This window comes from Lissotriton helveticus, chromosome 5_1 (genome assembly GCF_964261635.1).
Source record: "Lissotriton helveticus chromosome 5_1, aLisHel1.1, whole genome shotgun sequence".
Lineage (NCBI taxonomy): Eukaryota > Metazoa > Chordata > Amphibia > Caudata > Salamandridae > Lissotriton > Lissotriton helveticus.
This window is the reverse complement of record NC_136065.1, coordinates 582,600,351-582,744,529: the sequence shown is the minus strand read 5'-3', so window position 1 is coordinate 582,744,529 and position 144,179 is coordinate 582,600,351. Positions and strand designations below refer to the sequence as shown.

Here is a 144,179-nt window from a genome sequence, read left to right as displayed (position 1 = left end):
AAATTGACCTTTCGGGGGACCAGTAGGGATTTGCAGCGTCGGTCCGACAAGTGCTTTTACGTGGTCGTGACGCTTTTTGCGTGTTCGCGGAGAAAATATTGCATGAACTTACCCATGCGGTCGCAATGGCTGCGGCCATCTTATTTTTTACTCTATTGCATGGTTCTGGGGCCTGCTTTTGAATCCTCCCTCTATCTTTTCAATACTTTGTTTCTAGACACTTTTTTAAAATCTATTTTATTTATTACCTCTCTGACTATTTTCCTGCTGGTATATTTTTGATTTTTGTCTACTTTTTGTGTGTTTTTTAACTACTTTTTCACTCTTTTTCTAATATCTGCTTTTTCCATTTCTTTTACTTACTTTTACAATTTTCCCTTTTCTTCTCCGCCCCGCCTACCCCAGAACCATGGCAAAGGGCCACAGAGCTCATCGCAGCCAGAGCCGCGACCACCTTCCTTGCGGAAGGCGACGCCCACAAGGGGTGCAGGCACGGGCCTTATTTGGGGAGGTGGAGTTGGCTGCTCTCGTTTTCTTTGTGCAGCGCCACCTCCCCTTAACCCTGGCAGCAGGCGGCAGGCCTGGGTCCGGGTACAGGCTCCGGGAGCACCGGCAGCAGTGGGGGAAGGTGCGCCGGGCAGTGTTTCGCTGCTCTGAGGTCCGGCGCACTCAGAATCAGTTGACGCACCGGTGGTCCGATATCCTGGATACATATATATATACATGAACGTAATATTAATAAAAACTATACAATATTTTTACCGTAGAATAGCGGAAAGGGTAAAAATTACTATTCCCACTCCAGCGAGTGCAACAGTAGGGAAAGCATTGGATAGCGTAGGGGTAAAAATTACTATTCCCACTTCAGTGAGTGCAACAGTAGAGAAAGCGTTGGATAGCCTAGGGGTAAAAATTACTATTCCCACTCCAGTGAGTGCAACAGTAGGGAAAGCGTTGGATAGCGTAGGGGTAAAAATTACTATTCCCACTCAAAAGAGTGCAACAGTAGGGAAAGCGTTGGATAGCGTAGAGGTAAAAATTACTATTCCCACTCCAGAGAGTGCAACAGTAGGGAAAGCGTTGCATAGCGTAAGGGTAAAAATTACTATTCCCACTCCAGTGAGTGCAACAGTAGGGAAAGCGTTGGCTAGCGGGAGGGTAAAAATTACTATTCACACTCCAGAGAGTGCAACAGTAGGGAAAGCGTTGGATAGCGGGAGGGTAAAAATAACTATTCCGAGTCCAGAGAGTGCAACAGTAGGGAAAGCGTTGGATAGCGTAGGGATAAAAATGACTATTCCCACTCCAGAGAGTGCAACAGTAGGGAAAGCGTTGGATAGCGGGAGAGTAAAAATTACTATTCCCACTCGAGAGAGTGCAACAGTAGGGAAAGCGTTGGATAGCGTAGGGGTAAAAATTACTATTCCCACTCCAAAGAGTGCAACAGTAGGGAAAGCGTTGGATAGTGTAGGGGTAAAAATTACTACTCTCACTCCAGAGAGTGCAACAGTAGGGAAAGCGTTGCATAGCGTAAGGGTAAAAATTACTATTCCCACTCCAGTGAGTGCAACAGTAGGGAAAGCGTTGGCTAGCGGGAGGGTAAAAATTACTATTCACACTCCAGAGAGTGCAACAGTAGGGAAAGCGTTGGATAGCGGCAGGGTAAAAATAACTATTCCCAGTCCAGAGAGTGCAACAGTAGGGAAAGCGTTGGATAGCGTAGGGATAAAAATTACTATTCCCACTCCAGAGAGTGCAACAGTAGGGACAGCGTTGGATAGCGGGAGTGTAAAAATGACTATTCCCACTCCAGAGAGTACAACAGTAGGGAAAGCGTTGGATAGCGTAGGGGTGAAAATTACTATTCCCACTCCAGAGAGTGCAGCAGTAGGGAAAACGTTGGATAGCGGGAGGGTAAAAATTACTATTCCCACTCCAGAGAGTGCAACAGTAGGGAAAGCGTTGCATAGCATAAGGGTAAAAATTACTATTCCCACTCCAGTGAGGGAAAGCTTTGGCTAGCGGGAGGGTAAAAATTACTATTCACACTCCAGAGAGTGCAACAGTAGGGAAAGCGTTGGATAGCGGGAGGGTAAAAATAACTATTCCCAGTCCAGAGAGTGCAACAGTAGGGAAAGCGTTGGATAGCGTAGGGATAAAAATTACTATTCCCACTCCAGAGAGTGCAACAGTAGGGAAAGCGTTGGATAGCGGGAGGGTAAAAATGACTATTCCCACTCCAGAGAGTACAACAGTAGGGAAAGCGTTGGATAGCGTAGGGGTGAAAATTACTATTCCCACTCCAGAGAGTGCAGCAGTAGGGAAAACATTGGATAGCGGGAGGGTAAAAATTACTGGGGCATATTACCAACAACTAGGGATATTTATCGCTAAATGCGCTTAGCGACTTTTTTTTAATCGCTGCCTATCGCTGGATATTTTAGCGCATTAGCGACGAAATGCTCTTAGCCATGTTATCCACCTCCTATTGGATAACATGGCTAAGAACTGGTCAGAGCAGGCGTTAGTTTTTGGCGATAGCGGGAATATTTCCATCGCTACGCCAGCCTTGTGAATAGGCGATAGCGACGTTATCGACTGCTTTTAGTCGCTAACGGGATGGGTACGCCCACTTTGCATGTCATTACCGATAAATAGCGCTGACATGCAAAGCGGGCCCCAAACCGCTCGCTATCGCCTTCAAGCTGTCGCTAACTGCTGTTAGCGACAGCTTGATAATAGGGCGATAGAATTTTCGCCGCTTACCGGACGAAAACAGCCGCTAAACCGGCGAAAAGTGCCTATCGCCCCCCTTGATAATATGCCCCACTATTCCCACTCCAGAGAGTGCAACTGTAGGGAAAGCGTTGGATAGAGTAGGGGTAAAAATTACTATTCTCACTCCAGAGACTGCAACAGTAGGGAAAGCATTGGATAGCGTAGGGGTAAAAATTACTATTCCCACTCCAGGGAGTGCAACAGTAGGGAAGATGTTGGATAGTGGGAGAGTAAAAATTACTATTCCCACTCCAGTGAGTGCAACAGTAGGGAAATCGTTGGATAGCATAGGGATAAAAATTACTATTCCAACTCCAGAGAGCGCAACAGTAGGGAAAGCGTTGGATAGCATAGGGGTAAAAATTACTATTCCCACTCCGGAGAGTGCAACAGTAGAGAAAGCGTTGGATAGCGTAGTGGTAAAAATTACTATTCCCACTCCAGTGAGTGCAACAGTAGGGAAAGCGTTGGATAGCGTAGGGGTAAAAGTTACTATTCCCACTCCAGAGACTGCAACAGTAGGGAAAGCGTTGCATAGCGTAGGGGTAAAAATTACTATTCCCACTCCAGAGAGTGCAAAAGTAGGGAAAGCATTGGATAGCGTAGGGGTAAAAATTACTATTCCCACTCCAGTGAGTGCAACAGTAGGGAAAGCGTTGGATAGTGTAGGGGTAAAAATTACTATTCCCACTCCAGAGAGTGCAACAGTAAGGAAAACGTTGGATAGCGTAGGGGTAAAAATTACTATTCCCACTCCAGTGAGTGCAACAGTAGGAAAAGTAAATACTTCATACATTAATTAAAAAATATATATTAAAACCAATTACAAATGAATTAAAAATAATTACCAATTTAATATAATATAATAATTAATCAATTAAAAATACAAATACAAAATATTTATTAAAAATCATTACCTAATAATACAAATTAATTACTAATTTACAATTAATTAATTAGCAATTGAAAAATAATTAACAATTAATTAAAAATAAATACCAATAAATAAAATAATGTTTTTATTTAATTACAATTAAATTACTTCCCACCCTATTCCCCTATAAACCCGCAAACCGCTACAGTAAATAAATTAACAAAATTAACATAATTATCAGGTCACCGCTTCTCTGACCTCTTCTCAGGTAACTGCTTCTCTGACCTCTTCTCAGGTCACCTTTGCTGACCTCTTGCAGGTCATCTTCGCTGAACTCTTGCAAGTCATCCTCGCCAACCTCTTGCAGGTCATCTTCGCCGACTACTCGCAGGTCATCTTCGGTGACCTCTTGCAGGTCATCTTCACAGACCTCTTGCAGGCCATCTCTTCTCACTCTCAGGCTCCAGTCCGAACCGTCAGTGTCTAGGGTATGATCTTCAGCGCATTTTTCTTCTTGCTCTCTCTGTCCTTCATCTGGGGGTACTGCTGCTTCAGGCGGCTGCAGTGACCACCCATAGCCAGTAGGCGTCACTCCCACTCCCACTATCCCTGGCAGCCTGTCTTCTTGAGATATCTTTACGGGCCCTCTTGCAGATTACTGTTGTGATCCTTTCCTCACCCTAGCACAACTGAGACTTGGGAGGGTCTGCCACTCCAGTTGAGGCAATTGGGTTAATTGCCCACCTTCACCCATCAGCATTAAACCACAGCAGCTGCACCTGAGCTGCTGTGCATGCACCGTGCCCTGTCACTTAAACAAGTGTATATTTAAGTTTTTTTCCTGTCAGGCACGGTGCCTCCAGCGACTTGTAGGTGGTGCTGCTAGCGTTTCTGATCTCTCGGCCTCAAGGGGCCACAGCCTCCACCCGGCTGGGCTGCCACAGGTGCACCTTCAGCCCCTCACAGCGCTCTCCACACTTTCACGGTCACGCGGGGGCCTCGCCCTATGCATGCACAGCAGGAAGTGTTCAACTCCACAGCAGCATCTCCTCAGTACTCTTCCAGCTGCCAGTAGCACTCCCGCTGTCCTGGTCACTGCCTACTTTTATTGTTTTTTCAATTGTGAGCTGAGCCCTCACTGCATTGTTCTCTACAGCGGCCCTCCCGCTTACTTCAGATTCACCGTCCTCTAGGTACATCCACACATGCGGCACTTAAGCTGTTGTCTGTTCACTCTGCTGAGGGCTCACCTCATGCTGGCACCTGACCAGCCATGCCCTTACATTGCCGGCTTCCTCATGAGCACAGGACGAGCGCTGGGTACATCCACCTCTGCCAGCTACATGCTCTCTTCGTGTACAGGCGGAGCATCATCTTCATCAGCCACCTGTTAGACCTGGCACTCAGTCTTCGGTGCGATAGGGGCCGATGATCGCCTGGCACCCTGGCTACCATCTCCCTGTAGGCAAACTCTCACCGACACCAGCCCCCTAACCCTCCGGTGAGTCAATGTGGGTCTTGCAGGTGCGGGGGGAAGGGGGCATGCAATGCTCTTGCGGCAGGGAAAGTCGTTGCTTGCCCCTTATAACTTTCGTTGGAGTGGGACACCGCATGCTGATGGCTCCACTCTGCATGCCTCATGAAGGAGGTGGCCACAACATACGGCTATGCGCTACGGGCTGTTCTCTTGCTAGCTTCATCTCCCATATCTTGGGCTCACCATGTGCCCTACGACTGGGCAGTCACCTTCGATGCAGGATGGGTTCCCGCTCAGCTCCTTCACCCCAGGGGCTCCTCACACGTCCCTTGGGTACTCAGGCGCTACCTGACCCACTGACAGGGGGTTCCCTCGACATGGGCTGCTCTCTCTCCCTCAACACCAACAACAAGGTTGCTGTACACTCAGGTCCAACCCGTTCATCGCCATTGTAATAGCGGTATGAAGACACCCATGTTTCCAAGGTACTGTGCTCCATTCCAGATGTTCTTGCACTCAGTCATCTTCTTTGTCTTCTGGTATGCGAGTTGGCCGATTACACACTCCCTCTCTTCTTTTCTCTCCTTCTTGAAATTTCTTCTGCATGCCTCGCATTCATGGGGGAACAACCATTGGAGGAGTAGCACCCCCTCTGATTGGGCGTATGTGCAGCAAGGTGAATAAAGCCTGCGGGGACCTGAGGATCACAGTGAGGTGGTGGAGGAAAAGGAGTTGTCTTGAAGGGAAGAAGTTGTTTGGGGCTTGCCGTTTTTATCGTTGTGGCCACTCTTCTTAAATACTTGTTGACTCCTGACCAAGGGAGGTGCTCCATTTGTGTTTTCCTTGTGCCCTGGGCAAAACACTGTCATCTACTACACAGGAGGATTGGGCCGTCGCAGGAACGTGACCGATGTGGACTATGAGTGACCCCCGGCCGAAGAAGGTAAGAGAGGGAGATACCCGCGAGGCCGGCACACTACGCCACCCCTTCCTCCGTCAGCAGCAAAGAACTGCTTCAGCCGGTATTCCTATTAGGGAAGGGGGGACCCCCGCGGGGCCGGCGTACTGCCCCACCCCTTCTTCTGCTAGCGCAGTGGAGATCCGTGCCTGTGGAGGTGATTCAGCTACTATCAGAAGCCCAAAAGGGGGGACCCAGCCCACACACACCACAGCTACCGGGAAAGGCGCCGGCCCCCAAACCAAGAGTCCACAAGAGGGCTATGTAGAGAACACAACAGGTAGCCCATGACTCGCGGTCCATCGCTAATTCATGCCTCAGGGATAGGGCTGCACGGTGACCCCCTCACAGGGGGTGTTCTACATCGGAGAAAGAATTAGGGGAAACAGTCCATGGGGCCGACGTGGTGAGCTGCTCTTCTTTCTGCCAACAGTCAGGATCCGCTTCAGCCGGGGTTTTCGCTTGAGGAGAGGGGACCCCTGTGGGGCCGGCGTACAGCACCAACCCCTCTTCCACAGAAATGGCGAGGATCAATAGCAGAGTTAGGAAGGTCCTGCTTTCACCCCAGGTTAACACCAGACCTAATATTGTGGCTACTGAGCAACACCTATTGGTTTTTTTGCCACTAGTCATGGATAAGCACATTAGTGTGAGATCCTGTTGAAAACACTTTTTGGCAAATTGAAGAGCCACCAGTATGGGCTAAACACCTGGGGCCTCATTTATGAAAGCCTTGCGCCACCGGTGCGTCACTTTTTCCCATGTTAAAAGTGACGCACCGGCGGCGCAAGGCCTTCATAAATAAGGCCCCTGGGTCTAAGGAATGGTGGCTGGTGAAGGAAACTCTGAACTTCAGTGTAGATAAAAATCTTTGGAAAAGGAGAAATTCCTAGTTTCACGAGCAGTGTTTTAAATCTACTCACTCCTATCCAGGGCAAAAAAATGCCACGGCAGGAAGTACAGAGGCATTTTAATCAGACTGCGGCAGGGACTCAAAGTCTGTGTTCAGCCCACTAGCTCTCAGTCATGGTCCAAAATATACAGAGTAGCATGCTGCCTGTTCGACCTGGCATCCTTGGTGTGATTTTCTCCCTAACTACAAGACTCGGCAGAATTTATAAAGGCAAACCAGTGTGAAAGTGCTTGTGCTCTCTCCTTAAAACATTGTACGGTTTGCTTATATGCAATTGTCATATTTAATTTATTTGTAAGTCCATAGTAAGTTGGCAATACCTGTGCCCAGGGCCTGTAAATTAAATGCTACTAGAGGGCCTGCAGCCCGGATTGTGCCACCCAAATGTCTCAGGCCTGCCATCACAGCCTGAGCATGCAGTTTTAAATTGTCATGTCAACCTGGCAAAATCAAACTTTTGCTAGCTCTAAACCTTCCCTTTCAATACATACATGTCACTCTCTAGGGTAGGCCCTTACAGCCCAGAGAGCAGGATGCAGTGTACTTGAAAAGTTGGCCATGCACTTTTAAGCTTTATATGTCCTTGTAGTGAAAAACTCTTAAATTTGCTTTTCACTACTGCAAGGCCTACCTTTCCCATAGGATTTTAAATGTAATTTCCAAATGGGAAAAAGTAACCAGTTCATGTTTGATGTCTCTGAAATTGTAATGAAAATCCAAACTGATGGTGATGTCGGATTTTAAATAAAAAATTTGAAAATGCCACTTTTATGAAGTGGTACAAAAGGGGGTGGTGGTGATGAACGGAGCATCTGAACCAATCAAACACTCACACCCAGTTAACAGATCTGGGTTTAATCCATCACTGTTCTTTAGCCCACTCTGCCACCCCAGTTCAGACATGGCCATATGCAAATCAGTCTGACCCTGTGCCTCATGGGAACAATCCAGCCCGAACTGCCAAGCCAAGCCTTCCCTGGACCGGTAACAAGCTTCCGAGGACCGGTTTCTGGAATTTCAGCTGTCTTCAGCCCGGCTTGCTTGAATCCTGTTGCAAAGTGAGCAAGGGACTCACGTCTGAGCATACCCTGCCAACTTATGGCGAACAAAGTGGTACAAAAGGGGGTGGTGATGGACGGAGCATCTGAACCAATCAAATTCTCACACCCAGTCAACAGATCTGGGTTTAATCCATCACCGTTATTTAGCCCACTCTGCCACCCCAGTTCAGACATGGCCATATGCAAATCAGTCTGACCCTGTGTCTCATGGGAACAGTCCAGCCCGAACTGCCAAGCCATGCCTTCCCTGGACCGGTAACAAGCTTCCGAGGACCGGTTTCTGGAATTTCAGCTGTCTTCAGCCCGGCTTGCTTGAATCCTGTTGCAAAGTGAGCAAGGGACTCACATCTGAGCATACCCTGCCAACTTATGGCGAACAAAGTGGTACAAAAGGGGGTGGTGATGGACGGAGCATCTGAACCAATCAAATTCTCACACCCAGTCAACAGATCTGGGTTTAATCCATCACCGTTCTTTAGCCCACTCTGCCACCCCAGTTCAGACATGGCCATATGCAAATCAGTCTGACCCTGTGTCTCATGGGAACAGTCCAGCCCGAACTGCCAAGCCATGCCTTCCCTGGACCGGAAACAAGCTTCCTAGGACCGGTTTATGGCATTTCAGGCGTCTTCAGCCAGGCTTGGTTGAATCCAGTGGCAAAGTGAGCAATGGACTCACGTCTGAGCATACCCTGCCACAAATATGGTGAACAAAGCGGTACAAAAGGGGGTGGTGATGGACGGAGCATCTGAACCAGTCCAGGGAAGACATGGCTTGGCAGTTCGGGCTCGACTGTTCCCATGAGGCACAGGGTCAGACTGATTTGCATTTGGCCATGTCTGAACTGGGGTGGCAGAGTGGGCTAAAGAACGGTGATGGAATAAACCCAGATCTGTTGACTGGGTGAGTGTTTGATTGGTTCAGATGCTCCGTCCATCACCACACCCTTTTGCACCACTTTTATGAAGTGGGCATTTTCCTACCTTAGCCATTTAGAGCCTACAGACTTTGTCTGGGTGACATGACTGGATGTAGTCACCAGTTGGGCTTTGTGCATTCCTCCTAGACAGCCACACATAATGAGGAGCTTAGATGTGCCTGGATGGGCAATAGTGTTGTAATATATATACAGTTAGTTCAGTCAGTTCATAACTTTATTCGGATAAACATTGTATCCATAAAAGTACAAAACAGTAAAAACAGTATAAATGACGAGAGAAGAGGGACGATACATATTAATAAGAACTTACGATTACAAAACACAATATTACAGACTCAGGATTGTAAGTAAGTGACAATTCTAGACTTAACCATTCATGTTTTAAAAACTCACGCATTGAGCATTGTCTTACGTGCCCTAATAGCAATTCTAAAAAATGAACTTAAACGAAAAACCAGCTCTTCATCAGTCAGGGCAAGCATATTTGAGTAGGCTGAATCCAATCTAATGGGCCTAATCATTTTCAAAAAAGGGTAAAGAAGCCCCTTACTGTATTTAATGTAATATTTACAAAAAAACAGGAAATAAAGAGTAGATTGGCCACTCACCCCGTCACATGGACAGGGTACTAGATCAAGTTTTGGATGGTAGGGAAGAGGAAAACACAATGCGAATTTAACTGTCCCTGCTCTCAAACAAAATAGGAGACTCCTTTCCCAGTGACTCATAGGCAAAACAAGATAGTTTGGAAGAGGGTGGTAGTGCCGCTCCAGTGACATATAACTAGAAAAAAAAGATTTCTTTGATTCCAGCGCAGTTCTTTCGGTGCTATACAAAAAGTAAAGAGCACTTCTGAGGTCTTTTTTGATCAAAGTTTCAGCTTTACCAGGATTTAAAAAGATACAGCCTTTATTAATGCTGCATAAACTCTGATATACCCCAGATAGCCAGGGGATATCCATCCTCTCATCACACTTCACACACTTAGTAATAATGTCTCTGGTGAGAACAGCTGCCTCATTCTTCCAGATCGATAGCCAGAAAAGGGCTGGTCGGGCACGTATAAAATCAGTTATATAATTTAAATGTAGTTCTTTTTGGCAAACATATTCTGGGGTAGAGATTGGGATGCCCAACAGCTTCCTACAGAATCTGTTTTCCTCCTGCTGGATGCAGGCACTGTTCGAAATGCCCCATAACTCAGCTCCGTAAGTGGCCACTGGAACACATTTATTTGATTTATTTTGAAGGTTTTATATAGCGCGAACAAGACTCTTGCAAGTATCAGAGTGCTTTACAAGTCATAAGTAGAAGGCAAGATATAGTATACAAAGATCAATGTGAGTAAGTTATACATAGTTCTTAATCGAAAGAAAATAGTTGTAAGCTAACAAAAGAAACAGAAGGACGAATAGGAGTGCAAGAACACAACAAATAATAAAAATACAGTGAATAGTTATAGAGTTCACGTGAATTTAGCCATGAGGATAGCTTTCACGTCTTTTTTGAAGGAAGCTGTGAAAGGGTTCATTCTTGTTTCACTGGGCAAATAGTTCCATATCTTTTCTGGTATTTCATACCAGAAAAGGACCAGTTATAAGTTTTTTTGGGGGCAAATCGTTGAGGTTGTAGGAGAAGAGTCTTGGCACTCCTGGAGGCTCTGCTTCCCGCAGAGAACACCAGTTTCTGAGCTAGGTATTGTGGGGCTTTGTGGTGGAGGGCCTTGTGCGTCATACATGCGATTTTTAGATGAATTCTGGGTTCAAACTGTAGCCAGTTGAGGGCTCTCAGGTCTGGGGAAATGTGAGCGTGTTTCGTAGAACCTGTGATGAGTCTCGCAGCTGAGTTGATCATGGCTCTTAGCGGGGCTGTTGATGACCATGGGAGGCTGTGTAAGGTTACTGCTCCATATTCCACGCGGGGGATTACTAGGGCTTGAACTGCTTGTTTGAAATCGTAGGCCGGCAGAAAGGGTTTCAGTTTTCGCAGGGTCTTAGGTGGAAGTTGGCTCCTTTTGTTGAGGCACTAATGTGTTTCTGCATCTTTAGGTTACTGTCCACCGTTACCTCTAGAGATTTCGCTGAGTCGACCATGAGCAGTTGTCCATTGAGAGCTGTTAGGTGCTTCATCCAATCCAGGAAAGTGTGAGTTTTGTTAGGGGGAGCGATTAAAAGAAATTCCATTTTGAAGGAGTTAAGTTTCAAATGGTTTTCGGCCAGTCAAGTTTGGGTTTTTTGTAGTGTGGTGTTGAGCGATTTGATGTCCTCAAGTGAGTGGATCTTGATATATATTTGGGTGACATCTGCATACATGTTGAATTGAATCTTGGTGAGGCTGAGAAGATCAGTAAGAGGTTCCATGAAAAGGTTGAACAAAGTGGGTGAGAGGGAGGAGCCTTGTGGAACTCCTAATGTGACTGGCATGGGGTTGGGCAGGGATTGGTTGACCTTGAATCTTTGGGATCTATTTTGGAGGAAAGAGGCGAACCAGTTAAATACATTTCCAGACATTCCCATTCTGTGTTTCAGGAGATCTATCAGGTTGTCATGTTTGACGGTGTCAAAAGCTGATGACTGGTCGAGTAGGATTAGTAGACAGGCTTAATTTTGGTCTAGGATTTTAGAACGTCGTCTAATACATGTGTCATGGCTGATTCGGTGCTGTGACCTGCTCTGAAGCCTGATTGAAATTGGTTCAGCAAGTTGAACCGATCAATGTGAATATTCAGCTGTATGTTAACGCATTTTTCCAGGAGTTTGGCTAACATAGGGATGTTAGAGATCAGACGATAGTTATTAGGGTCTGAGGGGTCTGCAGTAGTTTTCTTTAGGAGAGGCGAGACTTGCCCAGTTTTCAGGATGTCTGGAATGGATCTTTGAAGGAGGGATGTGTTAATGATCTTGGTCCAGAGGGGTAGTAAGAGAGGAATGACGTCTTTTAGGTAGGTTTCAGGGAGCGGGTGTGTGAAGTGATTGGAGGGTTTCATTGTAATTAAAAAAAAAAGTAAGATTACTAAAATAGCGCTTGTGTTCTTTGGACGGGGGAAACCTAAAATTGAATTGATGGTCTTTGAGAACTTGCTCCTGGAATGGGTAAAATGCTCAGTCCAGGAGCCGTTCGCAGCAAAGACCACCCCAAGGTAGGGGAATTTACAAGTGCTTATCAATTTCTGACTACCAACAACAGATAGCTAAGCTGGCGTCTCCGAGGGCCACAGGACATTAAAAATGATTTGCTAAAATTAACTCTTAGGTCCAGACTATCCATGTATTTAACAAAAGACTGTACTAAAGTGCGCAAAGAGTTAGGGGTGCGGCTTATGAGAACCGCATCGTCAGCGTATTATAACACAGGGAGAGGTTTCCCATAGGTACATCTTGGGACATGGACACTAATGATTTATTCAATCCATTGATATAAATAATAAAAAGAAGGGGGCCAAGACGCAACCCTGCCTGACCCCCCTTCTGACCTTGATTGGCACTGAGACCTCCCCACCTCTGCCAATCCTCACTTGAGACTGAAGATCTTTATGTAGGTATGCCAGGAAATGAACCAGAGGCTCATCCAGACCATAGGCCAACAGGATAGCACACAGCCATGACCTATTTACAAAGTCAAAGGCTGAGGACAGATCCATGAAGGCCAATTAGACTGGAGAGTACTGTGCAATGGTGTATTTCCCGACTACAAGGCTGAGGTTGAGGCATTGTTCATTTGTGCCGACCTTGCTGCGGAAGCCTAGCTGGCAGGGCTCTAGAATGCTACATTCCTCTGACCATTCCAGGATCGTAATATATAAAACTCTGCCCAATATTTTAAGGGTATTGTTGATCAGAGAAATAGGCCTATAATTGCTCGGCTGTGACCGATCCTCCTTTTTGAATATAGGGACGATAACACTCTTTGCCCAGGTATCAGGTAACGGGGCGTGCGTTAGGTTATTAAAAACATTCAGGAGAAGCGGTGCCCAAAAGTCCGAATTCCATTTAATAAAATCTATTGGTAGCCCATCAGGGCCAGGGGCCTTGTTCCCGATACTCTGTTGAATAGCTTCTCTTACTTCAGAGAGAGATATCTGAATGCTAGTAAATAAACCATATTCATACTGGTCGGTCGCTAAAGGGGAAATAGCATAGATTTTAGAAAAGTGGAATTCCCAGGATTGGCTAGAGATGGTGCAACTAAAGGGAGTTAATAACTGTCCCATGGATTGGAGATCCCTTACAGCAGACCAGAATAATTTTCCCCTTTTATCAGTAGCTGCCTGCGATAGGGTTTCCCAACGGTCCCTAAGAGATACTTCCGCCTGGCCAGTTTCACATCTGAGGCACACCTAGGTTCAGCTGACAACACCCTACGCAAGTTCCTATTTTTTTTTTTTCAAGTTCAAGCAGGTCAAGTAAAGCCCACGTCTCCTGAAACATATATAAATGTGTCAGGCCTTTACCTCGTGAGCTCATGATTTCGGTGCCGCGTGACACTCAAGGAGCGTGCATTCCATACTTTCCATGGAGCCAGACGAGGGTTGACTGTGGGAGCAGTTGGAATTGGAGCAGGCGTGGGAGCCTCGTGTCTGCGAAGAAAGAGTAATAAACCACTGATAAACACTATAGCTGTGTGTGCAGCCTTACTACAAATAGGCTTTGTCCTGCATCCACACAAATGGCCGCATACCCCTTGTAGTTAGTCTGAAGCCAGGGCAGGCAGGATAGGGCACCTGTGCACTGCAAAGGCATGCCTCTAGAAGCCTATCCCCACTTCAAAAGCAAAACTCTGTAAAAATACTGGACCTTATATAACCAACTCTTCAGTACACCTCTGAGCCTGTGAATTCTCTGTCAAGCAGAACTGCTGTGCTGCTGAAAGAACTGCCACTCTGTTAGAATGCTGCTTTGAGGGGGTGCAGCCCTGCCGTGCTCATCTCCCGCCTGCTGCACGCTTGTCTGGGTGAGAAGGACTGGACCTCCATCTCTTGAATCCAGAGCCCGATATGTGACTCTAAGGGCTAGTTGGCTGCCCTCCTGGTTTGAAGCCTCAGTGAAATTACACACTTCCAATAACCTTGCACCTGGACTCTGCTATCAGTGGGTCTCCCATGCCAAGTGGTGCCTCCCCAGTCCTTGGCCCTTGGAAGTGGGCCTATGATGCTCTGCCTGCCTCTATGGATCCAGTGGAATGGACAAATCTCCTCTGCTGCGCTGCACAAACCTGAGCAGAACCGAAGCATCGCTGCTGCTGTGTGTATTGGACCTGTCGCAAAGAACTGCATCGCCTCACATCCCATTAAACTGCCACTATGTGACGCATCCTCCGCACAGGTTCTCGTATCCCTTATAGATGGCAACCTCGACGATGATGACAGGCTGCGCTTCGCAGCCTCGCAGCTGCTCGGAACCGATGCATTGCCCTGACTGTGATACATACTCATCTCGCAATCCCTCATTGAAGAGATTCACAACTATGACACATGACCTCGCACCTTAACCTCATTCAGCATTGTGGAACCGATGCATTGCTTTAACTGCACAATGCATCTTTGATGTGGATCTTCGCAACACTCCGCAAACCAGGATTCAAGGTAGTTTGTTCAGAGGCTCTAACTGGGTCCCTGTAGCTGGCCCATGCTCCATCCCATTCAGCCTGAGCTTGCGACTTTGTCCCAGTCCAGTGCGACCAGATATCCACAGTTGGCATTTTGTTAAATTAGGTACTATTTTGACTAAATTCCCGAAAATTGCATAGCTCTGGTTCTACGAATTCGATGTTTGTCATCTTGGTCTTGCTTTATTTATTACAAATCATTCTATGTTTCTAACTTGGTGTGGGATGCTTTTTGTGTGGTGTTTTACACTTAATTCCTGTTTGAAGTGTTGTACAAATACTTTACATATTGCATCTACGGTAAGTCTGACTGCTCTGTGCCAAGCTACCAGAGGTTTGAGCACAGGATAATTTGGGGTTTGCTTGAGCTTTACCCTGACAAGGATTGCGGTTGCTGCTTGACTTGTGGTTACTGCTTGACCAGGTCTCACTCCCCAGCCAACAAACAACCCAATGTTTTACACTGCCCTTAAAATAAAATGCTTGGAGCCTTGTCAGAGTTCAAGACTGACAGGATGATGTGACCTGAGTAAAAGTAGCGGGCCAAGTAGACTTCCTCATAGTGAGATTGTGCTTCAGGCTGTGTGACTCCAGGGATGTGAGTTTGTCTGAGGGATGTTTGGTCAGCTGGGACTCATATCCAACAATAATGGTAGCTTAGTTGGTTTACAATTGGAAGTTGAAATTTCTTTACACAGCTTATACACTTGTTAAAATAATGGGCTTTGGAACCGATTCGCTAAAAGGCTTCAGGTTAGCTGGTGCCTGCATACAATGGCTCAAATATCCTGCCCATTCCATCGTGGAATGTATTTTTGAAGGGGTATGGCAGTGAGAAGTTGCGTAAGCCTACGGCCAGTTTATTAACTATTTCAAGCGGGGCATCATTAATTTGCCTCTTGCAGCCATTTGAGGCACTTTCTGTTGAACTTGAAAATATTAACTCCACTATCATTTTATTGATTCATTGCTTTTCATCAATAGTACTAATGATAGTGGTGGAATATGTTGTATTCATATTTATCTATCAATCAATCAATCATCATGCCATTTATAAAGCGCACTACATATCCGTGAGAGTCTCAAGGCGCTGGGGGGGAGGGTGCTGTTAGTGATCAAAGAGCCATGTCTTGAGGAGTCTTCTGAAGGCCGGCAGGTCATAGGTCTGCCGCAGGTTGGTGGGGAGGGTGTTCCAGGTCTTGGCGGCAAGGTGGGAGAAGGATCTGCCGCCGGCGGTAGTTTTTTGCATGCGGGGAAGAGTGGCAAGGGCAAGGCTGGCGTAGCGGAGCTGGCAGGTGGGGGAGTTGATGTTGAGTCATCGGTTCAGGTAAGCTGGACGGTCTTTTGGAGGGCTTTGTGTGCGTGGATGAGGCATTTGACGATTATCCTCTTGTTGATGGGGAGCCCAGGCAGGTCTCTCAGGTGGGGTGTGATGTGGCTTCGGAGGGGGATGTTGAGGATCAGAAGTGCAGATTCATTCTGGATGCGTTGCAATTGACTCAGGAGCTTGGCCGATGTTCCTGCATAGAGGGCGTTTCCGTAGTCCAGCCTACTGGTGATGAGGGCCTGGGTGTCTGTTCTTATCATCTCGGTGGGGATCCACTTGAAAATCCTGCGGAGCATTCGGAGGGTGTTGAAGCAGGATGAGGAGACGGCATTGACCTGTTTAGTCATGGAGAGGGTGGAGGCGAGGATTATCCCCAGGTTGCGTGCGTGGTCGGTGGGTGTTGGGGCTGTTCCTAGGGTTGATGGCCACCAGGAGTCGTCCCAGGCTGAGTGGGTGGAGTCGAGGATGAGGACCTCCGTTTTGTCCGAGTTCAGCTTCAGCTGGCTGTTCCTCATCCATTCGGCGACAGCCTTCATTCCTTCGTGGAGGTTGGTTTTGGTGGTGTGAGGGTCTTTAGTGAGTGAGATGATCAGCTGGGTGTCGTTGGCATAGGAGAGGATGTTAAGGTTGTGCTGTCGGGCGACGTGGGCGAGCGGTGCCATGTAGCTGTTGAACAGCGTCGGGCTGAGGGAGGAGCCCTGGGGTACGCCACAGATGATTTTGCTGGCAGTGGTGCGGAAGGGGGGAGGTGGACATTCTGGGTTCTGCCTGAGAGGAAGGATGTGGTCCAGTCCAGGGCCTTCTCGTGGATCCCGGCGTCGTATAGGCGTGTTCATAGTGTGTGGTGGCAGACTGTGTCGAAGGCGGCTGACAGGTCCAGGAGGATGAGGGCAGCTGTTTCTCTGTTGTCGAGCAGGGTCCTGATGTCATCGGAGGTGGCGAGGAGGGCGGTTTCGGTGCTGTGGTTGCTGCGGAACCCGGACTGGGACGGGTCCAGGATGCTGTTCTACTCGAGGAAATGGGTCAGCTGCTTGTTGACGATCTATCCTTGTTAGACCACATCACAAAGTCCCACAAGTGCAACTTATAAGGTGTTAAGCCATCAATGGTAACCCATTAACATTGTGTTGCTTACAAAACATATCATTACTTTTTAGGTTTGGCTAAGGACAGTGTATCCTGCTTCCAAGATGCCCGTCTCCTTAGCAATCGTAAATACAAGCATTGATCATTCTACAATGATCAATCACTGGTTGACCGTAACTGTCAATCATAAAGAAAACAATGTTTAGGAACTCCAGCAATGGCCATTTCATTGCTACAGTATGTATATATGTCCGCCTAGGGAGGTGTGCCTTTTGTATGTATGGGCAGGTGAGAGAGAATGGCTAGGACCAGGTCCGTATGACGTAAGTCCCACCCCTGTGAGGCTAGGCAACACTATTTATACTGTGCGAGTGAATGAATGCAGAGAGAGGGAGATATATTTAGAGATAGAGAAATAGAGAGCGAAAGAGATAGTGAGAGAGAGTGCAAAAATAATTTTGTAAACTCAGAAGAAATGGAGAAATGCATTGATTGCAGATGTGTTAGCTGTTTTCTTTTTGGTAGGTCCCCCTGAGCAAAAAGTATATAACCCTTCTTGTACAGTGCTTCAGGAATTAATCAGTTCAGCCAATAATAAATGTCCAGAATAGAATATCCGTGATTTTTTAATTCTTCTTCAGTTCTTTTCTTCATATGAACTCATGAGACAATATTCTTCACACAAATGGATCTTGTTTTTTAGATCTCAACACAACAGCCAACATGCATGTTTCGTCTTTGGCGCATCACCACCATAAAGACTTCCTCAGGGCTGTAAATACAAAATACAAACAAAACCAACATCAGATACCTCTCCACTCATGGTGGAAGCTAAGCCTAACCTCCACCAGGTGGAAAACCAGATATGAACCTTATATCCCTATAGGACCATTCTGCCGCACAGAGGTAGACCACAAAGAAGAACATAAGTAAAAGTGGAGTAACGAAAAAGGAGGTGTTAATAAAAGTGAAAAGTGAAATAATATAATTAGGATTAAAATCCTCTTATATAACAGCCACCAAGAGTGACCCAAAAATTCATCTGATAGGACATGCAATGCAGCGTGAATCCCAGCCAGTAAAGTAAAACTACTTATTTCGGAAACTCACCTAGAGCGACAATCTGTATATCAATAATTTCCTTTTAAATATTGAGGCGAGTAAGCACAACTATAAGTGAAAAACATAATAAATATTTGCAATACTTTAACCATATTTACAAGCAGATGACCAGCACTGAAAGGCCAAATAACATATCGATGACCCCTTACCTTAAACATAACTCAAAACGAAGCATATCATTAATTTCATCATCTGATTATCTTCACACGTAATAGTATTATTCTCCTGTGTGAGAAAAGTGACTTCTTAATATACAAACACAACTACCAAATATCATACTCAACACAATCAAAAACCTACGAATCCAGGTTACTACCATAAGAGGTAACAGTATCAATAGCTCCTATACAATATTAAAAACAAACTCGAACTCAGGTCTGTCGTAGCAGGCCAGTTAATGCCCTTTACATTTCAAGTTAGTAGCATACCATTTTAATTTACCGGATATGCACAGATTACGATGTCATGATATTATCCAAATTAAAATAATACCCTGCAAGAATCTCAACGTATGAAACCATAAGCTGAGGCCAGTACGATATTAATAGACGCTCTCCTCACCTTCAGTGTTCTACTGCCTCTCGCCCACGGAATCAGTAAATCATTCGGCGTGCAACCGTGCCGCCATGTTAAAAGCATAGGATTCGAAAACGGACTACTCCAATGCGGCGCTCCCGAATTTCACGGGCGCCATCTTGGAGTAGGTCCGTCATAATGTAAATAAGTGGAATAATATGTAAGCCAAATAACGTTATACTTAAAAACAATGGACTGTAACTAACCACAATAGCCAAATTATAGCATAGTGTGAGACTTAAGTGACATTTCACATTGCCCGCATGTCCCGCAGTGAATAAAAAATTAAAAAGTGAAAAACTATATATAAAAATGAAAGAAGAAAAAAGAAAAAAGAGAGAGAGAAGATCAGAAATTAGTTAATAATAAAACAAATATAGAGAATATACCGAAAATCCCAAAAACTACGTATAGAAAAAGGAAAATACTGTACATATTTACAATTTTAGTGTTGAAACCTTTAGACATGGGGACAGAGAAAGTTCAAAACCAGTTCGTTCATGCCCTCCAATATTACAAAATTTCAAAAAATCTCCAATAATGACCTTGACCCAAACAATGTATTGGGTAATTGCATGAGAATAATAATGCATACAAACAATCACTATTATTGTATCATGCAACCTAAATCATTCTAAAATTTACAGCATATAACAGCAGAGGCCAAATTAATGATGCTAAAAATTACAATTTAACATCCCAGAAATTATTGAAGTTCTGAATCAACATTTAACCCCAGCTCAAACAGTGTATTGGGGAACTGCATGAGAATAATAATACATTCAAACAATCACTATTGTTGTACCATGCAACCTGAATCATCTTAATATTTACAGCATATAACCGCAGAGGTCAAATCCATGATGCCAAAAAGTACAATTTAACATCCCAGAAAATATTGAAGTTCAGAATCAACATTTAACCCCAGCTCAACCGCACGTAATTTAAGGATCCATCTGGCCTCACATTGGCGTACCTTGAGTTCTCTATTACCACCTCGTTTGTCACCAAAGACATGTTCTATGCCATGAAAGGTAAACGATAAATGTCCCCTCTGACTTGGATAACTGTTAGCATGATTAGCCAATGGATATCTAAGATCTAATTTTTTCAGAGCCCTGAAATATTCTGCGATTCTGTCCTTAAGGCACCTGATTGTACTCCCTACATAGATCTTTTGGCACTTGCACCTGATAGCATACACAACATACTTAGTACTGCAATCAATATGTTGAAAGATCTTATATTTCGCAAGCCCATTATATTTGAATTCCTTGATACCATTTTCTGCAAATTTGCACACACTGCAGTGCCCACATTTAAATGAACCCATATTGTGAGCATGGAGCCATGAGGGTCCTTTGTTGACACTTTTGGGATAGCTGGGGCTAATCATGCTACGTATTGTTAAGCCCCTTCTATATGAGATACTTGGTTTGTTCTTCATATAGGTGTTTATGCTTGGGTCAGACTTCAACAAGTGCCAATGTTTATTTAGGATGTTATAGATTTTATGGGACCAGGGATAATAATTTGTTACCAATCTGATAATGTTAGTTTTTTTCTTCTCACCCTTTGGCCTCAATGTATCACCTCTTCTTAACTTCAACGATCTCTTCTTGGCTGCATAAATAGTATCTTTATGATAACCTCTCTCCTGGAAGCGTGCTTCCATATCCTCAATACAATTGTGGAAATCCTCGTCCCTACTGTTGTTTCTTCGAGCTCTAAACATTTCCCCATATGGGATGGCATCAATCTGTCCCTTGGGGTGAGCACTACTGCCATATAGTGTTGAGTTGCATGAGGTACTTTTTCTGTAAAGACGACTATTAATTGTACCATTGGCAATAAATAGCTCCGTGTCTAGAAAGACAACACTCTCCTTACTAGATGACATTGTGAATGACATGTTAAATTGATTGTTGTTCATATGGCCGACAAATTCATTAAGTTTCTCAGTATCACCTGTCCAAATAATTAAACAGTCATCAATGTATCTTCAGTAATATAGAATGTTCTCTTGCCATTTCGCACCCCCTGGGCCCCAGACATGCACCATCTCAAACCTCCCCATAAAGAGGCATGCCAGAGATGGCGCAAATCTGGAACCCATGGCTGTTTTGTTGACAAGCAGAAATCCTTAAAATATGAGCACATGCTATACAAATGCCTTCAGTGTTACTGCTAGAAAGAGGTTTGTTATGAATGGTTACTGTGAGCAGTTATATCATTGTGATTTAATGAGGAGCCCACATTAATTAAATGAGTTTTTGCACGAGAAAACTATCAGTATCATCTTCAATATAATGCCAACAGTTTATGAGTTTGAACAATGTTTCTTTTACTTAATGATTAACTTTGTTGTAATACAACAAATAGACGTTTCAGAAGCATGTTCAAGCTTTAGGCCTATCTTCAATGGGCAGTTTCTTTGCTGACTCATCAAAAGATCAGGCTTTTCCAGATCACTGCCATTCTCAAAGGCATTAGACCTCTCTCTGACCACCAAACTGGTTCTGGCCAGAGGATTAGAATCCTCGATCACAACCTGGGATTATCTCAAGACCACTGTTGAAAGTAACTTTGTTGCTGCTCCTCTGCTATATGAACTCTTTTTCCTTTGGTACATTACTTGAGAGATTGAGTAAAATCAGCAACCAGCATACCATCTAAGATAAGGTCTCTTCCTACCTCGATAAAAGCTCCTACGTTAACTCCTTACATCCTTTCACTTTGGTGCCTTTCATTTCTGTTGTTGATGTTTCACAGAATTTCATCATCACTGCTCACAACTCAGCTCTTTCCTGGCAATCATCAGATTGTTCATCGTTTCTTGCTATCACTCTGCTGACAACATATATATAATCTTGAAGCTAGTGAATTCCTAAGAGCTGGTCTCTTATATCGCCAAGCAGTGAACCATTGGATGCTAAGGAACGTTCTCAAGCTTAAATCATTCAAAACTGAGAATCTCACTTCTGTAGCATGAATCAAAGTGTCACCCACATTAATCTGTCTTCAAAAGCCAGGCCCTGACCTACCCCTCGAGATGAGGGAGGAACCTGGGAGGAATCGTATGTCCAGCCTCTCAAAAGAATCTCAGTTAAATCAAGTTATCGCGGGCACCATCTTCCCCATACAAACTCTATATTTCATTGAGAATTTACTTTATGGGTGCAGACACCCATAATGTCGGTTGTGTTATATAGAGATCATGTCACCGGACTGTGTGTGCCTTGACGCCCTTCTTTGTCTTCTCTGATTTACCAGTAAATCCAAAATATATCAACACTTATGCATGCACAACCATAACTCTGTTGCCATTCAAGCATTACACTGGCACTATGTGGCAAAAGGTTTGTCATTGAAGGCTCTCCTTATAACCCTTATCAACCAGGAGCTGGGAGTGTGGGAACCACCGGCCAGTCCTGAAGGGTGGAGCGCTTTTTTCACTTTCCGGGAAGGAGAGAGGGGATACGTCCTCCCAAACTAACTATACAATACTCACAGGTATCCGACCTAGTATCACAACATGTGATGTTATGTGAGAGTGGTCACCCTAACTAGACTCTGCATCAATGAATGTGGGAAAGGAAAAAAATAATTTTCTTTAAATAACCCTCACACACTCTAGTAGTGTTATGCTTCATCATCGGGTTCACCCTGCCTCCTAAAGGTCAGGGTGGGCTCAACTATCTTCCAAGGAGCTCTTAAAAAAAAGGAACTACGGGGCGTAACTATAGATTAAAAATCCTTCAAATGCTCAAAGGTATCCTTTTATTCATGGAGTGGTTTGGGGTCAATAAAACTAAAGAATATGGGGTATTTAGGTCGCATGACCCTTCAAGCCATCCAAGCCATCCTTCCAAGCCATCAATGGCACTAGGCCAATAATTCTTCAACTCAAACTTTACAACCACTGCCAAAGAGGAATAATAATAATAATAATAATAATCCTGAGCTTATAAAGCGCCTGGTTACACTTAGCCAGTGTGTCACCGCACTGTGCTGCTGAGGAACCCGTCCTGGCCTGTTCCTATGAGGTGCCCACTTCTGGGCACCCCAAGGTGAAGCCAGGCATCCTAGCGTTAGGGCTGGTGTGGAGATTAAGCAAGCTATTGCCCAGAGTTGCAGAGTGGGACCCCATAATTTAGAGTAGGCACCGAGGCAAGAGAATTATCGGGCCCGAGGACATTGAGCCCAAGACCCTGCCGCGATGGGAATTGAACCCTGGTCCCGGGCCAGACCTCTGCATCAGAGTCTGCCGCTCTAACCAGTGAGCCACACTTCTCCACAAGCACAAACACAGAGTTCACTCACGATTAGGTGTGACATTTTGAATATGGTACATATCTGCAAGCGTATCTCTGTTTGACTTGTCCCATTGTGAATCATTTAATGCTACTATACAGCTACAAATGTTCCAGTACCTCGTAACTGGAGTGGAGACTCTTCAAGGGGAGAGCCCTAACAGCGGATGTGCCACTCAGGATCCCAGCGCAAAGTGAGGCCCCCAATTATGTAGCAGCTAAAAACAAATGCAACCAACCAGTGCAGAAAATGTTTACCCGCTCCACTTTAGTCAATCCAAAAGGCTTCCTCTAACCTACAGCCCCTTTCGCAGCCCGATTCAGACCAGGCTCCGGTGACTCAAGCTTTTTTGGCCTCCATCTTTGACTCTCAAAAAAAAGATATCCAAGACTTCAAAAAGGGCTTCTCCCAGGGCATATGAGAACTACGACATGATCTGTCCTCATTGGAGAACGGGTTGCCACCCTTGAAGATTATGAAACCATGAGAGGCGATGAAGTGGAAATATTGCACTAAGAGAGCATCCACCTTAATGAATAACACGATGACCTCAAAGCCGATGTGGAGGATCTCGAAAGTGTTCCGGCCTCAAACAACATTCACCTCAGAGGGGTCCCCACTGGCGTGGAGGGCTCTGATGTCCGAGGAAATCCTTAGGCTCTATTTCACTCCATCCTGGACTGGGAAGACGATGCTGAATTATGGCTGGATAGAAGGCACAGGGCTGGTCAGCCTGGGGGACCTAATTCCAAACCTCCAGATATTCTAGCCTGTGTACATGACTTTCAAATCAAAGAGAACATCCTGCGGAAAGCAAGAGCCAAACACCCTATCCAGTTTTATGAATATACCATTGGACTTTTTCAAGATATCTCCCTTCTCACTCTCCACCGCCGCAGGAATTTTAAACCCATTACCGGCTATTTGCGCTCCAGGGAGGGGGCATCCTTTCAGACTGGACTTCTGATGGGAGGGTCAGCTTCCCCAACTCACATCACTCAAGGATACCTGGTGTGTTATCGACCTCTTGGAGGACCCCATCTCCACCCTACTTGTTGCTTTCCCCACAGTTCTCCACCCAGGTGCCAACATGGCAGAAGGCGGGCAAACGCAGGAAGCACCCGCATCCTAAGCTGGAGGAGAGGGCTCAGCAATGCCAAGCATTGCTGGCCAGTCTAGCCTTGGTTACCGGTGAGTCCACCTCACGAGACCTGCGGTCTCTATCTAGGCCACTCGCACCGGGCTGGGCCACCTTATATCTCTAAAGGTCTGCGGTGGCCAACGGCCAACTGTCAACATAAGATACTGAACAGATTCTTCAAGCCCCCCCCCCCCGGTCCAAGCCCAACATGCTAATTGCCATTGGCAATGGATGTTTCCAGTTCATAGTTTTGTTACTTCTGTTTCTAGGGGAGTTTCTTGTTTGTTTTCACTTCATCTCTCCACCTGGTCTGCTGTGGTGCCTCACTGCAAACTGCAGTGGAGGCCCTGCTTCATGCCTACTCATCCTGACTCGGATAGCCCACTATGCACCACCCCACCTTTCCTGGAACTTAAGGTGATGAGCCTCAATGTCAGAGGCCGCAACAATCCCATTAAACGAGTGGCTGTCCTTTCCCTTCTAAAGCAATCGGACAGTGACATATGCCTCTTACAAGAGTCCCATCTGCTCTCCAAAGATGTCCCTAGAATGCAATCTTGATGGTTCCCATGCCAGCTCTGGGCTACAGGCTCCATGAAATGGGGCAGGGTGGCAATTCTTTTATCAAGCACGTTTAAGGGTGAGATCTATCTAAGGTAGTCAACGTTAAAGGACGACTCATGGCCTACAGGTTTAGTGTAGGCCCTTTCCATTTTACGCTTGCCAACATTTATTTGGCCACCGAACACCAAGAGGCATTTCTAACTGACGTTCTTGCACCCGTACTCTGCTCCTCTGACGCTGCTCTTCTGGTTTCCTAACGACCGCATCCAAACAGGCCCCTGTATCCAACACATTCATTGCTCCCTGGTCCCTATCCAACTATGCTCCCCTGTCCCTAGTACTACACCACAAATCTAACTAGACCAGAACATCGTACTGGATTCTCAGGAACACCCTTCTCCAGTCTCAGTCCATCGTCGACTTGCTCCGTAAGGTTTGAGAGCTTTGAAGCTAGTAGTACGGGGGAACTCATAGCCATATCTACGGCAGACAATTGCATCCAGAAGGGGAAGTGGCAGAGCTTAGAACAGACAGTCTCAGAGCGTGAAGCTTTCCACAAGCGAACCAAGGTCCCATGGGTATGGAGAGAGTTGGAAATAGCATCTTTACTCCTCAAACGCTTAGACTTCGACAGAACAAAATATACAATGGTACGCTTGAAACTTAAGTTCTATCTAGGGAGCAATCGCTGTTTCTGAATGCTGGCACAGCACAAAAGGCCAACATCTATTCTGGATCAGTTCAGGTGATCCAACCGAGCACGATGACTGAAGCGTGTACTGATACACAAATAGCATCAGCGTTTCAAACTTTCTATGGCACTCTTTACGCAGCTATTGCGGGTTAGACTCCTTGAATTTCCTTGAAGCTGTCCCCCTAACATCCTTACCAACCGAGACTCTGAAGAACTGGAGAAACCCATTCGGATTGAGGAGGTGATCTCGGCCATAGCCCTCTTAAAATCTATGAAGTCCCCTGGGTCCGATTGCTTCTCACCAAAATTCTAAAAAATCATTTTTCCAGGAACTGGTGACATTGCTCACATGCCTTTACATCTCCTTTACCGACACTAGCTGCCCTACTGACTCTATGCTCAAAGCCGCAATTTCCATAATCTCTAAAAGTAGCCGGCTCTATGCAGGTCCTATAGACCCATCTCTCTACTGAATAGAGATGCAAAACTCTTCACTAGCATTCTGGCCCACCGCCTCAACACTCTAAGACCTGGCTGGATCAAACTGGACCAAGCAGGTTTCATTCCCACCCGCAAGTGCGGCGACAAAACCAAGCGCATCTTACGCTTAATGAATAAGACACTTAGGGGCAGATGTATCAAGATAGCTATTTGCGATTTCCAAATAGCGATTTTTAAGGAATCGCTATTTAGAAATCGCAAAATGGTATGTATGAAAAAAATCGCTATTTTTTAACAATTTCTTAATCTTCCTAATTTGCGAATTCGCAATTTGCGAATTCGCAATTAAGGATCCATTTCCTATTCATTCCTATGGGCCAGATGGCCCATAGGAATGATTGTGAAGTAATTCTCAAATTGCGAATTCGCAATATGCTAATCGCAATTTGAGAATTATTTCAAGGGTGCAGGGGTGTCTCAAAAACACCCTGTTGCACCCCTGAAATGTACATGTGTGTGCATATGGCGCACATACATGCCCTATGGGCATGTGTGTGCGTCACATGCCACCTTAAAAAATGACAAATTGTGCTTTTTTAAAAGAATTCACTAATTACCATCAACAACAAGTTGGTGGTAATTGGCGAATTCTTAACCAAAATTTGCATATTGAAATTGCTACATACATAGCATTTAAGGAATCGCAAAAATTGCGATTCCTTAAATGCTATGGCAAAATAAGGAATCGCAATTTATTGCGATTCCTTAAATTGCGATTTTTTGATACATTCAAAAACATGCAAAAAGGCCGTTTGCGATTCGAAAAGGCCGAAATTCGCTTTGCGAGTCGCAAAAGGCTTGATACATCTGCCCCTTAGTGCCAAATGTATCAAACAGTTTTGCCCATTTTGCATCTATTGGAAAACGCTTTAGAAAATATGGGACTTAGATCCCGGAGAGAGACTGTTCTTCTCGCCATCAAAACTGAAAAAGTGTTTGATAGAGTCTACTCAATTAATCAAATCAATCAGAACATTTGTAAAGTGCACTACTCACCCGTGGGAGTCTCAAGGCGCTGGGGGTGGGGCAGGCTGCTACTGCTCAAATAGGCAGGTCTTGAAGAGTCTTCGGAAGGTAAGCAGGTCCTGGGTCTGCCGTCGAAGGGTGGGGAGGGTGTTCCAGGTCTTGGCGGCGAGGTGGGAGAACGATCTGCCGGAGGTCGCTCTTCGGATGCGGGGGATGGTGGTGAGGGCGAGGTTGGTGAAGTGGAGCTGGCGGTTGGGGGTGTAGAAGCTGAGTCGTCTGTTAAGGTATGCTGGTCCTGTGTTGTGGAGTGCCCTGTGTGCGTGGTTGAGGAGCTTGAAGGTGATCCTCTTGTTGACGGGTGACGTAGAGGGCGTTTCTGTAGTCCAACCTGCTACTTACAAGACCGTTCTTCTTGTTTTGGTGGGGATCCACCTGTAGATCTTATGGAGTATGCGGAGGGTGTTGAAGCAGGAGGACGAGGCAGCGTTGACCTGCTTTGTCATAGAGAGGGTAGAGTCGAGGATGAACCCAGGTTGCGTGCGTGCTCGGTGGGTGTTGGAGCTGTTCCCATTGTGGCCTGCCACCAGGAGCCGTTCCAGGCCGAGGGGGTGGAGCCAAGGATGAGGACTTCTGTTTTGTCCGGGGTTAGTTGCAGTCGGTTGTTCTTTATCCACTCGGTGACGGCTTTCATTCCTTCGTGGAGGTCGATTTTGGTGGTGAGCGGGTCCTTGGTGAGGGAGAGGATCAGCTGGGTGTCGTCAGAGTAGGAGATGATGTTGAGGTTGTGCAGTTGGGCGACATGGGCGTGCGGTGCCATGGAGATGTTGAACAATGTCTTGCTGAGGGATGAGCCCTGGGGTACGCCGCAGATGATCTCGGTGGCTCAGGAGTGGAAAGGGGGGAGGCGGATGCTCTAGGTTCTGCCAGAGTGGAAGGAGGTGGTCCAGTCCAGAGTCTTGTCTCAGATCCCGGCGTCGTGGAAGCGTGTGTGTAGGGTGTGGTGGCAGACAGTGTTGAAGGCGGCTGACAGGTCCAGGAGGATGAGGGCTGCAGTTTCTCCACTGTCCAGCAGGGCCCTGATGTCATTGGTGGCAGCGATGAGGGCAGTTTCGGTGCTGTGGTTGCTGCGGAACCCGGACTGGAATGGGTCCAGGATGCTGTTCTCCTCGAGGTAGCGGGTCAGTTGTCTTTTGACGGTCTTCTCGATGACCTTCACTGGGAATGGGAGTAGGGAGATGGGCCGGAAGTTCTTGAGGTCCTTGGGGTCGGCCTTGGGTTTTTTGAGCAAGGTGTTGATCTATGGCATTATCTGTTTGAAAGCCTGGGGCGATTAAGCCGCCATACCCTACCTCGGTATTAAGCTGTCTCAATCTGTTCCTTAACCCATATCAATCAATCATGCAGCTCCTACCTCGCAATACACGTGGACCAAACCACCTGGAGCTGCCTCCTTCTATCATGACTGGGCAGACTATCAGCCATCAAAATGATAACGCTGCCATGCATTCTTTATCTCTTTCAGAACCTCTCATTGACCCCACCAAAGCACACCCTGAGTTCCCTATAACTAGAAATTGACAAATTTATTTGGGATGGGAAGCAATCCTCCCTCCACAAAAAAAACTACTATACCAACCTCCACAAGAAGGCAGAGTGGCAGTGCAATGGATAATGTGCTACTACCTGGCATCTCTGCTCTGCTTTCTAGTGGAATGGAGCCGAACGCATTCTGAAAAGCACTGGTACTTTATTGACCAAGATGTAGCGGGCTCCCACATATGCAAAGAATCTTGGCTTCCCCATAAGCACCTGGCATGGGGCCGCTGTTCCTCACTGGTGACTGAGGGGCATATTAGCAAGAACCTCCTTAAAATTATCGCTGTATTAGTGGCAGGAAACTGCCAATAAAACTGTGATAATTGTCTTGCTAATATACATTATAGAATTCCAATAGAAGCCAAGGTTAGATGTGCAGGACATCTAACCTGGACTTCTATTGGAATTCTATAATGCATATTAGCAAGTCCATTATCGCCATTTTAGCGGCAGTTTCCTGCCGCTAAAACGGCGATAATTTTAACGAGGTTCTTGCTAATATGCCCCAGAGTTTTTAGAGTATGAGATGCAGGAGCGATTAGGGCTGGCTTGACCACCTTCCCCTCCCCTCTAACCCCAATCCTTTCCAATCCGGATTTTACCCCAGGTATGCAACAGGATGGGCTCCGGCACTGGCAGGAGGGTGGTCGTAAATGCATAGGATGCCTGTTCAATACCCACGATATTATCCAATTTGAACAATTAAAATCTGGCTATGTGCTGGAAGAAGCAGACCGTAATTAATAATTCCTGGGGCAATACTGGGTGCAATACTGGGTGATGCAACCCAACATTAAAAGTGAAAAGTGGATACTCATTAAAAAAGACAACAAGCACCTCATTACAGAGCTCAATGCCCTACTGGATAAAGGGGTATCACCGACCAAATCCACAGGGCAGACTAGATGGGAGGCGGGACTTGTCAGAACTCCCTCTTCCAGGGAATGGGAAGACATCTACTATAGAGCCCAACATACAGCACACAACATGGCAAGCATCAAAACGTCATACAAGATAGCGTCATACTAGTACTTGACCCCAGTGATTCTTCAGGCATGGAATCCGGAACGCTCAGAGTGCTGGAGGAGGTGGGAGGGTACTGGCACTTTAATTCATCTTCTGTGGCATTGCTCGAAACTAACCACTTCTGGGATCACATACTAACTGGCATAGACCAAGCCTTTAACACCACAATCCTGAGGTTCCCGGACAACACCATACTGGGTTTCCTAATCCCTTGACTTTTGCTTCTTTCCATGAGAGGGAGGCAAATGGCCTTAGTTCTGGGACTAGCCCACCAGGTGATTCTCTCACTGTGGGGTAACAACAGGATCCCTGACTACATCACTTGGCTCCAGAAGTTGTGGCTTGTACTAGGAATGGAAAAACTGTCTCTAACTGTTGATCAGAAGCGCAACTCCTACCTCGAACTGCGGGCTTCATTTATTCACCTTCTTTCCTCCGAATTTCACAAACTGACATGCCCGACTTGCCTGAAGTTGGTTTGGCTGTCCCCTGAGGTCGTGCCCACAGATAGCTCGGCCCCAACCTGATGATGCTAACCACTATGCACACGAGTATATCCCTTGACAACATCGATATGCTACCACTATAGATCATTTAGCTACATCTTAGGAAGGAGCGTGAGGGGAGAGAGGTTGTTTGATTGAGGTGTTTCTGTTTTAATTCTAAAATGCCTAGCAACGCTGCTGGTCCCAGGTTTGGTGGAGAATAGCTCTGTTAACCAGGATATACCTCCCTCCTTTAACACTGCTTGCCCCCTGGGTTGTAGGTGACCAGATGTGTATGTTATGAATTGCTGTGGCCACAATGGACAGAATTGATCCATAAATTAAAATGTGCATTAATATTAGCAGTTCCGTTCTTCAGTTCACATGTGTATACTGAAATGGAGCTAATGCAATTGAACCAAAATCAGAAAATTTGTTCAAGTGTGACTTTCTGGCTTATGCTAATTAGGCCTCAGTTAGAAATTGATAGCATCTAGTGGATGTCATATCATGATATTAATTGTGTTTATATTCCTCGCTTGGCACTATGTGCAGCATGATGTTGATTGTTTATTTCTGAATGACACTGTTCTAGAAGAGCCTGCTAGACAAAACCCTTTTCCAGCGTCTTTCTCCCTGCACGCAGTATTGCATCCGTTCATTCTAGTTTACTGTTGTTTATGTAAGTAGGTTGTACTAACACCTACGGACAACATTAGGACAGAAGGGGCAAATCGATATTCATGTAGTGGGTTAGATCTAAGGTGATATGGTTATGTAACATTTTACAATTTGAAGCTGGGATTTGATGGAGCAACAATCATACCATGCTGACGTTACAGTTTCTAGTAATGTATATGCAAGAAAACTATATATATATATGAGCAAGGTGGTTGAATACCGCCGAAACACGGCTGGGCTGTAAAATGGAATAAAGCATCTTACTTTGGATTGATTCACGGCGTCAGCGCCTTCTTTGATACGAAGATTGGACTGGTACTTGATGTTTATATGTATATATGTACCTTTGAATTAGCAGGTGAGCCGGATCCTTTTCACCTCTAATGGTTGATTTCTTACTAATTTTGCTGCACATTTGAAACTTTGCAATTCTCCAATGTTTGCCTATTGTTAAATTATTCTGCATTTGATGGCCTAGATGGCAAATCTCATACTGTAATTTATTCAAATTATTACTGCATCTGAGTTTACGATTTTTTGTATTGTATTTTTTGTATTGTACTTTAACATTTTTGTAATAAACCATTCATGGTTTTCTAAATTCTAATCTCAATCTCCTTTTTGAGTCAGTTCTTTCTTATATACTGTTAGACCTGACACCTTTGGCGTGGTTTTTCCCCCCATCTTTTTGCCTCTGACTCATGTATTTTTGATGCTGTGCTGGATTTCGTTTTTGCTGGTTTAGATGTTTTGGACACTCTGCCACTGCTGATCAGTGCCAGAGTGTAAGTGCTCCCTCTGTAAAATTGTCATATTGATTGGGTATACCTGATTGGCATATTTGTATCACCATGAAGTCCCTAGTAAAGTGCACTGTGTGTGCCAGGGCTGGTGATGACAGATGCTACTACTGGGCCTGCAGCGCAGATTGCGCCACCCACATGAGTAGCCCTAAAATGGGGACTCAGGCCTGCCAGCGCAGGGCCTGTGTGCAGTCAGTGACTGCCATGTCCGCCTGGCCAGTGTCTCCACTGGCTGGGCCTAACCCTTCCCTGTCTGTGCACATCAGTCACCCGTATGGAAGGCTCAGGGCACCCCCCTGGGCAGGGTGCAGTGTAGGGGTCAGGTAGAGCATGTACTAGTGCAGGTCACATGCTCTGGTAGTGGGCAGCAGCCATTTTGTGCGCTCACTGCTGTAAGGCTATCTTGCTCCATAGAATAACATGGGGGAGGCTGGTCCCAATGGATACCAGCCTATCTTCTCATAGGAACAAGATGGGACATAAGTGAATGATATCCCTGAACTCATACTTTAATAACACATCTTTTAGTGAAGGTTGTTTTTAAATTCTGTGTTTGAGAATAGTACTTTTAGAAAGTGGCTGTTCTCTTGTCTAAACCTTTCTGTGTGCCTGGGCCTGTTTGTGGATTGCCTGTCTGGTCTGAGTGTGACAGGGGCTGCAGAGCCCCCGGAGGGAGGGGGTCGGAGTCAGCCCGTGGATGGAAGGCAGCATCTGCTGCCAGGGAAGCGGGAGGAGATAGCGCCTGATAGTGAAGGGCTGTGCCTGCCTGGCCACCATGCTGGCTCCCCCTCCTGCGGGCCAACTGTCACCTCTGACCCTGATGCTGACAGGAAGAAGGAAACCAGAAACACCCCAGCGCTCCAGCAACCCCCAGAACTGGTTTAGACCGGGCTCAGGGCCCCCTTGCACAAATGACTTCAAAAGACTTCAAAGGACTTCAAAGGACTTCAAAGACTTTTAGGGGTATAAGAGAAGGACCCCTGACTACAGAAGATTAGATTCTACAATCAAGAGGAACTTCTGCTGGAGGAAGGACTGCTGAAGGACTGAAGGAAGATTGCCTTGCTGTGTGCTCTAAGGGCTGACCTGTTCTGCTGTCTAACTGGAAGCTGAGGAGGAGAAAGGGACTTTGCTGTGTGCTGTGACCCTGCCTGCTTGAAACTGACAAGACTTTGCTGTGTGCTGTGTCTGCAACCTGAATCTCCAAGGGCCTGAGAAGAGCTGGCCTCCTGTTCCTGGAACCCAGGGTTAAAAGGTTCCTAAAGAGGCTCTTAGACGCTGGGAGATCGTCTTCATTGCCAGCCTGCCCTCTGCAAACCATCCGCCAGCCGTGGGAGAGGATCGGTGTGTTTATCGACACACAACCGACGCTGGCCATGGGACTGCTTTGCCACCCCCGTGAGCTGCTGGTGGCGTAGACTGAAAACATTGAGGGCGGCCTCTACTCATCGTGTGCCTGTGGTGAGGGCTGCTGTGCCCCGATTCGCCAGATCCGCGCATCACCGCCGCGACCCGGGACCCAGAACCGCTAAAGAAATACACCGCCAGCGGCCCGGGACCCGTGAGCAGCATCGGAGCGGGCGCATTGAGATTGGCTCGCTCAGGGAGGCTCGCCTGAGAAGGCCGCGCTGCCATTGGAGGACTGCCCGGGATTACACGAAGGAGCCGCGCTCCTATTGGCTGAGGACCGAGGAGGCGTGTGACGTCAAGGAGGGGTCGTCAGAAGAGCCGCGAGCGGATTGGTCCAAGCAAGGAGCCTTCGCCGGGAATTACCGGGAGCCTCGCCGGAGCCGAGAAAGCAACGAAGGAGCAGGGGAACGTTCCCCGACCGGCCGCCTTCTCCGCGACTCACCCAGGGAGCAGTGTGACTATCCCCGGCCTGCCGTCCCCACCGCCCGTTAGATTGTCGAGGGCAGGCGGAGATCTGACAGGACCGGCCGGGCCTAGAGGGTGTGTGCTCTGCTCAGCGCGGTGCGCTGAAATCATCAGGGGTGCGAGGACACGCCGAGCGGCACGAAGGAGTCCCCGGTGAATCTGGTGAGGCGCACTTGCAGCGCTTGGGGGCCGCTGGTTTTGTGGGCTGATTCGTTCGAGTAATTCACCTACAGGCATTGCTTAATTTTCTCGGTTGTAGAGCCAAGTGGAGAGGAATCACTAGTTTTATTTTTAATACCTTTTAAAGAGAGACTTGAGACTATTGTTGATTTTAATAAGAAATTCCTACCAAGGGCAACCTTAAAGATTAAGTGCAACCATTAAGAAGAAGTGTAACATTTTTCCTAAGAAAGTAATTATAACATATTGTCGATTTTTACTGCTGCAAGTAGATAAAGATATATTTTTGATATATACTTACCTGTGTGGTCTCAGTTTGTGGTGGATGGGGGGTTATTATTGTGTTAAGTGCAAATATTATACACATTGCCTTGGGGATAAGCCTGCCTGCTCGCGCCAAGCTACCTAGTGGGAGAGCGGAGGTTGTCTACTATGTGTATTCCTTCACCCTGACTAGAAGCAAGGGTCCCTACTTGGTCTAAGGTACTTACCTCTGCCAACTAGAGACCCCCAGATCTAACATATACTATTTTTAAATGCTGTTTTGAAATCAATTCCTAGGGACCCGTTATTTCATAGATTTTGAGGTTAACCGTGTCTCTAATCCACCCAATTTGTAGGCGCACCACTATAATGCGGATTTCCTATTGCTATGCTGGCCCACAATTTTTAGTCACTGATTGCTGTAGCACAATGTGTACAAGCAGTAACAGATTAAAAGTTTTCTAATTAACTTTATTGCTACTAGTTGAGGTAATGGGGAAGCACTTTGGTCTGCATCATAAAAACATTTCTTGCACATTTAAATGTAATGCAAAAACGGTGAAAATAATTAATTCTTTGCGAATTTTCTTTCATTATTTGTGCAATTTCTTGTTACAACACAGAGAGAGAGTTCTCAGAGCAGCGAGTATTTCAACAGGACGCTTAGAGTACAGAAAAGCCGGCAAAAAAAGTTACTCTTCTTTTTTAGGTCTCGTCTAGCATTGCAGCACATATGCGCTGTTCACTCTGCGAGATATGTTGGGGTACAAGAGCTTCTACAAAGAGACTTGAAGCCCGCCCCTCATTTTCATTGGGTCGCATAAGCTTTTTTTGGGTAAATGGTGGCTTCACATTGAAAAGGAGGCTACTTGTTACCGCCCTTTCTCCTTTTTGTCCGGCCCATCCGGACTGGATTGTCTGCTTCATGGCTGTCGTGAAGCACTTTCTTTTCTTTTGGAGGCGTCTACTGCCAGATCATGTTTCCTGTGAGCTGACTGTAGGCATGCACGGCTCCTCTGTTGTTCTCTGGTGAGTGTTCCAGCTGGCACCGTGAGAGGGGCAGCTCTTTCACAGCATGCGTGTAGTGACGGATCATGTTTCCTTTCCGCAATGACGAGTGCTTTTTTTTCCAAAATGGAACTCCGACTTTATGAGCTCCGTGAACTCCGGCTCCTCTGTTGTTCTCTGGTGAGTGTTCCAGCTGCCACCGCGGGAAGGCTAGCTCTTTCACTACATGTGTGGGTGGCCCGGGGGCTGACCCTATACACCACGCAGTGCTTCAGTCATCTTTGCAGGTGCCTGCACTGCTCGGTGGTTCACAGCTGTGGAAGGTGGAAGCAGGACACGAAAATGGTCAGCAGAAAAGTCTCACCCACAAGTTGGAACTCGTTCCTGTAGCAACGGAAATCGACATGGGAGTTTTAAAAAAACATTTTTTATTATAAATGTTTCAGAAACAGCTGTGCCAATCCTTTATGTCGCTTTTCTATGATGGGAACTGCAGATCACAACGGCTTGGTGGAAAAGTGAACCACCTCTCCTGTAATTATAACCGGTTCAAGGAGGTTTGCAGTCAGTGTCTGTGTAAACTGCGGGCAAAGAGAATGCATGAGTACGTATGTGTCTGTGTTGGTAAGTATACACTGCCCTCATAGACTGTGCCTTTAAGTTGTGTTCAAAATTCATCACCGTCTGTTTAACCACTGAGTGCAGTCTGGCCTCAATGGTGCACGTGAAAGATCACATCATATCACATGTATGTTGACACTGTAAATGTAAATGTATTGCGATTTATATAGCGCACGTATCACCCGAAGGCATCAAGGCGCTTGCTTTGGGAAACCGTCCTGGTTTTTCCCTGTGAGATAACCCCTGCTGGGTATCCCCAGGGTGAAAGCCAGGCATCCCGCCGCAGGTGGGCCGCCGTAGTGGAGATTAAGCAACTATTGCTCAGATTTGCAGCATAGGACCCCATGATTAGAATAGGCACCGAGGCGAGAATTATTGAGTCCGTGGACATTTTGGGCTCAGTACCCTGCCGTGTCGGGAATTGAACCCTGGTCCCGGGCCAGACCTCTGCATCAGGGTCTGCCGCTCTAATCAGTGAGCCACACTCCTCCACTTCATTCCGTTTGTGCAATCACCCCACAGATGCAGCTGCATGCTTAAGCAGGTGTGGCTATGAACGTATAGTTGTGGGGCTTGCATCTACTGTATTGCATCATTTATAAAGTGCCTACTCCCCGTATGTGAGGCACTGAGGCGGTTGTCTGCATGGGCAGGAAGCCCACTCCACGTAGAATGCAATTGTAAATTGTATTTATGTGGCGCTCACCACTCCTGATGAGGTGTTTTTAGAGTTTTGCGCCGAGTAGAACTCTAGTCTAGGACCCGACGTAAGTGAACAGCGGATTAGTAATATTTGCTTCCTTTTCTGTGTGGGATTAGTTTTGTTCAGGTGATCTCATGCATCAGCGCTAGTGTTTTGAATAGGCTAGATTAGTTGCAGTGGAAGTGTGAGATGTAAGTAGCAGGGGGCATGTGCACCTGTTGGCTGGATGAGTAGGTAGAAAGAGAGAAGAGTTGGGAAAAGCATGTTTGGGAGTCTACTGTAATATGTAAGATTCGAGATGAGTCAGGGATAACATTTATATGTCAGTTTGTGTTTATTACATGAATTGGGTGACAGGGTAGTGCCCAAGTTTTGCAGTGCTGTTGCTGACCCAACGTGATCAGTCACCAGATTATCGGTGAAATTATAGAATTGTTTTAAAATGTTTAAGATGCGATTGTCAGATATTCCTTTTTATGATGGGCACATGCTGATGAGCTTTGCGGGGGTCAACAGGGGGTAAAAGACATTGGGGCAGATGTATCAACATTCCATTTTGCGATTCCTAAATATCGATTTTTAAGTAATCGCTATTTAGAATTCGCAAAATGGAATGTATGTAAAAAATCGCACATTTTTTGCGATTCCTTAATCTTCCTTATTTGCGAATTCGCATTTTGCGAATTCGCAAATAAGGAATAATTTCCCATGCATTCCTATGGGCCAGGAGGCCCATAGGAATGATTGTGAAATAATTCTCAAATTGCGAATTCGAAATTTGCTAATCGCAAATTGAGAATTATTTCAAGGGTGCAGGGGTGTCTCAAAGACACCCTGCTGTACCCCTGAAATGTACATGTGTGTGCATATGGGGCACATACATGTCCTATGGTCTTGTGTGTGCGTCACATGCCACCTTCAAAAATGCCAAATTGTGCATTTTGAAAAGAATTCGCAAATTAACATCAACTACAAGTTGGTGTTAATTTGCGATTTCTTAACCAAAATTCGCAATTTAAAAATGCTACATACATAGCATTTAAGGAATCGCAAAATTTGCGATTCCTTAAATGCTATGGCAAAATAAGGAATCGCGAATTTTTGCGATTCCTTATTTTGCGAATTTTTGATGCATGCCAAAACATGCAAAAAGACTGTTTGCGACTCGTAAAGGCCGAAATTCTGAAAATTTCGGCCTTTGCGATTCCCAAAAGGCTTGATAGGTCTAGGCCATTGTCAATTACAACGCCATTACTTGATTAATGCTTCACGAAGGGGAAAAAAACAATAAAATTTTCAATGCCAATAGATCAAAACAATTGTCACTGCAAGGCCTATTGCCTTGTAAGTGCTTGTTTAAGATCTGGCGTCTGGAACCTCACATTGTCTCCTAGAGAGAAACGTACATCATATGTGAATATGTATGCAGTGTGCAATACAGCTGAGCAGGGATCTATTTTATTGGAATAATTTCTATGTTAGGCATAAAAGCAAACAATGACAACCTATTCTAAACATAAGTGGACTAAGTGGAATGAAAGGTACCCACATTTTAATTTAGGAGGTGCGCACATGTACACTTCTCTTTTGCTGAGTGTTGCAAAATGCAGTTCTGGGGAAGAATCTTACATATGTACATTTCTTGAAACACACGTTTCTCGCATGGGGATCGAAAGAAAGATGTCATTTAAACGAAGTTTCTTTGCTTTCATGTAGGACGAATTCATAATCCTTGGGGAATAACACTTTTATTAAGATAAGATGTAAGTGCATGCTTTTCTTTCTTCAGAAACCTTTGTATTCTCAATAGTATCAGAGGTCTTTTTACTATCAGTATGTGTCAAAAATGCAAAAGAGGAAGATAATATATCGATAAAATGTGTTTCAGACACCCCAAGCCTAGCCACTTCTTGCAGCATAATTTAGTCATCCCAGCAGTGCTTAATTTAAGCCGGTGGTTTCCAGTGCTCAGCACTGGCGCTTAATTGTCAACACCAGCACTTATCTTATGACAGTATGCCAAATGGTGGTGCTGTTTGTTGGTTTAGACATGAGTACAGCAACAGTTGTTTATTAATTTGAACGCACATTAAAAATTACTAATACCTGCAGCTCAGCCATTCTTATAGCTTTGGGGGCCTAAAATTGTCTGATTTGTCACACTTGTAGGAATGGATGGTTGGTAGTTGTGTAGGTACTGTCATTGGCACCACTAGCAGGGACAATGGGTGGTGAAAGCTGCAATTGCTTCCTGACAAGGCAGTGGAAATGGCATCATTGCTCAAGTTTCATATGCTAAAGGATTGTTTGCACCGAACATTGACACTTCTGATGCGCAGCACCTATCGCCCTATAATTCATTGAAAGTGGGCATAACTGGGAGAGTACTGTACATAAAGTCTTAGGATCACAAGCACAGTCAAATCAACTAAAGTAATGCAAAGTAGCATGAACTGGTTTGCATGGTGTATTAGCATCAAATGAAAACAGAGGCAAAACAATGTGTTTAAGAAAAATCATAATATTTTCCCATACGTAATACATATAATTTCCTTGAAATTACAAATGTTACACAATGGACATTTGGGTGATTTTTTGCTTGCACACATTTGTACTTGAGTGTATGCCTAGACTGCACGATAGCTCTTGCTTGCTTATGCACCAGAGCGCAATACAAAATATGTTCAGCATGGTGTAAACAGAGGACTTTTAACACGTGTTTCGACTCTTAATAAACATGATGTGTGTTGTTTAAAAGTTCACTGTGGGCAAAACACTGCAGGTTGTCGCAAAGTAATGCGTTGTGCAAATTTTGGTAAATCTTGGCCCCTTGTCTAACGACTAGCCGAATATTGCATAGGGTAAACCTCCATATGCCAGTTCCTAATTGTGCATAATGATATGTACAATTTCTCTCGGGAAGCTGACTTCGAATTCTCATAAGTGTCTCCAGATATCAAGGGGTATATTTATCAAAGGCTTGCGTCTCCCTTGCGCCATGTAATGTGGTACAAGAGTGACGCAACTCTTAAGTTCGATATATCAAGACATGCAAGTCCACCTTGTGTGGCTTGATAAGCCTAAAGAAACACAATGCAGCACAAATCGCTGTGTTGCATTACTCTGCCCTGGGAGGCGATCCATGGATGAAGCAATGGGTGTTCCCATGCATCCACCCATGGGTTTTGAAGAATTCCCAGATTTACCATTTCTAATAGACCTGGTAATGTGTCAAAATGCTATGCCTTCCCAGGTGAGGCGTAATGAGGAGAAATATCTTAATTTCTGCCACACACATAGAAAGGAAAATGCCTTTTAGGATTGCTTTTGTGCAGGAAGGTGTACCTTGCTGCACAAAAACAATCCTGCATACAACGCATGCTGCCTAGCGCCTGCATTGGCGCTAGCCAGCACATTATGCGCAAGAGCAGGGAAAAGACAGGAATGCATCATATAATGTTAGATATGGCGCATTCCCACTCTTTTCGTATTGTGTAGCGCAGCCAGATGACTTGCCGCGCTGCATGATTTTTTAAATAAATATGCCCCGACGTCTTACAAATCTGCTTACACTTATAGCATCCAACAACTACACAGAGACTTAAACTTCACCTTGCTGTGAGAAAGTGTTTGTGTTATCATCAATCATATAACCTTTTTGAGCTAGTCTGGTAAAATACTGAGCCTGCTGTTCAGAAGTCTGGAAAATTATTGGCCCCATGATGAGCGGCATTTCAAAATCATAAGCAGTTAACTGATTTGTTTAATTGACCCTAAAATACTCTGTACTGTTGGGTTAGGTAAGTTATTATTGCAAGTTATCCTTTAGGAGAGATCACCCTACCACTAAGGGAACCCTTGTACATTAGTTTGGTTCACATTGTACCCTGGGTCAAATAGATAATTGAAAACCTTTTTTGAAAAGGAGTATTACAGTGGTGTGTTTAATTGCCGATGTCAGCTTTTTGTATAATTACAGGCTTCATGTATGGGTCACACACTTCTTACAGCAGGCACGTTTTTGGTGTTCAATTTTATTGTTAGCCTTGCTTTGTGACCGGATCAGGCTGTTGATGGCATCATAAAATAACGCATTTGGATGATAACACTGAATAACCCAAATGCACTGAAGCCAGTAGAGGATGACTTAATTAGGCCTTTGTTTTCAATAGAATTTATGCTAGAAGACCGGCAGTTTTAGTGGAAATACTATTTTTGAATGAACATGTTGGTATTATGTGGTAAAACTGAATAATTGAATGGTCAGTGGTTTGAAAGGTGACATTCCTGAAGAAACTGTAAAATAGTTGTATCAATCTAGTGTGATGTTGGTTAACTGATGTTTTTGTGTTTAAGTATTGGTCTATCTAAATTATATTATACATTAATTTTCATTTTGAATCACTAGGTAAGAGTTGACACCCTAGCTGGCTCTATTCAGTACACTTCAGAATAAAATATTTATAGATAACGGGAAATGATTGAACTTAATTTCCTACAAACAGGGTGCCCTAAGGCACTCTCAAGAGAGTGCATCCCTTGCATAGGTGAGATTCTTGTGTGTACTGCACACACCTAATTTTGGATTCAGACATAAAATCTTGACCTCAGTTTAGACTAGTAGGAATCACCAGGTAGATTATTAAACTTTCCTATGCAACGTATATAATCATCCATACAGAGCTATCTTTGAAGGTTTCAGCCATGATGTTGCGGTGGTTTTCCCATGATTACATGGAGATCTAATTTACAGCTAAATCATTCTGGCATAGCGGCTGTAGAAAGTGTGTGAAAGTGAAAAAAAAGTGTGTAAAGGTTAAGGGTGTGTGTGCAAAATAGAGTATGCTAACTGTAAAAATATTATTGTGCAGGAAAAGTTGTATATTTTATTTTTCCTACTCTTAGCGAAATGTATGCAATACATCTATTGGAAAGTCACGGTACTGGAAAATAGGTATATGTCTGATTTGCTCAAAACTATTTGTCAAGGCGAGATTCAAACTTTGTGCATGTGTGGTAGAGATGTGTTTGTGAAAACCCAAACAAATCATTTACAAACATCCATAGATATAGGAGATTTGTTGTATTTGTATAGATTTGTTGTGTCTCAGTTCTGCATTGTTTGGCTCTAGTTTCACAACCTTGAATAATAAAATCAAAATAAAGTGTTCCAGAAATCCCACATTCTGTAGCGATCGTTTCTTCTTGAACAGACAAGTGTTTGCCTCCTTTCTTCATTTCCTTCCGGTATCCAGGGCTGTCTCTACAATTTTCCTTATACAAATTCTCATTAATGATCCCTGATGGTGAGTAATGAGTGACACATGAGAGTGGAATATCGCAGTTTACTTAAAATCACAAGCATTTTCTACATTGTCTTTACGTTCATATACAACTTATTGAATGAAATTGGTGTCATCTAAACATGGAGCTAACTAAGCCTTAATGGAATTCAAATAAGCAATGTGAATATTAGCCTGTCTACCCCATATAGAAATTTCGATGAGCCCAGAGACGATCAGCTGGAGAAGACAGTCGCTGTTTTGGAACCCCAGATATTATCCTGTTAGAAAATGAAAAGACATCCATTATTTATCTTTCAAATAAGTGCAAGTCTACAACATAAGGGTGCTAAGTAAAGGGTGTCAGTAAAAGGAGAAAGAATGGGAAAACGATATATACTTCATATAATTTTTGGATTGGCCAAATGAGCATTTTTCTTTTCAAAAAGATGAAAAAAGAATTTTATTGAAAAATTATTTTTGCTTATTAGCACTCATGTGAATCAATTCAAATTATTTTCTCCCACTTAGCGATAATTCGTATAATCCAATGTATACTTAAATGACAGTCTCCTGTTATTTCTTTTAGTTCCAACCAACTTCTTAAAAAAAAAAAAAAGTTTATCCAACAAGGTATGACTCAGTCGAATAAGGTAACCTTGAAAGGGAGTGGCAGGCAGCGCTGGGATACCCCAGGGTGACTACGCGCTCTATAAAAATTTTTTAATAATTAATAATAAGGTGATCCATAGAGGAAGACGTATTGATTGAGAGCTCCTCCACCACTTAACCAGATCACTTAATATGCATAATGCACTAGACAACCAAGATATGAACCAAACCTATCAAGGGACTCAGAGCAGTGCACCGGTGTATCTGAGCCCTGAAAAGAGATACAAGAGCAGGGAATCTGGTGTGGATGTTGGTTTCCTAAGTCTTGGAGCCCTTTGCGCTTTTTATCCAACCACACAGTGAATCATTCGTACCACTTTTGTGGCAGACAAAAAAAGGTTGGAGGAGCAGCAGACGATCAATGTTGGTGAGACTGGTCTAGAACATCACTGGCCAGTGAGCCTGGGCGTAAGCAACACCAGCAGTACATAGTGAAGTTCTTTGCACCAGGTGGGGCCAAAGACCTTGAAATTTGGGTTAAGATTACTGGACATTAAAGTGGAGCTATCACTCCATCCCTGGTTGTAAAGACAGTTAGTGACAAGCGAGACAAGGTGTCACAGACTTAAAACTGACTACTCGCTTTAGGTGAAATTGTATATCGTTTTAGGATCCTAGTGTAATTTTCCTAATTCATGCCCTTATAGAGGTATAAAATACCGCATCCTTATGTAGGCATAGAAATCATATCCATATTAAGACACAACTCAAGTAGTCCTAATACGGCTTGGCTACTTCCACTAGTTCTGAAAATCTACAACGATTTCTTGGAAAAACCCACCTTCAGCAATCAGGGACTTCCCCCTGCATGAATATTAGTTAATCCAAGAAATCATGTGGTTTTCAGAGAATTAAGTCTCTAATGACGTTATTATGTCCAATCTTACGTCAAACTCGGCACCTTCAAGGTATAAATATGCCCACACTTGTCCAAACAAACACACGGTGGTTTTTAGCAGTTCGACTATCTACTTGCCCAACGCGCCCTGCTGCAGCAAGTGCCGAAGGAAGCTGACCCTCCAGCTGACGCACTGAGAGACGCTGTACTTTCTCCTGCTGAGAAATCCAGCTCCAGTGTTTTCAGGCTACCCCTGCGGGTTACTGGGAAATCGAGTCCTGAGAGAGAGATACCAGACCTCCTACATTCTAAAACCAAGGTACGGAGCTGATTAGACCCTAAGAGAATTCTTGAATAGATTCTTGGCAAAAGAATACTGAAACTAAGCTACACCTCACTTATGTCTTCCCTTGTACTAGACCTAGGTTAGGTACACCGGAGTAGGTGTAGTTTAGAAGCACCAGTTGAGTACTTTTAGTCATTATTTATCACTGTATGTATTTTATGTATTTTAGGTATTTTATGGCTTAGAAACCATATCATGCTTTTACAATATTATTGTATAATACTCTTCGTACTGTACGCTTTGCACTTTACCACAAGTATTACGATTGCAGTTCATTTGTTATGCTTGAGAAAGAAGACTGTTCAATAAATATTTTATTGAAAACGCCCTTCTCTCTTTTTCTCTGCACCTCTGGTGAAACGAAGCATGCACGATTGACTGAGTGAAATAACTATCTATTGTTTCCGTGACTCTAGAGATATATTTCTTATTCTTGGGAAACAAAGTTGCCATGTTTTGAGCGGTTGTCAGAAAGTAATCCCTTCTTGTTCATTCAAGAAAGTTTCTAGTGACCTCTGAGCTAGCTCGCACGCATACAATTAAGTCTAGTAAATTCGGTAGAGACATAGTCGACTTCAGTCCTACGTCTAAACTACAGGATACACTATTCCAATGCGCAGAGCCTATTGGGAATATAGGAACTACACTACATTGCGCCCAACGTTTGGTAAGGCGATAATTTAACGCTAGATACTAGAGTAACTCAGTCGTGCTTTTCAAACAGACCCATTTTTCCCGTAAAATACTCCAACAGACGTCTGGAGTGGGTTAAAGGATAAAATATCCGCTTTAAACTGAGTAGGACCAAAAATCCTATGTATTAGTTTTTAGTTTGTTCAACGTTGAAGGATACAGTGTTCTGAAATATTGTGCACCTAGTCTTTTTTTCCTTGAAAACTTGCTCTGCAAACTTTCATTAAACAATGCCGGATATGGGCGACAATAACGCAACCGGTGGAGCTGCAGTAAATACAACCCAGACGGGTGTAGACGTTACAAGGTTTAACGAGGAAGACGATGATGCTATAATCATCCCGCAAAACTTAAGGACAACTATAGCTATACAACTTATAGAAAATGGTCTATCACCCAGAGGTGGTAGAGTTATATTTGTCATAGAGGCACATGAATATTGGCAGACAGAGGTATTCTATTTATGGATTATCTTTCCACAAGCAAATCCAACAACACATATGTTCCACTACTACAAAGAAAAGGAACCTCCAGCGGAATTCGCTCCTTTCGAGGACGTTGAAATTCCACTAACTTACCAAGAGCATCAGCTCTGGTTTAATGGCGCCCTACAACATCAAAATCACATTACCAGGCTCGGTCCACTAGGTAGACCAGGAGCAACATGGCCGGTACTAGCCAGCTACACACCACATCCTGACATTGAAACAATGACAGGTCCTGAACTGTTAGCTCAGCTAAAACAGCAGATTAAAATACACAGACAGTTGGTTCAATATGTCATGAGGACTTTAACAGTCCAACCAGCTGTAAGAATTCCACAGCACATCCCTCATCAAGGGAACACAAACAAAATTACACCACAGACTATACAGTCAGTCATTGGTAAATTTCCCGTAAAACGAGAACAAATTCCGTTCTCGTTAGCACAAAATATTACTCAAATAGAGGCAGTATTCCCTGATAGTACACCTCGTGAGAAACACAGGATTCTGACAAACAGTTTACCAATGGGGAATGCATCACACGTAGAGGACTGCGACACTTGGGGTGCAGTCTTTGCTTCAATCTACACTAAAACACATGGTGTCCCGTCCATGCCGGTAATACCAGACGTTCTGAGACAGATTCAAAATAAATACGGTCCAGAACCGGCCTTAAATCTGGGTATGAAATTACTGAAAGATTTCAAACCGGTCTCGGCTACACTATTAGCCAACATTAAAGATGAGGGAGTTAATAACGGGGTATACCCTAAAAACTCTCTGACCTGGGTCAATTATATAGGTACAAAAATATTGGTCAGGGTCTAATGATTATGACACAGATTATATCATAAAAATCTTTACATTAATTAATTATTTAAAGCTTCTTCTGTACAGTACAAAAGTATTTATTCACACATTTCGGTATTCAGTATAGTTGTTATCATAAGAAGTGTTAAAAGTAGAACGTTTGCGAAGACCAATTACTTCATTGGGTCATGCATATACTGAGGAGCATGAGTCTCAGTCAAATCAATAATAAACTTTCTAAAAGATTCACATGTATTATCTACACAGTCCGGATTGTACCCACCTTCTTAACATAGGAAGCAACCTATGGATTAATTAGGACCCTATGTTAAAGAATCTATTGGAACCAATGAACGAAATTAGTCTGTAAAGGCTGTACTGAATATCACTGAGATTGTAGTATGGTCACAGCATCCTTTACCCAGTCCTCACCTTTACCCAATCACACCTATCCCACTTAACTGTCTCCTTTCTTTGTCACTTTGAGCGCGTCGAAATGTCACTGTGTAGATAATACATGTGAATCTTTTAGAAAGTTTATTATTGATTTGACTGAGACTCATGCTCCTATAATTTGAGAAAACCTGACAGATATCAAGATAATGATGCACGTTCCTCTCGTACCTTTCAGACTTCCTCGCAGAAATCCGAAAGAAGAGGACGTTCAGAACAAAAAGAAGAACGAGTGAAGTCTAAAGACGAACAGTACGTTCCAAAAAATAAGAAAACCCAATTCACGAAAAGAAGGTAGCAAGTCTAAAGATCAGACATGCCGAGGATCTTGAGGACGCAACTCAAGAACGGGGAGTGGGCCCAAACAATGCTAGACAGTGCAGCAGAGGTAACCATAGCTCGCAAGATCCTGAAGGATCATCTGGAGACAGTGGACTTGAATGAAAGCATCCAAGTTGAAACTGCAGATACCAGGGTTAGTGTACCACATAAGTTATATGAAGTAACACTTTGGATGGAGGGGGACAAACCAAGAAAAATTAGAGCACTCTTTTGGGAGAAGCTTTCTAAGGGTTATAACATCCTACTAGCTGAACAAGACTGCTCACCTGAATTTGTCAGGGAGTGCCCACGTGGCAAAGATATAATTATGCCAGCCTTCTCAAATCACATTCCAATTCATAAATAATACACATATGCTAGGAAATGGGCTGTAGCCCAGGCCCCAGCAATATACAAAAATCATGTAGGATATGATGAGGATTCCCATTACCATAAAATCCAGTTGAAAACTCAACCAACAATGCAAAGGCAATATCCTGTAAAACAGGAAGCTAAAAAACAGGTCAGGGAGATTTTAAATCAACTTGAATACCAAGGGGTGATTGAAACATGCACCTCATCAATGAACAATCCTTTGTTTCCTGTCTCCAAACCAGACAATTCATATCATCTAGTTTTGGATTACAAACATCTAAACTCTTGTTGCAAAACTTTTGCAGTACAAAACGCACATAGTGCAACACTGATGAATAACATTGTGCGCAAAAAATATAAAACTACATTAGATATCTCAAATGGTTTCTTTTGTCAAAACATTGCACCTGAAAGAGGGTATTTGACCGCTTTCTCCATAATGGGGGCACAGGGACAATTTTGCCGTCTCCCCCAGGGATTCAAGAATAGTCCAGGGTTATTTTCAGCCAGAGTAACGGAGTTACTACAAATGTACGATGATGAAGCATTGTTCTATGTCGATGACATCTATCTTACAGATGATGATTTGGACATGCACTTGAAAAGAGTGAACACCATAATACTTGGGTTCGCCTCTGAAGGGTACAAATTCAATTTTAAGAAATCACGAATTGCCCACCTCAACGTCCTATTTTTGGGATATGAGTTATCAAGTGAAGGCAAAAACCTGGCAACAATTTTTCTAAATGTGCGCTGCTCTAACCTCCAAAAATGCTGAAAAACTTACAGTCAATTCTAGGTTTACTGAATTTTGGAAGAACTTATGTTCTAAACTACGCAGAAAGGGTTAAACCTCTCTACGAACTAATCAAACCTGATTTCAAACCTACTAATTGGACACAAAAACAGACATGTTAGCAAAAACACAGTTACAAACACGCGACAACGTGCGTAACCTAGTGATCCGAATCATCCCAGGGAGATGCGGATTCACAAATCTAACTTTTAAAGAAGGTGAGACGGCACCAATAGCATACAAGTCACACTTGTACACACAAGCTGAATTGAAATTCACTTCAACAGAAAAGATACTGACAGTGTTTCAGACTGCTGTAGCAAAAGAAAGAGCCCTTGCACAGGGTAAACGCATAAAATGTGTTGCACCTGTACCTGCCTTAGAGGCAGTGACATAAGCAAGCATTCCAAATGCAAAAGCTCTACATCCAAGATGGATAGAATGGGTTAACTCTCTTGGTGCAACAGACATCGAATACGTTTTTGACCGATATTTAAAAACACAAGAATTCCTACAATATGAATTAGAATGTCCTCTGCCGACTGAAATTCTGCCACTTGAACATTACGGCTGTATAATATATACAGAGGGATCAGCACAGCCCGCAATTGGGGGTAAACAAGCTTACAGTGCTGCCTGCGCGATTGTTAAAGGTCGCTGGCGCAAAGGTAAATTTAGGCCTATGGTCACAAAAACTCAATCTCTCGGAGACTGTACAGCTCAGCGAGCTGCACTACAGGCCTTTAAGATGGCGATTGAAAATACCGATCGCAAATTCCCAACACTCATAGTGTGCGATTCGTATTACTGCGTCCAGTCTTACAACGAATACTTGCAGAACTGGGTTCAGAACGGCTTCAAAGATGCTAAAGGTGGCACAATTAAGCATAAACTGCTATGGGAACAAGTAGTTCTCTTGCAAAAAGAACTACAAAAGACTCACATGATTCATTCACTGAGTCATCAGCGTGATGGCGTTCATGTTGCTATGAATTCATTGGCTGATGAGGCCGCAAAGGCAGCTGTGCAAACGGCTTCCGTAGCTGCAATCACTCGTTCAAAAACGAAAATAGACAGCGATATAATGCAAGCTGTCACCACTTCAGTAAAAGACAGCGGTAAGACACTCCCGAAAGGCTTTCCTGTAAAGGACTCATATATAACTGATGCAAACAATGTTCCTTTTGCTCGAATACCTGGAGTGGGGGACAGGGCAATCCCAAACATGGAACATAGGTTAGGACTAATAATAGTAGCACATGAAGGGCTCGCCTCTGCACACGCAGGAGTTTACGCAACAATATCATTATTAAAACAGAGATACCACGCATGAGGAAACAAACTAGAAACTATGTTCTAGAATGTGAAATCTGCCAAAGAATAAAAGTTTCTACAGTAAAACGACCTGCACAGACGCCCCTTCTGATTTCAGATAAACCATTAGCGTGTGTTTACCTGGACCACTGTGGTACCTTACAAAGAAACGGTAACTATAAATATATCATGGTCCCAGTGGATTCCTGCGCAAGATTCATTTGGATGTGGCCCCAGCACTCGGCTGACACCAGAACTGTTATAAAAGATTTGCGAGTCTTTATCAGCACATACGCAATCGGCACGCTACATTCTAACCAGGGTCCTGCGTTTAGCTCTCGAGCTTACAAGGAGGCCATAACCAGCTTGGGTGTTGCATTGCGAGTCCCTTCCATCCTGAGGGAAAAATGGTATTGAAATGAAAAAACCGTGACATAAAGCAATCTATTACATCTATGGTATTAGGTTTCGGGTGATGGGTGGGTCAAACATTTAAATAGTGTCCAACGTAGTCTTAATAATCTGCCAAGAAATTCTCTGGGGGGAATCACTCCATATGAATTATTATTTGGTACTAGAATGCTTATCCAGGACCTTGATTGTCAAACTTCAGTGGTGGAACAAAAACCATTTGGCTGTTTTACAGGAGTTAAAAGAAACAAGAAGAAGTCTGTGTAACACATCACAAAGCCCAACGACCACTGAAGAAAAACCACCTGTCCCAGCAAGACCTGTCTGGATTCCAAAGATTGGGGATCTAGTCAGGGAAAAGATTGCGGTAAAGAAGAAATTTGGGCCTTCTTATAGAAAAGCAGTACCTGTGATAGCAATTCTTGGAACAAGGGAAACAAGGCTTGCTGGAAAAAGGGAGAACAGAACAGTATCAATTGACCTGGTAAAACCACAATCATGTGGCCAATAATAACTAGTAGGCCCAGTGGACTCCCAAGAAGTAGCAGTCGACCAAATCTGGCTACTATCCAAGAGGTTCAAACTGAAAGACTTATCACCTTTGATAAACCTGAAGTAAGAAAAGAAGGACTATGCAACAAAGCCATGGAACTTGTACCTCTTGAAACCCAAATAACAGTTTGTCAAAAAAAACACCTGTCTACAATGATAGAGCCTCTGACTATACTAATATGACAAAGGAAGAAACAGCTCCAGCGATTCCGAAAAATCCAGATGCAATACCAACTATTGACAGAACTGCCTCTGGCTACTTTATCAACTTCAATAACTTTTCAGAGGATCTCAGTGAACCGGAAATAACGCCAGCAAAATACTTTTTAAAGAAAAAATAACAAAGCTCCTTCATCAACTTGAGAAAACATATCTGGTTTCGCCATGGGTTGAATTGTGGATAGGATTAGGTGTACTGTTTCTGCTACTATGGCTCATTTTTATTTTGAGTTTGGGACAAATGATAAATGGACAATACAGTGCAATGGACACAGCAGGTAAGAACATCAACTTGCTCCTGCAACCTTACAAGTCATCTCATCTGGAGCGAAGAGACCTGTCATCAGTGAACATCACAGCCGTTCCTATACCTAGTGGTATAGCATGGGACACAACTGACTATGACATTTATGGCTCGATGGAGCTGCTGAAAATTCTACACCAGTTCAAGGTTTCTTTAAGTGATTTTGTTTCATCAAGCACCTTTTCAGATGATTGGGACTTTGGGACTTTGAAACTGTTAATAATATGATGTCAGACTTAGAAATGTCAGCAAAATTTCAAAAACATGATCACCTAGAAGGTTTAACAAGTTATGAAGAACTGTATTGTTATAAACATTTTGGTCACCATTATTTGTACAAATCTTTAAATCCTAGAAATGTTTTTACTTACAATCAATGGGAACATTGTCCAACACCGCCAAAAGGCAGCTCTAAAACATTTTATGACAAATTTCCATACTTTACAGGTTTTATTGTCACAAACCCAGAAACCTTTTATTTCAAAAATGTGAATAAGACAGGAATGAATAACATGTTGACCAACACTAAACAAATTTATTCTGCAAACTTTTATGCTCAACAGTCTACATTAGGTTTTAACTTTTGGAAAGACAACATTGAGACAAGAACTGTCTGGGGCACAAAAGAATGGCAGGTGCAGGGTTTAGAAGCCTTGTTCAGAGCCTTGTCCAGAACAAATTATATTTTTGAACGACACCGTTCAACAAACATCATGTCCTGGCATAGCTAAGATAAAAGATTTAAACAAACCGTCCATACCTAAGGCACACAACAGAACCAATCCTGATTGGAAACAATGGTTAATCTGGCCCATAGACACGAATACCTGTCAAGATAGATTCACAAACAAAACAGAAGGGTTCAAAATGAATAGGCCAAATCCAAGATACTCCCAGAGACAACATCCAGGGATAGTCACCACATACAGTGTAGGAAAACTATGCCTTGATTGGCTACAGAAATCCACACTTCCAGAAATTAAACAACACTTGACTTTGCTTAAAGAAGGCATTGACTTACGGGGCTTCTTACTTGGGCCTCGTAAACAACGTCAAAAACGTTTCATATACGCCGGTATATACGCTGCGTACAACGAAGCTTTGAAAATAACGCAAATGGAAACTGCAGAAAAAATACGAGAAATTGATTGTATTAATTTAGAGAAAGCACTCTCTGTAGTGGACAATGGGTTAACGACTCTGTCCTCCAGAATTTATACTTTGGACAGCATTATATCATCTGCGATTGATATTATAGAACAGGAGTTGCTAATGTTACAACATCGATCCCATCGGACTGCCGTATTCCCCATAGCGCTCCGGCCATCACAAATTGAGCCATCACGCTCCTTTCCTGGCAAATCCATACAAACCTGATGGAAGCCCTGGACTTGAGGTGAAAGAAAGCACATCTATCAGCGTTTACTCATCAGTATTCCAGAACCTACGAGGAAACCAACATTAATGCGATAATAGGCATTGTGTTAATAACTGTTGTACAAAACAATAATGTTGATAATTCTTGTCCTGATGATGATGTCACAAATGTAAAAAGGCATCGAAACGTCGTCGACTAAAAAACCCCATATGCAATATGATAATGCTATATTATTTGATGCAATGGTATGGTTATGTTTAAGAGATTGAGTCTGTAGCACTGACCACAAGTATACAGACAGATTTTCGCTTTGCCCTTTTGGCCATTTCTTTGTTGTTTTGTCTTGATTGTTGTGGGTCATGGCTGTGCCCACTTGTTATCTTTTTTGGTTCTTAAAATTCACTTTATCAACCAGAACATTTAAAATAAATGTTCTTGTCCGGCTGGACAAAAGACATACTACTTATCAGGTGTATGATTATTGTTTTTTGTATGTTATCTTGTCCAGATGTAGGGACCACTGTTTTTAGTAAATTGATACTGCCCAATGTCCCTATGGCATACCTTTCGGGTTCCCTTGTGTTTGTGAAAACAATGTTACAACATGGCCAGTCTCAATTGCGTTCTATAATGCTACTAGGCTGGACGTTGCAAAATCTCCGTTCAGTCTATGTGCCATGGCGTCTAATCAATACCACGTCATTGTTTACTGTCTTTAACCTTACAGATAAACAAATCTCTATGGCAGAAAGAGGAGCAGACTATACGGTGCTGAGCATTGAAAAACTGGAAAGATTACCATTAACAGTTTCTGAGAAACCTGTTAATGGTTCTTTAAGCAAAGGTTCTTTAAATAACCTTTCTTGCCACATGCACGGTACTCCAGCGGCTGTAATAGAACCGATTTTTAAGCAGCTTTCCAATGGGAGCTACGTTATGCTCAACAATCACTGCTGTTGTGGCATGCTGCCAGGAAAAGCGTATCTGGTTAGTGTGTCGGCCAGGGTCACTTGTTGTATGCAAGTATTGTATGCAAAGAGTACTACAGACAGGGAGACGGCGTTGTGGCCTTCACTGAATATCTCTTCTATACGAATTGATACTTTAAGCAGAATGAAAGCCATTCTTTTACAACAAACTGTGCCACTGACCTCGTCTAGAGAAACATATGATCTACAAGTTGCAAGGAGTTCTGCAGAGATACATGTATTATTATCAACAAACTGCCCAGTACATTTCGCAGAAATGTTAGGTCAAATCTTAAACATGTCAGATACCAGTGGCATCGCACATGTATTTAAGACGATCTTTTCGGGACTGTTAACACCATTCGAAGCAGTCCTCTGCATTTTTCCAAATTTCGTGCACTCTGTGTTCGGCGGTCTGCCTCTCATTTTGGGACTCATACCAGGAATTCTATTTTTGTTTCTCCTGCTCCGATATGGCAAGTCCAGTCACCAACGAAGCCCAGACTACAATGGAACGGACTCTACTGGCCATGCGGTATCGTGACTGGATTACACAGATTCTTGGCTTGGCTCGTTTAAGAGATCTGAATACCACTTGGTTTCTTTCATTCAGACCAATCTGGCAAGATTGCATCTTACCATCTTCTATGATGCCTGGTATGCGGAGAAGAATGCGTGTTAGACATCTGTCTTACACTTCCATCAGCACTGCCAACGGACGTTGACACCTTGCTGGGTCCTGTAACGACTCACACATAGTGTTGCCCCCAACGGCTGCCAATCCTGATGACGGCATTCATTGAGATTTCACCAGCAAATCCAGCTATTGGTGAGGTTCGTGGAACAACAGGCACACAGGTACCATCTACATCGAACATTGCTAATGCGACTGACGCTGACGGCGATGTTTCACATCTATGCACATTTGATCTACTTGATGAAGTAGTTCCACTTCCACCAACTGTGGTAGACGGCTTCTTTGGCAGCTTAGATAATTTGATGTTTTCTCCCGACACCGAGAATAACTTTTGAAAGTGCACACAGCGTTCCATGAACTCTGAAATTCGGCCCTCGCTTTTTCAAAACAAACCCTCTAACTTGGGAACTCTATGTTTCTACAATCTACATTTGAAAACTTTTTCTCTTCATCCCAGAATAGACCCTTTTCGCTTGGCACAAAGTAATCTGCTAAAAGTAGAACTCTTCTTAGAGATTCGTTTGATACTTCCTATAGACAAATATTTGGCATTATCTCATAAAAACGTTAACTGTTTATATATTATGCTATGGAATGGCCTCGACCTTTTGCTTCTGTAAATTTAGATCCATTTCATAACTGTCATTTCATGTTTCATTTAGATAGCATATTTTAATGACCGCCATTTCTTGTAAAATGCGTACAAGACAAATACTCATGTATGTATATAAACCATGTTTAATGCATTTCATGTATTTTGGGTGGGATTATGAACACATGCTTTAGGTATGTTTGTTATGCTTATAGATTTAGTAATATTAGACATAATACGTGGAGTGGGTGTTTTATAGCGTTTTAGGACCCTAGTGTAATTTTCCCGATTCATTCCCTTATATAGGTATAAAATACCGTATCCTTATATATGCATAGAAATCATAAACATGTTAAGACACAGCTCAAGTAGTCCTAATACGGCTTGGCTACTTCCACTAGTTGCAAAAATCTACAACGATTTCTTGGAAAAACCCGTCTTCAGCAGTCAGGGACTTCCCTCTGCATGAATATTAATTTATCCAAGAAATCATGGAGTTTTCATCAGAGAATTAGGTCTCTAATGACGTTATTATGTCCAATCTTACGTCAAACTCAGCACCTTCAAGGTTTAAATATGCCCACACTTGTCCAACAAACACACGGTGGTTTGGAGCAGTTCGACTATCTACTTGCCCGACGCGCCCTGCTGCAGCAAGTGCCGAAGGAAGACGACCCTCCAGCTGACGCACTGAAATATTGAACTTAAATTGTAAAATTTTAGGGAAACATTGGCCAAACAAATATTGCCATCATGATCAGAAAGCCTTTGACCCAGGCTGCAAAATTTCTTACAACCCAAGCTGACTGTTCCATATTATAGACAACTCCATTTCTAATCGGCTACCATTGCCAGTAGCCTTTTTTAACATAGAAAGGGCCTTTAACACACTTGATTGGCAATATTTGTTTGCAGTAGTTTCTTAAATGGGCTTTGGAGCCAGCATCTGGCAGTGGAAAAACTTATGCATTCAGACCTCAGGGTGAGGGCCCAAACCAGATCTGTATTATCAAAAAAATGGACTAAAAACAGTGGCAAAAAGCAAGAATGTCCTCTGTCCCCCTTATCTCTTTGTGCTAACCATGAAGCCATTGGAGAGGTCCTGTAGTATAAAGGGTCTGTGATGGTACATAACATTAGTCAAGAGACACCACGTGGAATTGCTATATGCTGCGAAACAAATGCAACTGCCATTTTGCACTTCAGTAGAAATGGACACCTTCAACTATTTCAGTGCAGATCTATCACCTTGAGAATGATTTGATCTCTGGCAACATTTGAAGAGCAGTGAGGGCCCTGTGAAGATCCATTTAGTTCTGATGTAAGCTGCCCCAAGGTCTGGACTGGCTGTAGCAGGCATTGGACGTTTTCCAGGAGGCTGGAAGGGTGGGGGGCGATTTTGCAGTTGTAGAAGCTGTTTTTGTTACATGGTGCCAGTTTTGCAGTGGTGCTGCTATATCGGCCCCTAGTGAAAAAAGCAGATGGGGGGCTGGTTCGTCAAAATTGCCAGGGCTGCTTTGGATTCCAAGGCCGGCCCTTGCGGCCCTTTTACCAATGGGCAGGATAATACTCTAGAAAGTAATGCTTCCTCAATTCCAGTGTTTCTTCATTGTGTTACCAGGAGTTCTTCCATAGAAATTATTTGCAGAGCTACATTCCAAATGTATGAATTTATTTTGGAAGTCCGCGAGGAGAACAGTAGCACTTAGCAAACTGTACCAGCCCTCGAATCATGCTTAGAGCTCTATGAAGAGTATTATCTTGCAGCCCGACTCGAGACGCCCATGAGATGGTTCTTAGGCGAGACTAAAGAAGAAACATATTGCCTTGTTGTGGATGAACCGTCATTGTACCCATTTTCATCCAGCATTTTATTTTAGCCATATCTGAGAGGCCTTCAAATAAATGAAACCCTTAGGGTTTACCTCAAAGTATTATTATATTTTTCTGGATCCTGCCTGTATCCAGTTTCTTTATTAAGTCTGCCATGGTAGTATTATCTTACAAGGGTATGGTGAGAAAGCTGATCACGAAGCATGCCAGATAAAGTGGGTGAGACTTCCTCATCAAGTATGATGAGTATTTCAGTAAATTCTAGGGTCTAGGTAAGCATCCACTTGTGGCACTATCTACACCAACACTGCATCTTTTTGTCTTTATTCTCATACTTCAAACCAGCACTGTAATGCCCAAATATCACAGGTGAGTTATCGTAAGTAGGTAGTACTGTCAAAGACATTTGATGTGTCTGTGGCCTGCACCAACTTATGAACCAGAAATTTCGATATGGTGCTGTTGCATTGTCTTTTGATTGATTAACATGCACATGCCAATGTTAGGAATTCGTTTGCATTCTGTGGAACGTTTCTTCCATGGAAGAGTGTGATCAGTTAATCTCTGACTGCCTTCCTAGGAAGGTGTATTTGCTGTTCTGCCAGAATAAAGCCTTTAACTACTACATGGATTTGTCATCTTTTCAACAGGTGCTTAATGCAGTTCTGTGAAAAAATGTAAACTGTGAGGCAGAGGACCCTGGATCACTCCCATGATCAACATATGGTAACAGCAAACTTTATCTTTTGAAAATATTACATATGGTACTTCACCAGTTGAGTTCATGACTCACTTCCCAGTAAGTTAGACAAATAACACTCATTTGATGCACTGTTTTTTTTGTTAAATGGTAAGTGCAGAAGGGTGGTATCCATACTATACTAGATCTCTTTTGGGATCATTGCATACTAGCATAACTTCATTAATTGAAAAATGGAACCTGAACATGGACAGAGTACTGACAGATACAAACTGGGTGGAGGCATTAAGTATACTGAAAAAAGTATCTAAGAACAACGAATTCAATTCAATTATATACACAAAGTTTATTTATACCCAAACATATGGGTAGGATGTTTGAGGGTTTGGACAAATCATGTGCCTGAAGCAGACCTTCTGGTGAAGACTTGTATGGTTAACCATTTGAGAATGTCATGATATTACAGTATACTGGACCAGGATAGTGGCAACAACCACAGATGTTACATGAAGGACCTCAGTGAGTGGCTTAGAGTCATATCTGTTTCTAGCCTGGTTCCTGGAAATGAGAAATAGAAAAGCATGTTTATAGACTTGGCTTATTTTCTCTCCAAAATTAGGATCGTCTTAACCTAGGAATCAAATGCCACACTCCAAACAACTACATGGTTAAGCAATTTTACAATGTGTATGAGTGAAAAGAGAGCCACCATTGTCAAGAGTGGAACAAAATCTACAGGGCCATGTTAGAAATGGGGTTTCTGGTTACCTAGGGTCGGCACCTAAGCCCGGCAGAACCCAGCACTCTAGCCAGGGCAAGTAAGGGACATAACCTGTGCTCAACTCGTGTGTTGCTTGGCAGAGAGCAGTGAGGCTTATCTCCAGAGTCAACATGTAAAGCGTTTGTGCAACACACTCACACCAGTAACACAATATATACTCCCAAAAAGAGACTCCACACAAGATTTATAAAAATATATATAGTATATTATAGATAACATAAGATCAAAATGATATTAATCCTAAGTACTGTGCATATTTTGCAATCAATGAAATAGTACTCGTTATTCTATCAATGCAAGAATCAAAACGACGTACATTATATTATCAGGGCATGAAATGCAGCAGTGGGGTTAGGAGACAGATAAATCACCATAAAATCATGGATCATCACGCACCCACTGAATCATCCAATCAGGCACTCATACACCCACTGATTCACCAATACACCTTGGTATATAATTTAACACTCAAACTTTTTCAAAACACTCACAGTCACTGGATGATGTGATTAGTGAAGTCATTAGTGATGTCATTTGAAATGTCGTGAGATATAGTTAGCTCACTTACTATAACTGCTGAATTTCTCTGGCTTTGTATGAGTGAAAACTGAGCCTAACTGTAACATCTCTGTAACCTTTGTTTTTTTCAGTGAATATATATATATATATATATATATATATATATATATATATATATATATATATATATTCACTGAAAAAAACAAAGGTTACAAGGACATTATAGTTAGGCTCAGATTTCACTTATACAAAACCATAGAAATTTAGCAGGTATAGTTACCTGAGCTTACTATTACTTAAGCCCCCGCAATGCACTGCATACGACCCCAAATATTACATCACCTCATGACATGGTCAGTGACATCACTGATGACATCTCAAATGACATCACTGATGATATCATCCCATGAGTTAAGTGCTTTGTAACCGTATCTGAGAGTTAAAGATATATACTAAGCTACAGCATAAGTTAAAATACTATTCTTTTAGTACTAGTAATTAGTCATACTATTTCTAACATATCTCATCTAAGTGGCTGTGTGAATGTCTGTATCAGTGTATGAGTGGATGTCTCAGTGGCTGTGTGGGTGTGTGAGTGGGTGAGTGACTGTAAGGATGTGTTAGTGGGTATGTGAGTAGCTTTTTGAGTGTGTGGATAGGTAAGGGAGTTAGTGTGAGTGGCTGTACTGGAGAGTAAATGTCTGTGTGAGTGGCTGTAAGGGTACGTGAATGGCTATGTAAGTGGTTGTATGGATGTGTGAATAGGTATGTAAGTGGTTCTGGGGGTGTTTGAGTGGTTGTATGGGTGAGTTTGTGGGTATATGAATACCTGTATGGGTGAGTGAGTGGTTGTGTGAGTTTCTGTATGGAAAATTGAGTTCATGTGTTAGTGGCTGTAAGGGTGTATGAGTGGATGTGTAAGTGTCTGTATGATTGGATGTGTGAATGGCTGTATTGGTGAGTGAGTGGGTGCATGAGTGGCTGTTTGGGTGAGTTAGTGGGTGTGTGTGAGCAGCAGTATGAGTGAGTGGATGTGTGAGTGGCTCTGTTGTGTCAGTACTGGTGTGGGTCTGTGAATGGATATGTCAAGGGTTGTGTGGGAGTGTAAGTGGGTGTCTGAGAGGTTCCATGGCGGTATGAGTGGGTGTGTGAGTGGTTCTATTTATGAATTAATCAGTGATGACATGAGTGATGTCATTTGAAATGTCATCATTGATGTCATGTCAGGACTGTTTGTTTAATAACTTTGGCACCGTTTGACAAATCTTAACGAAAGTTTCAAAAACTATTGTGCCAGGTGTGTGAAAGGTTTTGGGGTGATTGGTCAAGCAGGGGCTGAGAAACAGGGGGGATCCCTAAACGCTTTTCCCCATGCAATTTCCAAAAGGGATTTTAGATAAATCTACAGCCCAAACTGCTGAATGGAATAACACCATTGTTGGCAGAAAGGTAGATTCTGGTCCCGAAAGATCTCTTTTTATACTTTGGTGTATTAATAAGGAAAAAAGATGTGTGTATATCTAGAGGCATAGAGGGTTTGCGAATCCTACAGATCTCATGCTGAGATCTGATTGGCTGCTACCACTTCAACCAGGAAGTGGTGGCAGCCATCTTGGGACTCGGGACTCGCCCGAGTCCCAATAAAACACAAAACACATCAAGGGGCCAGGGTAAAAATAACTTGAACACCTTGGCCTGATGGAGGGGTTATCACAGGGACCACGCCTGGAGCCAAACATTTCGTTTTTTTTATTTTGCTGCAAATTTGCAAAGGATCCACAACAATTTTTTTTAAAAGCACAGTCTACCACACTTGTTTTTTAATGCTCCCCCTTGTTCGCCAGGCCCCAGGGGAGACTAATACGTATATTTGGGGAGAGAGTGGCATGTGTGGCCCCCTCCCCATGCCGATTTTGGTCCCAGGATCCCCATCCCCCGGGGCACGGCTGTAGTTCATAAAGTGGGAGGGGGACACACAGGACCTCTCTCTAGGCCAATTTCAATCCGGGGGACCCCGTCCCCCTAGTCTGACAGCAATTTCAAAAGGGACAGGAGCCAATAGGCCTCCCTCACTGAGCTATTAAGGGCCCCTGAGGACCCCCATCCCCCAGGGCCGGCTCCTGCTATGTATCGGGGTTTTCACAGCCCAGATATAGCATCATCTCTGCCTATGCTGGTGCAGGCAGGGAAACCTGTGTTTGCTTGTGTTTGTCGGACGCAATTTCAAAACTCCCACCAAGCAAGAGCAAACCCGAAGTATGCCAGCTCAGTGAGGACTTCAGATTGGTTTCCATGCCAGCCGTGATGTGGGAAGGAAAACAGATCAGATTATTGCTTCTGCCCACAGAAAGCAGCATATTTTTACACTCACTACAGGCGGGAGTATTGCTGGCTCATGCTGGATGCAACAAGTCAGCTGGAGCTGGTTGGACCTTAGCCCCCCCTCCCCGCCGGCACCCAACCAGGACATGGTGGGGGCCCTGGTTGGGCAACAGGGCACCCACCCTTTGTAGGCTGGGCACCAGACAGTGGGGTCCCTGGGGTCGAAATCGGCCCAGGGAGGGGGGCTGCATGCTCCCTTCCGCATTAACTATAGTGCCGGTCCCAGGGGATGGGGCCATCAGGGCCAAAACCAGCCAGGGGAGGGGAACCACATGCCCACTCCTCATGAAAGTGGCTCGGGATGGGGCCACAGGTTGGCTGCATGTGGGGATTTAGCAGCAGGACCTGGCCTAAGGCAATGCCCTGCGGCTAATTCCCCACCATGCATTGCCAAAGGCAGTGTGCGCCTGCAGTTGTACATTTAAAAAAAAACTAGAAATTTCTAGTTGGTGGTAAGTTGCGATTTCCTTGAAAAATGCCCTTTGTGCGCCACATGTTTCAGGGGTGCAACAGGGTGTCCTTTGGACACCCCTGCACCCTTGAAATTATTCTCAATTTGCGATTTTCAAATTGCGAATCAGCAAAATTGGTTACAGGGACGTTATAGTTATAAAATAACATTAATTAACCCTAGAAATTCACTGAAAAAACAAATGTTACAGGAAAAATAATTTCTTTTAAAACCTTGGAAATTCACTAAAAAAGCAAAGGTTACAAGGATTTTATAGTTAGGTTCAGATTTTACACACACCAAACCGTAGAAATCCAGTAGTTCTAGTTCTAGTTATCTCAAGTAACTATAACTCGTGACGTAAGGTAAGTATAACTCACACCCTCGCCATGCACTGCTAATTACCTCAGATAGTACATCATTTATGACATCTCCTATGACATAATTGATAATATCACTGCACCATTCGCAGTGAAATTATTGATGAGAAAATTGTGCATGGCGGGGGCATGAGTTATAGTTACTTGAGATAACTATAACTACTGAATTTGTATAGTTTTGTATGTAAAATCTGAATCTAGCTGTAGCGTCCCTTGAAACTTTGTTTTTTAGTGAATGGATATATATATATATGTAGAGAGAGAGAGAGAGAGAGAGACACCCAGACAGACAGACAGACAGACAGACAGACAGACAGACAGATAGATAGATAGATAGATAGATAGATAGATAGATAGATAGATAGATAGATAGATAGATAGATAGATAGATAGATAGATAGATAGATAGATAGATAGATAGATAGATAGATAGATAGATAGATAGATAGATAGATAGATAGATAGATAGATAGATAGATAGATAGATAGATAGATAGATAGATAGATAGATAGATAGTCTGGAGGAAGGCGCAGGCTGAAACACATCAGCCTTGACTATGCATTTGTTCACTTGATGACGTAATAAAAGCATATATGTATATCTAACTACTGCTAATATTATTTCATTTTCTAAATAGTCATGGACCCGCGGAGTAGGTGTTCACAAACTTCCAGGGGGCTGCAGACCCCCAGATTAAGAATTTCTCATCTAAATCCCTATATTTTGCATATTCCATGTCTTCAGTTCTACAATTAAACCAATTGCTTGAAACAGTGTACCACCACACAAAAAAATTACTGTTTATGGTTTGGTTGTTTTGTTCTGTCAAACACATAAAGTGATTTACAATGTATTCACATGAATTTGTTTGACACAGCACCGGGTGAGCAGACCCCGGTGAGCTGCCTGCCAGGTCAGTGGAGGCTATGCTTTCTGCTCCCCTTGTGAAGGGCCAGCCTTCCTTTTTAAAGACGTCCTACATCTGCTCAGCAGGAAAAGCTGCTGCCCTGGTAGTTGTTCTTTAGGCAAAGAGTTTGCCAGGAAGCTGGCATGTTTTTTGCACCTGCTAGGCAAACTATTTTGTTTTTCAATAATAAACACCCAAGCATAAGATTATGCTGCAAAAGTGATCAGAAATGCAAAAATAGCATTCTACTTCTCAAGCTAATGCTAAGAATACCTAAAACTCAAGTGGAAGTTGTATACCTGTAGGAAAAAACACGATATCAGTAAAGAAAAAATGTTGTAGGGCTATACTAGCATAGCACATGAATTCAAAGCGAGGCTTTGGATGAAGGGTCTGTAAAGATAAGAGTGTGACATCTGTACCACAAATGGGAAAATACTCGATTTCATGTCATGATTAATTTAGTTAGTTATAGTCAAATTGTAAAAGATTCTAAAGGTTCAAAATCTGGTAATTCGTGAATAATGTTATTAGGACCAATTCACACAGAAAGTCATTAATTTGATCCTACACGGTCACTGCTACATTTGGAGGACATTTCTGAATATTAAGGGACTAAAAAAACAGATGCAATAGTACTCCTGGAAATCTTTATCAGCTACGCTTTTCAGCAGTACTCGCATTCAGAAATAATTACGTAAGCATTCATAAATGTTTTGTGTTCGTCATGAAGAAAACATTTTTCACACAGAGAACCCTCTTCCGGTACACCCCCGCCAATTTATTAGGTTTTCTAATACCTTTTCACCAATAAAATGGATTTACTTCTGAATTTGACAGGCTTAAATCTCTGACCATTTTCAGAGTGCAAACCTACCACCAAAAAGTTTGAAAATACCCACAAACTTACACGTTTTTTGTGGGTTGTCACCTTCTTTTGCAGGTGTCCTGACATAGAAAATCCTGAGAAGAACATTACTCACAAGTAAGCTAGACAAGCCTAGCCTTATTTTAAAAATAAGTAAATGCATTACTGAGTGTCATTACACATGTTGTGAATAACAACGTTAAATTTGCACAAATATTGTTTCGCATGTACGCTGAACATAAGATGGAGAATGGTTGGTCCCCACAGCAAAACAACAGGTACATCTTCTTCAGACTGCCTATTCCTTTGTCTCTGGCCTGTACAAAGTGAATAATTAAGGTTTCCCAACAAAACTGGTCTACAGAGTATGTACGTGTCTTGAGTTGTAGGCCCTAGACCTGAAAAAAAAATTCTGGCGCAGGGAAATACCTTTTCTATCCTGCAACCATAATTGAACATCAGCCCAACATGATTGGTTGGCTTTTTGAACTATATGAATGCGCGTGAACCAAGTGGCAATTGGTTACTGCCAAACTAGCAAAGACTGAGCTTGTATACTGGACGCTATATTCTAGAAAGAGACAGTCTCCATTGCTTCAAACCTGCACAGACCATGCTGTTGCAGTTCCTGAACATACTACTGCTTGGTGCCTATTTCCTCAAGGATAAGACTTAGGGCTTTATTATCAGTCTGGCGGTCCACAGACAGCCAGACTCACGGTGATAGGAACCGCTAGCTGTTGTGCTATGATCCTGAGGCCGCAATATACTTGGTGTGACCTCCGCAGTCCCACTAAGCATATTATGAGTTTCCTCTCTGCCACGGATTTCATGGCGGTGAGCCCGCAATTAAAACCACGGCAGAGAGGAAACAAAGGAACCCTATGCCATGTGGGTGTTCCCTGTGTGCATGCACCGGAGAACCTGCACGGCATAGACTGCAGGAGTTCATACCGTGCAGGTACTGCCTTTGATGTTCCCATTGTGGTGCCAATTACATAGGCACTGCCCTGGTAACCCCAAATAACCACCCACCAGACCAGGGGAAAACTCCTGATCTGGCAGGCGGTTTGTACACTGGTTTGGCGGTGCGGATCGGTCCCGCTCCTGCACCACCACACTCGTAATAAGGCCCTTAGACTCGTATCATGCTGAAGCTCTGTTTGGCAGCCCTATTACTACAGCTCACCTTGCCTGAATGAAATATCCTAGAGAGCTGATGGACATCGGGGACTCTGACAAAGAGTACAGTACAAACACATGCTCACAACCCCTCGTCAAAGAAGAGAGGAGGGCAGTCAATATCAATATTCAAATGCAGTTGAGCTAAGTGGTGGCTCTACCTGGTGCACTCACTTCTTGCCTGTGCCGACATTTGCTTTGGGAGACCCTGCATCTCTTCCGTCCAATCTGCTACTCACTAATCTCTACTGAGGATGTCACAGGGTCAAGCTCATCACTACCATCAGTTCCCTGAAACAAATGTTTTTTTCCTAGAACCACAACTTGTGGTGTCCTGCCCATGCCCTGTTGCGCAGTGGTCCAGCACCCAAGCAACCTGTGTAGGAACCACTGCAAGAACCTTAAAGAAGTCCTTAGGGTTACTTTCTGTCTTTGGGTCCTCACTACAATTTACTCTGAGGTCCACACTATTATCTGCCACCTCCAGAACCAAGATTTGTTCTCACTCATTGTTGGGCATTGACCCAGCATCACTAGGAGGCCTTGACTGTAAGATATTCAGTTTAAAAGGTGCTGTTCAATCCCAACCATAAACAAGGTTTACTAACCGTAAGCAGGTTTCCTGGTCAAACAACTATTTATAGTGAAAACCTAGAAACTTGGGGGCAGATTTACCAGGAACTGACGTATCTGGATAGATGCAGCAGGTTCCTTGCGCCAGCACCAAATGTCCTTGCGCCACCGTGGATGCGCTGTATTACAATACAGTGCTCCATGGCACAAGGATTAACAGATGCGTCAGAAATTCTGATGCATCTGCTTGCCCAAAAGTTTCTCATGAAAGTGACGTAACTCCAGTAAAGCACCACAACAGATAGGTGAGTCCCATTCAAAAAGCCCTGCGCCATTCCTTATGCCTGGACCGAGCAGGTGTAGGGATTTTGACGCAGTGAAGGCGTAGAGTGACGCAGTGAAATGTTGTAAATTTCACTGCATCAGTTCTGCATGGCTTTTTGAGTGGGAACGCCCACTCTGCATACATTATACCTGACGCAGATATACGGTGACGCAGGGCTTTACAACGTGACGCATCTCCCTAGACGCATCACGTTGTAAATTAGCGGCACTGTTTGCGCTGCTGTTGGATCAAGAAAAGTGACGCAATGGCAGCGCAAGGGGCTTGTAAATCTGCCCCTTGATGTTCAGTGCTTACTTTCTTAATAAGTTGCACCATTCTTATTGCGTGCCTTGTGTAACTGTCCTAGGGATCACAGTATGTTAGGGATCAGGAACCGTGTAATATTATGCACCATTTTGGTGGAAGAATCATAATCCTCTGTTTTCTCAAAAAATTATGAGCAGCACAGTATTCTGTATCAGTAATTGGTAGCAAATTGTGTGTGTATCATGGAATGTATTTCACTGATTCAGTGCTTAAAGACTTTGCCAGAATCCTGACACTTGTCCTGGAAAATTACATTGTTAATTATGGGATGGTACATTTAATTTGGAATGCTCTGGTGCTGCATCTTTTTTCTTTCTTTCTTGGGTTGTTGCCTTGATTGTTGTAAAATTATTATGTTGGTTTGTTTTATTAATGCGTTTTTACTTTATTGTGAACTTGCACTGTCCTATGTTTTGGGATGCTGTTGCAGTAGTGCTGACATATTGTTGCTTTTTTTGTATTCATCTGTATAGTTTTGTAACTGTATTTTGTGCAGTGCTTCTGAAGTTATGTTTCTCTGCCATCGTGCTGTGTTGCAATTTTGTTGTGGCAGTGTGTGCTGGCATATTGCTTTGTTGGATTGATGTTAGGTTTTGCATTTGTACACTGTTGAGCAGTTATGCTAAGTGTCACTGAGTAGCATTGCCATGTAAATCTAAGGTTGTTTTGGTATCTCTTTGTTGTTGTTTTGGGGTCTTTTGTTTTCTTGTTGTGTCATTATAACATTTTGCAGGTATACAACCTTTACAACGAAACTTTTACAACGAACTACCATTACAACGCAACTTTTACAACGCAAACTATTACAACGCATTGCTCTGGGGGGCGCTCAAGGATAGGGAATAGGTTAATTTACTATCCAATAACCTTCCCTAGTGTCCACGGGGACAGGAGTTGGAATAGTAAATTAAACTATTCACTATCCAACACCCAAAAGCGCTATGCGTTGTAATGGTATGCGATGTAAAAACCGCGTTGTAAAGGGATGTACGTTGTTACAACGCAGGTTGTAACAACGCATACCTTTACCACGCGGCCGCTACAACGCAAGTCGTTACCACGACTTGCGTTGGAGGGCGCGGATTTAGGATTTTTATAATTTTATATTCCAACACCAGTCCCCGTAACAGTAGGGAAGGTGTTGGGATATAAATTTATAAAATTCCTTATCCCACAGCGCCCTCCAGCGCAAGTCGTCTTACCGACTTGCGTTGTAACGGCTGCGTGGTAAAGGTACCGCGTGGTAAAAACTTTGTGGTAAAGGTTGTTTACCGTTGTAAAGGTATGCGTGGTAAAAGTATGCGTTGTAACGTCATACATCCCATTTTGCATCATCATGCTGTTGTATTATTGTGCAGTTGCGGGCGACACAATATAATACCGGGAGCAGGGGGAGACAGGGGGCCAGCAGGAAACACGGAGGGGGAGAGGGGCCTGCGGGGCGCACACAGAGGAGCGCGCATGGGGGAGAGAAAGACAGGGTTAGTGATGAAAATGAACACTTACCTGGTGCTGCCGTCCGCCTCGTGCACCTCTGCCATAGTTCCTGGAGTCCCTGGGAAAGCATCAGACTCCCATCCAATCTTGCGCTACTCTCATATGAGAGCAGCACAGTGATTGGCCTGAGTGGACTGAGAAGACGCTCCGCTCAGTGAGTCTGTGGGGTTTCTCCAGCTCGGCTGCTCAATGCAGCCGGGCTGGAGAAACCTAAGTGGGCATGAGTGTTTGGCCGGCCTGAGACGGCCGACCAAACACACATGCACACTTAAAAGCACACGTAGCAATCCTCCTCCCCGTCCCATGCCCCGGCCCGCCCCTCCCTGCACAAGCTGGCTCAGAGCCGACAAATGAAAAATAAAACGATACTAAGATATTCAGCTAGATTCATCAAAGACTCGTTTTGCGAGTCTTTAATAGCGATTCATAAGGAATCGCTATTAAGGACTTGAAAAACAGGATTCATGTAGGAATTGCAAAAAATATTGCGATTCCTACATCTTCCTTATTTGCGATTAGCAATTTGCTAATCGCAAATAAGGATGCGATTTCAAGGGTGCAGGGTTGTCCAAAGGACACCCTGTAGCATCCCTGAAATGAAAATGTACACATGTGTTGCGCACACACATGTCCAAAGGACATTTGTGTGTGTAATATGCAACTTAGAAAAATGCACTGAAGTGCATTTTTCTAAGTTTACGCTATTTACCACGAAGTTTCAATTCGTGGTAAATAGCGGCCAAAAATTGCGAATTCGCAAATTAAAAATGGTTAATGAATTGCATTTAAGGAATCTCAAATAGAGATTCCTTAAATGCAATTCCTCGCAAATATGCGATTTCGCATTTAGCGATTTTTGCATTTGGGATGATGAATCCCAAATGCAAAAATTGCACTCGCAAAGGGCCAGATTCTCAGAATCTGGCCCTTTGCGAGCCGTTTTCGGCTTGATGAATCTAGCTGATATTTTTATTTTTCACTTGCTGGCTCTGAGCTACTGGGGAGACGCTCTTCCACCATTGAGGAGGATTCCCCTGTTGTTGTGGCATCATTTTGTTTTATGTTGATGTTTTGTTATGTAGCTGAGATATTGTGTTGTGCTCTGTTTTGTTGTTGTTGGATCTCAAATAAAAACCATCTATCTAAACGTGTACAACTACTTTGTTACACAATACCAGATCCACACTCATCTTTACGATACAGTGAGAAAAAAGTATTTGTAAACAAAACTGTGCTTTTTACCATTAACAACATGATTTTTTTAATAGTAAAGCAAAAACCAAGCAAAAACATATTAAGATTTATCCCACTTTCTACTTACCGCGAATTAGGCTGCTGGTCAACGGCTTGTTGTTGAAAGGTGACTCCCAGTCTTGGGAAACTTCGCTTTGCTACATTTGTGCCCCACTCCCTCTCCGTTGGGATCCCTTCTGTCGGGAGATAGTGCAGCATTTCATCCGATGATATTAAATCTAGCAACTAGAAATGGACACATAATAAATAAGGAAATCATTTACAGTCCATATCATAGGGTGTTGCAGCATGTAGCAGGGCAGGCTGCCTATATAATTTATTTGAACCAGAAATAAAAATAAAAAAACTGTTTTAAAGTATGACGTTAGATTTAGGAATCTTGGCACCAAGAAGTGGATTTTCTGATTGCTTTAGCAACGGTGTTTCAGATAGGTTGACAAATCGGTCCCCGATTCTGAGTGGGTCAAAATTTTCTGACTCCTGTGCAAACTGGAATTCTGAATTGTGTGGTCATTACCAGGTGCGATAAAGTCATCACTCTTCATTAAATTTCGTAATGTCAAACCTGACAGAATTTAAAAAGGGAAACGAGTATGGCATTTACTGTGACATGCAGATCATGGTGCAATAAGCACCAACATTCACGTTGTTTCCAATGACTCGAATTAGATTCACTGAACACACCTGGTAAATTCTGAGCTCCAGTGGGTAGGATTTTATCATGCTCCCTTCCCTCACCTTCCCTCTCGCTCACTCACAACCAGATCCAACGTATCGTCTCTGACTGTGCATGGCAGTGATTATTAGAATATAGAAACAGTTTATAGAATATAGAAGACTATCTACTTCTACTTCCAGTAGCAGATGAAATTTACACCTACGGAAAGTATGAAAGAAGGCCAGATTTTCCTAAGTCATATGTCTGGGATGGGGTAGGAAAACTGGAGTTCACACAGAGGGCTATTGGAAGGATTTTGCAAATGTTGGAAACACCTAGGAAGTTGGAACGTTCTAGGTATCCACAAACATTAGCAATGCACTTCCGTCCCTAAATGCACACATAACTACTTCAGAAAATGGTGAAATGATTTTGCTTTTAAGGTGTGTTAGACATGGGGTTTCTGGTTGGCTAGGGTATGCACCTAAGCCAGAGAGAACCCACCACTTTAGTCAGGGTAAGGCAGTGTCATCACTTCCGCCCTGCACTGAATCCTTGCAGGTTAGCGGTCTAGTGCTGCCGAGCCTTCCGCCTATTTAAAAACCTGTCTTTACCTTTGCCTCATTGATAAAACGCGGCGATCTAGGCTGCGCTTGCAGGCTGTGCTGTGTTCCTGCTGCAAACTTCGTAAAAATCTTAAAAAGCGCTGCTGAATTACTAGCACGCTGGTCTTACTATTTTTAAAATTGTATTGTGATTGTTGTAACTTCTGCTGATTTTAATAGCACGTTAAAAATTTACTTTTCACATTGCACATTGCTTTTGACACACTGTAGGCACTCTCACCTGCCTCTTAACCCCCTCGTGGCCCCGTTCCGCCCCGGCTTGTGCCGTTTGCGCGGAGGGTCAGGTCGAGGCGCCGCACTTCCTGGCAGTGTCATCACTTCCGCCCTGCACTGAATCCTTGCAGGTTAGCGGTCTAGTGCTGCCGAGCCTTCCGCCTATTTAAAAACCTGTCTTTACCTTTGCCTCATTGATAAAACGCGGCGATCTAGGCTGCGCTTGCAGGCTGTGCTGTGTTCCTGCTGCAAACTTCGTAAAAATCTTAAAAAGCGCTGCTGAATTACTAGCACGCTGGTCTTACTATTTTTAAAATTGTATTGTGATTGTTGTAACTTCTGCTGATTTTAATAGCACGTTAAAAATTTACTTTTCACATTGCACATTGCTTTTGACACACTGTAGGCACTCTCACCTGCCTCTTAACCCCCTCGTGGCCCCGTTCCGCCCCGGCTTGTGCCGTTTGCGCGGAGGGTCAGGTCGAGGCGCCGCACTTCCTGGCAGTGTCATCACTTCCGCCCTGCACTGAATCCTTGCAGGTTAGCGGTCTAGTGCACCCTCCCCTTCAGTATTTAATGGCGATATGGAGGACGCGCAGCGGACGAGCGCAGCGGGAGCGCCGACTTCGCGCCAAAGTCGCGCACAAGTCAAGCCCGTCTGCGCCCGTCCGCGGCCGACCAGGCCCATGGCCCCGTCGTAATGCCGATCTGATTTCCTATACCCCTGCCGACCTAAAGAGTCTCAATCTCGCTGGCCCCATTCCCGTCCGCGCCGCCAATGCGGCCCTGACATGTGGCATTTTCGTCCCCTCTGACCTTCCGCCAATGGTCGATCTTCACGACCCAACCCCCCCTGCTCCTCGGATCACCACCTCCCTATCGATCTATTACCTCAACACTCGTTCCCTCATTCGACATCAGCTTGAAATTTTTCAACTATTGCATCAAAGCTCTGTCGATATCCTTCTATTAACAGAAACATGGATTACAGAAGATTCTGCCCCCGATATTCTTGCTGCTATCCCTACGGGATATTATATCATGCACGCCAACCGGCCTGCTGGAAAGACCGGTGGCGGAGTGGCGGCTATCATTCGCTCTATACACACTTTCTCTGAGATCACGATGACCCCCATTCCTAAAACAGAACACCTGGCGCTTCAATTCTCCTCCCCTAAATCTTCTTTTGCCTGTGTTATCGTCTATAGACCCCCTGATCCCATGCCTCTCTTCCCCAAACTCTTCAGCGACGCTATCGCTCAACTGACTATCAACCATGCTAATATCATCGTAATCGGTGATTTCAACTATTGGCCAGCGGATGTCCGTGAAAACCATTTGTCAGTGGAATTCACTGAACTTCTCAAAGGCATGAACCTTTTCCAACATATTCACTCCCCCACCCATCTGAAAGGTCATACTCTAGACCAAGTCTGGACATCCAACCTCGACATCTCACCCCCCTCAGTCTTTCCATGTTCCTGGTCCGATCATCATTTCATCTCCTTTTACCTTCATCTTCACACCTCGTGTCCTTCCACTCGCACTAAGAACAAGATGGCTCGCAATTGGAAAAGGGCTAATCTTCCTGACTTCCACGCCTCACTGGCATCTTCGGCACCATCGCCGCTATCCTCAGTAGAGCATCAGGCTGAGAAACTTGATGAATGGTTACGCCTTGCTAGCGATAAAGCTGCCCCCCTGAAAACTATCAAAACAATGCGCCCCCACGATGCCCATCATTGGTACACGGACCAACTTAAAGCAGACAAAATCGCCCTGCGGCAAACAGAACGCCGTTGGCGTCGCCACTACGACCCTCAACTTAAACTCATATACACTGAGACCTTAAAAATATACAAAAAATCTATTCTGGAAGCAAAGACGGCCTACTTTTCACAAAAAATTATGAACTCGAACAATAAAACGAAAGACATCTTTTCAATTGTAAATGAACTCTCCCTTCCAGACCGAGTCACCCCCCAACCTCCGCCGACACAAACTCTATGCGACTCTCTTAATTCTTATTTTATAGAAAAAATAACAACCATAAAACATAATATCCCTACCCCTGCATCTCCTACGCCTCCTCCTCTGCCTCCCCCAAATACCAGCACTTTGACTAGATTCCCACCGATCTCTCTACAAGAGTTTTCATCACTTCTTCATAAAGTCAGTTCGGGATCCCCTAACGATTGCTGCCCCCCGCAGGTTCTTAAAGGAGCCCTTCTTGCTTGCCCGGGCCCCCCGCTAGCATTACTCAACAACTCTCTTGCTACCGGAGTGGTCCCATCCTCCTTCAAGCAAGCTGCCGTTTTACCAATTCTGAAAAAACCCAATGCAGACCCTACAATACTCAGCAATTACAGACCCATTTCCCTCCTCCCCTACTTAGGCAAGATTCTGGAGACTTACGTGACCCGCTGTTTGAGCTCTTTCATAGAGCAATCATCGTTTTTAGATCCTCAACAAGCTGGATTTAGACCCCTCCATTCCACCGAGGCGGTCATAGTGGCAGTCATGGACACCCTCAGGAAAGGAGCTGACAAAAACATCGCTCAAGCCCTTGTCCTATTGGATCTTTCTGCGGCATTCGACACGGTCGATCACACCATCTTGATCGACCGTGTCTTCAATGGCGGCATCCAAGGAGTGGCCCTTGACTGGCTTAAATCCTTCCTCCACCAGCGCTCACAGTCCGTCCATTTCTCCACTTTTTCCGCATCCTACACTCCCCTTCACTGTGGTGTCCCACAAGGCTCGGCACTATCCCCTCTCCTCTTTAATCTATATCTCCAACCACTGTTAGCCACCCTCCGTAACTTCCCGGTCACAATTTATAATTATGCCGATGATTTGCAGCTAATTTTCCCTGTCGACTCCCTCCCCTCCTCCCGCACCAACTTCCAGTCCACTATGCTAACCATAGCAGAGTGGATGTACCACAGCCACTTAAAGCTAAACCCCACCAAGACCGAGCTCGTCTTGGTGGGTGGCCCCAATCACTCTTGGAATGCCTCCTTCTGGCCTACATCTCTGGGGACGGCACCCACTCCTGTGAGTTCCGTCAAAAGCCTGGGGGTGATCATCTCCCAAGATCTATCAATGAGACCCCACATCAACGCGGTAACCTCTGCCTGCTTCTTCCACCTCAGGCGAATTCGCAAGATCAGCAGGTTTCTTAACAAAGAAGCCCTGACCCAGGTTGTCATTGCGCTCATCACCTCCAGGCTTGACTACGCCAACATTTTGTACGCAGGAATTCCTGCATGTCACCTCCATCGACTCCAGCTGGTGCAGAATCAAGCTGCTCGCTTGATTTTCTGCCAGCCCAAACACCAGCACGTCACCCCCCTACTCCGTAGTCTGCATTGGCTCCCTGTCTCAAAACGCTGCATTTTCAAACTGGCATGTACAACCTTTAGGGCCCTCGAGGACGCAGCTCCTAGGTTCATCTCATCAGCTTTGTCCCGTCATATTCCTGCCAGAGCTCTTCGCTCAGCATCTTTGAATCTCCTTGAGGTCCCCAGATTTAAAAGAAAAAGGCACGGTGGCCTGAGCTTCTCCGTCCTGGCTCCCACCACCTGGAACTCCCTACCCCTCTCTCTTCGTCTCTGCCCAAAGTACGATAGCTTTCGTACTCTCTTAAAAACTCTGCTCTTTCAAGCGGCATATGACTAATTCCCTTCCTGGATCACCGCAAACTTTATCAAGAGCGCCAAGAAACCGATGGTGATAGTGCGCTGTATAAATAATTTTAATAATAATAATAATAATAATAATAAGAGAGTTGCACACCCAAGATAATCCATGTCACAGGTAGTGCAATACAGTGAATACTTATGTATTGCACACATCATGAAAATACCATCACTGTATATACTATGCAGGTCCTGAAATGATAATCGTTATTCTATCTTTGCCAGGTATAAAATGACATAAATCACAATATCAGGGCATAAAATCCAGCAGTAAATTCAGTGAGAAAACACATAGATCATACTAAGTACATGGATCCCAAAACAACATCATATGCTGAGAGTGCAGCACTCCTAAACTCCTATTTTGTGACTTAGGGACAAAACACATGCATTATCAGGACACTAAAGGGCACAACACACCTGTGCTCCTATTAGATTGACTATGGCTTCAAGTAGTTTTCAGTAGAATGCAACAATACTCTGATTTGGCGCCTCCATCGAGGTCTCACCCCAGCCGTGGAGCCATACACAGTGCTCCCAGGTAAGTGCAGGCATGGGGTGGCACACACGCCTCCCACATCGGCAAAAAAACCTCACTAGGGGGTCGATTATGTTGGCCGTGAATCCGCATCCTCCAGGCCGGTGGAAGCCACCGCCGGCCCGGAGGATGCGGATTCACCGCCGCGGACATTGCAAACACCCACCGTGCCATTAGGATGCCGGTGGGATCAGCGGCGGACGGCAAGTCCGTCCGCCGCTGATCCGCGGTGTATGCACGCAAATATGGTGGCGGTGTCTGCAAGACACCGCCAGCCATATTAGATTGCAGGCGGAAACATGCTTTTCTACAGCGGCTTTTCCGCTGTGGAAAAGCATGTGGTCTTTTGTGTTTGGGGGCCTGTTGCGGGCCCCCAGTGTGTTGGGGTGTGGGGGGTGCACATGGGGGGTACCTATGGTACCCCCCTGCTTTGGCATGCACAAGGTGGCAGGCACCACGCGGTGCCTGCCAAGTTGTGCATGCCAAAGTGAAACATGCATATTTTATATTGCGGTGGGTGCTGCTCAAAGCAGCACCCGCCGCAATGGAAAATATATAGGATGTGACCGCCCTACGGAGAGACCGCCGCTGCCCCTGCGGTCGGTTCCTCCACCTTGGGGGTGGTGGACGGACGCAGGTCCGTCCGCCATCCTAATAGGCACCTAGGTCCCTTGCATGTGGAATGATCAAAAAGCAGCTGCCCTGATGTTGCAGTGTGTCTGTGACCCTCCGGGTCCTCTTTGACCGCTGGTAATAATACCACAAAAATGTAGCCACCTGTGACCCCCCTGGAGCGCTGGGTCGGCTGTGCTTCTGGCACAGGAAACTCTTTGGACTTGCCCGCTCTCCCCTGTGGCTTCCCCTTGGGCCCCCACACTGCCTGATTGCAAGTAAGTGGCTGGCTCAGAGGAAATGGTGGGGCTGGTCATCCAGCGTAGGCTCACCCTGTACCACTCAGCTGGCACGCTCAAGGGCCAGGGCTGTGTTGAGGGATTCCTGACGTACTGTGCAGCATCCAGCAAGGCTGTGCGGCTGACGGGGCTCTGCTGAGGGGAGGTTGCCACATTGCAACTGGTGATGAGCAGAGCCCGATCATCGCACTCTTGCTCTGACACAGCAATCCTCAAAAGCACCGGATCACTAAGCAGAGCCCCTGCATTTGGAGCCCAATGCAGGAGTTTCCCACAAGAGGATTTCACATGTTACCAGACCGAAGGCCAGGGAAGCACTCAACATGTACCAAAGTTGCAGGCCCAGAGGCAGCAAAGGTCAGCGCTCACCACATGGCAGTTTTTGGAAGGATCAATGATGTATGAAATGCTCCTCACACGCATCACCAAATGGAACACTCTGACTTCTCCCCAAGGCCAGAGACACCGGGCACTCATTACACTAACCTCCAGGGATCTTTCCAGCACACCAGGATATAAAGCGCTCCCCATGTACTTCCTTCTTTCTTAAGATGAAGAACAGTCCAGTCCTTCACCTGCTCCAGACAGAAGCAGCAACTGCAGATCAGCCTTTCCCTCACACATAAAGGGGCAGAACACCTCACACAGCTCTCCTAGTCCTTCTTCCAGGCAGGTTCCTTTCTGTTCCAGAAAGGATCTGTTTAAGCCTTTGATTCCCCTGAGACTTCCAATATAATAGCAGGCAAGCTCTGTGTCAAGTCCTTGAAGATCTTCTCAAGCAGGATACCACAGCAGGGCAAAAAGAGTCAGTTCTTTTCCTCTGCCCACAGATAGAAGCAGTAACTACTCTCCTCACTTTTAAAAGGGCAGCATTCCTCACACAGCTCTACGGCTCTGATTCCAGAAGTGATATTAAGTTTTGGGGTTTTGGGTCCAATACTTATACCCCACTTTCTCATTGTAGTGTTTGTTTCAGAGACCCTGAGATCACAATCAGTGCTGCAAGCTCACTGGTAGCATTTGATTTGCAGCCCCTGGTGCACACAGTTCACTTTAGTAGGGACTTTCCAGTAAACCAAATATGACAATAATGGATAACCAATCATAATCACAATTCACACAGAGAGGATATGCACTTTAGCACTGATCAGCAGTGGTAAAGTGCCCAGAGTCCTATAGCCAACAAAAACAGTGTAAAAAGTAGGAGACAAAAGGCAAAAAGATGGGAATAAACCTACAAAAAGGGCCATGTCTAACAGAGTGTAAAAGTTCCCCATGTGTTCAAAAGAAGGGATTTCTTCAAAACCAAAATTGTTATTCACCACTAACGATTTTGTTTCCAATGGAACCACAGAACACTGTCAGTTTAACAATACCCTTCTAATACCTTCCTTCTGCCACCAGTAAAATAGATTTAGTAACACATACATCATGGTACACACAGAAGAAATCAAGGCTATATGTGAATGCTACATGTAATAAAAATACATTTTTATTCAGTGCTTCCCATTCACCCTTCAGTTTTTGGATTTACAATGTATTCTCACTACAAGAGTTTTTTGTATCCCTCTTTCTATTTGTAAATAGTCATGCAGAACAATATTGTGCATTCAAATTCATTATGTATGTTTCACCCTAAGAGGCACTATATGGTACAAAACCTAGAACCTCAAAAATAGATGTAACATTTCTTGGGATTCTGTCAAAGTCTCTGTGACCCCTTATTATCATAGATGGCATAAAACGTGTATTTGCAAAGTGTATATTCATCTCATACACTTGGTGTTGAATAAAGGCGTGCAACTTGAATATCGAACCCACAATATCTGTGGCACAGAATATCGAGCACAAATATATATATTTTTTAAATATCCACAATTGAGTAAGTCTAGATTTTCCAAACCTAGCTTCACATATTGGTACTTACAAGGTACATATGTCTTCTAGGTATAAAGATTGGGAGTTAGAAATAGTCAACCTATCCTTCTCTTTTACCTTTCAATATCTTGTCTCTCGAGATTCTGTCCTCTATATTTTAGTATAACAATATTGTTGGGTTCGATATTCAGCAGTACAACCCTCAAGAAACCTGATTGGCATGCGTCTTGGTGGAAAGAAAAACTAAAATATCATGATATAAACGAAATCATTCTATGCATTTAGACTGAATTACATTTAAAGAGTGTCTGTTTTTATTTCTGGTTGCAGGCAAAATCCATTCTCCCAGTTCAGGAAGTGAGGACTATACTACCTGAGCAAAAGTGTCGAATTCTGAAATGTCTGACTTCAGTTTTTCAACAACTCACAGCTGTCCACTTAACTGTTGTAAAGACGAGACCTCTTAAGTGCCTCGATTTTAGTAGGTGTTGACCTTTTGAACAAGAAACAATTTGTTGGTAAAATCTGTAAATTATGCAGAAGATGAACTATGTGACGACAAGTGTGGCAAGTCCATATGTACATGGAAAAGCCATGAATGGCAACCGCGTTTATTTTGTGGTTCAGCGTATAGAAATAGCTCAGTGCCATACATTGTTTTTATGCAGGGCATCCCATACGTTGGCACGCGAACTAAAAAAAAAAACTGCTAACAAAATATACCATCTACTCCAGACTTTTGCGTAAATTGCCAAAGGTTAAAAATAGTATCGAAACAGACGACACTCAATCAACCATTTTCAATCTGGCCTCAGACAAACAAGGACATTTGACAAACGTCCTCATCTTCACAATTACATCCAACAGGTCTGATTTTGTCTTTCTCCCAAGAGACTGCAATGGCCGATTCTTCTGCCAAAGTGTTCCGCCCCCTGCTTGATGGGAAGTATTGATTTCACTGACGCACATTACCTATACCTGACACCAGTCCCTAAATGCAGCTCACCGACCATATCAATCTTGTTTGCAGTTCGTGTATATTTAGGTTGCAAAGTCTGTCAGTTTCCAAGACAAATGTTCTTACAAGCGATGTCCAATTTTAACAACTGTCACACATGTGTCTTAAATCTTCTGGACGGCTGGCATGCGTGAATCAGCATCCTAACCATTGCAGGTGAGAGATGCAGGGGAAGCTGGTTGAGGCATCCATCACTTGACGGATGGTAGCCATCGTCATTAGGTTGTGCTAATACCTCCTTGCTTCTTTGATTTGTCTTAGTGGGGCTAAACTGTGCTAAAGGTGACCTTGAGGTGCCCTGGCCTCAACATCCCAATTAAATACATTCGACTAAACCGTGCATTTGAGCAGTGAAGGGTTTGTTGTCATACACTATGTAAACTTTACTGAGAAAAACACTGAATAACCACATTTTGAGATAAAACAGCAGGATTGCTTATCAATTTTACTAGGAAAAATTAAAAGTTCCAAACTTTAGCAGTAGAGATTTTCAACCACAAACAAGCATGAATCTCGCGCATCCTGTTTAATTGTAGGGCAGGTACGAATGTGATGTTGAGGCTTTTTGAAAAGAACTTTGCAGTAGACAGTTTTCTTTAACTTTCGGTAAATAAATGGAAACAAAAATGTGAGGATGAAATATGTTAACTGCTAACGGAAATGCAAGGCCCCAACACAAATATTACTGCATCAACTGCATGTCCCATGTCTCTATTGCATTATCTAATACGTAAACGGAGTAGTCACAGGTTGCCACAACCGCACACCAGTCATGTGCACTAAAGTAGGCGTTTTGCCAGGATGGGGAAGAGCCGCCTCATCCTGCTTTTCACCGAAGCTCAACATAAACCATTTTCAGGCACGGGGCAGTGCGCTCTCCTTTCCTGTTTAAAGTAAACGATTATAGCCCCTCTTCTAGTATAGAGAGATCCCTGCAAAACTGGGAAGCTTGGGTGTGGCAGTGTTCCTGTACAGACACCCACTTTAACTCCCACGAAGCCCAAACTTTCTGGCTAGTAAAAAGCAAGCTGGTTTCCGTGAAGAATCCTAGCCTGACCTTGGTTAGCCTTCTTCAAGCACAAGGATTTCTTCAGAGAAATCGATACGGTGCATGTGCAACAAAACCGAAAAAATATTATTAAGGAATAAAGAGCTAGAATTCTCCAGTCGAGTTATATAACAAGAGGAAGATTTAAGGAGTAAAAAGACAAACAAATTGAAGTTTGATGTAGGGATCAGGAGTAATTGCTAAAATAAACACATTTCTGTAAAAACAATAGTAAAGTGAAAAGGAATAGGATTTCTCTGCAGCAACACCAGCTGTCTTTGTCCATAGGGCCTGTAGTGTTCCATTAACTGGTGGAGTGCAGGGATGTTGCCTGGAGACACCACGTCCCCAGGAAAATAGTCTAGTCTCCCAGATATGGCGGGAGAGGTGATATGACTAAAGAGGCGAGGCCGTGGCGAGGCTGTCACAGCGCGACCCTTGCATACACATCCAAGAGTGTGGGTGTCAATACATCATTATTTCTAGGCCTAGCCGGTCCTTATGCCAACACCACACTGGCAACGAGGCGGGTTGGTGTAGCATCGTGCTACAAATAACCATAGACACAGGTTATAGTTTACTGGAGCTTTATTTAGTACAACCTGTATCGACCCTGTCCCTACTCTAACTGCCCTCATCCTGTCCCTACTCCGCCTCTTCCTTTCCCTGCCCACCTAACTCCTTCCACCCAGCTTCTAGACTGCTAACACATAACATCTCCCCCTTTCTTAACAAAACAAACGACGCGTGCCTTCATATCTCTTCAATGAGTCTCTTTGGTCGCTGGGCGTTTCGGCGCGGCCTGGCGCTCACTCCATCAGTGTTCACATCAGTCTGGGGTACATCCAACTGGCTCAGGTCCTCTGGAGCGTCCTGTTCAGGGGTTTCAGGACTGAGTGACGCAGCTGGGTTGAGCAACGATCCTGTTGCGTCTCTGGAGTACTTCTTAAAGTGAGACACGTTCCTCGTAATTCTACGGTGATCAGACTCCGCAGTCAGCATAGTGCCTTTCCGCTGAGTGACCAGTAGTGGTTCATCGCGAAAGCGAGAGTCAGTTTTCTTCTGTTGGTCTTGTTTCACCAATACATAGTCTCCTTCATGTAAAGAGGGTGACCTCGCTCTTCTCTTGGCGTCGGCGTATGACTTCGTCTTGTCCTTGTTGTGCTTGTCCGTTTCTGTCATCTCTAGATGGTTGTGGGTGGGTGATACAGCTCGCAGCGCTCCATCCCAGGTTGGGATTCGGTTTCTCATGGGACGACCCAACATCAGCGTGGCAGGACACTTGCCGGTGGTTGAATGGGGAGTTGTCCTGTAGGCTCTGAGGACCTCGTTGAGAGCTATCTGTAGGTCCTTCTTTTCGGCACAGGCCTGCTGGAATGTTTTCTTGATCGTGGCCATGAAGCGTTCAAGGGTGCCGTTTGCTTGTGGCCAAAGGGGTGTGACCTTCCTGTGATGGAAGTCCAAATGTCGGGCATATGCACCAAACTCATGTCCATTGAAGGGGGGACCATTGTCTGTCTTCACCTCTCTGGGGGCACCCCAGGTTGCAAATAGTTCATCCAACACCTTGAGGGTACTGGAGGCACCAGTGGATGGCACGAACTGTGCGAATGGGAAGCGAGAGTATTCGTCGATTATGACTATCACATACTTGCCGGAAGGTAATGGTCCATAGAAGTCCACAGCAATTTCTTGCCATACTCCAGCCGGTAAGGTGGTCATTTGCAATGGGGCCGGGGAATCACCTTTGCTTGTCAGTTGACACGGGTGACAGTCTTTCAGGGTAGATTCCACCATTTGGTCGAGTTGGGGAAACCACACACGTTCCCTGAGTGCTCGCTTCGTGGACACGACTCCCCGGTGGCCTTCATGGGCAAGATCGATAACGCCTTGCCGTAGGTTACTGGGGATCACAATCCGCTGTCCCCGCAGTATGATTCCATCTGAGGTCACTGACAGTTCCTCGTGGACGTGCCGGAATGCTTGCAGCTCTTGCTTGGTGTCCAAATCATTGTCTTCATCATGAGGGTCATGTCTCCACCTGTTGGTTTGAATCTTGCCGAGTACCTTTTTCAGGACGGCGTCCTGCACGGTGGTGTCTCGAATTTCATCTATGGGAATGGCAGGAGGTAGCGCCTGATCAGCTATGAACTGGATATATTCCTCTGCAATTGAAGGACAAGAATTGGTAGATGCAGGCGGATGCCAAGACATGTAGTCCGCCGGGTTTTCAGACTTTCCCGGCTTGTGTACAATCGTGAAGGTGTACTCCTGAAGCCTCAGGCCCCACCTTTCAATTCTAGGGGGCATTTTAGATCGAGGGTTGCCGTAGATGGTGACTAGCGCCTGGTGATCAGTGATCAGGGTAAAGTGCTTGCCGTAGAGGAAGACATGAAAATGTTCGCATGCCCAGACCACTGCAAGACTCTCCTTTTCGGGCTGTGAGTACGCCTTCTCAGGGTCGGACAGGCTGCGGCTGGCATAAGCAACTATACGTCTCTGGTCAGAGTCATTGTCATATTGTGCCAGAATGGCCCCCAACCCTACGGGGCTAGCATCTACGGTGACTTCAGCCATACATCTGGGGTTGAAATAAGAAAGGTTGTCGGCGGACTCCACGGCCCGCTTGATCTCTGTGAATGCTTGCTCACACTGGGGAGTCCATTCAAAAGGTTGTCCTTGCTTGGTCAAGGTGCGGAGCGGGTGGCTGATGGTCGCGTAGTCCCGGATATACCGGGCACAATAACTGGCCATCCCCAGGAAAGATCTTAGATCACTGACGTCCTGCGGGCACTTGGCATTGTTTAAGGTTGCCACTTTTTCCGGATCAGGTTTCATTCCCGCCCCTGAGAAGATATGGCCGAAGAATTTTAATGTTGACTGGTGAAATTCGCACTTGTCCTTGTTCAGAGTCAAGTTCGCATCTAGCAGGGCATGGCAGACATGGTTAAGTGCAATGTCGTGCTCACGGGTGTCGGAGCCATATACAAGGATGTCGTCGCTGTAATTAAGCGTGTTGGGGATGTGCTGGATGATCTGCCGGATGGCCTCTTGGAAAATTTCGGCAGCCGATGATACACCGATGCTCAGTCTCTTATATCTAAAGAGTCCTAGGTGCGTTGCAAACGTTGTGATGGGGTGTGACTGGGCATCCAGCTCCAGCTGGTGATAGCCCTTGTTTAAGTCCAATTTAGAGAACACCTTGGCTCCGTTTAAGGCTGAGATCATGTCACATAGAAGTGGCCCTGGATGGCGCTCACGTTCTATCGCAGTGTTGGGTATTCGCATGTCAACACACAGTCTTACTTTGCTGGCGGTGCCTATTTTTGGTACAACGACCACTGGCGAAACCCACGGGGTCGGACCGTCCGTGCGTTCGATGATGTCGGCAGACAGGAGGTCATTGATTTCATCTTTGACAGCCTTTTGAAGATGGAAGGGAACACGCCGGGGGTGCTGAGCGATGGGTCTAATCTGTTTGTTGACGTGGAGATGTATCTGACGGTCCTTCAACTTCCCCAGCCCGATGAAAAGGCGAGGAAAACGGTTGACGATGTCCTGGTCATCACAGACTTTGAAAAGAATCTCAACAAGACGGAGACGTTCCGCAGTTGGTAGGCTGAGCAAACAGTCAGCTTCGGGGCCCTTGATGACATGAATGACTACATCAATAGTGACGTTGTCATCTGCAAGTGTAGTCGGGAATTTGCCAAGACATTGCAGCGGCTTCTTGGACATCCAGGTGAAGACCCGGACGGGTGCATGAGCAAGCGGGGGCTTGGGTCGCATTCTTTCATACTCAGTGACGGGGATGTAGTTCAGCGACGCTCCGCTGTCCATTTCAAATTTAGTATCATGATTTCCCACTTTTATGTGTAACCGAGGATACTTCTTCAGTTGATCTGGGTCCGCGATCATGTATGCATGGTCAGTCGTGTATTCGGAGTCTCGAGATGAAGATCTGGAGCCCCGGGACGGAGATCTGCGCTCCCATCGCGATCTGTGCGACTCCCAGCTCTTATGTGGTGCTTTCTGGTGTCCGACCGGGACGACCTCCCAGTTCCACTACGCCTCTCTTTGTTGTACTCGCCGCACATTGCCTCAAAATGGTTCGTTCGACCACATTTTCTGCACCGCTGGCCCATGGCTGGGCAGACGTCCACGTGAGGATAGTCATATCCGCACCTGTAGCACCTTCTTGCTCTCTCCCGTCTCCTCTCTCTCCGGCCGGTTTCCCGCCTTCTGTGTTCTGAGCGTCTCGAGCGAGACGACGGTCGCGATTTCCATTGTTTGTCTCTCGAGCTTCTTGGACCGCCACCCTGGTCTTGAACTCGATGTGCTTGCTCATGGCTTACCTTGCGCCCAGATTCAATGGTCGCGGCATGCTCCTCAGCCTGATCGTAGACGCGAGTCAGTTCCTCAATGTCGTCCAGTTCCTGAGGCTTTCTCAGCAGTCGCCTCCTGAGGGATTCTGAGTGGCACCCCTCTATGATCTGTGATTTGATGGCAGCGTCGGTTGAAAAATTGTCAAACTCGCAGTGTCTCGATAGTCGCCGCAGGCGAGTGATGAATGTGCTCATTGCCTCGTCTTTCCCTTGACGTGCCTGATGAAAAGCATGACGCTCATAGTCCACGTTCCTTTAATGGAGGAATCTCCTGTTCAGTGCGTCGCGTACTTTGTCATACGTTCCGGTATCTGCAGCAGGGAGATCCTTGATCAGTTTACTTATTTCACGCCCCGCCAGATTCCGGAGTGCTATCAGCTTGTCCTTATCAACGGTCACTTTGGATCCCTCTATGTAGTCTTCGAAATCTTCGAGCCATTCCTGCCACTTGGGGCCCATGCTTCCACCTGTCGTTAGGATGACTGGCTCGGGAGCCCTCAAATGTGATCCTCCTGCGATGATGGGCTTGGCCTCATTTCGTCGCGGTGATGTCGACATCGTGGTATCGCAGAAATCCTGCTCTGGTTATTTCTGGATACTTTGGCACTGTTTGGTTGGCTTGGCTTGTGCTTGTTTGCTTGTGTTACACTGTAACTGCGTTGTTTGTGGCTTGTTGTGCTTTATTTACTTTTGTTTGCTCTTTATCTGGCCTTTTATTGCTTTGCCTGACTTTAAGATGGCCGCCCCATGGAGATCGTGGGGTCTGTCCCTGCAGCTGCCTGACTCCAAGATGGCCCCCGTTGCTATCGGTATGCCGGGTTTCCTCTCGGCCCACTCAGCACCCAGGACTCACCAGCAGACGTCTTCAGGGGACAGCAGACCTCCGGATTCGGCTCCCTTCAGTCGCTGCTACAGTCAGGTGAGGTTGGGGTGGGCTCCCGCCTTACTTTGCAGGGTTCCGCACTTCTTCGGCGGCGGCGTGCCGAAACTCATGCATCAAGCGTGAGGTTTTCCGACGTCGGATCTCCCTCGGGCTCCGATTTCAGCGCGCTCAGCAGCGCTTGGCAGCAGACCTTCGTGGGGCAACGTCCTCCACGCTGAGGCACTTTTCTCTTCACTCTGGGGCTTGGCAGAGTCGGAGTGGGCTCCCGACTTCTGCTCGTGCAGCGCTCACCAGTTTTTGCACGCTTCCCGCGTGAGTCGGGTTTCGGCGCGAACAGCGTCTCTTCTTCGAGCGGTTTAGTGCTCGGTGCTTCGGCTCCCTCTTGGGTCCCTCTCGATTGCTGGAGGGGTAGGGTCACCTGCTGCTAGCTTCTTCGCTCAGGCAGCAACTCCGTTTCACTTGGGCAGCGTTCTCTTCTACGCCTCGAGGCTGCCTGGGACAGGGCGCTCTTGTGGGGTATTGTGGCTAGTGAGTTTGCCTCATCCCACCCTCATCGCCAGTTGTAGCATCGTGCTACAAATAACCATAGACACAGGTTATAGTTTACTGGAGCTTTATTTAGTACAACCTGTATCGACCCTGTCCCTACTCTAACTGCCCTCATCCTGTCCCTACTCCGCCTCTTCCTTTCCCTGCCCACCTAACTCCTCCCACCCAGCTACTAGACTGCTAACACATAACAGTTGGTGCCCACACGTCCTGCCTGGGCCTCCTTTCCCCGACAAAGTATCCTCTGCACAGTCCCTAGCTGACGGGACATCCTCGCACGCTTCTGGAGCAGAGAGACTGGTGGCCCCTCCCATTTAGTGAAGCTTTACTGACACCTCTCTCGGCGTACTCAACTAACACAGGCAGCACACGCCTACCACGCCACACCCAGCAGGTAGGTCACAACTCGAGGGTGCGGTTTCCCCCTCCCTCAGCACGGAGGCAAGACGCCGCCCTCGGTTTAGCTGCTTCAGCCAGCAGCCCATCCTGCAGCTACCTTATCTGCTGTGTAGGTTTCTCTGTCTGCCACTTCCTCATCAGTCCTCCTCCACAGAGACACTAAAGATGATCATAAGGGGAAGAGGAATATATTCCCCAACTGACTCCGGACTGCACCAAGGACAGTTCTAAGTCCTATTGCCCTGTTCTGCGGCCTATACCACAGCCCCAGTGGACACGCTGTCCTGGTGATAGTTAAAGAAAGTGCATGTGACACACACACACAAGGCGAGAGACAGACAGAGGACAACCACTAGTTGACCCGTCCACCCCAGCAGGAGTCTTGGAGGCATCACCCAGTGGAACAGGTCTCGCCCAGCAGCCACACAAGGTTCTATGTGGCGGCCACGATCTGCAATTCCCGGTGCACTAACACACCCTCGGTCATGCGGCTGTCCGCTCTTGGCCACCAGTCATCACTTGTGCCGCGCGGGGCAACGAGGGACTGTCACTCTAATGCCTTCATTCATGTCAGCGATACTGGCCATTGAGTCATTCGTAGTTGACGGTGTGTCATCGTCGTTGGCGTCAAAATTGAAGGACTGGACAGACCATCTACAATTGTACTTCGAGGGGGCAGGCATAGACCAAGACCGAAGGAGAGCCCTGCGACTACACCTTGGTGGTAAAGATATCCACAGGAAATATAAAATATTAATGGAAGCAACCCCCAAAACGTATGCTACTCTTCTGAATGCCCTCAACGCCCACTTCGATCTGATGGCTAACACTGACTACAAGCCGTTCATATTTAGACAAGTATGCCAAGAATCCAATGAATCGATGGACACATTCCACTGCCAGCTAAAGGAACTAGCCATTTGCCAGCTAAACGAACTAGCCATTATCTGTGGAATCGGCGATGAACAGGAAGACATCCAGGCCCAAATGATACAGGGACGCTACTCAGCGAAATTGTGTGAAAACATCCTTCAGGATTCAGGAAAACCTCTGCAGGACATCCTTTTGCTGGGGAGGTCAAAAGATCTTGCGAGAGCATGGCACATGGAAGCTGCCCTACACTGCCCTACAAAGACAGAACAGAACCAGATGGTGAAATCCAAGCCAACCCCTACCTGGCCACGACAGTCACAAAGCAAGAAGAAAGAGTATTGCATGACAGAATGCCCAGCAAACGGAAACAGTCTTTGGGAAGGCAAACCAGTTTGCGAAGGTCTGCAGATCTCCAAGGCACGGAAAGAAGTAGTACAGCTAATAGATGATGCGAAGACTCTGATGATATGGATGATGATGAAACAGAAGGATCCCCAGTACAGTATGTCCTTGCGATAGGGAGGTAATCCCCCAATTGCCACCACCTTCCCGAGTGCCAAGTCAGGGTCCATTTAACTGATGGCCGCACAAACATATCGCCACATGGACCCAAAGTCCCTGCTGAGAGAAGCCAAGATCTGAGTATATACATAGGGTAAAAAAATCCAGATTCCTATCCTTGGGGGCTTCCCGTCCGCGATAGCCCACTGCGAGCAACAGTTGGACAACACAGTCTATGTTCCTAAAGAAAGACCAGGCTTACTCTTGAGTGGAACCACGGCAGACACCCTGAAACTGGTATCATTCGCTTTCGTAGTTCAAGAAGAAGAAATTGCTATGATTCTTGATGAGATCCGCAAAGTATCCCAAGGCACAGGGTGCTTCAAAACCAAGAGCATCATGCTTCATATTGGGAAATCCATTCAACCGATTGCTCATAGACACAGGTGCATCGCCTTCCATATGAGGTGCAAGGTGGAAGAAGAACTAGAAAACTGGAACACGAAGGAGTCATCAAGAAGGTCACAAGGCCTACTCCCTGGGTCTCGCCGATAGTGGGAGCGAAAAAGCCAAAACAGCTGAGACAAGTCCGCATCTGCATAGATATGCGACTCCCTAATGCAGCCATCAAGACAGAACACCACCTCTCCCCCACTATCAACGACATCTTCGGAGAGTTGAACGGTACCATATGGTTCTCCAATGTGGACCTCAGGTTGGGGTACCATCAGCTACCACTCCAGCTCGACTCACGGTACATAATCATCGCGGCCCACGTATTATAATTATTAGGGAGATTTATAGAGCGCCTGGTTTACGCCCACAGGCGTGTCCCTGCGCTATGGTAAGTGGGGTAAGCAGTCCAAGCAGCCATCACAGCCGCCTACCATCTAAATAGGTGAGTCTTAAGTTTCCTTCTGAACATGGATTCCGAGGGCTCCAAACGTAACTCTGACGGTAGGTCATTCCACTGCTTCGCAACCAAATATCTGAAAGACCTGCCCGCCATACGCGCTTTCTTTATTTTTGGGATTTTCAGAAGTCCTGTGCAGGAGGAATGCAGATTCCTTGTAGGCTCATACCGGGTAACCAGACTCTGTAACGGGGCAGGGGCTTTGCCACCCAGAATGCAGTGACACATGGCTAGAGCCTTGAATTCCACCCTGCTCCTGACAGGAAGCCAGTGCAAGGCCTGGAGCGCTGCCTTTGAGGATGATTTTCAAGGAAGCCTCAAAATAAGGCGAGCTGCAGCATTTTGCAGCACCTGGAGGCGGTTGAGAACCTTTCCCGTGGCCCCCAGATACAGCAAGTTGCTGTAATCCAGGCGCGAGGTGACTAAGGCATGCACCAGCGTCCGGCGAGCTGTGATGGGCAGAAGATCCAGGACTTTCCTCAGAGTTTTTAAAACTCCAAAGCATGCCCCCACCACTCGGCCAATCTGGGAGCCAAAGGCAAGGTCACCGTCCAACCATACCTCAAGATTCCTTACTTCCTGGCAAGGAACAGGTGTCTCTCCTAGGCAGGGTGGCCACCATGCCGACGACCATACAGATGGGCCTCCCCCACCACGAGCACCTCGGTCTCACTGCCATTGAGTTTCAGGCAGTTGGCAGACATCCAGGTTGCCAGTTCTTGCATGCAACCTCTGAAATTGTCCGCCACAAGACCAGGCACACATGAGAGGGATATTACCATCTGCGTGTCGTCGGCATAGGACACAAGGCGTAATCCATAGCTTTCAACTATGGCCGCCAGCGGGGAGACATATAGATTGAACAAAGTCGGGGTCAGGGACGAGTCCTGCGGCACGCCCTGGCCCAACCCAGTCTCCCTAGAATAACATTCTCCCTGGCGGACTTGGAAGCATCTACCTGTCAGGAAAGACCGGATCCATCTAAGCGCAGCTCCTGATACCCCTCCATCATTCAGACACTGTAGCAGGGTGGAATGAGCTACAGTGTCAAATGCTGCGCTTAGGTCCAAAAGGATCAGGGCCATAGTCTGGCCCTCATCCACTCCCTGCCGTATGGACTCTACTGCCATGAGCAATGCTGACTCCGTCGAGAGCCGTGGACGGAAGCCAAACTGAGAGTCGTGGAGTAGGGAAGCTTCTTCTACAAAGCCCATCAGCTGGAGGTTTACAATTTTCTCGGCAACCTTCGCCATATATGGCAGAAGAGAAATAGGACGAAGATTGTCTAACCTGTCATAGCTGATGTTGGGCTTCTTTTGGAGAGGAAGGGCTACCGCCCGTTTCCAGGCATCAGGGACTGTATAGGTCCCAAAAGAGATGTCCAGGAGATGACGGATATACGGCTCTAGTACATGCAGACTGCCCATCAGGCGTCTGGGTGTAGTAGGGTCTCTAGGGGAGCCTGATTTTATTGATCCACAGATCTGAATGAGTTTTTCAGTAAGCGGGGTGACGAGTGTAGTTAACACCCGTTGTTCTTCCCTTACCCCGTATACCTCTGCAGTCTCGGGGTCTATGATAGCCCGGCTTGGGAAGGCCGAATAAATAGTTGCTACCTTGTTGGCAAAAAACTCCGCTACTCGGTTACAACTGTCCACCGTACAGAATTCTTCTGGGACTGCTGCAGGCTTCCTAACCGAGAGTGATTTGTATATTAAAAACAATTCCTTCGAGGAGTTTTCTGCTTCCCTGATCCTGGTGTCATAGTACACCTTTTTAGCCTTTCTAATTAGTCTATGGTAGTTGCGCCTACTTACAACATAGTCCATTCTGGCTTGAGTGGCGAAGTGTAATCTCCACTGCCTTTCTGCACCTTTGCACGCGATCTTGGCCATGCGCACCTCTTCATTATACCAAGATGCCGTTTTCAGGGCACGTCCCTCCGTTCTAATCAGGGCAAGCGGAGCAACCTGGTCCAGGGCATCCATAATGCGCTGGTCCTGGTTATTATTGGCTTTCTATATAACAAATGGAAGGAGTACCACCAAAGATAAGGCTAAACAGCCAGTATTGGTGGAATGAGACCCTGAGTGGGAAGAAGAAGCCCTTCTTTGTTTTTTAAGGAACCCCTCACTCACCGACCTGGTCGGTGACATGCTTCATCATCGGGGCCACCTTGACAGCCGAATGCCGCCAAGGTGTGCTGCGACACCTGAAATACAGTGGAGCGAGTATGTGAGTGATGAATGTGAAAAAAAGGGTCAGTGGGTTAAAAATTGTCCTGGTATGACTTAATATAATTTATTCTAAGGCTACTGGACAATGTTAAAATAGTGTGTGTAGATACAATGGAGGCTTTAATAGGACCTAGTGTATCTGAGGTATGTGATAGGTCTACATGTTTCAAACCATGGGTGGGAGTTACCGGTTTTTCTTCAGGACCATAAAAAATGAAAGGAGTTGGGTGGTCAGGGTACACTAACGCCCTGCCATACCTGCAACCCTTTCAAGAACCTAGATAGCAAGTTTGCTAAATGGTAAAAAAGATTTGCAACCAAGTATGGTTACAAAAAAATGACAAAAACTTCTGGACGGGACGCGGAGGGGCGGTCTAGGTGAGAAGTCGCTCTTAATGCTGAAAACTAATACGTTTTCGAGCTTTGCTGCCTCCCTTCAATCCCCGTGCAGCAAGCATTTCTCCATTGAGAAGTTTTTGTCATTTTTTTGTAACCATACTTGGTTGCAAATCTTTTTTACCATTTAGCAAACTTGCTATCTAGGTTCTTGAAAGGGTTGCAGGTATGGCAGGGCGTTAGTGTACCCTGACCACCCAACTCCTTTCATTTTTTATGGTCCTGAAGAAAAACCGGTAACTCCCACCCATGGTTTGAAACATGTAGACCTATCACATACCTCAGATACACTAGGTCCTATTAAAGCCTCCATTGTATCTACACACACTATTTTAACATTGTCCAGTAGCCTTAGAATAAATTATATTAAGTCATACCAGGACAATTTTTAACCCACTGACCCTTTTTTTCACATTCATCACTCACATACCCGCTCCACTGTATTTCAGGTGTCGCAGCACACCTTGGCGGCATTCGGCTGTCAAGGTGGCCCCGATGATGAAGCATGTCACCGACCAGGTCGGTGAGTGAGGGGTTCCTTAAAAAACAAAGAAGGACTTCTTCTTCCCACTCAGGGTCTCATTCCACCAATACTGGCTGTTTAGCCTTATCTTTGGTGGTACTCCTTCCATTTGTTATATAGCTATTGAACCTGGGGACTGGGAGTACCCTTCCGTCCACTCAAGTGGATAAAATCCCTTTGCTCTCTATCTCTTGTTAAATATATATTATTGGCTTTCTCCACATCCTCTCCCTCCGGACCACCCCCCACCATGAGTGCCTCATTAAACCTGGCTTGGGAGAAGTTAGCCCATCTCCGTCTCGGGCAATGCAGTGCTACCTGTTCCGGTACTCTAGCTCCCGGAATGTAGATTGAAAAGGGCACCAGATTCTACCTGTACCTCAACCACGATACCTCTAGTGCAGCAGAAGTATTTCAGAACACGATCTGATAGATCCTCAGTGGGCTGCCAGGAGTCCACATCCTGGTGTACGCCAAGTCCCACTCACACCTGCGAGGGGTGTTGCAAAGAATTCAGGAATCTGTCTGACTCTTCACAAAGAAAAGTGTGAATTCCTCAAGAAGAGAATCAGCTTTTTTGGCTACACCTTCTTAAGTGATGGTGTTGCCCCTGACCCAGATAAGGTGAGGGATATCCAAGAGGCTCCAGCAACAACCAACATTTCTGAGGTGCAGAGTTTCCAAGGTATGGTCAACCTCTGCAGGAGATTTATACCGGATCTAACAAATCTCACTTGCCCACTCAGAGAACACACAAAAGCCTTGACACCTTGGCAGTAGGGGGCAGACCAACAACAGGCTTTTCAAAACAGGAAAGCAGCACTTTCCTCCGACACCACCTTACCATACTTTGATCCGGTCATCCCCCCCAGCATAGCAGTAGATGTGAGTCCCAATAGCCTGGGGGCAGTCCTGATGCAGCAGCAGCAAGATAAGAGCTGGGTTTCTTTGGCATATGCCAGCCGCTCTCTTACAGAGATAGAGCAGAGACACTCTCAGATTAAGGGTGAAGCCATAGCAATTCACTCGGCCTACAGATCACAAGCCCCTGACATCCCTCTTTCATGGCTCCTCATGAAAGTCCCCTCTGAGAATAAAGAAGTGGCTGCTACAGCTTTGGGAATATGACTGTCACACCGAATATCGACCGAGGTCATCTAATCCCACAGACTATCTCTCAAGACACCAGCAGCATGCCACTTTGGAGGAAAAGGAAAAAGAGGAAGCCACAGAGGCATATGTGAGGCTGATTACCGAGCAGCCTCACTCCCTCCCGATGGAACTCACATCCCTGATCGAGGACACAAGAGGAGATGAGTGTCTGCAGCTTGCTATTGCCACTGTCCAATCCAATGACTGGAAACTAATCCTGCAGAGCATGACACTCCAAGCAAAGCAGACCCTGGAGTCTCTAATTCATGTCACACAAGAGCTGTCAAAAGATGACAACAGATGTCTATTAAGAAGACCCTGACTAGTGATTCCATCGAGCCTGACATCTCAAGTAGTAAAACAAGCGCATGGAGGACACCAAGGAGTAGTTAAGACCAAGAGCAGACTTTGCACCAAAGTTTGGTTCCTGGGATGGATGAGATGGTAGAACAAGCTGTCAAATCTTGCTACTGGTGCCGGATGTGAGGTACTCTAGACCGACCCCCTCCAGTGATTACGAAGACAACCCAGAACCCAGTGGGAGCAAGTCAGCATGGACTTTGACTATCTCCCGGATTGTCGATAGGTATTAGTTGTCATCAACGATCACATCAAGTACCAGGTGGTAGTTGTGGTCAGGACACAAACGGCACTTTAATCATTACTAAGGTGGCATCTACAAAGTAGTGAAGACTGACAATGGACCCCCGTTCCACGGTCAAGAGTTCACTGACTACTTGAACTCGTGGGGTACTCAACATCACAAAATAACCCCATGGTGGCCCTAAGTGAACAGGGAAGGAGGGCGTTTCATGCAAACTTTAAACAAAACAATCCGAATTGCACATGCTGATGACTCATCCGTAGAAAGACCTTTCTACAGTTCCTTGAGGGTATACCAGATGACTCCCCCATGTGATTACAGAGAGAGCTCCAGGGCATGCCAGCATGGGTCTGATTGTGCGGGATACTCCTCCACACCATTCCACCTGGACCTCTGAGGCAATTGATGATGCTGAGGTACTCGCCCGGCGCAAGGCCACCAATGATCAGTTCAGTGCGAGGCACAAGGCCACTACCTCATGCCTTGGCCCTGGAAATCAAGTCTATATGAAGGACCGCCACCCCAGCAGCAAGTTCCGCCTTCCGTTTAAACCATTACCCTGGAGAGTTGTGAAAATGGTAGGGACCATGGTCACGGCTAGATAAGGCGGGGAAGAGGTAACTCGGAAGGTCTTCTTCTTCAAAAAAGTCCACAGGCCTAGTGCAGGCAGCTTCTGCGCGGATGAAGATGCCGCATTCAATGTTGATGACCCCCTCAAGACTCCACCTGTCCCTTCTCCGAGGGATCCCAGAGAGAACTTCCAGGCAGAGGACTCTAGGCCAAGACTGACCGATACTTCTGCCTCTGCATCACGAGAAAGTGAAGACACAGACCTCGCAACGCCTTCTGTTTCAAGCTGCAATTACTATTCTCAATACGGTTTATGGAGCTATCCCACTCCATCATCCCGCCTCGCTGGATTCCTCGTATGAAGAAAAGACTGCAGTGGTGGCGACCAAAGGTGTGGTAACTATATGAACAATGTGTATCCTGAGTTCTTAAGCCTACTCCACTATTGCATGAAAACTGTTAATATATGTTAATCTATGGTTCTGTTATTAAATTTGGTGAGGAATGTAGTGTTACACTAACTGGTGGAGCACAGGGGTGTTGCCTGGAAGTCCCCACGTCCCCAGGAAAGTGGTCTACTCTCCCCGACGTGATGGGTGAGGTGATCTAAATAAAGAGGTGGGGCTGTAACGAGGCAGTCAGGGTGCGACCCTTACAGAAACACTAAAGAGTGTTGGCTCCATTATTTCTAGGCTTAGCCGGCCCTCCTGCCAACACCACAGGGCCCTCTGCACCCTCCATACACAAGGGATCTGTTTAACAGGAGCAAGTAGGAAAAATGTCTGGCTGTAACTGGTTTTGTCCACCTGGTCACAGCTTCCTCTGGTTCAGAGTTATACTACGGGTATATGGTGGATACAAAATTGCCCATCAAAAATATCATGTACAAAATTTCGGGTACCAAAATATTGTAAAGGAAATTACATACAAATAACTATAGATTTACTATAAGTTTACTAAAGTCAAGTCCACATATTTGTACCTTGACAATGTATACATCTTCAAGGCACATGGATGTGGAATAAAGAATAGTACATTTTTATGACATTTTGGGTTTCGATTTAGGACATCATATTTTGCTTTCTGCACTCTCAATGGTAAGTAGGCGCCACTGGCAGAACTGGCATGCATTCTTCGGTCGCACTGCAACTTCAGTTTTACTTCAACAGGATGTCTTAAACCTCAAGACATCCGATGGCAGGAGTGTGTGCTGGTGGGTAGGAAGAAGGTGAGTTGGCAGATTGGATTACTGTGGTTAGGCAGGCAGACTACAGTGGCGAGGATGAATCTTCAGACCGCTTGGTGTTAACAGCACTTGGCAAGTGCAAGTGTCCCGATGTGTGATCTTGAAGTCATTTCATAAAGTAGGTACATTTATTGTAAGTGGTAGGATTCTCAGGTCTTGTTTAGCAATGTATAAACATTCTTATTTTATTATCTATTATTGGTACCAGCCTACTTCCTTTACAACATGGTACTAAGAGGAGGCAATCAGCTTCAATTTACCTCGGGTAACCATGGTATAATGCATCGTGATATTTTTACTGTGTTCTGGTATCCAGTGGAATGACTGAATCTTGTGAGTAGGTACGAGAATCACACAAACGATGCTAATCAATGCCAGTGACAAGTATGTTCTACGAATCTATATCTGTAAGAGATTTAGGGCTTATTTCACAAAGGCTCGCTGGCATATGTGTATTGGTACAGAATCTTGACTTAAAAACTTTCCCATGCGGAAATCCACGTCAAGTCTGCCTACTTAATGGATATTTCCTCAAGACTCGGTTTGGTTAAGGGGAGGAATGGGGATGACTGAAGTATTACAGCGGAGAGGAAGGGTAACATGAGGCGCTCAAAATAAAACGAAATCTAACAAAGTGAGATTTCAAGAGTGCTCACAAATCATTTCCGTGTTGTTTTTCATTCAGAAAACAAAGGAAATTACTAGTAAAAGACACATTTAGAGATATTTAGTAATGTAAAATTCTCAGATATTTGATGGATGCAGTAAACCAGTCACTTGCAGCACTACTGCTGGTGGAATTATCAGAGCAATGCTACATCATTTTTTGGCCGAAACCAAATGTGTTGTTAAGTAACCAATAAGCAGGATTACTTAAGTATCTTTATTTAAGTATTTCAATAAAGGAACAGGTAGTGCCAGGAACACAACTGAACAGGTCTGCAGACAGTCAATAACTGCCTGTCTTCCTAGAACTCTCTAACACTATTCTATTCTAGGCTCGAACTAACACGAAGAAAAACCAAAGGTGGTGATGGACGGAGCGTTGACAATACAAACACTCACCCCCAGTCAACTGATCTGGGTTTAATCCATCACCGTGCTTTAGCTCACTACGCCACCCCAGTTCAGACATGGTCATATGCAAATCAGTCTGACCCTGTGCCTCATGGGAACAGTCCAGCCCGAACTGCCAAGCCATGTCTTCCCTGGACCGGAATCAAGCTTCCCAGGACCGGTTTCTGGCATTACAGCCGTCTTCAGCCGGGCTTGCTTGACTCCAGTGGCAAAGTGAGCAAGGGACTCACGTCTGAGCATACCCTGCCAACTTAGGGCGAACAAAGAAAAACCAAAGGTGGTGATGGACGGAGCGTTGATAATACAAACACTCACCCCCAGTCAACTGATCTGGGTTTAATCCATCACCGTGCTTTAGCTCACTACGCCACCCCAGTTCAGACATGGCCATATGCAAATCAGTCTGACCCTGTGCCTCATGGGAACAGTCCAGCCCGAACTGCCAAGCCATGTCTTCCCTGGACCGGAATCAAGCTTCCCAGGACCGGTTTCTGGCATTACAGCCGTCTTCAGCCGGGCTTGCTTGACTCCAGTGGCAAAGTGAGCAAGGGACTCACGTCTGAGCATACCCTGCCAACTTAGGGCGAACAAAGAAAAACCAAAGGTGGTGATGGACGGAGCGTTGACAATACAAACACTCACCCCCAGTCAACTGATCTGGGTTTAATCCATCACCGTGCTTTAGCTCACTACGCCACCCCAGTTCAGACATGGCCATATGCAAATCAGTCTGACCCTGTGCCTCATGGGAACAGTCCAGCCCGAACTGCCAAGCCATGTCTTCCCTGGACCGGAATCAAGCTTCCCAGGACCGGTTTCTGGCATTACAGCCGTCTTCAGCCGGGCTTGCTTGACTCCAGTGGCAAAGTGAGCAAGGGACTCACGTCTGAGCATACCCTGCCAACTTAGGGCGAACAAAGAAAAACCAAAGGTGGTGATGGACGGAGCGTTGACAATACAAACACTCACCCCCAGTCAACTGATCTGGGTTTAATCCATCACCGTGCTTTAGCTCACTACGCCACCCCAGTTCAGACATGACCATATGCAAATCAGTCTGACCCTGTGCCTCATGGGAACAGTCCAGCCCGAACTGCCAAGCCATGTCTTCCCTGGACCGGAATCAAGCTTCCCAGGACCGGTTTCTGGCATTACAGCCGTCTTCAGCCGGGCTTGCTTGACTCCAGTGGCAAAGTGAGCAAGGGACTCACGTCTGAGCATACCCTGCCAACTTAGGGCGAACAAAGAAAAACCAAAGGTGGTGATGGACGGAGCGTTGACAATACAAACACTCACCCCCAGTCAACTGATCTGGGTTTAATCCATCACCGTGCTTTAGCTCACTACGCCACCCCAGTTCAGACATGGCCATATGCAAATCAGTCTGACCCTGTGCCTCATGGGAACAGTCCAGCCCGAACTGCCAAGCCATGTCTTCCCTGGACCGGAATCAAGCTTCCCAGGACCGGTTTCTGGCATTACAGCCGTCTTCAGCCGGGCTTGCTTGACTCCAGTGGCAAAGTGAGCAAGGGACTCACGTCTGAGCATACCCTGCCAACTTAGGGCGAACAAAGAAAAACCAAAGGTGGTGATGGACGGAGCGTTGACAATACAAACACTCACCCCCAGTCAACTGATCTGGGTTTAATCCATCACCGTGCTTTAGCTCACTACGCCACCCCAGTTCAGACATGGCCATATGCAAATCAGTCTGACCCTGTGCCTCATGGGAACAGTCCAGCCCGAACTGCCAAGCCATGTCTTCCCTGGACCAGAATCAAGCTTCCCAGGACCTGTTTCTGGCATTACAGCCGTCTTCAGCCGGGCTTGCTTGACTCCAGTGGCAAAGTGAGCAAGGGACTCACGTCTGAGCATACCCTGCCAACTTAGGGCGAACAAAGAAAAACCAAAGGTGGTGATGGACGGAGCGTTGACAATACAAACACTCACCCCCAGTCAACTGATCTGGGTTTAATCCATCACCGTGCTTTAGCTCACTACGCCACCCCAGTTCAGACATGGCCATATGCAAATCAGTCTGACCCTGTGCCTCATGGGAACAGTCCAGCCCGAACTGCCAAGCCATGTCTTCCCTGGACCGGAATCAAGCTTCCCAGGACCGGTTTCTGGCATTACAGCCGTCTTCAGCCGGGCTTGCTTGACTCCAGTGGCAAAGTGAGCAAGGGACTCACGTCTGAGCATACCCTGCCAACTTAGGGCGAACAAAGAAAAACCAAAGGTGGTGATGGACGGAGCGTTGACAATACAAACACTCACCCCCAGTCAACTGATCTGGGTTTAATCCATCACCGTGCTTTAGCTCACTACGCCACCCCAGTTCAGACATGGCCATATGCAAATCAGTCTGACCCTGTGCCTCATGGGAACAGTCCAGCCCGAACTGCCAAGCCATGTCTTCCCTGGACCGGAATCAAGCTTCCCAGGACCGGTTTCTGGCATTACAGCCGTCTTCAGCCGGGCTTGCTTGACTCCAGTGGCAAAGTGAGCAAGGGACTCACGTCTGAGCATACCCTGCCAACTTAGGGCGAACAAAGAAAAACCAAAGGTGGTGATGGACGGAGCGTTGACAATACAAACACTCACCCCCAGTCAACTGATCTGGGTTTAATCCATCACCGTGCTTTAGCTCACTACGCCACCCCAGTTCAGACATGGCCATATGCAAATCAGTCTGACCCTGTGCCTCATGGGAACAGTCCAGCCCGAACTGCCAAGCCATGTCTTCCCTGGACCGGAATCAAGCTTCCCAGGACCGGTTTCTGGCATTACAGCCGTCTTCAGCCGGGCTTGCTTGACTCCAGTGGCAAAGTGAGCAAGGGACTCACGTCTGAGCATACCCTGCCAACTTAGGGCGAACAAAGAAAAACCAAAGGTGGTGATGGACGGAGCGTTGACAATGCAAACACTCACCCCCAGTCAACTGATCTGGGTTTAATCCATCACCGTGCTTTAGCTCACTACGCCACCCCAGTTCAGACATGGCCATATGCAAATCAGTCTGACCCTGTGCCTCATGGGAACAGTCCAGCCCGAACTGCCAAGCCATGTCTTCCCTGGACCGGAATCAAGCTTCCCAGGACCGGTTTCTGGCATTACAGCCGTCTTCAGCCGGGCTTGCTTGACTCCAGTGGCAAAGTGAGCAAGGGACTCACGTCTGAGCATACCCTGCCAACTTAGGGCGAACAAAGAAAAACCAAAGGTGGTGATGGACGGAGCGTTGACAATACAAACACTCACCCCCAGTCAACTGATCTGGGTTTAATCCATCACCGTGCTTTAGCTCACTACGCCACCCCAGTTCAGACATGGCCATATGCAAATCAGTCTGACCCTGTGCCTCATGGGAACAGTCCAGCCCGAACTGCCAAGCCATGTCTTCCCTGGACCGGAATCAAGCTTCCCAGGACCGGTTTCTGGCATTACAGCCGTCTTCAGCCGGGCTTGCTTGACTCCAGTGGCAAAGTGAGCAAGGGACTCACGTCTGAGCATACCCTGCCAACTTAGGGCGAACAAAGAAAAACCAAAGGTGGTGATGGACGGAGCGTTGACAATACAAACACTCACCCCCAGTCAACTGATCTGGGTTTAATCCATCACCGTGCTTTAGCTCACTACGCCACCCCAGTTCAGACATGGCCATATGCAAATCAGTCTGACCCTGTGCCTCATGGGAACAGTCCAGCCCGAACTGCCAAGCCATGTCTTCCCTGGACCGGAATCAAGCTTCCCAGGACCGGTTTCTGGCATTACAGCCGTCTTCAGCCGGGCTTGCTTGACTCCAGTGGCAAAGTGAGCAAGGGACTCACGTCTGAGCATACCCTGCCAACTTAGGGCGAACAAAGAAAAACCAAAGGTGGTGATGGACGGAGCGTTGACAATACAAACACTCACCCCCAGTCAACTGATCTGGGTTTAATCCATCACCGTGCTTTAGCTCACTACGCCACCCCAGTTCAGACATGGCCATATGCAAATCAGTCTGACCCTGTGCCTCATGGGAACAGTCCAGCCCGAACTGCCAAGCCATGTCTTCCCTGGACCGGAATCAAGCTTCCCAGGACCGGTTTCTGGCATTACAGCCGTCTTCAGCCGGGCTTGCTTGACTCCAGTGGCAAAGTGAGCAAGGGACTCACGTCTGAGCATACCCTGCCAACTTAGGGCGAACAAAGAAAAAACAAAGGTGGTGATGGACGGAGCGTTGACAATACAAACACTCACCCCCAGTCAACTGATCTGGGTTTAATCCATCACCGTGCTTTAGCTCACTACGCCACCCCAGTTCAGACATGGCCATATGCAAATCAGTCTGACCCTGTGCCTCATGGGAACAGTCCAGCCCGAACTGCCAAGCCATGTCTTCCCTGGACCGGAATCAAGCTTCCCAGGACCGGTTTCTGGCATTACAGCCGTCTTCAGCCGGGCTTGCTTGACTCCAGTGGCAAAGTGAGCAAGGGACTCACGTCTGAGCATACCCTGCCAACTTAGGGCGAACAAAGAAAAACCAAAGGTAGTGATGGACGGAGCGTTGACAATACAAACACCTACCCCCAGTCAACTGATCTGGGTTTAATCCATCACCGTGCTTTAGCTCACTACGCCACCCCAAACGCTCCGTCCATCATCCCCTTTTGTATCGCTTTGTTCGCCCTAAGTGTGGCAGGGTATGCTCAGACGTGAGTCCCTTGTTCACTTGGCCACTGGATTCAAGATAGCCTGGCTGATGAGGATTATGAATCCGAAACCGGTCCCAGGATGCTTGTTTCCGGTCCAGGGAAGACATGGCTTGGCAGTTCGGGCTGGACTGTTCCCACGAGGCACAGGGTCAGACTGATTTGCATATAGCCATGTCTAAACTGGGGTGGCTGAGTGAACTAAAGAATGGTGATGGATTAAACCCAGATCAGTTGACTGGGGGTGAGTGTTTGATTTGTTCAAACGCTCCGTCCATCATCCCCTTTTGTATCGCTTTGTTCGCCCTAAGTGTGGCAGGGTATGCTCAGACGTGAGTCCCTTGTTCACTTGGCCACTGGATTCAAGATAGCCTGGCTGATGAGGATTATGAATCCGAAACCGGTCCCAGGATGCTTGTTTCCGGTCCAGGGAAGACATGGCTTGGCAGTTCGGGCTGGACTGTTCCCACGAGGCACAGGGTCAGACTGATTTGCATATAGCCATGTCTAAACTGGGGTGGCTGAGTGAACTAAAGAATGGTGATGGATTAAACCCAGATCAGTTGACTGGGGGTGAGTGTTTGATTTGTTCAAACGCTCCGTCCATCATCCCCTTTTGTATCGCTTTGTTCGCCCTAAGTGTGGCAGGGTATGCTCAGACGTGAGTCCCTTGTTCACTTGGCCACTGGATTCAAGATAGCCTGGCTGATGAGGATTATGAATTCGAAACCGGTCCCAGGATGCTTGTTTCCGGTCCAGGGAAGACATGGCTTGGCAGTTCGGGCTGGACTGTTCCCACGAGGCACAGGGTCAGACTGATTTGCATATAGCCATGTCTAAACTGGGGTGGCTGAGTGAACTAAAGAATGGTGATGGATTAAACCCAGATCAGTTGACTGGGGGTGAGTGTTTGATTTGTTCAAACGCTCCGTCCATCATCCCCTTTTGTATCGCTTTGTTCGCCCTAAGTGTGGCAGGGTATGCTCAGACGTGAGTCCCTTGTTCACTTGGCCACTGGATTCAAGATAGCCTGGCTGATGAGGATTATGAATCCGAAACCGGTCCCAGGATGCTTGTTTCCGGTCCAGGGAAGACATGGCTTGGCAGTTCGGGCTGGACTGTTCCCACGAGGCACAGGGTCAGACTGATTTGCATATAGCCATGTCTAAACTGGGGTGGCTGAGTGAACTAAAGAATGGTGATGGATTAAACCCAGATCAGTTGACTGGGGGTGAGTGTTTGATTTGTTCAAACGCTCCGTCCATCATCCCCTTTTGTATCGCTTCGAACTAACACGAGCCTTAAAGTAACATTACATTACAAATGTGAGCAACATAACACATCCCCTCCCCATACAAAATTAACAATGAATAAAAAAAATAAAAAAACACAAAAGGAACAATAATTTTTTTCTAAGAAAAACATCATAACATACAAAAGGTCTATCCTACAAAAACTCACATGACATACTCATTCAACCACGCCGGTAACATTCTTTTTCTCTTGGTGCAAACAGCATCCTCCCCAATGCTTGACTGTATATTTTTGTCAGTGCCACAACCACCGTCCACTAAGGTTTTACTCACAGCACCATCCATGGCTAATTCATCCGCCAACCCTTCTCCTTCCCTTAATTGAGAAGGCACATCCGACACATCCACATTACAAGAACTACTCTGAGACTGTACACCATGCTTTTCCTCCAAAGCTAAACGAGATTGCAAGTCACTATTTTCAAAATAATCTTCCACCCATTCAAAATCCCTTGATACATCACCACTAGACTCCACCCTATCATGATCTAAACTGATATCAAATGCAACATCCTTGAGATTCCAAACTTTCCCATCATCCAGTCTAACTGAGTTTCTAAAAACCTCAACCACCTGTTTAGCCACATCAAACTTGTTCTCACCTTTCTGAACTTTAAAAGGTTTCTTAACACGAACCCAGTCTCCAATCTTAATCTGAGTGTCCTTAGCACCATGATGTTTGTCATAATATTCTTTGCTCCTTGAATGCACATTTTCCAAATTCTTCCTCACTTCATCAATTGACCACTTTTCCAGTTTACCTCCAAACATCCATCCCGGGCTAAACTTACATCTTGGAGACCTGCCCCTCAATATCACAAAAGGGGATAACCCTGTACTATTATGCACAGTAACCCTGTAAAACCATACTGCCTTCTGTATTTGCACCTTCCAATCCAAATTCTTATTAATAGCTGCTTGCAAAATTCCTTTAATCACTCTATTGAAAGGTTCCACAGTGCCGTTACCACTTGGATTGTATAAAGCTGTGCTTTTATGCTTAATACCACATCTACCAAAATAATCCTGAGCTAATTTAGATAAAAATTGTACACCATTGTCCGTTAAAATGTTTACTGGCAACCCTTCTATAGTAAAAATCTTGTCCAAAAACTTAAGAACAGCTTGGGTATCTACCTTCTCCACAAATTTAACCACCGGCCATTTTGAAAAAAGATCAATGGCAACCAATCCATATTCTTTAAATTCCCCCACCGGACCAAAAATGTCCACAGCAATCGTCTCCCAAGGAAAATTGCGAATCAATCCCTCACTCATCACTGGTTTCAAAGTCCTCAAAGATTTGTCAGCTGAAGAACAAACCGAACATGTCCTCACAAAATTTTCTACCTCCTTATCAATTTTGTGCCACCAAAACAAACTTTTGACAGCCACTTTAGTTCTGACTATCCCAAAATGTCCCTCATGACACATTTGCACAACCCTTTTCCGCAAACTCACAGGGGGAACAATTCTGTCTCCTCTCAGTAATACATCTTTTTCAAAAGATAACTCCAAACGCACTTCCCAAAATGGTTTCAAACTATCAGCAATGAACTTTTCCTTAGGCCATCCTTCACAAATAAACCTAGATACATCAACCAAAATCTTATCTTTACCATGCTCTCTAGCCCAATCCTCTTTACTAATAGTAGGAACACCAGAATCCTGAACTAAAGCCACCCTAAAACTCCCCCACGGGTCATCTACACACTCCTCCAATGGTGTAGGCAATCTGGACAAACAATCCGCTACAACATTATCCCTACCTGGCATGTAACTCAACTTGTAAATATACTCTTTCATACGCATTGAAATTCTTGCCAGTCTAGCCGATGCCGTAGCAGTCCCTTCTGTGGATAAAATATGGACCAACGGCTTGTGGTCGGTCCTAATATGTACCATCTTGCCCCATACAAAAGCACGAAAATGCTCTAGAGCCCATGCACAAGCTAGCGCTTCTCTTTCTATGATGGGGTATGTACCTTCAGCCGGTGATAAAGCTCTGGATGCAAACAAAATAATTATTTCCTTCCCATCACCACCAACCTGCGAAAGTACTGCACATAATCCCTTATCACTTGCGTCAGTAGTCAGTAAACAATCCAAATTAGGGTCAAAACTAGAAAGTGAACTCACTTCCTGTAAATCCATCTTAATCTCTACAAACTCCCTTTCACATTCCTTGGTCCACTCAAATTTCGCATTCTTCTTAAGCAACGATCTAATGTTATAAACTTTCGAAGCAAAATTATTTATGAATTTTGCGCAATATTCTGCCATCCCTAAGAACGATTTTATTTCTTCTTTAGATCTCGGGGCAGGCGCAGCTAGGATACTTTCTACCAAAGACACCTTAGGTCTGACACTATCCTCACTAATCACATGACCAAGGTAAGAAACACTCCTCTCTCCAAATTTACATTTTGACAATTCCACCGTCAAACCAGCTGAATTTAAAATTTCAAACACTCTCATCAGATTGGAGTCATGATTCTCTTTGTTAGTTCCAGTAATCAGAATATCATCCTTTAAAAAACATACCCCCTCCATCTCACCAAACAAATTATGCATTAATCGCTGAAAAACAGCTGCAGCGGATGCCAGGCCAAACGGCATTCTCTTAAATTGATAACAGTCAAACGGCGTGATGAAAGCCGTTAGGTGTCTTGACTCTGGTTCCAAAACCACCTGGTGATAGGCAGCAGAGAGGTCAGTCGTCGAGAAGCATGTTGCCCTTCTTAAGGATGAAACCATCTCATTTATTTTTGGCAAGGGGAACCTTTCTATAACAATATTGTTATTCAGATGGCATAAATCAATGCATAAACACATTTTTCCGTTGGGTTTCCTCGCGACAACTACTGGAGAAATCCATTCAGACGTGTCCACATCCTCAATGACCCCCTTAGACAAAAGACCCTGAATTTCTTTTTTCACTTCCTCCCTTATTAACATAGGAATAGGCCTGACCTTGTGTACCTTCGGCTGAGCATCCCCTTTAAGTATAATCGTGTGCTCGAACCCTTTCAATTTTCCCAACTTTTGACTCACAACATTGGCAAATTTATCGTTCAAAACATCCTCAATCTTGCTGCACTCATCCAGCACCAGTACTTTCTCTTTACTATTTGGATCTAGGATGATATGAAGGTTTTTCTGATCATGCCATCCTAGCACAGATGGCCCCTTTTTTACTATATATAGTTTTCCTCTTGTCACTCTTCCTTTAAAAAGAAAAGAGAGCCATCTAAATCCTAACAAATTTATCCTCTCACCCGTATAACCCACTGGATTCACATCAGATGCATTCAGATGATCCCCTATTCTGTGTACGAACTTCTTTCTCCACACCTCTTCATTTACAATTGTATATGGGGATCCAGAATCCGCTTATACTTTAACCATTACACCACCCAATGACACATTGCAAAGTGGTTTTCCTTCCATTGCCTCTTCACTGATATTAAGCATATAGTTCCCTCTTACATTCTTTACACACACCTCATCATCCTCTTCACTCTCATCCCCATTCAATTCCTCACTCCAAATACACTTAACATTACTACGTCTGCGACACATGTTGCTAAAATGTCCAACCAATCCACATATACCACACTTCTTTTTCAAAGCGGGACACATTTTGCTGAAAGCTAAATGTTCCCGGCTGTCGCAACGATAACACCTCCTTTCCTCTGTATTCCTTTCTCTTCCTTGATTTTTAAATGGTATGCTAGTTCCTTTCCCTTGGAATTGTCTATTCGTGTTCTTTGATGCGCCCTGAATTTTAAACACTGCTGACGATGCCTTTCCAGAATCTTTTTCTGCATCTTTAACAACATTGGCACATCTACCCGACATTTCAGACGTCCTCATAATACCAAGTACATCATCCAAAGGCGCGTCCCCATTCACCCATACACGATCTTGTATAGGCGAATTATCATTGTGCATAATCAGCTGGTTCCGGATAAGATCATCCTGTAGGTTGCCAAATTTACAGTCAATTGCCAACTTCTTCAAGTCATCCACCCATTCATCTACTAATTCTTCCTTCTTTTGCTTCCTTTGGAAAAATGTATGCCTCACTACACCAATACACACCTTAGGTGCAAAGTATCTGTCCATGTCACTTAAGGCATTTTCAAAGTCACTTAATTCTGCATTCACAACTTTTTGCATACGTGAAAATGTCTTTAAACCTTTAGGACCTAATGAATGCAATAAAATTATTTTCTTTTGTTCAGCTTATATTTTCCCTGCTTCATCGATAGCACAAATATAATTGGTAAAATATTCCTTCCATTCTACCCATTTGATCTCCGGTTGTGACCCTGTGGACCAGAAAGGCTGTGGAGGACTAATGGTAAAATTTTGTTGAGCCATATCCTCTTCTACTTCAGCCCTCGTTTGATCACCTCTGTCCATAAAAAGTATATATATATTATTATTATTTCCTTTTTAAAAGTGTCCCGACTTCCTCACCTGTTCCTTTTCTTCAATATAAAAGAAATCTTATTCTTCTTGAACACACCTCCGTTCGCCGAAGATCGTGTTTTTTTTTTTTTTACTTGCCGATGTTATTATTAGTGATTTCCCCCCGCAAAATGGCCACCATGCAAAGGTCACGCTACGTTACCCTGCGCAATGACATCATCACGCACGTCGACGTCCGGTGTATTGAAGTGTTGACGCGATGACTGGCAATACTCGCGCTCGATGGCTGACAACACTCGCGCTCACCGCAGCAATTTCAAATGATGCCAGTCAGGTCAGTTTCAACCGATCATCATTAATTGGCGCAGGTGACAAGGTTACTTCTATTTCCTACCTTGTGAGTGCGTCGTAATTGAACAGCGCGCAAATGGAGGTTCCAGCGAAATCAGCTACAGGAATTATTCCACAAAAGTTCAGTTTCTTTTTTGTTCTCAGCTTCCGTCAAATTAGTCCCAAAATCCATACGTTAGTTTCCTTCTTCTTCTGTGTTTTCCCTCGTCGCCACTTGTTAAGTAACCAATTAGCAGGATTACTTAAGTATCTTTATTTAAGTATTTCAATAAAGGAACAGGTAGTGCCAGGAACACAACTGAACAGGTCTGCAGCCAGTCAATAACTGCCCGTCTTCCTAGAACTCTCTAACACTATTCTATTCTAGGCTCGAACTAACACAAGGCTTAAAGTAACATTACATTACAAATGTGAGCAACATAACATGTGCCTTTCTGCCAGTGTCCTGGGTCACATGACTGAAAATGGTTCTCCATTTGGTGTGATCTTTATTCCTTCCAAACAGGGAACAAAAGGGCCTTGGGTGTGCAAACGGATGCTTCTCTATTGAGGATTATGGCCTGGTGGGTTGTACTCAGCCCTCTCTGAGCCTGAGCTTCAAAAGGGTTGTCCCTAGACCCTCCCTGACTTCTTAGGCTGCCTGCTCCTAATACAACACTGGAAAAATACGCTGACACATGGGCCTGCCTGCCCACTGTTACACTAGATATGTTGGAGCCAAACATACGGTAAGGGGCTGAACATACCAGAACCAGTATAGGGGTAGACAAAGAAAGGGAGCCCTCCACAGCACTTGTGTAAAAATGGTACCCACAGAACCTCTTATCAGAACACTCCTTGACTGTGGATGATTCAGATGAAGCACTGCCATTCTGTCTGATAAAAGAAGAGTGGACATGCTTAACGTGTACCCAGGATCCCCAGATGTGACTCCAAGGGTCAGTTGGCTGACTTGCTAAAGGGGCACAGCAAGCTCACAGTGGCCTTCCCTGCATCAGCCCATCTGACCAGCCCCAACTGGACCTACCCGAGCCCTGCTGATTGAGTGAGTTCTGATCTCCAAGAGGTGTCCCACTAGGTTTAGGACCCTTGACTGGCATCAGAGTGTACTACTCTTTCTTAAAAACTGAACTACAGGCGAACATCCAGATGTTTTGGGCTCTTCGAGGCTGCAAGCAAACTCTTGGCATCAACGGCCACCCATATCTCCTCCCAATGCGAAAGCCCGACGCAAACTGCTGTTTGTGCCAACAACAACTGCCCGAATCTCCTGGCAAGCGAAGCTCCAGAGATGAGCTGCTCTTCATGTTGACAATGCTGACCTCGCTGCTCCTGCCATCATGAAGTTCCAGTTGAGGTTTATTGCATGGACTTGCATGCTAAGAAGGTAAACTCTTCACCAGGACAAACCTGGACCAAGGACCCTGTACCTACGTCACGCTCTATCTCGGTCTGCCTGTGCTTGTGACTTTGACTGCAAGAGTCACTTTGTACTTTTTAGTGCTATTTTTATCTGAAAGTTCATAACTCTGATTCTACTAATTGGATTTTTTAGATTTTACTCTATTTTCTGAATTGGTTTGGGATTTTTGTCAATGTTATTTAATGAATTTCATTTTTTCACGTATTACTGTTTGAGTGCAGCATGAATACTTTACACATTGCCTCTAAGTTAAGCCTGAATGCTTTTGTGCCAAGCTACCAGAGGGTTAAGAACAGGCTTCTTTAGTGACTTTTATGGTTATCCCTTACAAGGTTTTCTTTATTATTTAAGTGGTTGTAAAACATTAGATTACTGGCTAACTGGAGCGTGCGCCCTGGTCAAGCAGCAACCACAATCCTTATCAGGGTAAGGTTCAAGCAAAACCTACATTAACAAGTGTTCAACCCCCTGTTAGCTTCTCACATCGCAGCCAGGCTTAACTTAGAATCAATGTGTAAAGTATTTGTGAAACAGTTTAAACACTAAATCATTAGCAACACTACACAAAAAGATCCCACCACGTGTTAGAATAATAGAGGAGAATGTAATAAATATAACAAAATCAAAATGACAAAAATCAAACCAGTAGATGTGGAGTTATGAATTTTTAAAGAATAAAGTGAAAAATAGCACCTGAAAGCATTAGGTGTCAACCATGGCTATCTGGTCGCGCTGGACTAGGTAAAAGGCAAAATTTTAGGCCGACCTCAATGGAGCATGGCTCGGATAGAGTCGCAGATTAGTCCAGCTAAAGTTTTCCCTTCTCAAGTTTTGTGCCAAGAGGCCCGTTCCTATTGGAGAGGGCTGTGAAGACCAATGAAAGCATCACAGGAGGCTGTCGGCAGAGCAAAGAGGGGGCCTGGCGTCACGGACGTGCGGGCTAGTGCTTCATGTTGGCACTCCCTCATGACTGGTCGATGCTGCAGTGCGAAGAGATGGTCTGGTGGTGGCTCATGCTAATTTTCAGTGCGAGCTGCACGGTCTCAGAGCAAACGAGCCCGTTTGTGGCCTTGAAGATCCCAAAAGCTAGATTTCAGCACCCGTGTGCCACATCAATAGTCCAGGACCTGAGAGGCACCTCTTCGGGGTCAGGAGCTCACTGCAGCTGGGTCCAGGTGCTGTTTGGGGAGCCTTTTATGTATCTAAGGCTCAGATCAGGAGGCCATCAGACCAGCCCTTGGAGTCACTCTAGGGTCCTGGGTTCAAGATGAAGTTTTAGGTCCAGTTCTTCTTCCACAGGCAAGAGGGCAGCCGGTCAGCACATCAGGGAAGCCATTCCTTCAGACTATCAGTCCAGCAGAGTGTCAGTCCTTTCAGCAACACAACACTCCTTCTTCCTGGCACATTATCACTGGTCCAGAAGTGTGCTGAAGAGTTGAGGTGGTGGAGACGCTTCTAGAGGTTCCCCTTTGATGTCCCCGGGCATCCTGCCTTCCCTGTCCTCACTTCATACTAACTAGAGGAAGAAAATATATTATCTATTATTGATATCGAGAACCATATCAATAATCAGTCCTGCTGTAAAAAGGAAATGTGGTCTATTAGTGTTGCCCAGTATAGATGTACCATACACTATATGAATTAATCATAACTATGAGATCAATTTGGTCATTTAAACCATCTTGTATGTTTTTGTTTTGATGTATGCTGAAGACAGATTAGAGGGTATGAGAGAGTGTAAGATTGGAATAAATATATGTACTTTTTAAATGTAATTTCTTGAAGGTATTCATTTTTAAACACAAATTGACTATGACAATGTTCGAATAACAAATACATCCATTTTGTTTTGTATGTTTGTCTCTCCGGTTATTGCATCATGTGCTCTCAGTTCTGTTATGACATATTTTATATGTTGTAAAATAATTTTTGTGCATTTGTTTACATGAGCCCTGCCTTCGTAACTAATTTATGGCAGGGAAACCCCTCTGTACTTGCATTGACTCGCTTCAGACTCACTACAGGTGGTGTGCAGACCTTTGTATGGAGGAACAACACAGCCTATTCAAATGTAAGTTGGCTTGTGCCCCACTCCTCCTTCCCATCCTGCCAGTAATGGCCTATCCAGGCACATCTAAGCTTGCTATTGTGTGTGGCTGATTAGGAGGAATACTCAAAGCCCAACAGTTAGCTACACCCAGTCATGTGATCCTAACAGGCTACAGGCACTAAATGGCTAAGTCAAAAAAAGCTAACTTTCTAAAAGTGTCAGTTTCAGAATTACAATGTAATATCCGATCTCACTGTAAGTTATGATTCCAGAGACATTAAACATGAACTGGCTACCTGTACTCATTTGAAAACTACACTTTTAAAATGAGAAAATGCAATCCCAAAGTTGTCCTACGGGAGAGAAAGGCTTTGCAATAGTGAAAAACTAATTTGAGAGTTTTGTACTACCAGGACATGTGCAACTTAAATGAACATGTTTCACTTTTAAAATACATTGTACGTGGTCCCTGGCTGTCTAGGGCCTGGGCTGTCTAGGGCCTACTGTATGGATGACTTATATGCATTGGCACTGGGTGCCACAATCAGTGCTGCAGGATACTAGTAGCATTTAATTGACACGCCCTGTGCATATGTAAGTCACTTTACTAAGGACTTATATGCAAGTTAAATATTTCAATTGGGTATAGGTGAATGTAACCATGTTTAGAGGACAGAGCACACGCACGTTATCACTGGTTATCAGTGTTAAAGTGCACAGAGTCCTTAGGCCAGCAAAAACAAGATCTGTAAAAATGGAGGAAGAAAGTTAAAAGTTTGGGGGGATACCACCCTAAGGCTGACAAATCTAACAATTGGGCTCTTACTTTTCCCAATGAATAATCTATTTTCTTGCTAAGACCTACAAAGGACCAAGGAAATAAACAACATATAAAAGTGTAGTTGAGTTTCCTAAATTATGTTTAGAACAATGCAACATATGTATATACCATACCAAATGTGTGCTTTTTCATGTGTACGTATACTGGCCACATTCTTTAACTATATGTTTACAGGTGAAGGGCAATTTCCATTCAAATACAGTATTACAGACAACCATACAATTTTGCCATTACTACTTGGCGAACTCCAGCATGGCTTGTCCCAAGCCCAGCCACGGATCCAAGACTGCGTTAATAGCTGCAGTAAATACCATTCGTGGATGCTGGGTACACTTCATTGGTGATACTGTTGGACCTATTTGTGGTCTTCGATACCATCTCCTCGACAAGGCTGACTGATCCTCTTCAGGAAATTGGGGTGTCAGACTCTGATCCCATATCTACTTTCTGTGGAGTTCTGCAAGGCTCCTCTTTAAGTCCTACCCTGTTTAATATATATACGTCTCCCCGTTGGCCAAGGTGATTATATCCTTTGGGTTGGAGGTCCTATCCTATGCTGACGACACACACATAATTGTGTCCATCACAAAAAATGAAGAGGCCTCCGCAGCTAATTTTAACAGCTGCATACAGGCTGTTCCCTTCTGGATGGCAAACAGCTTTCTTCTACTTAATTGGGACAAAACTGAGGTACTAGTCTTCGGCTACCAACAAAATATATGGACCCACTGATGTTGGCCAGAAATGCTTGGATCATACCCTTGCCCTGTTGCCTTGGCATAGAATCTTGGGGTCATAGTTGACAATATGCTCTCTGTTGACCCCCCCAGGTCAAAGAACTGTTTCATCCTCCTTCTGGATTATTAGGACCCTGAGGAAGATCTTTCCATGTCTACAGATTGGAGTATTGTAGTACCCTCTATCTGGACATTAACAGGGGATCCACTTATATGCTGCAACTTGTCCAGAATGATGCAGCGAGACTGATTTTAGATGTTCTGAAATCCCATTCAATCTCCGCTGCCATTCCAAAACTGCATTTGCTCTTTGCCGAAAATCAAATTCTGTTTAAGGCCCTATATATTGTTCACAAGGCTCTTTTTAATTCAGGAAACACAAGGAGATGATGGACGGAGCTTTGAAACTTTTCAGACACTCACCCTCAGTCACAACTCAGGGTTGAATCCATCATCATGCTTTAGCTCACTTTGCCACTTCAGTTCAGACCCAGCTATATGCAAATCAGTCTTGGCCCTGTGCCTCATGGAAACAGACCAGCCCGGACTGCCAAGCCAGGTCTTCCCTGAACCGGAAACAAGCATCCTGGGACTGGTTTCTGGGTATCACCCTTCATTAGCGAGGCTAGCTTGAATCCACTGGAAAAGTGAGCAAGGGACCCACGTCTGGGCATACCCTGCCAACTTAGGGTGAACAAAGCAAACACAAGGAGATGATGGACGGAGTGCTGAAACATTTTAGACACTCACCCCCAGTCACAGATCTGGGTTGAATCCATCATCATTCTTTATCTCACTTTGCCACCTCAGTTCAGACCCAGCTATATGCAAATCAGTCTTGACCCTGTGCCTCATGGGAATAGTCCAGTTCGAACTGCCAAGCCAGGTATTCCCTGATCCGCAAACAAGCATCCTGGGACCGGTTTCTGGGTAACACCCTTCATCAGCCAGGCTAGCTTGAATCCAGTGGCAAAGTGAGCAAGGGAACTCAAGCCCAGGAAGAATCAAACACCTGTTCCAACGCTATGTCCCAGCCAGACAGCTATGATCTGCCAACAAAAATTTGCTGGTAGTGCCTTGGTTCTGGAGGACAAAGTGGGGAGGAAGAACCTTTGATGTGGCTGCATCCAAACTCTGGAATACCCTACATACACCAATCTCTTGTCTAGAGTCACATCTTCTCTTTTGTAAATCATTAAAGACCTGGCTCTTTGCCCTCTAATCTCTTAGAGGATTGACACTTCCCTCCCCTTGACTGATTTCCCGCTACCAGCACCTTGAACCCCTTGTGCATTTGTTTGCACTCTATAATGTGACCATTCATTCATTCATTCATTCAGCTGCTAGTGGAGGAGGGCTATGTGTGAGGTTAGCTACCCCAACATGTAAAAAGAATTCTAGCTACAGAAACGTCAACCAAAAGACATACCAACCCTGGAGAGTGAGGAATCTCCTTCATGCAAAGCTATGACACCTTTTGTTGAAAGCCAGAGTTCCTTGGAAGTCACAAAGCCGATCCACCTGCTTTCAACCAAGATCATCATCATCGGAACATGGAAAATGAGGAACATGTACAATACAGGCAAGACAGCCTAAATTACAGCGGAGATGGAAAAATTCAACCTCGTCCGGCTTGGGATCAGCAAGACCTGATGGACTCAGTTTGGACAGAAGACTGACACCAGGAGGAATGCTGCTGTATTCTGGACACGAGGAAGAGAAATCCAAACATACTAAGGCAGTAGCACTGATGCTAACTCCAGCAGCCAACAGAGCTTTGATTGGATGGGAAGCCCACAGTTCCAGAATCATCACAGCAATCTTCCACACAAAGAAAAAGAGGATCAACATGAATGTTAGTCAGTGCTATGCACTAACAAATAACATCAAAGAAGAGGAAAAAGAAGTTTTACAACAAAATCCAGTCCATCCTGGAGAAATACCTTGAGAGAGACATCACCATACTGATGGGGGAACTTTATTGCCGTGATTGGAAGCGACAAGACTCAGTACGAAGAAGTCGCGGGCAACCATGACCATGGTGATATGAATTGCAGATCCTGAACAGTCTGGTGGTAGGCGGTAGTATATTCTCACACAAAAGAGTATACAAGCAACATGGGTGTCACTGAACCATTCAACAGAAAATCAAATCAACTGTGTCAGAATTGCCAAGAAGTTCTGGAGGTCCCTGCAGGATGTGAGAATGATGAGAGAAGCGGGCATGATGTCAGACCATCACCATGTCGTAGCCAGGCTAAAGCTAATATTATGTTATGTTATAAAGAATTTCTATGGCGCACGTACATCAGATGGTTTCATGGCGCTAGCTCTAGAGTTTGTCGGACCAAGATCGAAGTTACTCATGAGCCTGCCCAAACAACCATGTCTTGAGCATTTTCCTGAAGCTCAGAAGGTTGTTACAAGCCCGGATCTCCAGTGGAAAGGAGTTCCACAATTTGAGGGCCAAGGAGGCAAACCTGCGTCCTCCCTGGTGTTTTAACATGAAGGCAGGGGTGTTTAACAGCTGATGGTGGGCTGAGCACAGGTTGCGGGAGGGGGCATACCTAGATAACAGGCAGTTGATGAATTTAGGGCTCTGGCAGTATAGAGACTTAAAAATTAAGCAACCCGTTTTGAATGCTGCACGTTGGGAAATGGGAAGCCAGTGGAGTTTTTTTAGTAAAGGTCTGGCAGATTGCCATCTTGGTTGCTGGTGGATCAGACTCACAACTTGGTTATGGACAAACTGGAGATGTTTAATTAAGTAGAGTAGCATGACGAGGTAAAGTGAGTTTGCAAAATCTAGGTGTGAAAGTACCAAGGCAATCACTACCTGTATTAACGCTGTGTGGGTGAGCAGACGACTGATCTTCCTGATTTTGCGCAGCTGGAAGAAGCAGGTCAAGACCACTGCCCAGACTTGAGATTTTAATGAGAGATCGTCATTTATGGTGACCCCTAGACTTTTAACAAAGGGGGACAGGGCGGGTTGAGATCCAAGTTCTGTTGGCCAATAGTGTGGGCCCCAGAAGGTCTGACTGTTCCTGGTCAGAACTAGTTCGGTCTTGCCTGGATTAAGTTTTAAATGATTTAGGTCCATCCAATGCTGAATGTGAAGCATGGTGGCCTGGAATTCCTAAATTGAGTTAGGGGAATTATCAATAGTAAAAATCAGCTGAAGGTCATCAGCATAAATACATGTAGTTACCCTCCTGTCCTTCAGGGACTAGATCAGAGGCAAGAGTTATAGATTGAACAGGTGGGGGATAGTGACAATCCCTGTGGAACCCCACACGTAGTCGCAATTTTAAGGGCGGTGAATGGGGCAAGACGTACTGCTTGGGTACGGCCATCGAGAAATGAACCAATCCAATTGAGGGCTGAGCCTTGGATGCCGGCCTGTCTGACACGGTCCATCAGGATTTTATGGTCGACCGTGTCAAATGCGGCCGACAGATCCAGGAGCACCAAGGCCTGAGGGATGCCCTTGTCAGCATTTGCACGTAAGGAGTCCCATACTGCGAGAATCACTGTTTCCGTGGAATGGGCGGGGCGTAAGCCCGCTTGGTGGGGATCTAAGTATTCAGAGTGTTCTATGAAGTTAGATAAAAACTTTGCTACGTGTGCCTCCAGAACCTTGGCAAATAGGGGAGCAAGGAAATGGAGTGATAATAAAATAGATTCAGGAGGGTTGGCTCCCGGTTTCTTTAGGAGGGGGACGACTATGGCATTCTTAAATGCACTAGGGACCTTGCCCTGCAAGAGGGACTTGTTAAAAAAAGGCATTATGGTGTGCGGCAGGGCCGAGAGGGTGTCTTTTAGAATGTGAGGTGGGCAGCAATCCCTGGGGGAGCCTGATTTAACTCTGGACAATAAGTCCAGGAAGGACTGAGTACTAATAGCAGGAAAGTGATCTAAGGTGGACCGATTCATCAACCTTGTTCCAGGGGGCTCCATGGTGCTGGGTATGGGGATGCTAGCTTTGCTGTTGGAGATTTTTTCCATGAAGTAGTTGTTCAAAGAGTTACATAGTTCTTGGGTGGGTGTCTGTTTAGGACGTATTCTATCTGCATTGCAAAGATCATTGACTATAGAGAAAATTTCCTTTGACCTATTGTGGGAGCTCAGGATTCTATCAGAGAAGTGGGCAGCTTTGACAGCAGTAATGGCATTCTTATATTCTTTCTGCGCCTTTTGGTATAGGAGTTTCTATTCAGGGGAGTAACTTAACCTCCATCTCCTTTCTTTTTGGCGGAGAGCTAACTTTTATTTTTTTAGCTCCATAAAGAAGCATTTCTGTGCATCGGCTCTGCGAGTGAAGTTTAGTTTTCTAAGCGGGGCATGTGTGTTGCTGGCCGCTAGTAGCCAGGCTAAGATGTTTTCTTCCGTGATATTGATATAAGGGGTGCGATCTGGGGCCGAGCTAGCCAAGGGCCCTCCATTTCCTTATCATGCCACCCTCAGCCGTGGGGCTCTTACTTTTGAAGGAGACCATTGCTGTGAATTTTATTAGATAGTGATCCGACCATATGCATGGCAGGATCGTGGGCACGGATACTGTTAGATTTGTGGTCCAAACTTGATCCAGTGGGTGGCTGAGGATATGTGATGAGTAAATTTGAGATTGGTTAGTAGGTCAAATAATTAAGCAGTCATTGCACCAGTAATTCAGATCACCAATTAACAGTATATTAGCATAGTTTGTGGCGAGGTTAGCTATCTGTTCACTCAGCGATAGAGGAAATAAGGGCATATGCTGTGGGGGCCTGTTGACAAGGACACAGATGAGAGTTCCAGAACTGGAGTCTAGTCTAATGACCATATTCTCCACAGCGGGGAGGCTCAAGGGGGTAATAGAGGTGAAGTTATGGTCTTTATGGATAATCGCGGCTATTCCGCCACCAGTTTTTTTTTTACGGTCGGTTCTCATGTAATATATAGTAGTCCTGCGGTAGTGCAGCTAGCATTTCAGGGGTAGAATCGTGATTTAGCAAAGTTTCCGTGACCAGGAAGATGTCTGGTTTTTCCGCCATTAGTAGCAGGAAAATGTCCATCTGGTGCTTTACGAGAGAGCGGGTGCTAAGGTAGAATATGCATAGAGCTTTATTTCTGATTTGGGCAGGGTCAGATCCCCAAGTGTGGTGGAGGATTGGGGGCAGTAAATCTTTCAAGGATCTCAGTTCCTGAGAGATACCAATCAGGCTGAGGCGATAGCGGATAAAGGGATTGAGCGGGAGCACCGGCTGAGCAAGTGTTCTGAGTTCCTGAGAGGAGTATTTGAGGATTTGGGCATGGATCATGGCCCCTGGGCCCGTCAGGGCGCGGACGGGGGCAGACGGGCTTGCCTTTGGTGCGCCTCAGGCGCGCCCGCTGAGCATGTTTGCTGCACTCCCGCACTGCAGCTGACATATGTACCGGGACTCAGCCTCTAACTCCTCCCCCTCCCGACTTGATTGGCTGCGGCCGAGGGGTTGCGCTGAGTAGAGTGTCAGGGGTCGGAACCGATTACACTAAGAGGTTGTGGTAATTTAATATTAAAAATGGCTAAAATACAAGGTTATCACAGTTTTTACAATCTTAAAACAGGCTAGGCGCATGCAGCAGCAGTCCGCGAGGTACTGACAGCATGAAGAAAGCATGAATGGAACTAACAAACCAATGGCAGCAATATAACACCATTACAACAGAAAGTACCCAGGAGTCACAAACATATTCTACTCACAAACAACCAGTTGCACGACAAAAGGAAAGATTGTGGAACAAATGTGATTAAACACGTAAAGCCATTTGGACAAAAATACGTGCACCACAAGCCCAAGGTGAGAATGTTCCCATCAGTTGTCTCTCTGTACCACCACTATTACATCATTTGGGTTCTCCTTACCCAGGAGTGAGTGTGCGCACAGTCACACAAGTTGTGAAGAAAGGACTGTGCGAGTAAGAAGACTCTGCAGTTGTTATTTCACTAAGTGGTGTCAATGTAGTGTTACAACTGAAAAAGCAGTGCAAGTGAAATTAGTGAAGTGAAATAAAATTAAGTGAGACTGAGTAGAATGATTAATTTTAATGTTTTCTCTCAGCTCCCTAAGCTTAAAAACAATAGTGAAAGGTGAAAAAAGCAGATTTAACATAATATCTGCTCAGCGAGTAGTCGACATGTTTCTGCATGTGAGGACGAGATCCTCTGCATTCATCTGGACCTAGATGTTGCTACTGCTGTAAAGTTAAAAGAGATAATATCACCTGTTCGTCAGGTGTAGGTTCTCCTCCACAATGTAAAGTAGTCATGCAAACATGGAAAGAAAATGAGAAGAAACAAACATGTTTGTCAAGAGATACACTCTATAGGAGTGATATTCTAGTGTTTATGTCATTACAATTTGGTTAACATGATATCACTCACCCAGTTTCTGTGGGGATGGCGCCTCACCTCACCTGGCTGCAGCTCAGGTAAATAAGGAGCACCGCTCTGTTTTACAAAGACACGCAATTATAAAAACACTCAACTGTCTGTCCCAATGGGAGGTTAAAACCAAAATTCCATAACAGATGTAATGTCAAGATATACATCTGTCTAACCACGTTCATTGTGACCCCAGTATTACTCGTTGTAGTCTAATAACTGTATGCCCGATATCCCTGGATTCATGAAATCTCTATTTGTCTATATGCTTAAATATTGGTAAGCAGATTATATTATATGAACCCAGAAAAAAGTCTGGATTACGTGTTCAAGGTTTCCTCATCATCAGCAAACGCAAACTATTGACATAAGCATCTTGAGAGATATCTATCTGACCTTTGACGGCAAATGATATCAAGCAGTGTTTTGCCCTGGTTAGCTCGATATCGGCCCAAGTGCTATCTCCACACACCACAGAGGAGGATTTAAATTCCGCCGTTCGTGCCTTCACCCGAGAGCGTGTTTTAAAAAAGGGAAGGCAAAAGTGCCCTAGTCGGCTCGATGTCAGCCCAAACGGCAGTTATACACAACGGTCTGATAACCCCCGCTCACCTCTCCGTCGGTGTCTCCTGGCGTTCCTCTGCGCTATACTGGGGAGGCACCGATCGGAAGGGGCGCGGTCTATTTCTATGTTGGTTGTTTCCTCCCGTGTGCGGAAGTGCCCATGGGAAGCTGGGATTTGTAGTCATCGATGGCTTGTTTACATACCGTAATTACGTACCTTGGATACATATGCAAGATATTCAGGACATCAGGGCTGTATCGATTATTTTGCCAGAATTGAATGAAAACGGGCTGTTATTACTTGTGAGAATACACATTTTGCAAAACAAATCATTTTTCGCAAAGAAGGGATTGTATTTCTGAAAAATAAACCCCATAATTTTCTAAAATCAAATTAGACAATATTGTATGACACTAGGGGTTTAAGAAGATTATATCAATCCTAGTGTATTCACATTCTCATACACAGAATTCTGGGAGTTGTAATCTTATATGATTTTCTTACCACAACGAGTGAGTGATTTCAGGGTTATTTTTAAATGTATTACCTTATACGTAATACAAAAGAGAGACGCTGAACATACAGAAACATTCTGAATCAGATTGTTTATAATTAACTGGAATAAGAAATTCTATCGGAAAAGTCATTTACGGTCTGAGTATGCCATTATATCGGGACAAAGTTATAATAAGCCCAAACTTTAATGGCCCAACGTCATATCTCATATTACTCATTCTTACTGTAGATAGGGATAACCGTGCTGGTAAGAGTGTATATTTAAATTACAAGTCTATATCCATATTTAGATGTTAATGACATCAGCATTATTGGAGGAGACCATGAATGAGCATAAGTGGCAAGATGACCATTCTTGGACCCGCAGTGATGTCAATATATTGGTACAATGCTGGAGTTCAGATGTGTGATTAATAACGGTTGATCCATGTTTACATAGTTTATACGACTGTATCACAGTAACATCCTGTCTCTCCATAATAACCTCATAGTGACATCCAAGGGATAGGCTCATTAAGGCCATCTTTGTCACTGTTGAGCTTGTAGACCCATTTCTGCTCAATTTTGAACAAATAGTTGCCTACATCTGGGCAGTGATCTGGTATGGTGGGCTGTTCCAATATCATCCATGTAAAATCATTCGGGCCATGTCCGACTTCCAGAAAGTGGGCTGTTAGGCGTGTCGCCTGTTTTCGACAGCGAACTGTACTTTTATGTTCACCAATGCGAGTTCTTATCTTCCTTGTCATCATGCCCAAATATCTTTTCGGGCATGAACAAGTAATGAGAAAGATGGTATTCTCACTATTGCAATTGATGAATTTTCGCTGTTGCCATGGTCGCGTTGTTCCTATGTCTATCGTAGTGGACTTGGATGTTTGAGGACAAACGGAACAATTTCCACAAGGATGATGTCCTTGTACAGGTGGAAGATCCCATAGGGTACCAACTTGTCTAGCCAGTCTGTTGTTAGGTCTAGTATGGACCAGCTGATCTTTTATGTTCTGTCCTCTCTTAAAGGCAAAAATTGGGACAGGTAGAGTGTCCCCACTCGTGTTTAAAATGGACCAATGTTTTGTTATGATTTTCCGTACTTGGTTGGATTTCGTATGGAAGGTATTCACGAATGTCATCCTGTCTGTTTTCTCTTTGGGGACGGCAATATCCAAAAGGGCATCCCTGTTGTTGTTGGACGCCCTTTTCTTTGATTGGCGTATGATTTTATTAGGGTAATTTTTTTCTCGTAGATGTTCTGACAATTTCTCCGAATGTTTCTCAAAAGCCTCCTTTGTGGAACAATTCCTCTTGAGCCTGAGAAATTGCCCAAAAGGCAAATTGTCCCTGAGGGCTCTAGGGTGACAACTCTCATAGTTGAGGAGCGCATTCCGTGCCATAGGCTTTCTATATAGCTCTGTGGTAAGACCTTCAGTAGTTGCCGATATCAGAAGGTCTAAGAATGGTAACTGAGTCTTACTGAATTCCACCGTGAACTTTAAATAATCATTACAAGAGTTCAAACATTTGTGGAATTCCATCAAATTCGCCTCAGAGCCTCTCCACACAACAAAGATGTCATCTATGTATCGCTTCCAAACTCGAACCGATACACAGTGAGGGTTGTCTTGGTTGAGTACCTTTGTCTGTTCCAGTACATGAACGTAAAAATTAGCCAAACTAGGAGCGAAGACACTACCCATGCTCATACCAGATATCTGGAGGTAGGTAGTGTCTTCGAATTTAAAATAGTTCTCCTTCATGGCTAGTTCGGCCAAATTCATGATAAAAGAGGCTGGTGTTGTAGATTGGAGATCCCTCTCTTGTAGTAAGGTGCCCACCACTTCCAGGGTTTCTGTTTGGGGGATTGATGTATAAAGAGATTCTACATCGAATGAAACGAGTAGATCAGTAGAGATGTCAAAATCCATATCGGGAAGCAACTGTAGTGTGTCTTTAGTATCCTTCAGATACGTTGGCATTTCTTTGACTATAGGGTTCAGGAAAAAATCCACAAACGTGGATAGCGGTTCTAAAACTGACCCAATGCCAGAGATTATAGGTCCCCCGGGAGGTGGTCTCTGTTGTTTGTGGACCTTGGGGAGGCAATAAAAATAAGGAACAGATGGATGGGAAGTACACAGATATTGACCTTCCTGTGGTGTAATCCATCCCTCCGATGTGGCCTCCTCTACTAGTTGACAGATCTTGATCTTCAATTTTTCGGTAGGATCCTCTTGAAGTTGCCTGAGACATTCTGTTCTATAAGACTCTGTATCAAGAATGACAATTGCACCGCCTTTATCCGCAGGCTTTATTGTGATGGCTTCATTTGTTGTTAGAGCACGCAAGGCTGAACATAAAAGTACAGTTCGCTGTCGAAAACAGGCAACACGCCTAACAGCCCACTTTCTGGAAGTCGGACATGGCCTGAATGATTTTACATGGACGATAATGGAACAGCCCACCATACCAGATCACTGCCCAGATGTAGGCAAATTTTTGTTCAAAATTGAGCAGAAATGGGTCTACAAGCTCAACAGTGACAAAGATGGCCTTAATGAGCCTATCCCTTGGATGTCACTATGAGGTTATTATGGAGAGACAGGATGTTACTGTGATACAGTCGTATAAACTATGTAAACATGGATTAACCGTTATTAATCACACGTCTGAACTCCAGCATTGTACCAATATATTGACATCACTTCGGGTCCATGAATGGTCATCTTGCCACTTATGCTCATTCATGGTCTCCTCCAATAATGCTGATGTCATTAACATCTAAATATGGATATAGACTTGTAATTTAAATATACACTCTTACCAGCACGGTTATCCCTATCTACAGTAAGAATGAGTAATATGAGATATGACGTTGGGCCATTAAAGTTTGGGCTTATTATAACTTTGTCCCGATATAATGGCATACTCAGACCGTAAATGACTTTTCCGATAGAATTTCTTATTCCAGTTAATTATAAACAATCTGATTCAGAATGTTTCTGTATGTTCAGCGTCTCTCTTTTGTATTACGTATAAGGTAATACATTTAAAAATACCCCTGAAATCACTCACTCGTTGTGGTAAGAAAATCATATAAGATTACAACTCCCAGAATTCTGTGTATGAGAATGTGAATACACTAGGATTGATATAGTCTTCTTAAACCCCTAGTGTCATACAATATTGTCTAATTTGATTTTAGAAAATTATGGGGTTTATTTTTCAGAAATACAATCCCTTCTTTGCGAAAAATGATTTGTTTTGCAAAATGTGTATTCTCACAAGTAATAACAGCCTGTTTTCATTCAATTCTGGCAAAATAATCGATACAGCCCTGATGTCCTGAATATCTTGCATATGTATCCAAGGTACGTAATTACGGTATGTAAACAAACCATCGATGACTACAAATCCCAGCTTCCCATGCGTGCTTCCGCACACGGGAGGAAACAACCAACATAGAAATAGACCGCGCCCCTTCCGATCGGTGCCTCCCCAGTATAGCGCAGGGGAACGCCAGGAGACACCAACGGAGAGGTGAGCGGGGGTTAGCAGACCGTTGTGTATAACTGCCTTTGTGTGTGAGACATGTAACGCACGAATGGCGGTTTCGATATCCTCCTCTTTTCAAGTAGTTTGGGGGATACCGTTTGGGCTGACATCGAGCCGACTAGGGCACTTTTGCCTTCCCTTTTTTAAAACACGCTCTCGGGTGAAGGCACGAACGGCGGAATTTAAATCCTCCTCTGTGGTGTGTGGAGATAGCACTTGGGCCGATATCGAGCTAACCAGGGCAAAACACTGCTTGATATCATTTGCCGTCAAAGGTCAGATAGATATCTCTCAAGATGCTTATGTCATTAGTTTGGGTTTGCTGATGATGAGGAAACCTTGAACACGTAATCCAGACTTTTTTCTGGGTTCATATAATATAATCTGCTTACCAATATTTAAGCATATAGACAAATAGAGATTTCATGAAACCAGGGATATCGGGCATACAGTTATTAGACTACAACGAGTAATACTGGGGTCACAATGAACGTGGTTAGACAGATGTATATCTTGACATTACATCTGTTATGGAATTTTGGTTTTAACCTCCCAATGGGACAGACAGTGGAATGTTTTTATAATTGCGTGTCTTTGTAAAACAGAGCGGTGCTCCTTATTTACCTGAGCTGCAGCCAGGTGAGGTGAGGCGCCATCCCCACTGAAACTGGGTGAGTGATATCATGTTAACCAAATTGTAATGACATGAACACTAGAATATCACTACTATAGAGTGTATCTCTTGACAAACATGTTTGTTTCTTCTCATTTTCTTTCCATGTTTGCATGACTACTTTAGATTGTGGAGGAGAACCTACACCTGACGAACAGGTGATATTATCTCTTTTTTTTATTTCTCACATAACTTTACAGCAGTAGCAACATCTAGGTCCTGATGAATGCAGAGGATCTCGTCCTCACATGCAGAAACATGTCGACCACTCGCTGAGCAGATATTATGTTAAATCTGCTTTTTTCACCTTTCACTATTGTTTTTAAGTTTAGGGAGCTGGGAGAAAACATTAAAATTAATCATTCTACTCAGTCTCACTTAATTTTATTTCACTTCACTAATTTCACTTGCACTGCTTTTTCAGTTGTAACACTACATTGACACCACTTAGTGAAATAACGACCGCAGAGTCTTCTTACTCGCACATTTCCTTTCTTCACAACTTGTGTGACTGTGCGCACACTCACTCCTGGGTAAGGAGAACCCAAATGATGTAATAGTGGTGGTACAGAGAGACAACTGATGGGAAAATTCTCACCTTGGGTTTGTGGTGCACGTATTTTTGTCCAAATGGCTTTACGTGTTTAATCACATTTGTTCCACAATCTTTCCTTTTGTCGTGCAACTGGTTGTTTGTGAGTAGAATATGTTTCTGACTCCTGGGTACTTTCTGTTGTATTGGAGCTTTTGTGAGGGGCATGTATCCAGTCATTAAAGTAGCCCTTGGACCCTCCTTTAAATAGTGTGTGTCCTAGCAATATAACACCACCCTCCTCAATAGATGCACAGAAGCAGAGTGAATACTGAGTCACCCTCAGTAACAAGTTTCACGTCCTGCAAGAAGTAGAGGATGACAGAGACCAAGTAGAAAACCAATTGGAGAAGATCGAAGAAACACTAACATCAACTGGTCAAGAGGTTTTGGGTCCAAAAAAAAACCCCAGTATAAATAAAAGATTCCCACTGAGACTCTCTGCAAAATCCAAGTTGTATGAAAATCGCCCCTTTTTGACATGGTCACTCCAACTTATTACCTAAAAAATAATTACATTTTTCCGGAGGTTCACTGGGTTCCTGCTATTCAGGCCCCTAGTGCCAGATCTCTTTCCATAAAATGGCACAATTGTTCTGCCAATTGGCAATACATTTACCACCCCTGTAAGTCCCTAGTAAATGGTACCTCTGATATCTAGAGCATGGGTGCTAAAGAGGGCCCCTAAGGGCTGCAGCATGTATTGTGCTGCCCTAAGGGACCCCTCACCACACTCATGCAAACTGCCTTTGCAGGCTGTGTGACATGGTACAGACAAAAGTGAAGACATGACATGACACACCTCCCATGTGTCATGCCATCAGAGACTGCATGTAATATATGTAAGTCACCCCTACAGCAGACCTTACAGCCCTAAGGCAGAATGCATTATATTAGATGTGAGGACATATCTGCATGAGGAGATATTCCCCAGTGATGTTCAGTGTGATTCTTCCTATCAACCTCTGACTGGCTGACTGGTGTAGACCAGTCTGCCATCGCAGACAGGTTTCTGACCTCCAGCTGGTAAGAGCACATGCTCTCTGAAACAATGCATGATCTGGCCAGAAGAAATATCACCTCCCCCAATCAAGATGGCTAGTAATCAGCATATCAAGGCAGGAGGCTTCAAAAGCTGCTGCCGCCTTTGATATGCGACCCGGCCTACCCCCAAACATGGGAGATGCCAAACACTGCCCTGAGGCCCATTGAGCACTAGGACAGATGAGAAAACTAGCTAGTCAAGAGTAGCATTCACTATGAGGCCAGTTCCACCCCTAAGGTGGACTACCTGATGTGAACACGAAACAAAAAAATTCCACCATCTTGGATTTGGTGGAATTAGGTTCACTAGGTCAGGGCTTTGCCCCCTTCCCACAGGAAATGTTCATATAGGGAGTGTAGTCACTCTAAAGGTAAGTAGCTCATTGGCTACTACCTGTCACTCCCCGTCACGCCCCCTAAATGGAGTATTTAGGTGATGTCAAGAACTGGGATTCAATGGACACAGAAGAAGAGGACGGAGAAGGGCCATGAAAACGAGAATGGAAGACTTTCTGTGGACTTGTTGGCGCCTAACCCTGCCTGAACTACTCTCAACAATCTAAAGAAACTGACTCATCCTGCAGCTGAACCTCTAACCGAGAATCCCGATAGACTGCCAGCCCTTCGCAAATTGCCATTAATCCCCCTTGGAGTAGAGGAGCTACTCCCTTGCAGTTCTCGGGCACCAAAACAGCAGAGTCTGGTTTACCGTGCTCCCACTCCCCAATCGTACCGACACAGCACCCACTCAGGAAAAGATCTTTGCGCTCCAGAAGGTCAGATCCATCTCCCCACCCAGTAAGAAGACTACAGGTCCAACCAGAGCCGCACAACACCAATTACGGGCGTACCGGACATCTTGCAGCAATCAAAGACTGTTTGAGTCCAATCCAGACTCCAACAACACTGAGACCGAGCAGCCATTGAGGGATGTCAGAACAGCAGAGTCCCACCTCCAAAGTGGCCCAGCTGTCCTGATATTTGCACCCTCAACCAGTGAGACCGATACCCTCAAGGACCTGCGATGCACAAGCCCAGCCGACCTAACCCCTCTGCACTTGAGCGCCCGTCCCACGTTCTCTAGAACAGACTGTGCTGCCTTGCTCCCAGGATCCTTGTGAACTGAGTGCCCTATTGGGAGCTCCCGGACTGGTCCCCAAGTCCCCTTCTGCGTTCTGTTTTGTAGGTGCCCCCCTCTCACCTTTGGTGCAGCGCGTTAGGCTACCAATCTGACCAGCACCTCTGCACCCGGAAGCCCCAGGGCAGGTAAACACTAACTGCTGGTGGTACTTTGGACCTTGGCCCTGCTACCACATTAAGTCCCAAAGGGGCCCCCCAAAAACCTACTGCAAGTACCTGTATACCGTAGATATCTTTTTCTCATTGCGTATAGAGAAGCATTTGAGTGAATATTTACTTACTTGTGACATTCAATATTTAAAAAAGTACTTACTTTCTTATGAAGTTCTTGGTATCAAAATTTATATAAAAATACTAGGTATTTTTCTTAATTAGTCTCAGATTTATTCTTTGAGTGTGTGTCTCATTTATTGCCTCTGTGAGTACAACAAATGCTTAGCATTATTCTTTGATAAGCCTCACTGCTTGCTCACACTACCATAAAAGAAAGCATTTTGGGGCATATTTACAAGCCCCTAACTTCACTGAAACATCAATTTTTATGACGTTTGTGTGGCGATAGGGGCTTTTCCTTATTTACTCAACGTGGCTTAGCGCCGGCTTGTAAATAAGGCCCCCTTTCATGCTACACTTAGCATGAAAGGAGTGGGCAATGGGTGTTGCGGTGGGCGTTCCACCACAACACCCATTGACATTGACCCTGCCCCCTATTTACAAGGGTGGTGTAAATAGGAGGACGGGCCAAAATAAAGACCAGGTAAAAACTGGTCTTTACATGGCTAAACGAGCCAACATTCTTTATTTCTCCTCATTTTTGCTGTTTCTATGTGTGCGCCATTCTGCAGCTCACATAGAAACGGCAAATTGCCATCAATGATTGTTTATGTGCAAGAAGGTGTCCCTTCCTGCACATAAATAATCATTAAAAAATGACGATATGCAACTTTTATGTGTGGGGCACACACTGAAACTGCAAATCGCCATTCTGGATTGTTTATGTGCAGGAAGGGACACCTTCCTGCACAAAAACAATCATTCCCACAATGCTGGCACCCTTGCACTATGGTGCAAGGGTGCCAGGCAGCTGAATTTAGCTAAAGCACAAGGAGAAACGCAGGGGTGTGCTGTATTATTGGAAATACGGTGCATCCCTGCCTTTCAGAAGTGACGGAGCATGGCCTTAGCAGTTTTGGAGCTAACCCACGCTCCACCATTTTCTTGTAATTATGCCCTTAGTGTTATCATTTTTGTCTCTATTAACCAATATGGGTTGCCTGGACTCTGTGCACAGTGTACTTTGTTTTGGTGTACTATATAGAGAGCCAGCTTCTGATACAAGCGGGAAAGGAAAAGGAAGCTGCAGTCAACACCAGCCAAAGAAGAGCAGAAAAAGCGAAGGCTCAAGGCAAATACACCAAAACCAACAAGGAAGCATAGAGAAGCTTTAGAGCAGACATGTCAAGATTCATAGATATCTTGCCACAGAAGCTCAGGAAGCAGCAAGTCACGGAAACTTGAATGAACTCTACTGCATAACAAGGAAGCTGTCCGGCAGCAACAGAGAGCCAGAAAGACCTGTGAAGGACAAAGCTGGGAAGATAGTCTTGGGTAATGTAGGCCTACAGCAAAGATGAACCAGCCCATGCTGCAGTCTTCACCAGATAATCAGCCAGCTGACGAGGACTTGCCAATCAACTGCAACAGACCAATCAAGGAAGAAATATGGCAAGTCCTCAAACATATGAGAAATGTCAATTCAGCAGGACTTGACAATATTTCTGTAGAGGCACTGAGGGCAGACGTTGAAACATTAGTAGACAAGATCTACCCTGAGTTTGGAAGGACCTGGGAAGAAGAAAAGATGCCATCAGACTGGAATGAATACTATCTGCTCAAGATCCACAAGAAAGGTAACCTGAGTAACTGCACAAATTAGAGGGATGAATCTTCTATCAACCCAAGGCAAAGTGTCAACAGAGTCATCCTGAACAGAATGAAAGAACAAGCTGATGCTCAGTTTCGAGGTCAGCAGGCTGGCTTCCACAAAGATAGATCCTGCACAGACCAGATTGCAGCACTGCACAATGTACATTGAGCAGTCAATGGAATAGAACACGCCCCCCATAGCAACTTCATGACTATGAGAAGACACTTTGGAAACTCCTCCATCACTATGGTGTGCCACATAAACGTATAAGAATCATCAGAAGCTGTTACAAGGAAATGACTTCCAAGATAGTACATGGAAGAAAATTCATGGAAGCCTTCGAAGTGAGGACCGGAGTTCACCAGGGTTGTTTGCTCTTGCCTTTTCTCTTTCTGTGGGCCATAGACAGGATCATGAAGGCATCCACAGCAAGGAGAAGAAATGGGATCCAGTCGACACCATGAATGCTTCTCGATGACCTTGATTTTGCAGACGACCTTGCCCTAAGACTGACAAAGTGGCAGCCACATCCGCACAACTTAGTCTCAACATCCACGGGAAAACCAAGATCCTGAAGGCTAACACCGCCAGCACAACTGCAGTCACTCTTGCAGGCGACTCACTGAAAGAGTTTGAAGTCTTCACCTACCTGGACAGTGTCTTAGACAAACAGGGTGACACAGAGGCCGATGTCAAGGCAAGAATTGGCAAAGCAAGGGCTGCCTTCAGTCAGCGAAAGATCTGGAGCTCCACGGACCTAACTCTGCACACCAAGATCAGGCTGTTTATCACCAATGTAAAATTGGTACTTGGAGGAAGACGAGTACCACCACCACTAATAAAGTCCAGACCTTCATTAGCACCTGTCTGAGGAAAATCCTCCAAATTCACTGGCCAAACACCATGAGCAACAATGAAATATGGAATGAACAAATAATGAAAAGACTCTGGGGCTGGATAGGTCATATCCTCGGCAAGCCTGCATCAAACACCACCAGACAAGCAATCATCTGGCACCCTCAAGGCAAATAGAAAGGATTAAGGCCAAGAAACATTTGGTATTGAGGCCTTGAGGCTAACTGCAAGGAGATGGATTGCAACTGGGGTCATCTTCTCCCTGACGGACAGGACAACCACCACAGAACCGACTTCCCCAACTGAATAACTATTGTAGCCGACTGGATGCGAACCAACTGCCTGAAGCTTAATGTGACCAGACTGGAGTACTGGTCTTTGACAACAAGACCTCCCGATGGGACTCCTCATTGGATCTAGGATCACCATCCACAGATCACACAAGAAATCTAAGGCTCTTCCTAGAAGACAAGCTCAATATGACTACTCAAGTCAATTTCAATTTCAAAACTTTATTCGGAAACATGTAAATCATGTCCATAAAAGTACATACAACAATACAAATAAAAGAAAATACACTTAGTCAATCGCAATCGGCTACAAATACGGTGAGATACATATAACAAGCAAATAACACACTTAAAAATTTCCCAATAAATAAGATAGAATAAGAATATTGATAAATATATTTAAAAAATCATGCTTTTCCTATAGCTGATGGCCCTGAGTAAAAAACTAGCCGTATAAAAACAGATGTCAGGGTGATGCAAGTTAAAAAGTAATTTCATTGCCGCTTTAACAGTTCTTGCTCCAAATTTAATAAGTAGAGGTTTTAAAAAGAATTTGCGACATTCGCTATACAGGTTGCATGTAAACAAAAAGTGCTCTGTGCTTTGTTCTGAAATATTGTCGCACCGACATGGACCGGTAGGGCGCTTCTTAATCTCAGGGAATGCAACCAATAGGTGGACCGTACCCATCCTCATCCTGGTGAGAACAAACCGATGTTGCCCTTTGGTCACCTGGACGAGGTAAGGGTGTAGGCCCACAGATTCATTCAAATGGTTATAACGTATACAAGTAGAAAGTTTAAGATCATCCGTAGCTCGTCTTTCTGCACAATGATTTAAAAAAGTTAATTTCAGACTCTCCTTGGAGAGATCCGAGGCAGAACAGTGATCTAATGTAACGTTAAGCCCAAATACACTAGAGAAAGAATCAATTGTGTACTTAATCCATGGGATTTTAAGGAAATAGTCTAGGCGTAAACAATCCTCGATAATGGCCCTGTTAAATGAGGTTTCGTCTTTTATCCAGACTGAACGCCACAACATCAAAGGCCTCAACAATAATAGATCATTTATATGATGTAGTCCTAGTTCTTTATGGACCAAACTATTAGCAGTAGAAGTCGGGAGACACAACAATTTTTTCAGAAACATATTCTCTTCAACCTGGAGGGATTCAACCCTGGATACCCCCCATACCCCTGCTCCGTAGAGGGCAGCCGAGAGACACCTGGCTTCAAAAATCTTGAGCATTTCTTTAGGCCTTCTACCACCTAACTTACTTGCAAATGCAAATATTCCATTGGCGCTCCTGATCATTTTGTCGCGCACCACCTTGTGCTCGACATCCCAGCGACCATTTTTGGAAAAATTAACTCCCAGGTAGCAGAAGTTTTCCACGGACTGCACCACTTGGCCGTCAATGAGATACCTATAGGGCTTTTTAATTTTTACCTTACTAACTCCGCACTCCATCACAAATGTCTTGCTTTTATTAATGACCAACTTTCTTTTCTCAATAAAGGCCACAAATTTATCAATCAAAAGCTGTAGACCCCGAGGAGTCCTAGAGAGCAGCACAGCGTCATCCGCATAGAGTAACACGGGGATGGTACTTGTGTTTACTCTAGGTGCGTCGGCTGTAAGACCGAGTCTATTTCGTTAATGAACAGAGTGAAGAGCAAGGGTGCCAATACACACCCTTGTCTGATACCTCTCCTGACCTTGAATTTGTCTGTGCATTCGCCCGAAGGCCCATACCGGACACACGAGCTAAGCCTCTCATATAAACGGGCCAGAAAATATATGATTTCCCTGGGTGCTCCCATTTCTAACAAGGTGGTCCATAATATGGCGTGATCCACTAGGTCAAAAGCACTGCTCAAATCAGCGAAACAGAGGTAAAGTGAACCCTTTTTCGCACGGGTATATTTCCCAATCAATAGCTCCAGATTTAAGCATTGTTCAATGCAACCCCTCCCTTTCCTAAACCCATATTGGCAGTCTGTCATTATTTTATTAGTCTCTGCCCATTCTTCCAATCGAACGAGGAGTACACGACTCATAATCTTAACCGACGAATCCAACAACGAGATTGGCCGGTAGTTTTTGGCGTTTCCTCGGTCCCCTTTTTTATGAATTGGAACTATTATGGATTCGGACCAGGTACACGGAATAGTATAGCGAACAGCGGCATTAAAAACTTTGGCTAGTACTGGCCCCCAAGTCTCGGGCGCAAATTTATATACATCAACTGGGACACCATCGGGTCCCTGGGCCTTACCGCCCTTGCTAGCCCTGATACTACTTAGGACCTCCTGTAAGGTGATATCTAAATTAAGTACTGGCCAAGAGCAACTTTCCGGCAACGTTACCATGTCAGGATTAAAAATGGCAGAGAAATGCTGTACCCATGATTCCTTACCCACGTTTGAGGTTAACGTGGGAAGTTTATCATCTCTTAAAAAAGGGCTATTTACTGCTGCCCAAAAAAGCGTACAGTTGTTCGATACAGCCGCCAGATCAAATCGCTCCCAAGCTTCCTCACGTAATTCGGCTTTCCTTTGCCTAAGAGCTAAATTATAATCAGATCTAAGCTTAACTACAACTGTTTTATCTCTAGGTTTTGTGGATAATGCTTTTTTTAATGTTTTCAATGCCACAGTGCATGCATTATCAAACCATCCCCTGGCCTTGGAGTTAAAATTTCCAGCAGACCTAGTAAACTTACTGCTAATAAAAACATTGATTTTTGTAAAATGGAAAATACAGGCCATCATATTTGAATTCTCGTCAGTAATAGAAATAATATCATTTAAACAACAGGAGATAATGCAATTTGAGGTTACTTCAGCCTTATCCCCTGCCCACCTTATTCTAAATCCATTTGGCCTATGTACTTCAATGTTTGAAATAGCACTACTATCTGGGATTATACAAGCTTTCCAAAACCTAGTTTCAATAACAAGACAGTTGTGGTCACTGACCATATGATCTACAACCTTGACATCGGAACTAAAATCAGCTAATTCGGAAGACATGCAAATAAAATCAATCACAGTGTTCGCCCCTCGCCCTACAAAGGTTGGCAAACTAACGCCCTTCCCATCCTGTTCAATCTCTAAAATCTCTAAATCATAGGCGAATAGGAAAGAGTTCAAAGTTTCACCATATGTATTATGTTTGAAGTGCATAACTGGCTCTCCAACACGATTCAAGTTACCACACAACCTTTGATTAGAGAGAGGGCAAACAGAAGTATTAAAATCACCGACATATATGTATTCAAAAACCGTATTGGAGGTTTTCATCAGTTGTTTGATTGCGACATCAAGTTCTACAATAACCGTATATCTACTGGCATCAAAAACGTTATTGTACATATTAATCAACAAAATGTTTTTACCTGCCTCATCCGCTAACCATAGTAATTGAGAATTATTGCCCACTGTAATATATTCCTTCACCCTGATTCGCATTTTCACAGAAATCAGAGTTAGCAAACCTCCTTTGGCCCTCCCTGAAGTAGTTGCCACTGCTGGTAGCTCATAGGCTACAAAACCGTCAAGCCCCTGGAAATTTGTACACCAGGTCTCTTGCAAGCATAAGATATCAAATGTTCTAATTAGTTCTAACCACCCTGGTACATTTAATTTGGAAACCAGTCCTGCTATATTCCAACTAGCAATAAAGCAAGTTGTCGATGATGCCCCCACTAGGATATTGCGGGATATCCCGACTACTCAAGTCAATGCATTGTGCACCTCCTGTTTCCACATTCTATGCAGGCTGCAAAAGATCTTCAAATGGTTGCCTCAGAACACCAGACAGACCGTCACACAAACACTCATTACCATGCCAGCTCAACTATGGCAACACTCTGTATGCTGGATTCCCCAAATAACTTCTACACAGACTACAGACCATCCAGAACACTGCCACACGACTCATACTTGACCTCCCATGCCATACTCACATCCTACCGCACCTCAGGAAGCTTCATTGCCTCCTCATTCACAAGCATAGCCAATTCAAACTTCTCATGCACACATACAAAGCCCAACACAGCACAGGACCAGAATACCTGAACAGCTGCATACACTTTCATTAAACAACCAGACACCCATATTCTGCCTCGCTCTCACTCACACGCATGCAAGGATGAAGGGAGCATTCGCAAAAGCAAAAACGGAGGTCATTCATTCTCCTACATCACTCCCAAGACATGGAACGACCTCCCTCAACCCATCAGACCCTCCTCCTCACTTCTTGAGTTCAGCAAAAAGCTAAATAAGCCCCCAGATCCCTTCTCAGGTGATTAGTTTGCTAAACAAATCACCATAACACACTGGCAAATGCAGAAATGTAAGGAGAAATAAAGCATTTTACTGTTTTAACGTGAGTCTCAACAAGGTTTTATTTTTTGGCGCAAATCATTGTCTACAATTTTAGTAGATCGTGCTTTGCTTCGAAAAACGTTTGCGGTTGCAATGGAAGCTTCATTCACCACTCATGGCAAGCACCCTTGAAGAAAAGCAATGAATAGCTAGTTTAGGGCCACTTTCCAGTACAAATAAAATTGTATGCCGAAAAGTAAACAAAAAAAACATTTTGTGCTGGTTTACGTCACTTTTGTGACACAATACCAATGCAAAATATTAGTAAATCTGCCCTGCAGTATTAATTGGTCCCATTCCGAGTTCAGAAAACCAGAATGATAGAGTTCCACCAAAAACAGTAAACATCTTACACTGTATTATTGGTATTTACTTAGTGCAGTACTGAATGGGGAATAACACAAGTGGAATAACATGACGAATAAAACGGCAAATGGAATGAGAAACATAGGACCGGATTAACAAAGGGCTTTTGTTGCCCTTGCGTGACGCAAGGCAACAGAAGTGCTTAACCCCTTCGACGCGCATGACAAAGCCAGCTCGTCATGGGCGTTACCTACGCTACGCGCATGACGAGCTGGCTTTGTCACGTAACGCGCGATTTTCAAAATCGCAGCGCGCAGCGGGAATCCCGCTAGCGCGCATGCGGTTAACTGAGATTTACTAAGCCATTCAAACCCACCTTCTCTGTCTCTGTGTGGTTTAGTAAATCTAATTAACGATAGGCAGCACATATCACTGCCTTACATTACTTTGTGGCAGGGCGGCATTCCATGGGTGGAAAGTGGGTCTGCATTGATGATAGGCAGCACATAGTACACTAGAGAGAAGAGGCAGCAGATATGCACCTTATTTTTGTAAATATTGAGCACTTCTGATGTCTCCCTTTCATTGCGCGGAGTTGAGTGAAATAGTGGTAAATCTGCCCCTGAGCATGTATTCCATATAGATGTAATTTTTCGAATAATAAAATGGAAAAAAATAGGGATCTCGGTTATAAAGAACTGGCATAAGGCAGCATCGCAATACATTTTGCTGCACTAACCTACGCCAATACGAAAGGTCAGGAATAATCCGGCACACAAATTGCAGCTGAGCGCCAGCGCAGGCACCCTTGCACCATGATGCATGGGTGTCTGTGTTGTTAGCGTGATTGTTTTATGTAGGAAGGGGCACCTTCCCGAACAAAACACAATCACAAGAGGCATTTCCCTTGGCAGCCCTTTTAAGCTTATTTGGGACATCCTGCGATTGGAAACATATCCCAGTTTGTGAATGTATTTTATTGTCAATAAATCATATTAAACCTTAAATAAACATGTGTATCCATTTGTTGAATGAAATAACAGAATAAGCTGTAACTGATCAGTGAAATGCTATACAAAAAACTAAAAATTGGGATGTTTTGCTCTTTCTGGTCCCACCTCTGACTCCACCCACTGATCCAGTTCTCAGGTTATTCCCACCATCGGATTCTCCGCCCACAGTTCCCCTAGTTTTTTTCCCCAATTCAACCACTGGGTGTAAATGTCCCAAATGTATATTTTATTCCTTACAACATCATTTCTTTCTCTTATTTACTACCTCTTGCAACTGCTCCACGGGTATGGATTTCCCAGTGCACCATGGCACAGACAGTGTTCCCAGAAGAGCCAGGAGAAAAAACGACGACGCCATTCTGAAACCTATTAAGAGACAAACAGGCATTAAAACACAGACAGTAGAAACCAATTTAGCAATGTAAAGAACGTTTTTTTTTACTGCCGCATATTTTGTCAGGGCTCGAAGGGTTAAAGTGTAAGTGGGCCTTGCCAAGATTCAAAGATGCGATCTATGAGTAACACACACGTCTTGGCAGCATGGACTCAACGCACTGAGTTATTCTACCTTCAGAGTTTACCGTATACATGCCAAGTAATACCTACCAGTTTCCTGAAAACGAGATTAACACCTTGTTTCTTGTAACACCTATCAGTGTGCGATCTTTCGCGCTATCAGTTTGTGGACTGCAGTAATTAGAGGAGAGAGAAACCAGGGCTCATATTTCTAATTTTTCACACAAAGCAGCGCAGCAATGCAATTTTATGCACTGCGCTGTGTGAATTTGAGAGGGCAGGAATATTTACCATGATATGGCGGATTCCTGTCCTCTCCTTGCGGTGGAGCACTCAGTGCAGCCTCGCGTCAACGCAGGCCCCCTTGCGTCATGGGTCAAGGGGGCATGTGATGTAGGCAGGATTATTTTAGTGCAGGAAGGGAGACCTTTCTGCATGAAAACAATCCTTTTAGGCAGTTTCCTCTTTCTAAGTGTGCAACATAATGCAGCACACTTACAAAGAGGAAACAACAAGGAGAATTAAAGATATTTCCGGGCATATCACCGACAACCGGTGTAAATTATCGCTAAGCGCACCTAGCGCTAGGATAATTATCGGCAGCTATCGCTTCTTTTTATCGCGGAGATAGCGCGCTATCAGCGACCGTTATCTTTAGAGCGATGAAAACAATCGAGTTAGCTGCCAATTGTGCAATTATCGCTGGGATTCCAGTGATAATCGCACAACGTTTGGCGCTACGTTGCTGATAGGGCACGGCATACTTAACCATGATATCCACCTAACATTGGATATCATGGCTAAGTCAAACTAAAAGCAGGCGTAAGGAAAGTAGCGATAACAGTGGTTAGCACTACTTTTCTTATCGCTATGCTTGTTAGCGTGCCCATTGATAATTGGAGAAATGTCGGTTAGCGACATTTCTCCAGTTATTTTGGTCATTAAAGATGCAAAGGGAGGCGTAGGGAAAAAGAGTGCTAACATGCGATGTGCATGTTAGCACCCTCTTGTTGATAGGGCGATAGTTTTATCTCCGCTTTTTTGGCTTTTAAAGCCAAAAAAGTGGAGATAAAGCCCTTGCTGATATGCCCCTTCTTCTCCTCATTGCACCTCTGGTGGGAAGGGGTATAATTATGACAAATTTCTAGGTCTACCAGTGTTGGTAAACCTGGGGATGTATCAGAATGCATGGGTGGATGCTTGGAAAACCCTGGCTCCACCCATGTAATGGCTCCACCATGCAGTGTAACGCAAGGCAGCGACTTGCGTTACCTTGTTTTACACCAGATTTACCAAGCCACGCAGGGTCACACAGGATGGTTTTGCATCTACCCCTCCTGTTACCTCCAGTAAGTCCCACACAGTGGGTTTACTGAAGGTTTTCGATGACCATGCCCCTTTTCTCCACCACTCTGCAAACGTACCTCCTGGCACACTACTAGTTGAGGAATGTTGGCCCCTAAGGACCCTTAGCAGTCAAGCGGACTTTCTCCCCCAACCAGCAGCGCACCAGGAGGCACGTTTGCAGAGTGGTGTAGAAAGGGTGCCCCGGGGAGGTGACTGTCCCTGGGGATAAGGGGGAGGCCGTAGGGCCTCCCCCACATTTAAAAAACATTGATGTGCCCCAGGGTGGTAGTGGTTCCTGGGGCAGTGGAGGGCCGGGCTGGCCCCGCGCATTCTTTTTGTTTAGTGCCCCAGGAGGTGGAGGTCCCTTGGGCTGAGGGGGGGTCCCAGAGGCCCCCCCATATAACATCAAAAGCCCGGGGCTGTATCAGCCTTCCCCACATTTAATTGTTTTAAAGCACTGGGGAGGTGGTAGTCCCCGGGGGAGTATTAAGTGCCAGGAGAGGGGGCCCATGCACTCCCTCGTCTATATTTGCACAATGCCCCCGGGACCTGGCCCACACAGGGGCTATATTTAATGAAGCTCAGGAGTTTGTGCTTCATTTTTTTTAAAAAGAGCATTTTGTGCTCTCCATTGCTGAAAGCAGAGTGTCTGCTACGGCTTGGCGGGAGTGGGGATCCCACCAAGCCATAGCAAACTTCAATGTCCCTGGGGTGGGCACATTGCTGGAGCCGGCCCTGGGAGGTGGCGGTCCCCATGGCCATGTATGGCTCCTGGAGGAGGTTGCATGGCCCCCCTACTTTCTTATTTTAGGGCTTGCGTGGTCTCCGCTCTCCCATTTTAGAAGTTTGGCCCCAGGGGCCCGGGGGAGTTTGTGAGGACTCCAACTCAAATGTAAGAAGCCCGAGGTTCAGTGGTGGTCCCCGGGGGTGGGGGGCCACAAGCTCCCTGATAATATTGTAGTTAGCCCGGGGACCACCACCTTCCTGGGGCAAATTACAGTCTGCTAGGCCCCCCAATTTATAGGAATTAGCCATGGGGAGGTGACAGTTTCCAGGGCTTTGATAAGCTCTAGGCTGGGGGCCCCCGTGAGCCCCTCCCATATTTATCATATGACCCCGGGACCTGGCCCACCCGGGGGTTATTTAAAAGCAAGCACGGTAGCCCGTGCTTAATTGAAAAAAAAAACTGCTGCCATGGATTTGTGGATGCACCCATGATTTGTTTTTTAAATGCTTTTTACCCCCGGTGGGGGTACAACAATTTTATTGTCTTGCAACACCAGGAAGTGTTGGCAGCCAAGTCCCACAAAGCAAGTAAAAAATAAGAAAAGGGGACAGGGAATGGCCAGATATAAAAGCCTTTTTTTTTTGTTTTGCAGGAAATTTGCGGGTGGATCCGAAAATCAGTGGCAATTTTTCAAAAAGGTGCAGCTCCCATGCGTCTTTTAAAAGAAGCCCATAGGTGAGCCAAATCCTGAGGGCATGTTAAAAATAAAGGAGGGGGCACATGGGTTTAATTGAAACTTAGGGACCACCACCTCCAAGCAGTTTTTGTTATGTATTATGTGGGGTGCCTGACGGTACCCCCGTGCCCCTGGGACCACCACCTCTCCGCGGCTTGATTGATAAATGGCGGGGCTCTTGGAACCCCACCCTGACACGAGGACTACCACCTCAACAGGGCTTTGCAATAAAAAATGCGGTGGTGCGTGGAACCCCCACAGCCCCAGGGTCCGCCACCTCCCCAGGCTTTACCTTTCATTAGAGGGGGGTGCATAGACCCCCCCAGCAATAGGGATCGCCTCCTCCCTGAGGCTTTATTTATATTAAACTGCCAAGCCCTCATGAAAATACAACACAAGCAACCCAACACTCTTTCATCCTATTTGGGGCTCTTCAGTCAGGTGCTGCTTTGTTCCAGTGACACAGTGGGCCTGGGACTCAGACCCACATCTGCACATACCCATCACAGCAATTGCATGCTAACTCAATAAATGATGGACTGGAATGCGGCCCCAACCGATTACCGTGATTGAGATTAAATGAAGCATTCCATCTATCACCTTGTTGTTGAAATTGTATAGGCAAGGCACTGGACTGGCCTTTTCTGAGGAAGTCCGATAGCCAGCCTCCCCACGGGGTACAGGTAAAAAGTCCTGGACTCTGGACTATGAATGGCTGGGGGACGTAGGGTCCAGTACCTTTGGGCTACCTTCTACTCAGTACCCCTGGGGGACCATCTGGTCAGTGTCCTTGGGGGATGTTGGACTTGGCCCTTTTGGCAGGTTCACCCCTAAACTTTTTTCTTTTTAATGTGATTGTGGTGCTAGGAAATGTAGTGTATGTAGTATGTTTTATGCACCCTGTTTTATACCTCTAAATGTGTTTTATGATTATGAGGTTCTTTTGCATATTATGGTTTATGCTAGTGAGATTATGTTTCACTGTGTGATTTATGCCCCTAATGTGAGTTACGCTTAGGAGGTTAGGGTCTAATGTGTTTAGACTTGTGAGATGGTTGCATAATGTGTTTATGCTGGTGAGGTTGGCACAGAATGTAATTTGTGCCTAATGTGATACTTCCATAATGTAGTTTATGTTACAGGCTGATGCTAAGTACAGTGATTACCGGAGGTTACTGGTTCCCTTTGTGATTGTTCTGACAGTGGCCCACTTGGCCCTCTCATGTGTATATAATCCCCTGTAGATACTGCCCAGTGCCAGTTTGCACAGTGTACATTGTGTGATTATGATCTAATGTTTTTATGGTAATACAAAGGCTATCTTTATATAGAACCTTGTGTGGAGTTCCTTTTGTGGTGTGCCTAGTGTGTTGCTGCTGTGTGTGTGTGTGTTGCACAAACGCTTTACACATTGCCTCCGGGATAGGCCTGACTGCTCGTGCCAAGCTACCAAGGGGGTGAGCAGGGGTTATCTTTGGCATGTAACTCCCAAGCCCTGACTAGAGTGATGGTCTCTGCCTGGCTTCGGCGCAAGCCTTAGCCGACCAGAGATCCCATTTCTAACAGGGGACCTAGGGTTTGGTACCCCTGGGAGACTTTACACAGTACCCCTGGGGGGATCCTCTTCTCAGGACCGTTGGGGGACCTAGGGTTTGGTACCTCTGGGGGGAACAAGGGTTTGGTACCCTTAGTGGACCTAGAGTACAGTCCCCCAGGGGACTGAGGGTACAGTACCCCTCAGGGACCAAGAGTACAGTACACCTGGGGGACCCTCTTGTTAGTACCCCTGGGGAACCAAGGGTATGGTATACCTGGGGGACCCACTAGTCGGTATCCCATGGGGACTCTCTACTCGGTACCCCTGGGGGACTCTCGAGTTGGTACCCCTGGGGACCCTCTACTCGGTACCCTTGGGGGACCTAAGGTATAGTAGCCCTGGGAGACTTAGGGTTCGGTACCCCTGGGGAAGCTAGGGTATAGTACCTCTGGGGACCCTCTAGTCAGTACCCCTAGGGGACCTAATATTCAGAACCTCTCAGGAACCTAATGTTCGGTATGGCTGGGGACCTAGGGTTCGGTACCCGGGGGACCCACTACAAAATACCCGTGTGGGATCCAGGTTACCCGCAGGGCATCGCCATTAAGTAGCTGGCATAGCGATGAGTGAAGTACTGAAATTAATCTCATCCACTGGTACTTACTCCCACCTCAGATTAGATTCAGCTATATGCAAATCAGCCTTGATCCTACTAAAGTCCAAACTGCCAAGCCCTTTCGGGAACCAGAACACAAGCAATGCAACTCTCTTTCACCCTAATTGGAGCTCTTCAGTCAGGTGATGCTTTGTTCCAGTGGCACAGTGGGCATGGGACCCACATCTCTGCATTCGGGTTACACATAGGGTATTGCACTGATGTAAACAAAACATCGATTGCATGCTAACTCAAAAAATGATGGACCGGAACGCAACCTCAAGCGATTACCTGTGGTTGAGATGAATTCACATATTCCATCTATCATGTTGAAATTTTGGAGGCAAGGCACTGGACTGGCCATGACTGAGAAAGTCCCTCTACTCAGTTCCTTTAGGGAATTGAGGGTTTGGTACCCCTAGGGAACCTAAGGTGCAGTAGCCCCAGGGACCCAGTCCTCAGTGCCCCTTGGGTGCCTAGGGTTTGGTACCCCTTGGGGACCCTCTAGTCGGTATTGCTGGTGGACCTAGGGTTCGATACCCCAGGAAAATTCTTGTTGGGCTCCCTGAGGGAGCTAGGCTTCGTATGCCGGGGGACCTAGGGTTCAGTATCCCCCGGGGGACCCACTACTCAGTACCCCATGGGATTTAGGGTTTGTTGCCCCCCAGGACATCGCATTGAAGTAAACAGCTCAGTAATGAGTGAAATGCTGGAATTAATGTCATCCACTGGTAAACTTTCACCTCAGATTAGATTCAGCTATATGCAAATAAGCCTTCATCCTGGTCCAGTAGGAACAGTTCAGTCTAAGCTGCCAACAGAACCAGAACACAAGCAACCCAACACTCTTTTGCCCTAATTGGGGCTTTCAGTCAGATGCTGCTTGGTTCCAGTGGCACAGTGGGCATGGGACACATATCTGTGCATAACTCTCGCACTTAGCATGCAATTGCTGTTTTGTTTAAATCAGTGCGATGCTCTATCTCAAAACAACGATGGACCAGGTTGCCACCCCAAGTGATTACCAACGGTTGAGATTAATTCAAGTATTCCATCTATCACCTTGTTGAAATTTTATTGGCAAGGCGCTGGACTGCCCTTGCCTGAGGAAGTCCATTAGCCAGTCTCCCCACAGAGTACAGGTAAAAAAAACATAAGCTCTAGACTATGAACCTGTAACCTTTGAGAGTGCGGGTGTGATAGGCTCTATAGGCAGAACCCCCAGGATATTGCGGCATAGATTTGCAAATTTAGTGGCACAAAAATGGAAATTTAGCGGCATTATTGCGGCACTTTATTTTACTCATAATCATTCCTTTTCAGTCTTTAAGCACTGTAAACTGAATTAGCAGAGTACTCCACTGTGAAATAGGCATGTTTAAAGTGTCCAATCTGTACCTCGTGAGAGTGGGCCCTATTTCTCCCTGGGGTTTTCTAGCACCCATGTATGCACCCCTACCGGGGCACCACTGCTTCCTGGACCCATCCAGAATGTGCTACACCTGTGGAGCAAGAGGAGTGTTTGCCTTAGGGTCAGATTGAATGTTCTTTTATGTCAATCTGCACATCTCTATCTGCAACTGACTTTGGTTTGGAATGAAGTCCGCAATTAAGTAACAGCAGAGGGGTATGTGCAGGGCTTTAAGTGAGATGACAAAACTGGTGGGGTCTCATAGGGACGTGGCCGATGTAATTAAGGGCATGGCTTAAAACACTTAAGCTAAAAATCTACACTTAGTATAGAGTGCTGTCCTAAATGGGATTTTGCTGCTTTTGTCCATTCATCCAGATATATCTGGAACTCAACAAGTAACATTACACCTACAACAGACCAGGACTATTTGCTTTGTCAATGGTTGTAAATTGCATAGGAGAAATAAGCAACAACCATGACTTCGTTGTATATCAGTTTGAAAATGTTTCAGTTCTTGTTCGCGAGGTTGTGGCGTGGTTCGAACCTCATGTTAGCTCAACATCCTATGTATGATTCAAAACATGAATATGTCCTTGTGTGGTGGAGCTCATGTAAAGTGCTCCAAAGTTGCACTGTATAAAACTGAAAAACGAGCTTCTTTAAACTTACATCTAAAGCAGTGACAGCTGCAGGTTTTTTGTTTTTTTTCACCCCAAGGGTAAAAAAGGAGAGCCCGATAGGTACCTGTCTCTGCACCTGCTTTTAAGAACTACTGGTGCTGAGCATCGGCCAGACCCGGCCCACTTAAAGCCCTGGAATTGCGAAATGCTGGAGGGTCTGATTATGTCAACAGGCGCGAGGGAAGGCAGTGAAGGTTTTCAGCAATTTACAGCTCTACCCTCAGTCAAGACTCTTTTTCATGTCTTCCCACAATGCTCCTCTGCATTCCAGTATCTGACTCTAGGCCTCAAAGTGGCAGTTTTCCATGTCCATTGCTTCTCCCATGACAACCCAGACCTCCTGTCGCTTCCACCAGATGTGCTGCTGCAGACCCTCCACATAACTCTTCTCTCTGGTTGTAGGTAACTCTGCCCCATTCTCAGCAGCTTGTCAGATGACCACAGTGTCCTGTCCTGCTGACTTGTGCACACCCTCTGAAGCACATACAGTTCGCAGGCACCCGGATACCCTCACAACGACTTGGCCCCATGGCTGTTCTTGATTTATTACCCTTAACTGGAGACGATTAGGCATTAATAAACAGCCCTGATCAAAGATGTGCAGAAACGTTCCTTCTTTCCTGCCTCTCAGAGCTTGGCCAGGAGGAAGCAGGTATTGGACGACGGCACGTAATGGTGAATCGCAGGTTGTACAAAACACGAGTTCTCGGTAACTCGCTTTTTGGTTCGTTTTACTAGAATGTGGTTTACTAATGTTGGTTAAAATGGGAAGCAAAGTAGAGGTAATTGAATGTTTTCTTTCAGTTAATGGGAGATAAGGTTCATGTGCTGGAACCATGATCGCATATGATTCGAGAGTCTTGGCACGAATATGTTTCTAAATATTGTTTTAACCTCATTGATTTCAGTATTCACTAGAAAAAACAAACCCGAGATAAAAGCTGATCTCGTCTACAGAATGTGTGTGTGCCATGTGCTTTCCAGTATGGGGGGTGGCTAATTATTCCAGCCCTAGGCAGAGAGGTCAAAGAAGAGGTGAAAAACAAAGCCTCATTAACAAGTGAAAGGTCTTTTAATGACCTGTGAAGTACTCGGGTGCGGCTGGCAGCTCGAAAACTGACTTTCTGTGTGTGTCCCGGGAAGCTGCTGACACACACGAGTGGGGGGGGCGGCGCACAGCCAATAAAAGGCATTGTTTGTTTTGCTGTCTCCCGGTAGAGACACTTTTTTGTAAATAACGCGGCCAATATGGTTATTACCGCAGCCATCGCGGTAATCTGCCGATTTCGTGATTTTTTCGTGAATCGCGATAAACTGGAGGGTCTGTATAGGTAGGTGAGTGGGTGTGTGAGTGGCTGTATGGGTCACTCAGTGGGTGTGTGAGTGGGCCTGTGGGTGTGTGAGTGGCAGTATAGGTTTGTGAGTGGGTGTGTTAATGACTGTGGGTGTGTTAATGACTGTATGGGTGTGTGCCTGTGTGCCTGTGTAGATCTGTCAGTGGGTGCATGAGTGTCGGAGTGGCTTGGGAGTGGGTACATGAGTGTTTGAGGGGGTCAGTGCGTAAGTCTCTGAGTGGGTCTGTGAGTGGGTGTATGAGTGTCTTTGAAAGTCTGTTAGTGGCTGGTTGATTTGCTGAGTGAGTAGGCGCATGAGTGTCTGAGTGGGTGCGTGAGTGACCAGTGGGTGCGCAAGTGTCTCAGTGGGTTTGTGAGTGGTTGTGGGAGTTTTCTGAGGGGTCTGTGAGTGACTGAGTGGGTTAGTTAGTGGGCGTGTGAATCTGTGAGTGGGTGCATGAGTCTCTGAGTGGGTTTGTGAATGGGAACATGAATGTCTGAGTGGATCTGTGAGTGCGTAGATGAGTGTCAGAGTAGGTCTGGGAGTGGGTATGTGAGTGGATCTGTGAGTTGGTGCATGTATCTTTGATTGGGTGCATGAGTGCATGAGTGGGTCAGCGAGTGTTTGAGTTAGTGGGTTTGTGAGTGGGTGAATGAGTGCTTAAATGGATCTGTGAGTGGGTGCATGAGTGTCTGAGTGTGCTGACCAGTCAGTGCGTGAGTCTCTGATTGTGCCTGTGGATGAGCGAGTGTGTAAGTGGGTTTGTGAATGTAGAAGTGAGTCTGTCAGTGGGTGTGCATCCTCATGCCAGCTCCCGCTGTGATGGTCCTCCTGTTCAACTTGCCTGCAGTCCGCTCCCCTTTGCTGCCTTTGGTTTTCTGCTTCTTCTCTGCTCACTCCTGCCCACATTTTCCCCTCTTTCTGCTCGCTCCCCACCTTAATTCTGCCTCCTTCTGCTCATTTCTGACCTCTATTTTTGCTCTTGTTGCTCGTTTTCCATCTCCATTTTGCCTCTCTGCTCATTCTGCCCATTATTTTGCCTCTTTCCAACCTTTATTCTGCCGATTGCTGTTGGTTTCTAACCTCTGTTTTTAATTTTTCTGCTTGTTTACGACCTCTATTCTTTGTCTTTGTGCTCCCTTCTAACCTTTATCCTGCTTGTTTCTGACTTTTATTTTGGCTCCCTTCACACATCATCTCTAGGAGGGCTATAAGATTCCTCTAATCAAAGACCATCTGTGAAGAGGCTTGAACATATCTATAACCTTATATTAAAAACATCATTATCTTCACACACTATATGTGAGGAATTGAATGTTATCTTTACGCACTATATCCGTGGGTTTTGACCATGATTATCTCCACACACTATCTCTTTAGGGATTTGAACATAACTCTAATAGCATACTATCTTTGTGGGGACTTGATCATTCTTATCTTTACACACTATGAGGAGACTTGAACATTATCTTTTCAAACTATTTAAATGTGGACTTGAAAAAGATTATCTTCACACAACATCACTCTGGGTACAAGAACATCCAAAAAAACACACGCTATCTCTGTGGGGACATGAACATTGCTATAACCACT

General features: G+C 45.0%; 1 protein-coding gene across 3 annotated transcripts; it reads right to left on the bottom strand.

Moving 5' to 3' along the window:
* Positions 1-41,467: 41,467 nt before the first annotated feature.
* Positions 41,468-134,001, bottom strand: LOC144753278 (uncharacterized). 3 transcript variants are annotated; one of them, XR_013594286.1, is made up of 3 exons: positions 105,013-105,126; positions 67,692-67,849; positions 41,468-41,701 (listed from the first exon to the last, which is right to left on the bottom strand). XR_013594286.1 is itself a non-coding variant. In XM_078641016.1 (3 exons), the coding sequence occupies exons 1-3, from the start codon at positions 133,995-133,997 to the stop codon at positions 41,620-41,622; spliced, it is 333 nt and encodes a 110-aa protein (XP_078497142.1). In that variant the 5' UTR covers positions 133,998-134,001; the 3' UTR covers positions 41,468-41,619. The 3 variants fall into 3 exon arrangements, 2 of the variants coding, with proteins under 2 accessions (XP_078497142.1, XP_078497141.1); XM_078641016.1 differs by lacking the exon at positions 105,013-105,126 and adding an exon at positions 133,905-134,001; XM_078641015.1 differs by lacking the exons at positions 41,468-41,701; positions 105,013-105,126 and adding exons at positions 56,599-56,735; positions 133,905-134,001.
* Between the last annotated feature and the right edge of the window lie 10,178 nt (positions 134,002-144,179).

What these genes read in the sequence shown, in the direction of transcription:
- LOC144753278 (XM_078641015.1), bottom strand. Translation starts at nt 133,997, where the DNA reads ATGGCGTCGTCGTTTTTTCTCCTGGCTCTTCTGGGAACACTGTCTGTG. An exon ending in CCGTGGAGCAGTTGCAAGAG is followed by an intron (nt 67,850 to 133,904) that starts GTAGTAAATAAG and finishes GTCCATTTCTAG; the next exon opens with TTGCTAGATTTAATATCATC. An exon ending in GACCAGCAGCCTAATTCGCG is followed by an intron (nt 56,736 to 67,691) that starts GTAAGTAGAAAG and finishes TCTCATTTCCAG; the next exon opens with GAACCAGGCTAGAAACAGAT.